At 45.9% G+C, this 143194-nt stretch overlaps 3 protein-coding genes, 5 long non-coding RNA genes and 1 pseudogene across 20 annotated transcripts in view; 1 reads left to right on the top strand and 8 right to left on the bottom strand.

The window, feature by feature from the left end:
* The window catches only part of LOC144299587 (uncharacterized), a 6718-nt gene extending 1471 nt beyond the window's left edge, over positions 1-5247 (bottom strand). The window contains exons 1-3 of one of the 3 annotated variants that reach the window (XR_013366275.1): positions 5145-5247; positions 3575-3644; positions 2076-3039 (exon numbers count right to left, since the gene is read on the bottom strand). This is a non-coding gene — a long non-coding RNA (uncharacterized LOC144299587). Of the gene's footprint in view, positions 1-2075; positions 3040-3574; positions 3716-3954; positions 4035-5144 lie in introns of those variants that run through there. The other 2 variants (XR_013366274.1, XR_013366276.1) reach the window with 2 other exon arrangements.
* Positions 5248-37391: 32144 nt separating this feature from the next.
* LOC144299419 (uncharacterized) lies at positions 37392-48633 on the top strand. 11 transcript variants are annotated; one of them, XM_077874950.1, is made up of 11 exons: positions 37392-37511; positions 38776-38859; positions 39364-39480; positions 40574-40644; positions 41110-41134; positions 42059-42127; positions 42541-42603; positions 44887-44940; positions 46712-46761; positions 47151-47239; positions 48400-48633. In XM_077874950.1, exons 2-11 carry the CDS (start codon positions 38796-38798, stop codon positions 48488-48490), a joined length of 693 nt encoding a protein of 230 aa, XP_077731076.1. In that variant the 5' UTR covers positions 37392-37511; positions 38776-38795; the 3' UTR covers positions 48491-48633. The 11 variants fall into 11 exon arrangements, with proteins under 11 accessions (XP_077731076.1, XP_077731077.1, XP_077731080.1 ...); XM_077874951.1 differs by having other exon boundaries at positions 37392-37556; XM_077874952.1 differs by lacking the exon at positions 37392-37511 and adding an exon at positions 37677-37889.
* A 20093-nt stretch (positions 48634-68726) lies between these two features.
* LOC144299467 (nebulin-like) lies at positions 68727-72590 on the bottom strand. Its single transcript, XM_077874978.1, has 5 exons — positions 72499-72590; positions 70826-71026; positions 70417-70521; positions 69703-69787; positions 68727-68743 (listed from the first exon to the last, which is right to left on the bottom strand). Exons 1-5 carry the CDS (start codon positions 72541-72543, stop codon positions 68727-68729), a joined length of 453 nt encoding a protein of 150 aa, XP_077731104.1. The 5' UTR covers positions 72544-72590.
* Positions 72591-75851: 3261 nt separating this feature from the next.
* On the bottom strand, positions 75852-77051 carry LOC144299412 (uncharacterized). The gene is made up of 3 exons (XR_013366155.1): positions 76832-77051; positions 76053-76158; positions 75852-75956 (listed from the first exon to the last, which is right to left on the bottom strand). It is a non-coding gene; the product is annotated as an uncharacterized LOC144299412 (long non-coding RNA).
* A 925-nt stretch (positions 77052-77976) lies between these two features.
* LOC144299418 (uncharacterized) lies at positions 77977-79180 on the bottom strand. The gene is made up of 3 exons (XR_013366160.1): positions 79073-79180; positions 78182-78289; positions 77977-78083 (listed from the first exon to the last, which is right to left on the bottom strand). It is a non-coding gene; the product is annotated as an uncharacterized LOC144299418 (long non-coding RNA).
* Positions 79181-89490: 10310 nt separating this feature from the next.
* On the bottom strand, positions 89491-98648 carry LOC144299360 (uncharacterized). Its single transcript, XR_013366110.1, has 3 exons — positions 97711-98648; positions 96974-97068; positions 89491-89820 (listed from the first exon to the last, which is right to left on the bottom strand). It is a non-coding gene; the product is annotated as an uncharacterized LOC144299360 (long non-coding RNA).
* On the bottom strand, positions 92133-93491 carry LOC144299586 (peroxisomal trans-2-enoyl-CoA reductase pseudogene; annotated as a pseudogene).
* A 31640-nt stretch (positions 98649-130288) lies between the features above and the next one.
* On the bottom strand, positions 130289-135320 carry LOC144299585 (melanoma antigen preferentially expressed in tumors-like). Its single transcript, XM_077875000.1, has 3 exons — positions 134556-135320; positions 130956-131255; positions 130289-130538 (listed from the first exon to the last, which is right to left on the bottom strand). Exons 1-3 carry the CDS (start codon positions 134585-134587, stop codon positions 130382-130384), a joined length of 489 nt encoding a protein of 162 aa, XP_077731126.1. The 5' UTR covers positions 134588-135320; the 3' UTR covers positions 130289-130381.
* A 19-nt stretch (positions 135321-135339) lies between these two features.
* Positions 135340-136516, bottom strand: LOC144299584 (uncharacterized). The gene is made up of 3 exons (XR_013366273.1): positions 136437-136516; positions 136057-136197; positions 135340-135521 (listed from the first exon to the last, which is right to left on the bottom strand). It is a non-coding gene; the product is annotated as an uncharacterized LOC144299584 (long non-coding RNA).
* Positions 136517-143194: the final 6678 nt, after the last annotated feature.

The following is a 143194-nucleotide window of genomic DNA, read 5'->3' as shown; positions in this document are numbered from 1 at the left end:
GAATAGCTAAGACCAGAAAGTCAAGGAGAATGAATTAGCCCCACTCTTCAAGAAAAGCCAACTTTTAGAATCTGAAAAAGGTGGATTGGGAAACTAGTGTGCAGACTACAGAAGCCAACACCTAAGCCTATACAGGTGGTGAAATCAGAAATCAATTGCAGAACCCACGAGGCCTCAGGAGCAACAGCCGCAGGCAGGGCCCCAGGCGAGGGCCAGAGCCACCCGCCAGCACTGTGGTACTCGAGGAGGATCTACAACCACATGCGTTTACCTCCACCACCAGCACGGCCAGCAATCCACACCCGGGCCCGACCTTCCTCTACTTCCCACCCCGACTGCTCTGCTGCTCCCTGGAGCAGTGCTCAGCCCTCACATCCCATGGCAGGCTGCTCTTCTGTGGGGCACAAGGGGAATGCGCTGGGGCAGGTTTGGTACATGAGCATTTAGAACCACCAAAACACTGGACTATGACCCAACTGAGCATGCTCCACTTATGTATGAGCAGGAAGGGGCACCTGCTCAGAGCTGAGGCCCGGGAGGCAGCTTATGGAGCAGGCAGGACAGGAGGGCACACCAGGCCCCTGTCACAACCACCAACTGTTCTGATGGCAGAGCTCCTCGGAAGCAGGAGGGCCCTTGCTGCAGAAGTGGCTGTGTGTGAACCCTCCCCTGTGCTTCTGAAATGTCCCATTTCTCTGAAGGAACAGCCCAAGAAGAGCCACATGCCTGGAACCCAGAGGGGTGTCTCTGCCCTTGCCCCTCCCTCATGCCCCTCTCACTCAGCAAAAAAGTCAGTCCAACTACTTGACTCCTCATGAGGGATGTATATCCTACTGATGGCTGCAGAGGACACAGAAAAGAGGTTCTCCAAAGGTCGGCAGTGAGAACTCCCACACTCTGAGGCGACCTCCATTGCCCTCCCCCTCAGCCTGTCAGCCTTCCTCCCAAATGCCTTTCTGAGGAGGAGCCATTCCCACCTACAGCTGCTCCCACCTGAAGCCACTAAGCATCTCCCCGCTGCGCATCTGCACCTGAACGATCCTCATCAACCTCCCTCTGTAGTTGAGGTGGCTGTTTAAGCACAGTCTACTTGTCACACTGACTTCTGCTTTCTCCCTTTGTGGAGATTCTCAGCCCAAGGCCTCGGGCCTCTGCCCAGCAGGTAGGAGGAGATGAGGCCTCTGGCTTCTGAGTGCAGCCAACAACGGGTCACTCCTCTTCTCCTCCACAAAATCCAGGATCTATTGCTGGCCAACTGACCACGTGCACCGCCTGAATGCACTTCACCTATGTGGGAAGGGTCTCCCCTGAGATTCCAGTGGCCTCTAATCCTGGGGAAGACTCAGAAGAGGAAGACCAGTGAGTAAATGATGGCCTTGGCCACTGCAGCTGGTCTTGGGCTATGATGGATACTCATCTTGTCCTCCCTGCATTATTTGTTGCAGATTCCCCTCAAGGTCCCTACAAACTCTGCTGTCCTCCTCGCTAAGTTGCCAGGTGGCCTTCCTCACACCTTCATCTCTAAAATTTCTGAGCCCCAGCTCACCAGGCCTCTTTTGGCAAGGGTTGTGGCACTTGTCTTTTTACTGTCACAACGGGGCAAGGGAATACCAAGAGGGTCCTGGATGAATCTCCTGGGAGTCAAACTTATTGCTCTTTATGCCCTGGTTTTAATTTTTTTTTTCCGATTTTATTTATTTATTCATGAGAGACACAGAAAGAGAAGCAGAGACAGAGGCAGAGGGAGAAGATTTCCCTCGGGGAGCCCGATGTGGGACTTGATCCAAGAAGTGCAGGATCACGCCATGAGCTGAAGGCAGATGCTTAACTGCTGAGCCACCCAGGCGTCCTTCTATGTCCCGGTTTAAAAGCAGCCCTATCCTTTCCTAACCTGGGTCATTCACTCCAACCAAGAATGGGGGCTCCTTTGCTTGCCAACTCGGTGCTAGACACAAAGAGGATAAAGTCTTCAGGTGGCAGCCGTGGCTTCTAACTCTGTGGGACTCCTCCGCTCACCAGTGGATAGTTGTGGAACCTAACCAACGTTATCACTTGGTGGGTTTGACAGAACTTACCTCACAAGATGCAGTTCTGGGCATGCGGTCATGTCATGTCCAACGGTCTTCCACCAGGGCCCAGCAGCATTACAGGAACGGCTTTATGAAACATATCCGAGCCACCTCTGTGGACAGCATGGGTTTGCTCCAGACTCCTGGAAGGTATCGTTCCCTACCCATGATACACCCAATCTTCTGAGATCTGCTCAGTCTTATGCCCAAGTAACAAGGCTGCTTTCAACTGCAGCTTAGACTCTGCTGCTCTGCAGAGAACTTTCCTATCCTGGGATACACTCAAAAGTCGAAGTCTTTTTGGGTTCAGTCAGTTAAGAGTCTGACTTTGGTCAGGTCGTGATCTCAACGTCCTAGAATGGAGCCCTGCGTTGGGAACTTTGGCTCAGGTTGTGATCTCAATGTCCTGGGATCGTGCCCTGTGTTGGGATCCGTGCTCAGCAGGGAACCTGCTTCTCCCTCTCCCTCTGCTCCTGCCCTGTGCTCTCCTTCTTTAACAAATAAAACCTTTTTTTTTTAAGTGGCAGTCTTTTGTGTCACCTGGTATACAAGGCAGAGAAGTGTTCTGAGATGTGGAATATGTTGTCTCCAAAACCTGAAAAGTCCTCTCAGGCATTGTGCTTCCTTCTCTGCAGGAGATTCAAGTGGTAAAACTCATGTTTTACTTTGGATGATAGGACCCAGCATGTCCCCAACTGTTGGGGCACTCAAAATTGTTCTCATGTGGCAGATAATTGAATCTTCACAGGCATCTTCTCCAACAATGGAATGCACGTTTCTTACCAAGGCTTCCAATGTGCCAGACATTTCCTGTAATCTAACTCCATTGACAAGCTATCAGAGGAGCAAATCGGCACAATGTTCTTCAGATACCCAGGTGGTACGTGAACTATGACAGACTGGAAAGGTACAACCCTGGAGCAATGGGAAATGCATACTGTTGTCTGCTCCATGTGAATCCAAACGGTATCTGATAGGGATAGAAAGAAACACATTTGCCAACTAATGTTTGTATACCATGTACCTGAGAAGTCATGAATCTGGCTTGAGCGAAGAGACTACATCTGGCATAGCAGCCTCAGTTAGGGCTACTATCTGGGTGAATTTATGGAAATTTCGGCCAACCTCCAGGATGAATCTGGTTTCTGCAGGGGTAGACAGGTGAATTAAATGGAAATGTGACAAGGACCATCACTTGAATCCTTTATATCCTTAAGAGGAATAAAATTAGGGATGCCTGGGTGGCTCAGTAGTTGAGCATTTGTCTTAGGGTCAGGGAGTGATCCTGGGGTCCCAGGATCCAGTCCCACATTGGACTCCCTGCATGGAGCCTGCTTCTCCTCCCTCTGCCTATGTCTCTACCTCTCTCTCTCTGTCTCATGTGAATAAATAAAATCTTTTTTAAAAACAAAGGAATAAAAAAAACACCAAACAAAACAAAACAACAAAAGAGTAATAAAAATATCCGTCATTCCTCCTAGATTGTGATATTGTTTTATACTTACTATTTTGACCAGGGATGGAAACAGGTACAGAGGCCTCCACTTGGCCTCCACAATCATGATAGTTCTGATCCTACAAATGAAAGACGCAATGTGTGTTCTGCATGGATTTTCAAACATTCTATTCCATTACACATCTGCAAACTGAGTAATGTCACACGGTTACCATTGTGAGCTGGATCCTGACCTGGGATTCTATTTATTTGGCTCCCCATAGGCCCCATCCTAACAGTGAGCCACGATTATGTTTTGTACATCCAGAAACTAATGTTAACTCTGACCCTACATCCAACAATATTAAAATTCTTGGTATATTCCCCCTTCCCCAGTCCACTCCTCAAATTACTCCTAGAGTCCAATCCCCCTTGTTTATTTACATTTACCCAAATGTGGTAGGCAGCCTCCCAAATGGCCACAATGATTCTAGCCTCCTGGTATTCAGTCATTCCCTTGTGAAGTCCCCTGCCTCACTGAGTAAGGCAGACCTGTGACAATCTGTGACAATTACAATGTGTGACTTCCAACGTTAGGTCATAAAAGGCATTGTGACTTCCGCTTTGCTTCCCCTGGATCACTTGCTTTCACGTCATGGAAACACCCAAGTAGCCTTATGGAAACATCCATGAGGCAAGGAATTGAGGCCTCTGGTCAAAAACTTACTGGCCGGGCACCGGGGTGGCCCAAGTCATGATCCCAGGGTCTTGGGGTCAAGCCCCACATCAGGCTCTCTGTTCAGCAGGGAGCCTGCTGCTCCCCCTGCTTGTGCATGTGAGTAAGCTGCCTTGGAAGTGGACATCCCAGGCTCAGCTCAACCTTCAAATGACTACAGCCCCAACCCACATCTTGTGTGCATTCTCAGAGACACCATGAGCCAGCACTATCTGGCTAAGCTTTAACTAGATTTTTGACCCACAGAAACCACGTGAGATAACAAAAATAGTCAATTATGCTACTAAGTTTTGGGGTAACTTATTGCACAGCTACAGGTAAAAGATATGCTGAATAACTGTACGAAAATTCCTGGAAGAATATTTATCCCCTTGCCATACATACATGGTCCTTTGTTCTGGGGACCTGGCCTCCTCTTCAAAGACTAGACAGTCCCAGGCCTGAACACTGACTAGAACTTGGCAAGGGATCATGCCTTTGTATTGAGCCGTCTTCAGCCTCCCATCATCCAGCCTTGATTTCTTTTGATAATAAGAGTACTACTCCTGGTGGCTGACCTTCCATTTTGTACGAAAAACACTGGGCTCTTCAAACCATTTCTGGAACCCTTTGTGGGTTGGTGCCTTGGCTGCCACTCCAACCTCATGGCTCACAGTAAATGGTGTAAACCTGGCCTCTGATGGTTCAATGCCACCGCCTGACCTCAAGTGCTGCAGGGTCCTGTCATCCGTTTCTATGACAGCCACTCTTACTGTTTGTCAGCACTGGCCTATGCACGTACCCCACCACTGAACTGTTTAACGACGCTGCTGTCCCTCTCATCATCATATTCCTAGAGCCTTGGTAAATGATGTGTTTGTCGGTGCTTCCTGTGGAATATATCCATTTGCTTGGGTTTTCTTACCTTAGAAAGTCATCATATGTATCCCAGCTTCACAATCCCTGAGCGGTTTAGCCTTCAGCTGCCATCTGTCAGGGGTCCAGCAATTTCAACCTCACTGAGCACGGCCGTAGCTTCCTTTCATGCTTCTAGAAGCCATCCTTGTAGCAAGTTCACACAAACTCCTGCGGTCCCTGACAGAATGTCAAACCTTGTATCTCAGAAGAATACTCCCAAAGCAGTAAATTCACCCTACCCAATCTGAATCCCCCTCTCCTTTATCAAGCACCTATACTCCAGTCCCAAACACAGTCCCCAAGCTGGTACTTGCTGGTTAGGTCGTTCAGCCTCCTTAGGGTGTAGTACCTTCATCTGCCTTCTCAGCCTGAGCGCATCTCCTGCTCTGTTATGCTGGAACATAGCCCCAGTTACACACAAGGGGAGAAACTGGAGAAGAGGGCAAGAAGAGCAAATCCTGTCTTAGTGAAGGATAGCTCTGCAAGTATTCAAATAAAAGACTTTGATGGGGTTTTTGTTTCTTAGGGGGATGGTTTTTTTGTTTTGTTTTTGGTTTTGTGCTTTGGTTGTTTTCTTTTTAGGTAGGCCTCATGCCCAGTATGGGGACAGAACTCACCCCCCAAATTCAAGAACTAAGCCAAGATCAAGTGCAATGCTTAACCAACAGAGCAACCCAAGTGCCCTAAAGATTTTAGCTTTGCTCGTTTTGTTTTTAAGATTTTATTTATTCTTGAGAGAGACAGAGAAAGAGGCAGAGACCTAGGCAGAGGGAGAAGCAGGCTCCGTGCCAGGAGCGCTATGCAGGACTTGATCCCAGGACCCCAGGATCAAGCCTTGAACAGAAGGCAGATAGATGCCCAACTACTGAGCCACCCAGGCGTCCCAAGATTTTAGTTTTTAAGAGAGTGGGAGGGCAGCCCGGGTGGCTCAGTGGTTTAGCCGCCATCAGCCCAGGGCCTGATCCTGGAGACCCGGGATCGAGTCCCACGTCAGGCTCCCTGCAAGGGGCCCGCCTCTGCCTCTGACTGTGCCCCTCTCTCTGTCATAAATAAATAAAATTTAAAAAAAACTAGAGTGGCTTGGCCCACTCAGTCCCATGGGCTCAGGCAAGGGGCCTGCCTCTGCCTCTGACTGTGCCCCTCTCTCTGTCATAAATAAATAAAATTAAAAAAAAACTAGAGTGGCTTGGCCCACTCAGTCCCATGGGCTCAGAGGGTTAAGGACGATTTCAGATCACAGGGGCCTCAATGCAGGTAACTCCATCGACACGCCCAGGGGCCAGTCTTTCCCGAACGGGAGGACTTTAGCACAGCAAACCCGCCGTGGCTGGGAGTTGAGGCTTCTCGGGAACTCCGCTTCCCTGGTCAGTAGGTCCCAGGCGGACCCTTAGCTGCTCGGCCCGCATCCCCCGCGCCCACCAGCCCGAGAGGAAGGCGTCCTGGCCGCTCCCCAGCAGCTCCCGAGGCGGGCTCTCGATCGCCAGTCGGCTCCCTGCCTCCGTGCGCCCGGCCCAGCACAGCCGTCCAACGCCGGGGTCCCCCTCGCTAACCACTTACTCGTCAGGACGCTCCCCAGAGCGCGTGATGTGCGCGGGCTCGTGCCCTCCGTCCGCGGGCCGCCCTCCCGAGGCAGCGATTCAGCGCCGCTGACGCCCTGACCCTGACCCTGGGGCCTGCGCATCCGCAGCCCGAGGCGAGGCCCCGCGGGGGGGGGGCGGGGGCGGCTGCGACCGGGCCTAGCACGTGCCCTCGGGCCTCGGGTCAAGGCGACCAGGCCGCGCAGGTGGCGCAGGCGGCTCGAGCCCGAGAGAACGGCTCCGCCGGCCCGGCCCGTGGTGCCGCCGCCCGCACCCCCGGGGCCGACCGTCCGCCGTCCCGTCACACCCGGGGGCGCGGGGAGCCTGGGCCAGGCTGCGGCACACCCCGCCGTCCCGCGGCCTCGCAGGTGGGCTCGGGGCTCCTGCTCCACGTGGCGAGGCCCGGTGACCCCGGAGCCCCCCGCCGCTGACCATGGCGACGTGGGGACCCGAGTCGTCCCAAGAGCCCGGAACGGAAGGCTCAGAGCCTGACCGCGGCGCCGCGAAGCTTCCTCTGGCTCCCACGGCGGCGCCGGGAGGGGCGGCTTCTCCCTGAGTCACGTGGGGTGTGGGAGGGAAGAGCCTGCGCCCCTCCCCGGGTCACGCGGTCGGCAGCGGGCACAGCCCCGCCCCTTCCGTGGGTCCCCTGCGGGGAGGGCCTGCGCTTGTGGGTTCTTTGGTGGCCAATTAGCCATCATAGAGCGTAACACCCAGTGCTCATCCCGTCAAGTGCCCCCTCAGGGCCCGGCACCCAGTCACCCCCACCCCCGCCCTCCTCCCCTTCCACCTCCCCTAGCTCGTTTCCCGGAGTTAGGAGTCTTCACGTTCTGTCTCCCTTTCTGATGTTTCCCACACGTTTCTTCTCCCTTCCCTTCTATTCCCTTTCACTATTATTTATATTCCCCAGATGAATGAGAACATACAATGTTTGTCCTTCTCCGATTGACTTACTTCACTCAGCATAATACCCTCCAGGTCCATCCACGTTGAAGCAAATGGTGGGTATTTGTCGTTTCCAATGGCTGAGGAATATTCCATTGTATACGTAGACCACAGCTCTTGACCGGAGGCTCCTTCCATAGTTTGGCTATTGTGGACATTGCTGCTAGAAACATCGGGGTGCAGGTGTCCCGGCGTTTCATTGCATCTGAATCTTTGGGGTAAATCCCCAGCAGTGCAATTGCTGGGTCGTAGGGCAGGTCTATTTTTACCTCTTTGAGGAACCTCCACACAGTTTTCCAGAGCGTCTGCACCAGTTCCCATTCCCACCTACGGTGTAAGAGGGTTCCCCTTTCTCCACATCCTCTCCAACATTTGTGGTTTCCTGCCTTGTTAATGTTCCCCATTCTCACTGGTGTGAGGTGGTATCTCATTGTGGTTTTGATTTGTATTTCCCTGATGGCAAGTGATGCGGAACATTTTCTCATGTGCGTGTTGGCCATGTCTATGTCTTCCTCGGTGAGATTTCTCTTCATGTCTTTTGCCCATTTCATGATCACATTGTTTCTTTGTTGTTGAATTTATTTTTTTTAAAGATTTTATTTATTTATTCATAGAGACACAGAGAGAGGAAGAGAGAGGCAGAGACACAGGCAGAGGGAGAGGGAGAGAAGCAGACTCCATGCAGGGAGCCTGACGTGGGTCTCGATCCTGGGTCTCTAGGATCACACCCTGGGCTGCAAGCGGCGCTAAACCGCTAAGCCTCCAGGGTTGCCCGCTGTTGAGTTTAATAAGTTCCTTATAGATCTAGGATACTAGCCCTTTATCTGATACGTCATTTGCAAATATCTTCTCCCACTCTGCAGGTTGTCTTTTAGTTCTGTTGTTTCTTTTGCCTGCAGAAGCTTCTTATCTTGATGAAGTCCCGATAGTTCATTTTTGCTTTTGTTTCTTTTGCCTTCGTGGACGTATCTTGCAAGAAGTTACTGTGGCCGAGTTCAAAAAGGGTGTTGCCTGTGTTCTCCTCTAGGATTTTGATGGAATTTTGTCTCACATTTAGATCTTTCATCCATTTTGAGTTTATCTTTGTGTATGGTGCAAGGGAGTGGTCTAGTTTCATTCTTCTGCATGTGGATGTCCACTTTTCCCAGCACCATTTATTGAAGAGACTGTCTTTTTTCCAGTGGATAGTCTTTCCTCCTTTGTCGAATATTAGTTGACCATGAAGTGCACGGTCCACTTCTGGGTTCTCTATTCTGGTCCATTGATCTTTGTGTCTGTTTTTGTGCCAGGACCACACTGTCTTGATGACCACAGGTTTGTAGTACAACCTGAAATCTGGCATTGTGTTGCCCCCAGCTCTGGTTTTCTTTTTTAATATTCCCCTGGCTATTCAGAGTCTTTTCTGATTCCATACAAATCTTAAAATAATTTGTTCCAACTCTGTGAAGAAAGTCCATGGTATTTTGAATGGGATTGCATTAAACGTGTGCTTCTTAGGTAGCCAGAGCGTGGGAAGTGAACCAGGGCCTGCTCCCTGAAGTCCTCTCGGGCGGCCGGATGGGGCCTGATGGCATCACACTGGTCACCTGGGCAGGACTGTGGGCAGGGTCTGGGATCACTTGTCTGCTCACCCCCGTGTTGCGGGTGGCCAGCGTGCTGGGCAGGAGGGAGGAGCACCAGCATGGGCCTGGATACCTTGAGGACTGAGATCGGGCCGTGGACTGGGCGCCCAGACTCTGGGACTGGCTTGTAGCCAGCCTGGTGTGACGAGGAGACGGAGGGGGGGGTGACCCTGGAGGACCCCAGAGGCAGCTAGACCCTGGGAGGGTCCCTCTGGGAATTGGGCAGAAAGAGCTTCTGAACCCGAGGGAGGGATCCTTGCACGCAGAAGTCCCAGCACTTGGTGTAAGTTAGGGGCTGCAAGGCTGTAGTCTGAGGGACCAACATATAATAGGCAACTGAGGCATATTTTAAGTGCATTACAAGAGCAAGTCTGCACATTGTAAGCTCACCACAATCCCACTGATTGAGCTTAGGGTGACAGAGGATGGAGGTTTTCTTTCTTTTTTATTTATTTATTTATTTTTTATTGGTGTTCAATTTACTAACATACAGAATAACCCCCAGTGCCCATCACCCATTCACTCCCACCCCCCGCCCACCTCCCCTTCCAACACCCCTAGCTCGTTTCCCAGAGTTAGCAGTCTTTACGTTCTGTCTCCCTTTCTGATATTTCCCACACATTTCTTCCCCCTTCCCTTATATTCCCTTTCACTATTATTTATATTCCCCAAATGAATGAGAACATATAATGTTTGTCCTTCTCCGACTGGCTTACTTCACTCAGCATGATACCCTCCAGTTCCATCCACGTTGAAGCAAATGGTGGGTATTTGTCATTTCTAATAGCTGAGTAATATTCCATTGTATACATAAACCACATCTTCTTTATCCATTCATCTTTCGTTGGACACAGAGGCTCCTTCCACAGTTTGGCTATCGTGGCCATTGCTGCTATAAACATCGGGGTGCAGGTGTCCCGGCGTTTCACTGCATCTGTATCTTTGGGGTAAATCCCCAGCAGTGCAATTGCTGGGTCGTAGGGCAGGTCTATTTTTAACTGTTTGAGGAACCTCCACACAGTTTTCCAGAGTGGCTGCACCAGTTCACATTCCCACCAACAGTGTAAGAGGGTTCCCTTTTCTCTGCATCCCCTCCAACATTTGTGGTTTCCTGCCTTGTTAATTTGCCCCATTCTCACCGGTGTGAGGTGGTATCTCATTGTGGTTTTGATTTGTATTTCCCTGATGGCAAGTGATGCAGAGCATTTTCTCATATGCATGTTGGCCATGTCTATGTCTTCCTCTGTGAGATTTCTCTTCATGTCTTTTGCCCATTTCATGATTGGATTGTTTGTTTCTGTGCTGTTGAGTTTAATAAGTTCTTTATAGATCTTGGAAACTAGCCTTTTATCTGATATGTCATTTGCAAATATCTTCTCCCATTCTGTAGGTCGTCGTTGAGTTTTGTTGACTGTATCCTTTGCTGTGCAAAAGCTTCTTATCTTGATGAAGTCCCAATAGTTCATTTTTGCTTTTGTTTCTTTTGCCTTCGTGGATGTATCTTGCAAGAAGTTACTATGGCCGAGTTCAAAAAGGGTGTTGCCTGTGTTCTTCTCTAGGATTTTGATGGAATCTTGTCTCACATTTAGATCTTTCATCATTTTGAGTTTATCTTTGTGTATGGTGAAAGAGAGTGGTCTAGTTTCATTCTTCTGCATGTGGATGTCCAATTTTCCCAGCACCATTTATTGAAGAGACTGTCTTTCTTCCAATGGATAGTCTTTCCTCCTGTATCGAATATTAGTTGAACATAAAGTTCAGGGTCCACTTCTGGGTTCTCTATTCTGTTCCACTGATCTATGTGTCTGTTTTTGTGCCAGTACCACACTGTCTTGATGACCACAGCTTTGTAGTACAACCTGAAATCTGGCATTGTGATGCACCCAGATATGGTTTTCTTTTTTAAAATTCCCCTGGCTATTCGGGGTCTTTTCTGATTCCACACAAATCTTAAAATAATTTGTTCTAACTCTCTGAAGAAAGTCCATGGTATTTGATAGGGATTGCATTAAACGTGTATATTGCCCTGGGTAACATTGACATTTTCACAATATTAATTCTTCCAATCATGAGCATGGAATATTTTTCCATCTCTTTGTATCTTCCTCAATTTCTTTCAGAAGTGTTCTATAGTTTTGAGGGTATAGATCCTTTACATCTTTGGTTAGGTTTATTCCTAGGTATCTTATGCTTTTGGGTGCAATTGTAAATGGGATTGACTCCTTAATTTCTCTTTCTTCAGTCTCATTGTTAGTGTATAGAAATGCCACTGATTTCTGGGCATTGATTTTGTATCCTGCCACGCTACTGAATTGCTGTATGAGTTCTAGCAATCTTGGGGTGGAGACTTTTGGGTTTTCTATGTAGAGTATCATGTCATCGGCGAAGAGGGAGAGTTTGACTTCTTCTTTGCCAATTTGAATGCCTTTTCTGTCTTTTTGTTGTCTGACTGCTGAGGCTAGGACTTCCAGTACTATGTTGAACAGCAGTGGTAAGAGTGGACATCCCTGTCTTGTTCCTGATTTTAGGGGAAAGGCTCCCACTGCTTCCCCATTGAGAATGATATTTGCTGTGGGCTTTTCATAGATGGCTTTTAAGATGTCGAGGAATGTTCCCTCTATCCCTACACTCTGAAGAGTTTTGATCAGAAATGGATGCTGTATTTTGTCAAATGCTTTCTCTGCATCTAATGAGAGGATCATATGGTTCTTGGTTTTTCTCTTGCTGATATGATGAATCACATTGATTGTTTTACAGGTGTTGAACCAGCCTTGTGTCCCAGGGATAAATCCTACTTGGTCATGGTGATAATTTTCTTAATGTATTGTTGGATCCTATTGGCCAGTATCTTGTTGAGAATTTTTGCATCCATGTTCATCAGGGATATTGGTCTGTAATTCTCCTTTTTGGTGGGATCTTTGTCTGGCTTTGGAATTAAGGTGATGCTGGAATCATAGAACGAATTTGGAAGTACTCCATCTCTTTCTATCTTTCCAAACAGCTTTAGGAGAATAGGTATGGTTTCTTCTTTAAACGTTTGATAAAATTCCCCTGGGAAGCCATCTGGCCCTGGACTCTTGTGTCTTGGGAGGTTTTTGATGACTGCTTCAATTTCCTCCCTGGTTATTGGCCTGTTTAGGTTTTCTATTTCTTCCTGTTCCAGTTTTGGTAGTTTGTGGCTTTCCAGGAATGCGTCCATTTCTCTTAGATTGCCTAATTTATTGGCGTATAGCTGTTCATAATATGTTTTTAAAATCGTTTGTATTTCCTTGGTGTTGGTATTGATCTCTCCTTTCTCATTCATGATTTTATTAATTTGAGTCTTCTCTCTCTTCTTTTTAATAAGGCTGGCTAATGGTTTATCTATCTTATTAATTCTTTCAAAGAACCAACTCCTGGTTCTGTTGATCTGTTGACCAGAAGACCACAGTTCTTCTGGTCTCGATTTAATTGAGTTCTACTCGAATCTTTATTAATTCCATTCTTCTCTTGGGTGTAGGATCTATTTGCTGTTTTTTCTCTAGCTCCTTTATGTGTAAGGTTAGCTTTTGTATTTGAGTTCTTTCCAGTTTTTGAATGGATGCTTGTATTGTGATGTATTTCCCCCTTAGGACTGCTTTTGCTGCATCCCAAAGATTTTGGATGGTTGTATCTTCATTCTCATTAGTTTCCATGAATCTTTTTTTTTTAATTTTTTAAAATTTTTATTTATTTATGATAGTCACAGAGAGAGAGAGAGAGGCAGAGACATAGGCAGAGAGAGAAGCAGGCTCCATGTACCGGGAGCCCGACGTGGGATTCGATCCCAGGTCTCCAGGATCGCGCCCTGGGCCAAAGGCAGGCGCCAAACCGCTGCGCCACCCAGGGATCCCCTCCATGAATCTTTTTAATTCTTCCTTAATTTCCTGGTTGACCCTTTCATCTTTTAGCAGGATGGTCCTTAACCTCCACGTGTTTGAGGTCCTTCCAAACTTCTTGTTGTGATTTAGTTCTAATTTCAAGGCATTATGGTCTGAGATTATGCAGGGGACGATCCCAATCTTTTGGTATCGGTTCAGACCCGATTTGTGACCCAATATGTGGTCTATTCTGGAGAAAGTTTCATGTGCACTTGAGAAGAATGTGTATTCAGTTGAGTTTGGATGTAAAGTTCTGTAGATATCTGTGAAATCCATCTGGTCCAGTGTATCATTTAAAGCTCTCGTTTCTTTGGAGATGTTGTGCTTAGAAGACCTATCGAGTATAGAAAGAGCTAGATTGAAGTCACCAAGTATAAGTGTATTATTATCTAAGTATTTCTTCACTTTGGTTAATAATTGATTTATATATTTGGCAGCTCCCACTTTCGGGGCATATATACTGAGGATTGTTAAGTCCTCTTCTTGGAGAGATCCTTTAAGTATGACATAGTGTCCCTCTTCATCTCTCACTACAGTCTTTGGGGTAAATCTTAGTTTATCTGATATAAGGATGGCTACCCCTGCTTTCTTTTGAGGACCATTCGAATGGTAAATGGTTCTCCAACCTTTTATTTTCAGGCTGTAAGTGTCCTTCTGTCTAAAATGAGTTTCTTGTAGACAGCAGATAGATGGGTCCTGCTTTTTTATCCAGTCTGAAACCCTGCGCCTTTTGATGGGGTCATTAAGCCCATTCACATTCAGAGTTACTATTGAGAGATATGAATTTAGTGTCATCATGATAACTATTCAGTCCTTGTTTTTGTGGAATGTTCCACTGAACTTCTTCTTAAAGGGGAATTTTAAGAGTCCCCCTTAAAATTTCTTGCAGAGCTGGTTTGGAGGTCACATATTCTTTTAGTTGCTGCCTGTCTTGGAAGCTCTTTATCTCTCCTTCCATTTTGAATGAGAGCCTTGCTGGATAAAGTATTCTTGGTTGCATGTTCTTCTCATTTAAGACCCTGAATATATCCTGCCAGCCCTTTCTGGCCTGCCAGGTGTCTGTGGAGAGGTCTGCTGTTACCCTAATACTCCTCCCCATAAAAGTCAGGGATTTCTTGTCTCTTGCTGCTTTAAGGATCTTCTCTTTATCTTTGGAATTTGCAAGCTTCACTATTAAGTGTCGAGGTGTTGAACGGTTTTTATTGATTTTAGGGGGGGATCTCTCTATTTCCTGGATCTGAATGCCTGTTTCCCTTCCCAGATTAGGAAAGTTTTCAGCTAGAATTTGTTCAAATACATATTCTGGCCCTCTGTCCCTTTCGGCACCCTCGGGAACACCAATTAAACGTAGGTTTTTCTTCCTCAGGCTGTTGTTTATTTCCCTTAATCTATCTTCATGGTCTTTTAATTGTTTGTCTCTTTTTTCCTCAGTTTCCCTCTTTGCTATCAACTTGTCTTCTAGGTCACTCACTCGTTCAACCACCTCGTTAACCCTCGTCGTTAGGACTTCTAGTTTGGATTGCATCTCATTCAATTGATTTTTAATTTCTGCCTGATTAGCTCTAAATTCTGCAGTCATGAAGTCTCTTGAGTCCTTTATGCTTTTTTCTAGAGCCACCAGTAGCTGTATAATAGTGCTTCTGAATTGGCTTTCTGACATTGAATTGTAATCCAGATTTAGTAACTCTGTGGGAGAGAGGACTGTTTCTGATTCTTTCTTTTGAGGTGAGGTTTTCCTTCTAGTCATTTTGCTCAGTGTAGAGTGGCCAAAAGCAAGTTGTATTGGGAAAAGGAGAAAAAGGAGAGAAAGAAGGAAAGAAAAGAGAAAGAGAAAAAAAAGGAAGAAAAAGAAACGAAAAAGAAAAAAAAAGGGAAGAAAAAGAGAAAGAAAAAGAAAGAAAGGAGAAAAAAGGGGGGTGGGGGAAGGAAACAAATCAAAAAGCAAAAAAAAAAAAAAAAAAGAACCACGGGGGAGTATCTTCTGATTCTGTGTACTTTAAGTCCCTTGGCTTCCCCTGGAAGTTGTCAGTCTAGCTGGTCTTCTGGGGGAGGACCCTGCTGTGCTGATTTTCAGGTGTTAGCAGTTGGGGGAGCTGCTCTGCCCCTGCCTGGTGCAGGGCTCAGTGGGGGTTGTTTACCCCGTGAGGCCCCAGGAGCAAGAGCCCTAGTGGCGGGGCAGCTCTGGAAACCTGGATTCAGCCCCCGCAGGAACTCCGGAGTGTCTGCAGGGCCTGAGGCTCCGGGGCGGGGCCACTGATCTGCTCAGCTCGGGGCAGGAGCGTCCTTGCTGTCCTGGGCCCTCCCGGCCTCTGCCTGTCCCGGGGGGGAGGCCGGATCCTGGGCTGTGTCCCGGCGCCCTGTGCTCCGGAGCCTGCGCTGTTGGATTCGCGCTCCCGGGCCGCGCAACCCCCTCCGTGGAGCCGCCGCCCGAACCTTTCCGAGCTGCTCCGGGTCCCGCCGGGTCCCGCCGCGCGCTGCAGCCCTTAGGGAGCTCGGCGCACTCTCCTGGGCGCGCAGTTGCTCTGTTACTGTCCCGGGGAGCCCGAGGGCATCCCCGCCCTCCTGGGTCCTGCTCCAACTCCCTGCGAGCCCCTTTCCCCCGGGAAGGTCGGTGCAGCTCCTGCTTCTCCGGGACGGGGCTCTCCTGTCCTGGGGACACTCCCCCGGCCTCAGCCCGGCTCCTCGCGGGGCCCCTCCCCCTTGGAGGCCTTTGTTTCTTTATTTCTTTTTTCCCGTCTTCCTACCTTGATAGAAGCGCAAACTCTTCTCACTATAGCATTCCAGCTGGTCTCTCTTTAAATCTCAGGCCGAATTCATAGATTTTCAGGAGAATTTGAAGGTTTTCTAGGTAATTTGGTGGAGACAGGTGATTTGGGGACCCTCCTCTTCCGCCATCTTGCCCCTCCCTCCACTGTTCCTGTTTTAGACACCAGGAAACAGGTTCCTAGAGAGGTTTGTTGATCCTACCCTGGGTCACGTGGTGTGAAGGGCAGAGCCGGGCTTGCAGCAGACTACACAGATTCAGACGCTGCAGCATCCCCACTGTGCAGTGCTGTCTCCACTGCCTTGTCACCAGTCAATATCTGTCCTATTCACCAGGTGCAAGGAGGTGTGTGCAGCATGACCAGGTGAGTAAGAACTTCAAATTATCTGCCATCTTTGATCCTAATCATTCTCAGGAAGACACACATAATATACCCACACGATAAAAAGTCACCCACTAGGAGATCCATCAAACACATCACCTGGGCACAGCTCTGCTCAAGGAGATCTTGGGGTGGGGGAGGCTTTCTGGGAGGGGGCAAACAGTGCCTCCATCGGAGGAACACATTCAGGGTACCTGGAGCATAGCCTAGGTCATGGCTGGGCCAGGCAGTAAGGGAGACGATGTCTCTTGCAGAGGAGATGGCACTTGGATGGAATCAGGAGGTGGCAATGAAGACCACTTGCCACACACACAGCTGAATGATATTGATGTTTTCAATGGTCTCCAGGAAAACCAGACAAACATCAGCCACATCCTCCTGATGGCTGGAGAGAGCCTTTGGGCAACTGGGGATGATTTGTATGTATTTTAAAGATATAATATGGCTTTACAATGACTGGAAGCTTTACCTCATATCATGGAATCCCTGCATGTGTTGTTTCTTTTTCATCAAGTGCAAGCCTTATCAACATAGTATTTGATGAAACATCCATGACCAAAAATAGTTTTTTAACTGTATCCAAAACAGCTCTTTTCTGTGAAGATTAATTAAATAAAAAAGTATTTACTTATTTATTTTTAAGTAAGTAAATAAATTTTTTGTGGAAGAAGTTGTACATAAACAAAACACCAAAATCCACCACTAAAAAATTGTACCTATAATAAGTTTAAATTTTTTTAAGTTGGAGGAGGAATACAATCCAACATAACTGTGTCTAACTCAGGATGTTTACAGTAGGCTGTTGTCCATATCAGCCAGAGGTGCTATGTCCTAATATTCAGTATACAATTCTTAACACAATTTCTTTTTAAAAGACACTAACCTCGAAATAAGTCAATTGGAGGACAAACATTATATGGTCTCATTCACTTGGGGAATATAAAAAATAGTGAAAGGGAATAAAGGGGAAAGGAGAAAAAATAAGTGGGAAATATTGGAAAAGGAGACAGAACATAAAGACTCCTAACTCTGGGAACGAACTAGGGGGTGCTGGAAGGGGAGGTGGGCAGGGGGTGGGGGTGACTGGGTGGCGGGCACTGAGGTGGGCACTTGATGAGATGAGCACTGGCTGTTATTCTGTATGTTGGCAAGTTGAACACAAACAAAAAAATAAATTTATTTTAAAAATGACACTAACCTCTATTTTTACCATGAATGTCATGTATGTGACCTAACAGTATCATGTGACTGCATGTGGCGTTTCACCTGAGATGATTTTTGTTTACCCCAGGGATCATGACCATGGCCTGAGAATATTCAAATGAATACGGTTTGGTCACTGACTAAGGTGAAAATGGCAGCTTAGAGACCTCCCAAAACTCTCTCTTCCAACAAAGCAATCAACGTACTGGCAACAAGTGCCACCATCATTATTTTCAGAATTCTGGCAATTAAACAAAACTTGCAGCAGTAGGGGAAATACTGAATCCAGGAAACAAAAGTTTAAAAAACCCAGCTAAGCCACAGTCAGAAAGACGCATGAGATTTCTGCTGTTGTCATTTGCTTAGATCCCATTCCCTCCCCTGCAGTCTCTTGACAGTTCAGAAAAATGAGCAGCAATGTTCACAGTGCAAGTCAGCAATGTGGGATACCTGGGTGGCTCAGCAGTTGAACCTCTGGCGTTGGTTCAGAGTGCGATCCTGGAGTCCCAGGATGGAGTCGCACATCAGGCTCTCTGCATGGAGCCTGCTTCTCCCTTGCCTGTGTCTGCCTCTCTCTCTCTCTCTCTCTCTCTTTCTGTCTCTCATAAATACATAAAATATTTGAAAAAAATTTTTAAAAAGAAAGTCATTCATATGGCAGCCACTGGAGAGAGCAGAGCTGGCCTGGAGCCCCCTCACCACCTCCCTCCTGGAGAATTATAGTAAATGGGCCAATCTGGTGGAAACTGTGTAAGACCCAATCTCTTCAACTGTCCACATTGAGTCTGACTGGGAAGGTGCCCAGAATTAAAAGCCTTTCCCTGGCATAACTGTCAAAAAAGACATAAAAGAGAAAAAGAAGAGGGGCAATTGTTCAACTTGTGATTGCTTAAAGTGATGGATAACAATTTGAGCAAACAATAGGCTAACAAAAGCCTTAAGCGAGCACTAAGGGGCTTTGAGAAGCTCCAACTTCTCAGGAATCCAGAACATGCACCTTGTAGGGCTGTGTGCATGCTCCGCAAACCTGACAAGCTCCCCTACACTGGCACCTCTGGCTGACCCTGATGCTGTGCACAAGCAAGAAGTGAGGGTTGCAGCAGAGTTTTCAGCTGTTGGCTCACTATGAAAGGCCCCTTGGCACAGATGGAGCCACTCCTCTGTTTGAGGCTGCTAATGCATACCCTACCCAGTCACCGACTGACCACCAGCATTCAAGCCAGGCCTACAGTGGCCACGCATGAGCAATTTGCCAGCTTGGAGAATTAGTTTAGAATAGACACTAATATCTTATTAGACAGCAATGACAAAAAGCAGTAACATCAACTCCGGGGGAGGCATAAGGTCTGATACCAAGAGTTTCCAAGTTCTATTATTTATTATTTTATTTATTTTTTAAATATTTTATTTATTGATTCATGAGAGACACTGAGAGAGAGAGAAGCAGTGACACGAGCAGAGACACAGGCAGAGGGAGAAGCAGGCTCCATGCAGGGAGCCGGATGTGGGATTCGATCCTGGGACTCCAGGATCACACCCTGGGCTAAAGGCAGGCACCAAACCACTGAGCCACCCAGGGATCCCGCAAGTTCTATTATTTTAAAGCCCAGCCTATACTTCCCTGCCTCTGGGACAACAAGAGATCTGGAAGGGAAATACAAATTCTGGCTCTATGTAGAAAAGCATTGGCACAGAGGATTGAGATTGCCTTCCTTACACAGGCCTGGCTCTTTGGTTGGCCGCCAGCTATGTCCAGTTGTAGGAGGGGCTCTGTTCCCAATGAAAGAGCTAGGGAATTATCTGTCTTTGCCTTTTTCTAGTTTTTGGTGTTTTCTGGAAACTCAGGGCTTTCCTTGACTTGAAGCTGCAGTATTGCCATCTCTGACATTCCATGCCCTTTGTCTCCGTGTCTGTGTTTCCAAACCTACAACAGCCTACATTGGACAACCTGTAAGGACAACAGCCATTCAATTAGGGCCCACCCTAGTCCAGTGTTAACTGTATCTCAACTGGATTATATCTGCAAAGATCTTATTTCCAAATAAGAACACATTCACAGGCACTGTGGGCTTTGACTCTTCTATATGGTTTGGGGGTGGGGGAGGACACAATTACAGCTATAGCAGGGCTGAACAGCAGACTTGAGCAGGAGGAAGACAGAACCAGTAAATTTGAAGGTAGGTCACTTGACATCCAGTCTGGTAAATGGCACATTAAAAAAAAAAAAATCTAAGAGCACGGGAAGAGAATGAGTGGAGTCCCAAAGCCCAGAGACCTGGGTACTACTATCAAGCATCCCAACACAGGCACTGAGACAGTCCCCAGAAAAATAAAAGACAGGAAGGGATACTGAGAATACATGAAGGAGTAATAGCCCAAATCGTAGCACATTTCATGCAAAACAGTCATCTAAACATTGAAGAAGTTCAACAAAGATAGGATAAATCCATCCCCTAGCACAATGTTTCAAGGCCAAAGACAAAAGCTGAATCACTGGAAGTGGCAAGAAAAAGGAAAGCATCATCATGTAGAGGCTCCTCAATAAGGTGAATGACTTATTTTCATAAACTACAGAGGCCAGAGGCATCAGGGTGACACAAAAAGGTTCTGGAGGGGATCCCTGGGTGGCTTGGCAGTTTGGCACCTGCCTTTGGCCCAGGGCATGATCCTGGGGTCCTGGGATTGAGTCCTGCATCGGGCTCCCTGCATGGAGCCTACTCCTCCCTCTGCCTGTGTCTCTGCCCCCATCTCTCTCTCTCTCTCTCTGTCTATCATAAATAAATAAATAAATAAATAAATCTTTTTAAAAAAACAAAAAGGTTCTGGAGGAGAAAATCTGTCAAGCAACAAATGTGCACCTAGCACAGATATCCTTCAGCAATGAAGGACATGTCAAGACCTTCCCAGATAAATAAAACCTGAGAGAAGCCTCTGCCGTCACCAGCTCTACAAGAAACGTTAGGGGGGAGTCCTTCAATCTGAAAGGAAAAGACAACAGAGTACCTCAATTCTCCACAGAGAAATAGTCACAGAGGGAAACATACAAGCAAGTATAAATGCCTAGGAGGGTAAGATGTATATGGAATAAACATATAAAAATATATTCTTCTGATTTTCAAGAACACTACATAAAGTAAATAAAAATGGGTGTTGATCAGCACACAAGGTAAAATGTAGGGTGTAGGACAATAATGGCACAGGGAAGGGATATCAATTGGCTAAGGTCGATGAATGCCTTGGAAATGAACCTGGTCTTAAGCCAATTAGACTGTCATACATAAAGAAGTTAACTGTAATGCCCAGGAAAGCTACTAAAACTATAAGCCACAACACATGGGAAAAGCAACATGGGGATTTAGTAATTCCTCTAGAATAGAACACCAAGAAGAGCAATAATGTAGGAATGTGAGAACAAAAAGACATAATGCATAGAAAACAGATGGAAAAAATGAGAGTATGCAACGCTACCTGAAAAGTAATTAGGTAAATTTACACAGTCCATTAAGAGGCAGAGACTGGAAGAGGGAATAAAAATCTGTCATCTCTCTGCCATCGTCCAGAGTCCCCCTTTACGTCCAGGACACAAGTAGGATGAGGCTTAATGATGGGAAAATGGGCACGAAGCAGATATTAACCCAAAGAACTAGACCAGCTTTGTTAATATAAGACAAAACTTATGGCATTTTTTACAGAAAGGAGGATGATTTATAGTAACAAAAGTGGCCACTCTTCACGAATTACGAACGTGTCACACTTAACGAGAAGGCTCCAAAATACATGACATGAAAGGATAGAATTGAAGAGAGGTACGGACCCCTCAACATAATGCTTGGAGGCTACAATACTTGACTTCTGACAACTCAGAGACTGTTATTTCTTGTTATGCTCACATCAGCACCATGGGGTGGGCAGAGTGTGGGGCTGGGGGCCATAATTTAAGGTGAAGGGCACAGAAGCTTGGAGAGATGAAGTGACTTGCTCAGGGTTGCAGCACAGATGAGGGAGGGTTCTGAGGTGGGGGCAGCAGATGGTTCCCTGGTCACCTGGATATGAGCTCATACCCTGTGCACCAAACCAAGCCCTGCCCTCACTTCCTTGTCCACATCCTCCTGCCCAGCACTGTTGCAAGGACTGCAGCTGCCCAAGAGAATGGCCCAGATCCCGAGCCATCTCTTGGTTCTGCATTTCAATTCCTGACACAAATGCAATGTCTTTCCCCCAAAGAAGACCCCCTAGTGGACTGAGGGGAATCCAAACATGTCTCCACCTCCTTCTCACTTAACTCTGCACCCACACAAGTTGATTCTCTCAGCAGCCCTGCTCTGAGAATTCCTGATTCGGGTGACCACCCTGGATGACCAGTAGTGTTCCTGACTCCCAACTGTCGTAGAACCCAGGACATTCCAAACCAACTGCACACATGACAGTTCCCCAGAGAATTAGCTTGGATCTTCAACTGACCAAACCTCATTGTGAATCCATTAATGAACGAGGACAGGGGCTCCTGGTCAGGCTGGTGTTCGGTGGCTTACTGCTTGAAGTCTACAAGCCCCCATGTCTTCTAGACTAAAATCTGTACAGCCTAGACTCAGGCCTTGTGAGAAGGCCTCGTGCAGGAAGTAGCTGCACTAGCTCTGAGTGGGCACCTTCCCAGCTCCTTCTTTCATCCCAGCGTCTAGGCTCTGCTGCACAAACTAGTTACTTCTCTCGAATCTACATACTGATTTACCCCCACAGTACCTTCAAAGCTGCAGTCAGTGGAAGTGATACTCGTGGCTCTCCCTTGTTGATGGCCAGATGCCCCTGTGGGTGCTGTGGAACCCACTGATGGGGAAATCCAGTAGAATTTATTGGCTGCAGGTGGTTATGCTGTGACTCCCGTGTTTCAACTTTATGATCTTTTTCTTCTCATAACAGGAGTCATGATCCTGGAAAATACACCAAAGATAGAACCATTAACATGCAGCTCGGGAAGACTGAGGAGGCAGGTCATCAGGGTGCCTAGGGCACGTGTGTGTGAAGCAGGCCCATCCACACCTTCACACAGGCCTCGAGGTCCCCTGTGTCCATGGAGGGTCTCTAGGGCAGCTGCACAGGGGCCTCTCTTCCACGGAAACACGTTCACACATCAGACTCTGGAGGGGTGTGCAGGCTGGCATGAGCTAAGGGACAGGGGAGCCTATGTAGTGACACCAGAGGAAATATTTGTTAACATCAACTACTCTGGGAGTCGTCTTTCAGGTCCAGCAAACAGGACAGATCCATGAAGTTTTGCACAAAGGCCTGTAAATCACAAAGGGGAGAGTTTACCTCTCCACCATCTCCTGGCTCACACTAGAACTCAGCCTCCGGGTTCTCACATACAAGAGAGGGGGGCTGTGGCCCTCAGGTCACGTCCCCTGTAGGTCAGTGACAAGCCCTACAGTCTCCCCAGCACAAGTCCCAAGAAGCTTCACCAAACAAACCCCACTTGGACATGTGGTAGTGGCAGAGGGAGGGAAGTGCAGACCTGCTGAGACCGATAATTTTCAAATAGCAAGAAAAGATGACTCCAATATAGCACAGTCAAGCTCATGAATCCAGTTCCTCTTACAATTACAGCATTCAGAAAAGTGACAGGAGAAAATCAGAGTTCTGCACAAATTTCCACTACCTTTGGGATTTCTTATCCACCTTCCTCAGCCTCCAGAGGACTATGGTCCACCCCACTGTCCCAGAAGTCCTGACCCACTGCCTGCTACCTGAGGGCTCTTCTGATGGTGAGTTAGAATGCACCCTGACTTCTGTCATTGCACTAATGATGCCCTTAATACATTTAAAATTGTTCTTTGAAATAGAAAACACGAGGCAGCGTTTTGGTAGCTTTCTCTGAAGTATACAGCACTGATATAACGATAGCAATTATCCTTGAAGTGATGAGTCAACCTCCGCAGTACCTTCATCTCTTTCAGTTTATGGGGTGTACCCGGGTGGGTGTACAGAAGCGCATTTTCTTGAATTTCCAACTGGAAGGGAGAGATGTGGCTGTGCAGGACTGCGTGACTTCTGTCTCCACCCCAACACACGTCCTGGGAAATGCACAGCAATAGGGAGCAGTGTTGGCCTACTCACTAGTGTGCTATAAGGAGGCTAAATGGGGTTTGCTACAAGTAGGGCCTGGAGCCCAGGCAAGGATGTGTGCTTCATAATTTCTCTGTAGATGTGTAGCAATTGAATGACTGGTTAAGGAGTTAGACATCTGGTCATGGGTGGATCTAGAAAGCGGGCTTGGATGGCTCCCCAGCACGGGAGGTGAAAAGATTATGAAGTTTTCCTCTGATCTGTTAAATTGTCCCACTCCAAAAGTTTATCTTCTTCTTGTTTTGTTACTCAAGCTGGAACCCACTGGTCAGTACAGAGGCAGCGTGCTGCTGACAATGCTGCCAACCACCTGTCCTCTAAGTCACTGTGTGTGGTAGAGATCTTCAGGGATGGCCTTGGAGACGATGCTGCTTTTGGATGATGTTTTGAGAGCTGCTGAAAAGACCTCCTACTGCTTCCTTCTGCCACAAATCACACAATTCAGAACATAATCTGTAAACATTGGGGTGCAGGTGTTCCAACATTTCATTGCATCTGTATCTTTAGGGTAAATCCCCAGCAGTGTAATTCCTGGGAATCAATGAGGGTGACAAAACATGAGACACTCCTAACACTTGGAAACAAACAAGGTGTGGTGGAAGGGGAGGTGGGCGGGTGGTTGGGTTAACTGGGTGATGGGCACCAAGGGGGGCACGTGGTGGGATATGCACTGGGTGTTATGCTATATGTTACCAAATTGAACTCCAATGAAAAAAATAGAATAAGAAGGGAAAAAAGGGATCCAAGTCATTTAGAATCAGTAACAATTTTGCAGTCTTGTCAAATTTCAAAACAGTAACACTTCATTTTTATTTTTTAATTTTTAAATTTTTAAAAAAACTTATTTATGATAGTCACAGAGAATGAGAGAGAGAGAGAGAGAGACAGAGAGAGACAGAGACCTAGGCAGAGGGAGAAGCAGGCTCCATGCACCGGGAGCCCGACGTGGGATTCAATCTCTGGTCTCCAGGATCGCGCCCTGGGCCAAAGGCAGGCGCTAAACTGTTGTGCCAACCAGGGATCCCACACTTCATTTTTAAAATGAAAAAAAAAAAAACCACACAAACTTTTTCAAGTACTGAAGACTTTTCATCCTGAGTTTGTTACAATATGAACACCCAGGATAGAAAGCAGCTGTCATCCAAATATTACCGAGGTGCCCTCCTGCAGCCACTGGGGGGACAGGTGGAAAGACCCGGTGGATTCATCACCACTGGGCCTTGGGGAAGAGCTCACAGCAAGTGGGCATCGCCAATGGCTGTCGACACCTGCTCTGGTTCAGAGGGACAGTGGCTCCTGTTGGACATGGCTGTGAAATTCTCAGGAAAGAGGAGGGGGAAGGCAAAGACATTTGGAACTGGTGAGCATCTTCCTGTGGGATTGATCTTTGTCTTTCCCAAGTGATTTATAATCTGTCCCACCTGCCTCTATGCTCACATGCCAATCGCTGTTTTTTTTTAAGGACAGTTAGGATCTTGTACCAAAGCATCTGGTACAATTTCATTCTCCTACATGCCAATGTGGAGACACTGCCCCCTCTCAGACGTCGTGACCCTCTTGCTCAGCTCTTGCTCTGCGTCTGCAAAGTGTGTTGACCACAGTGGGGAAGAAACAGTAGAGCCATTCTGTGAAATGCTTAATTTCCACTTACCATATGAGGGGCACACCTCAGGGCCCTGAGGGGCACACCTTAGGGCCCTGAAACACTGGCCTATGGTAAACTGTGTACAGACCCTGTCACGGAGATTAGAGCTGTTTACATCGTTAGGCATAAGTTACATCATGACCTAAAGGATGGAACCGAGCCTCTCCTTTGCCTTCCTGGGCTTCGCTTTCAGCCCAGAGGGGCAGTGCCCCCCTCTGACTATGCCTCTAGGGTTCCTTGCTTGGCTAATGGACAGTCAGACGGGCTCTCCATCAAGAACAGATCACACATTCCCTTTGTCACATCCCTGCCTCCTGACATCATCTTGTGGAGTGAGAGACATGTCCTCTTGCCATGCGAAGGGGTTAGCTAGCACTGGAGTCCTCTGGTTCCTTGGACCCCCGTGTTCTTCACCATTGCAGACCTTGAGACATTGGAGCACATATCAAAAATGAGCTTGCCTTTTTAATGTGTTTCCTTTCAGTCTTGGTTAGTCCTCTGGGGTTGGAAAGGAATGTTTGTATATGCCGCCCAGCTAGTTCAAAGACATACAGCATTGTACTTCCTTTGTGGTATCTCACCCCCTTGTGATTTCCTTTTTTCTTTTTAAAAATATTTTTTTATTTATGATAGTTACACACACACACACACACACACACACACAGAGAGAGAGAGAGAGAGAGAGAGGCAGAGACATAGGCAGAGGGAGAAGCAGGCTCCATGCACCGGGAGCCCGATGTGGGATTTGATCCCGGGTCTCCAGGATCGCGCCCTGGGCCAAAGGGGATCCCCAAAAAACAAGTCTTATCAAAGTATGAAGAGATTTTAAATGCTACTGATGATTAAAGAAAGTGAACACAGGGATCCCTGGGTGGCGCAGCGGTTTGGCGCCTGCCTTTGGCCCAGGGCGCGATCCTGGAGACCCAGGATCGAATCCCACATCGGGCTCCCCGTGCATGGAGCCTGCCTCTCTCTCTCTCTGTGACTATCATGAATAAATAAATAAAATCTTTAAAAAAAAAAGAAAGTGAACACAAAAGCATACGAGAGCATCAGGCCGTGTTCAGCGCGACATCATTTGTTCTTCCAATTTCGATTTCCTAGAGTTCTGCTCTAATATTGTTATTTCTCTTCTGCTGCGTGGTTTTAGCTCCCATCGCTGTTCTTTCTCCAGCTCCCATAAGTGTGCAGTTAGCTTGTGTACTTGAGATTTTTCATTTCTTGAGGCTTCTATTGATATGTCCTCCCTCTAATACCACCCTTGCTGCATCCCAGTGGTTTTGAACCATTGTGCTTTCATTTTCATTAGTTTGCATGAATCTTATACATTCTTCTCAAATTTCCTGGTGGACCTATTCATTCTGAAGGAGTAGGCTCTTTAACCTCCAAGTGTTTGTGTTCCTCCCAAATGTCCTCTTGGCAAGGAGTTGAAGTTTCAAAGCACTGAGGTTTGAAAAATACACAAGGAGAAGTCACAGTCTTGCATCAGTTCATGAACGCTGATTTGTGACCCAGTATGTGATCTACTCTGGAGAAAGTTGCCTGTGCAGCTGAGAAGAAGGTGCACTGTGCTGCATTAGGATGGAATGTTCTGTATCTATCTGTGAAGTCCATCTGGTCCAGTGTGTCATTCAAACCCTTGTTTCTTGGTGATCTTCTGCTTGGTGACATGTGTGTCCCTTGCTGAGTGTGGAGTATTGACCTCTTCTACTATGAGGGTTTCATTATCTGTGTGTTTCTTTAATTTGGTTATTAATTCTATTGGAAAAATCAGGCATCAGATGACCTGAAGGAGGAGGAGTTGCAAAATCTGAATAGACAGAGCTGAAAGTTGGATTATTAGTCAGATCCGAATCGGACAACACGTGTGCCTATGAACAATCTACCTAATTGCCTAAAGGAAAAGGCATAAAGTGGAGAAACAGTTCTTTTTTCTTATACCAATCTTTTTTTAAAATAAATTGATTTTTTATTGGTGTTCAATTTACCAACATACAGAATAACACCCAGTGCTCAACCCGTCAAGTGCCCCCCTCAGTGCCCGTCACCCATTCACCCCCACCCCCCACCCTCCTCCCCTTCCACCACCCCTAGTTCGTTTCCCAGAGTTAGGAGTCTTTATGTCCTGTCTCCCTTTCTGATATTTCACCCCACATTTCTTCTCCCTTCCCTTATATTCCCTTTCACTATTGGAGAAACAGGTTTTTAATAGCATCATTCAAGCTTACAACTTCTAATTTTGCCTCCATCAGGAATTTGTCTACTGAGCCTCTCAAATATCCATCCACCTTCTAGGTTGGTAGGTCCACTTCTAGGTCTCCAAATGTTTCATCTCTGGGTGGTCAGAAGGAAACTAAATTGCAACCCCTTAATAAACAAGGTTTCTCTTCTAGTCTCTCCTACATCAGCAAATGACTCAAAAGTTATCCAGTAATCAAACCAGAGGACTGAAAGCTTCTTTTTTAAGCTCTTTTATCAGGACACCTGGGTGAATCAGTGGTTGAGCATCTGTCTTTGGTTCAGATAGTGATCCCAGGATCCTGGGATGAAGGCCCACTTCAGGCACCCCACAGGGAGCCTGCTTCTCCCTCTGCGTATGTCTCTGCCTCTCTCTGTGTGTCTCTCATCAATCAATAAATAAAATCATTTAAAAAACCCTCTAATACATTACCACCCACATGCAATCAAGACATTTTATAAAATTAATTATAAAATATATATTTCAAGTCCAGGTGCTTCTCTCGACAGCCACCACTTTAATTTTAACCATCATTTTCTAGTCAGGACCACTACTCCAAATCCAGCCAGTACAAACTGAAAGAGACTTGTCAGGCAGGAACTGGGATGGTATGTTGGGAGACACCCTATTTTCTTCTACACAGATATATAAAAGATTAATAAAATATTTTTAAATGATGACACATGGATGGGAGCACAATCATGAGAAATACATGTATCAAAAGGCAAAAGGAAACACCAATGTGAGCAAGGCTTAATCCATGTGCATAATGCCCACTGTATTATGAATAAGGTGAAGTTTACTGAGAGCTCAGGTCTACAGGGAGATAAAACTGAGTGATCCAGGTGAGATAGTCCGTCAGATGCAAGCTCCATGTTTAAAACCAAGGACCACAGGAAGATTCTCACTCTGATGAAAGCAGAGGTGCCAAAATGGATGCAGATAACTTTGCAGGGCTACAGGAGGCTTAGAGTAGCATCCTGGGATTTTTATGGTAACCACTAGAAGCATGATTAAACTAGAAATCCAGCTGATCCAAGATGGTGATGTAGACAGACCTGAACTCACCCTGTCTGTGGACACATATCTCTACCAACAGCAAGAGAGACAGATACATGCTCATGAAGGGAACCCCCAGTCCTGATACAACAATCTACAGTGGGGAGGGATAGTACTGAGGGGCCATGAGCAGATTTGTCAGCACTGGGGTACAGAAGAAAAGCTGGAGTTGAAAAGAGCAACTAGAATATAAAGGAAACTGTCTTACAACCCTGACAAATGGCAGGGTGGTGGCTGGGACTCTCTCCTTGTTGGAGGCGCTGGCAAGTGCTGTGGTTTACAATATCCCTCCCAACTTGACAATGTAGACAGGAGCATGAGCTGGAAGTCCTAGCACACCTACCAACCCGGACTCAGGCTCCCAGCCCACACCAGTCCCTGCCTGTCTAAGAAGGCAGCCTCAGAGCAGCACACACTGAGAAGCCCTGATCAGCACTCACTACATATCCGGTTGTCTTGCCAAGGTGCCACAGGTGTAGACAACCTCAGAATAGTCCACGTCCACAGAAATTTCTCTCCAAAAGGCTTGCTTGGGCCCTCCTCGTGTGGAGTGCCCTGAGACCTCCTGGCTCCTGCCTGCTTGGCTTCAACCATCCAGGCAGGAAGCTTTCTTCATCCAGCACCTCAGTTTCCTGGCATGAATCCCAACCCCAGCCACTCCACTAGGGTTTCTTCTCTGGGGAGCACACTAGGACCCCCCCTGGCTTTCCAATCTAGCCGAATTCCCACACCAGGGTGACCCTGGTGCTGAGTGCACTGACAGACACCAGTTTGCAGCCAGTTCACCTTCAGCTGCCTTACTAGGGTGCCCTCTGAACAGAGAAACCTGGGACCACCCTGGCTCAGACCCCTTTCAGTTCCAGCTATTCCTCTAGGCAGCCCCAGTACAAAATGCCCTACGCCTCCCAGCACATGCCATCCATAGCTCCATCCAGACAATCAGTCACCAGGTGCACAGTCTACACAGGGAATGACCATACACAAGACCATCCCTTCAAGTTAGGAGAAGATTTTATATTTATTTATTTATTTTTTTTGAGAAGGAGATTTTAGGCCTAATTGTTTTTTTTAATTTTTAATTAATTAATTAACTAATTTATGATAGAGAGAGAGAGAGAGAGGCAGAGACACAGGCAGAGGGAGAAGTAGGCTCTATGCACTGGGAGCCTGATGTGGGATTTGATCCCGGGTCTCCAGGATCGCGCCCTGGGCCAAAGGCAGGCAGTAAACCACTGCGCCACCCAGGGATCCCCTAGGCCTAATTTTTAAAACAACAACAACAATGACAACACAGGAAGTCGAAATGAGGAGAAAGAAATATGCTTCAAATGAAAGAACAATAAACTTCAGAAAAGAAACTAAATGAAACAGAGATAAGCAATAGGTCTGTTAAAGAGTGTAAATTAATGATCATAAGAGATGATCACTGGATTGGATAGGAAAGTGGAAGAACTCAGTAAGAACTTCAACAAAGAGAAGGTATAAACTAAAAAAAAACATTAAAAGGACTCATACATTTGGAGAATATAAAAATTAGTGAAAGGGAATAAAGGGAAAGGAGAGGAAATGAGTGAAAGTATCAGTGAGGGTGACAAAACATGAGAGACACCTAACCCTGGGAAATGAACAAGGGGTGGCAGAAAGGCAGGTGGGCGGGGGGACGGGGTCATTGAGTGATGGGCACTGAGGGGGGCACTTGACTGGATGAGCACTGAGTGATATGCAATATGTTGGCATATTGAATTCCAATAAAAATATACGAATATATAAAAAAATGAAAAAAGAGCTAAAGAATACAAACAGATACAAAAAATACAATGGAGAGAATCTAAACTAGATTTGTGGGTTCCAAAGAACAGATTGGCAGTCTAGAAGACCAAGTGATGGAAAGCTTGGAAGCTGATCAGTGAAAAGAAAAAAATAAGTATACAATATGAGGATAGATTAAGGGATTTCTTTTTTTTATAATAAATTTATTTTTTATTGGTGTTCACTTTGCCAACATACAGCATAACACTCAGTGCTCATCCCCTCAAGTGCCCCCCTCAGTGCCCATCACCCATTCACACCCCCCCACCCTCCTCCCCTTCCACCACCCCTAGTTCATTTCCCAGAGTTAGGAGTCTCTATGTTCTGTCTCCCTTTGTGATATTTCCCACATATTTCAGATTAAGGGATTTCTTGGGCATCATGAAGCAAAGAAACTTTCACATTATTGTGGTCCCAGATGGAGAAGAGAGGGCAGAAAACATAGTTGAAGAAATATTCTATGAAAACTTCTTTCACAGACATCCAGATTCAGGAAGAATGAAGAGCTCAAAAAAAGCAATCCAAAGAGACCCACACCTGACAAAATAATGAAAATGTCAAAAGTTAAGGATAAAATAGACTTAGAAATAGCAAGAGACAAAACAACAAGTGCTATGTAAGGGAAATGCCTTCCGGCCATCAGTTGCATTTTTCAGGAGAAACCTTGCAGCCCAGAACAGAGTAGCAAAGGAAAAATCCTACAGCCGAGACTACTCCACTCAACAAGTTGATCATTCAGAATTGATGGAATTGAAGAGTTTCCCGGACAAACAGGACTCAAAGGAGATTATCGCCCCTAAAATGGCACTACAAGAAATGCGAAGGGACTTCTTTTATGTGGAAAAGAAAAGGTCATCACAGACTTAAGAATATTAGGAATATCTTTTAAAAAGGAGAAAAAATGAGTGGGAAATATCAGAAAGGGAGACAGATTATGAAAGACTCCTAACTCTGGGAAACGAACTAGGGGTGGTGGAAGGGGAGGTGGGCAGGGGGTGGGGGTGACTGGGTGACAGGCACTGAACTGGGCACTTGACGGGATGAGCACTGGGTGTTATTCTATATGTTGGCAAATTGAAAATTATTTTTCCTCCCTGCCACACTCCAGGCACTTGGCTGGTTACCTCTCTAGAATAATCGCAGCCCTGGTCAGCTTTTGATTCATTTCCTCCTCCTCATTTCCCCATGTATCATTGGCTCCAAACTCTTTCATGATCCCTCTTCTCCCTCAAACCTGTCTTGCTCTCCAGTCAACTCTCTGCCTCCTTCATCACTGGATTCCACGGATTCCATGTGCCAACCATCTGTTATTCCCTCTTGTAGCCTTGATCATCAACCCCTGCTACACCTTCATCCAGGATACTGCTGCATCTAGTCTCTTTCAAGAACCATACTGCACATTCCCACTTCACCTACAGAATATCTGTATTTGAGGTAAACAAACAAATATGTAGAGGATTCCCACTCAGCAAAGTTGTGAGAACAAACTAGCTCACTATGTATTTCCTCTACTGAAGTCCATTGCAATACTGAGCTTCTGTTCACATGAGTGAGGTTGGTGCATTACAGATTTTGAAATATGCCACTTAATATTTTCTTCTACATGCCAACTTGCAAAACAGTACAATATGATGGCATCTCATTTGTGTAAAGATGGCATACACATGGTCAGATAGGGGTACAATGATTGAAGGAAACAAAGACTGAAAACAACCCTGTAGAAAACTGCTTATATAGCTAACAGGATTAGCAGGGACATTAACTTTGCTTTAAATGTTGCATATATATCAGTGTTTTTTGGATTCATTGCTTCATAATCTAGATTGCTTACATTTTACGTACTACCTGCACTCAGGTCAGAAATATTTAACAACAGAAGAAAAATATAGAGAATCAACTGAGACCCTATAGTTGTTCACAGGACTTTACCACTGGAATGAAAATCTACATAATTTATCTGCATCTGAGAACTTCACTACTGACTAACATCATTAATTAGAGTATCATGACTAAAGAAATGAAATTAAAAGTGAAAATATTTTATGCAGTGAGAATCACACTTTTCCTTACATTTAAACGATGATGTCCAAATAAAAGATTTCACAGAATGGCAAGACATATCAAGGGCAAAGTCTCAGAACATGTAGCTCAAGGCAGAAATTAAGAATGAGGGAGAGAACCAGGATCCAACAAGTTTGATGGATGCCTTTTCTATTAGCGATTTTAGTTTTTAGCTTCACTGCAGAATAATATATGTGCCAATGCTGCACATTGAATATGTACATATTTAGGAGCGAGAACATAACACACTCTGATGCGCGAGTGGAGAAAGCAGTTTCTCCACAGACCAACGGTTAACGTAGGCAGACATTGGGATATAAACATTCTGTAAGGCTGATCTAAATGTGTCCACTTCACCAACAGCTCGTAATAGTAGAGGCAGGAGTCCAACCCACCTTGGCCTTCCACTAGGCCCTCATCCAAAGGGCTATATGTCCTGCACCACAGACTTTGGAGGGCTAGCATGGCTGGCGAGAAGCTTTAAGACTTTATATCCATGAGGCAGGATAAATACTGGCTTGTGATTTCTTGGATGTTCCTCCCATTGAGAGGTGGGGATACGCACTTCGCTGTAATCAAAGAGGAAATTGGCGCTTACTTGCCACTGCAAGGTCCCCTGGACACAACATGGTGTAACATTCAAGTTTATGCTGCAAAAGCTCATCGTTTCCATTGGCCACTTGGGTCACTGCCCTGAGGAGCCCTCAGCCATCAAGTTAGAGGTTGGCTTGCTCTGAAGAAGCCCTGACAGTGGCAGGGCTCCTGTAGGCCTTCTAGCCAAATGCAGCCTCAACGACAGACATGGAGGGAGTCACCTCCAGAGGATACCCATAGCCAGAGAGTCTTCCTTACTGAGACTCCCCCAAATCATAGAACAGAAATCATGCATTCCCAAACTATGCCCTGTTTGATTTCCTCACCATGACCAGAGTAAAGTGGGTGTCTCATGCCACCAATTGGAAGGGGGGATACGTTAAAGCACACTTTTTATAATAAGGTCGACAAAAATAACACACATCTAGAAAATATAAATGCTATCATAGACCATACACTGACATCACAGTTTCCCTTCTGCTCCTCTCTGCTGCCTTCCAGGTTCTCCTGCTGGAAGCAACAACCATTGCCCTTCTGGACATCCCTCCAGATGTATGAATTCAGAAATTAGTAGCTATGACACCACAACAAGTATTACCTAAAAGCCTCTGCTTCATTGCGACTGTTCCCCCCAAATGAGAGTAGAGTCTGAACATTTTTTCATTGCTCTTTTAATGCTGCTCCTCTGGTCAGATGATTACACTTTCTTAAGTTTCCTGTAATTGATTTTCGTTTATTCCCTCAAGTTCTCTACACAGGCACACACTTTTTGATCTAGCTGAAGATCATATAAACTCCCTCATTCCTTTCTTTCATTCATCTTTTCAGTCATTTATAAAGAATTTCAGGTAGTCCTAAAAATATTCTAGCACTATGAGTCATATAATAGATGCAGAGTATATATATTCCATGATATAACCAATTGGAATTGAGTTAATTCCTCGCATTACCTAACTGGAAGTTTGCTCATCTGATAGTACTTCAGATGGCAGTGTGGCTGCGCTTGCCCTTACTCCTGTGTCCCGCTGCCACCCTTTGTCCTTCACTCAGATCCGTATGCCTGGCTCAGTTGTCATGAGATCGTCCTTAGAGGGCACTTGCAATATCGAATCCAGCTATGGGAACTTGGGCAGATTGCCTGTGGAGAAAGAAAAATGCCCTATTCTGGATTCTCCTACCACATGTGGCTGCCACAGTGGATTTTACCATCGACACCCCGATACAAGAGTGGTTTGTGTGTGTGTGTTTGTTGCCCCTGTTCTGGCTCTTGTGTCACATTTACTCCATTCCCAGAGACCAGCACAGGGTCTGCCTAGGGCACATTAGCAGATGGGTTTTCAGTGAGTGATTCATACTATCCTCATGTGGAATACAATGTAAGCACAGCATTCCTTCTGCCATACATGGGATACTATTTGGAACCAATTTTGCGACTTACTGGCAGCTATGAAGAACCACGTCTCCTACAATAGGTCAGTTCAAGCTCCTATCGGCCCATGCATCTTGGCTCTTTGGCTGAGGACCAGGCACTGCCCAATGCTGCCACTCCGTTGGATGGGTGGGGAAAAATCAAAAGACTTGAGGCCGTGGCATCATCAGGTATTAGGTACAGAGAAGCTCCCTTGCAAATTTTAAAAAAGAAAACCGTATCTGGGGGCATCACAATGCCAGATTTCAAGTTGTACTACAAAGCTGTGGTCATCAAGACAGTGTGGTCCTGGCACAAAAACAGACACATAGATAAATGGAATAGAATAGAGAACCCAGAAGTGGACCCTCAACTTTATGGCGAACTAATATACGACAAAGGAGGAAAGACTATCCATTGGAAGAAAGACAGTCTCTTCAATAAATGGTGCTGGGAAAATTGGACATCCACATGCAGAAGAATGAAACTAGACCACTCCCTTGCACCATACACAAAGATAAACTCAAAATGGATGAAAGATCTAAATGTGAGACAAGATTCCACCAAAATCCTTGAGGAGAACACAGGCAACACCCTTTTTGAGCTCGGCCACCTTAACTTCTTGCAAGATACATCCACGAAGGCAAAAGAAACAAAAGCAAAAATGATCTATTGGGACTTCATCAAGATAAGAAGCTTTTGCACAGCAAAGGATACAGTCCACAAAACTCAAAAACAACCTACAGAATGGGAGAAGATATTTGCAAATGACGTATCAGATAAAGGGCTAGTTTCCAAGATCTATAAAGAACTTCTTAAACTCAACACCAAAGAAACAAACAATCCAATCATGAAACGGGCAAAAGACATGAAGAGAAATCTCACAGAGGAAGACATAGACATGGCCAACACGCACATGAGAAAATGCTCTGCATCACTTGCCATCAGGGAAATACAAATCAAAACCACAATGAGATACCACCTCACACCAGTGAGAATGGGGAAAATTAACAAGGCAGGAAACCACAAATGTTGGAGAGGATGTGGAGAAAAGGGAACCCTCTTACACTGTTGGTGGGAATGTGAACTGGTGCACTGTTGGTGGGAAAGGGAACTTGTGCCGCCACTCTGGAAAACTGTGTGGTGGTTCCTCAAAGAGTTAAAAATAGACCTGTCCTACGACCCAGCAATTGAACTGTTGGGGATTTACCCCAAAGATTCAGATGCAATGAAACACCGGGACACCTGCACCCGATGTTTCTAGCAGCAATGTCCACAATAGCCAAACTGTGGAAGGAGCCTCGGTGTCCATCGAAAGATGGATGGATAAAGAAGATGTGGTTTATGTATACAATGGAATATTACTCAGCCATTAGAAATGACAAATACCCACCATTTGCTTCAATGTGGATGGAACTAGAGGGTATTATGCTGAGTGAAGTAAGTCAATCAGAGAAGGACAAACAATGTATGTTCTCATTCATGTGGGGAATATAAATAATAGTGAAAAGGATTATAAGGGAAGGGAGAAGAAATGTGTGGGAAATATCAGAAAGGGAGACAGATCATAAAGACTCCTAACTCTGGAAAATGAACTAGGGGTGGTGGAAGGGGAGGAGGGCAGGGGGTGGGTGTGAATGTGTGACGGGCACTGAGGGGGGCACTTGTCGGGTTGAGCACTGGGTGTTATTATGTATGTTGGTAAATTGAACACCAATAAAAATTATTTTATTAAAAAAATAGAAAGATGAATGGAAAAAAAATAAAATTCTATGTTTAGAACAATGTCCTATTACCTGCTCTTTCCCACCCAATCACCCCTCAATGAGGTAATTGTTAGAGAAAATAGAGAGCCATGAGTACTAATGCAATTTTCTGTGTACTTCCTAAATGACCCAATGATTCCTTAGTTCTAGATGCTTGGAATGAATCTGCAATGTCAGAGATTTGTCTCATAGCATTCTGTAGTGTCGTGTATCTCCTTCATTTTAAATTATGGCAACTCCCTCGGTGTATGCTGCAATGTTCACTTCTTCTATTTTTTGGGCACTGGTCACTTACATCTGTATGGCGGGGACTTGTGACCACAACACGAGGATGGGGTTACTTTCTGATGCATGATGAGTGTGAACACAAAGATAACCCTAGAGTTTCGTTAGCTAACATGCTTCGATGAAAGAAAGGACTGACCCTGTGTTTTCATGGAACCCTCCAGTGAGGCTATTTGGAGTCTCGTTTTCTTACTCGCTCAGTGAATAGTAGGTCATCAATAGGCATAGCACCAGGGAAATACTCAAGCAATTCATAGCGATTGAGATAACTAAGTGTACAAGTTAAGTTACATACTAAGGAAAAGGATAAAACTTAATAGAATAGGGGACTTTATCTAATTTGATAATTATGTGTTGAGAGGGAGAAAATGGCTTTTTAGGTTTTGAAATTCATTTATTGATTTATAATTCAAAATTTATTTTAAATTCTAGTTAGTTAATGTATATATAGTGTAATATTGCTTTCAATTGTAGAATTTAGTGATTCATCACTTAGATTTATCACGTAGGACTCATCAAATGGAAAGGATTTTAAAAACTCAATTCAAATTACTGTTCTCTATTGCTCTTACAGCAAATGTTAATGTTGTCTCTAAAAGTGTCTGATAACTGAGGAATAGCAGATATGGGAGGAAGGAGGATTTCTAATCAAGAAAGGAACCTCTTTTGATACCTAATATGATTGATCCCTCTTGACCTTGCAAGTTTTTACTGTCACCTCTATTAGAGTGTGGGTCACTTTCTCTGCTATCATTGTTCTCACAAACAGGGAACAGGGTGTTGGCCACCTTCCATTTTTGAGAAAAGACATGTCCTCTTAATGCCACACTTGGTCTGTGAGGATACCACTGGGCCAGACAGCAGCATCTGGAGCAGCACGTGCAGACCTGCCTTCACTCTGAAAGTTCTATCATGACCCATCACCACGGTGATGTGATGATGCTCACCTTTAATTCCAACTGTCACTCTCTGAGCCAATCAAGTGCAGTTTTGTAGCAGGTGAGACGCTCCCTACAATGGGAAATCTGAAATGCTGTTTTAAAGGTATGTTCATTCTGATTTTCTGAATTCTGTTCTCTCAAGTTGGCTTGCTGACTGGTTCAGAAACTCTTCTTCTTCTTCTTCTTTTTTTTTTTTTTTTGCATTTTCATTTCCACTGTCCCATTTGTCCACATTGTAAGATGAATGTATTTTTCTGGTTTTCCTGCATTACTTAATTTTGATTGTTTGATGAAGCTGGCTTCCTTATATATCTTCTACATTTAAAAGAATGTCTACTTCTATATGTCAACTTTGTCCATATTCTTATAAAGAACACACTCAGGAAACACACCACACTGCTCTTATGGATCACCTGGCAACATATGACGGGGAAAGGTCAGCTCTTCTCAGTGTAGATGTCAAAATCTGAAAGCAAATGTGATCAGTCTAAATCCAGACATCTTCAGATGGAAGGAAACTGGGATTCCCTGTGGTATTTTCAGGGGTTGATGTGGATGCTTTCAGTGGCTGTCTGAGCAATGCCTTGGAGTGAATGAGAAGGGACCTGGCCATCGGGGAGGTGGAGTGAACATCTGTAGGCGAGTCATGGATGGTTGGATGGTCCTCAAAGAGAGTCCTGGGATGGAGTCTCGAGGCCGTGCATAGGCAGGGGACTGTCTAAGAGGAGACAGGAGCCTGTCCCCTGCCCTGACAGGGTCTAGAGAGGATGAAGAGAGCTGGGAGTAGAGAGAAGGTGTGAAGGAGGGAAGAAGGAAGGAGCAGGGAGGCACTCCCTCCAGCCAGGGTAGCTACATTTACCCTTGGACAGGCTTTATTCCAGGTCCCTAGACCATACCTTAGATCAAATGCAGAACAGTCAGCATCATGAGTTTAATTCCTGTCCATGATCCATCACACAACAGTGTGGCCACTCTGGAAAGTTCCCTCATTTCCCTATCTATCAAAGCCTACATTGTAAACCATGAGTTATCCCCCTGCTTCCCCTCCTGATGGTGCTACTATGGGCATTCCAGCAGCGGGTTGTCACGTGGCCTCCATGAGCTCTAGAGCGTCATTTCCATATGAAGGCTAAAGAGGGAACTTCTATCCTTCCATGCTGTGGAGCCATCTGAGTCCCCTGTCTAGATCCACCCAAGACCAGACCTCTAACTCATTCTGTAGCCATTTGAGTGCTGCATACCTACAAAGCAATTGTGAAGCATCCAACCTTCACTGTGCCCAGGGCTCTACTTGCAGTCAATCCCATTTCGCCTCCTAACAGCACTCCAGTGAGTAGGTGGTATGGACACTTCCACATCTCAGAACAGGGAACCGAGGCACATTGGGCTTTCTGGAACTCTGTCAGGTACGTGCACCTTCTAAGTAGGATGAGAACCCAGGACATAAGGCCTGCTCATGGTGCTTTGCTGCGTTGCTTTTTTGTTTTTTTAAACTTTTATTTATTTATGATAGTCACACACACACACAGAGAGGCAGAGACACAGGCAGAGGGAGAAGCCGGCTCCATGCACCGGAAGCCGGACGTGGGATTCGATCCTGGATCCCCAGGATCGCACCCTGGGCCAAAGGCAGGCGCTAAACCGCTGCGCCACCCAGGGATCCCTGCTGCGTTGCTTTAATGTCTCTGATAAATCGGGGTATTTGCCCACAAAACCTGTCTATGGGGGTGGTTCAGTGCACACCTCAATGCAAAGTCTTCCTAAGTCCAAGTTGGAGGCATGACACTCCATGGGGCAACAGTTGTGTAGGGGGAATAGAAGGCTGAAACAAGAGTCAATTTGGACTAATTCCCCATGGACTTCTGCCCACAAGATGCCAACACTGCTTTCTATTGCTATGCATTTCCCAGGAACCTGTGGGGAGGATGAGACAGAAGCTGCCCAGTCCACTTCGAGAAAGAAGAGATTTAAGAAAGTGCGCTTCTCTCTGCACAACCGGGTATACCCGATCAGTGACACAGAAGAAGGTATTGTGAGAATTTACTCATTAAGTGGATTTAAGAATAATTCTTTCACTAGTGACATACAAATAGCAGAACAGTACAAAATGCAGTGACACATTTTTCCATGACTTCAAATGTACAAATTTAACTGTTTCAAGTCCATCACCTTACTATAACCATGGAAGTCAACATGCATTTCCAAGTGTAATCTGGGCACCCATGTTCGCGACAGCAGTCTTCCTAAGAGCTAGAGATAGGCACAACCCCCCAATCCAGCATGGGATGAAAGGACACCTAAAATGTGATATGCACACAGGACAGAATGTAACTCAGCCATAAAAAAACCCCAAATGGCTCAATATGCTACAAAACGGATAGATCTTGAATAACCAATATGCTGTTTGAAAGAAGGCATAGGGAGAAAGAAGTAAATTACTTGACCCCACTTAAGGGATCAAATTACAGTAGGCAAACCCATAGACCCAGAAAATCGACACTCGGATGGCTGGAGGCAGGAGGTGAGGGGAGGAGGAACATTCATCTCTTTATGGGGACAGAGATTCCTTAGGATGGAAAGGTTTGGATGTAGATCAGATGGCAGTGCTAAGTACACAGCACCATGACTGTAAACAGGGCTGCAGAGCATTACTTACTTATTAATAATAGCATCAACAACGTCTATTTCATCACACAAAAATAACCATCCAAAGGAATAGAGGACACGTACGTAGCAGTATGTGTGAAGGCATGGAAGCTGAACTGGTCCTCTGACAGGTGAAGAAGTGGGAAGGTGGCTGGCCTTTACAGTGGGAAGGATGACTCAGGGGACACAGTCATGAAATGCAGAATGCATCGAATGTTTTGCATTTTGAGACTGACAATTGCTCACTATATAGATCCATTAAGCTTGAAAGCAAAGTCCAGATTCCTTTTCCTTCTTGCTCATCTGCTCTTCATTTCTTTGTCCATCGAGGAAGTTAGCCCAACAGCAGGTCGGGTCTTGCTTGCTCACTGTTCACACCTGAGCACCCTGTCCCCGTGTTCACCTCAAGCAAAACTCCCTAGGCCATTCCTGGGCAGCAAAACCTATTTCCTGACAGATACCCTGTGTCCTTAGATCCCACGGAGGGACCAGCCGAGGACCTTCCCACGGACGAGGCAGAGGAACGTGCCTCATCTCTCCCTGAGGTAAGCTTGCCTCTCTTTCTCTGAGAAGGAAGGTTGCTTCATTGGTTTCTACTTCAAGGAACACAGGACCAAATTTGGATAATACACCTGAGGGATGTGACAAGCAGTCTCCTTTGTGGGGAGAATGGTGAATGAAAGACTATTGCCAATGACAGCAGACACAAAAAGGGGGGTATAACAGGGCAGCCTGCCTTACAAATTCTGTGGCATACAGCACCCTCAACAGCAGAAAGTACTTCCCTCTCAAAAAGAATTTTGGATCAGTTGATCAGATTGGATTTCAGAGATCTGTTATTGAAAGCTCAAGCATCTTTAACAGGGTCCTCTTTCACCGGAGCGGGGGAACACTGACCCAACCTTTGTGCTCCACCCAGTCTCCTTCAGTTCTCACCAAACAAAAGAGCTCTGCAAACAGGGTACATGATGGTGTGATCCTCACTGTTTTTCTCTTTTCTCCAATCGCAGGTGGATGCTGAGACTATCCAAAACTGTATGTATTTTAAAGTAACATTTTTGGCAGTGAAATCTCGTGTCAATAGAAGTGTGGCCTCTGATCCTGGATTCCTCCTGGGAATGAGGGTCCGGGTGTGGTGAGAGAAAACTGTCCACTAAAGCTGTGAGACCATGTTGTACAGGGCCTGGAGGAACTATGGCATGTAGGAGGTGATGGTTTGTGTGCATGTGTGTCAAAGGGCGTCTGTGTCCACACTAGCGAGTATGTGTGTGTCTGTGTATCTATGTGGTATGTGAACGTGAGTGTGTGATTTCCCAGGAGGTATTCCCACACTTGCAGCACAATCGAGGGGTCAGCTTTCCAAAGTCATCTCATCACTGTGACACCCCTTACATGCTCATCCCTCCCTCACCACAGCTATATCTGGAGGATGCTTCCATTTACTTTCCTGAGAAGGAGATGGGGCAGAGATGAATGACCCAAACCCTTGACCCCCCCACGTTGACAGCCAAGGTGGGAACCCAGGGGTTGGTCCGAATGTGGCTCTGGGCTATTGATGCTCACTAATCACTCAGTCATGGTGTCATTAGCTCTCAAAGTAGGCAGCAAAGGAGATCCAGCAACTGGGTCCTTCTCTCAAAACACCGATTCTACCAAAGCCCCCTACACGGCCCAACATTACCCAGAGGCCTCCATGGTCATGTAAACAAGGGCAGCTATAGGTGTACATATCAATGATTTGGGCCTGTCACTGGTGTTGAGTGCATATAGGAAAGGCCACATATTCCTGGAGAGCCCACAGATCCTGGACAGGGTGAGGCCCCATAGAGGGGAGCGCAGTCCGTACTTCCTAGCCACCCACATGCACACACTTGACTCCTGTCCTCATCCTTCCAAACTCCCTGACAAGTTCCCAGGCAGCCCCTCCAGCATCCTCACGCTGGCTCTGTGTCCTCCTAGCTCCAGTTGAGTCCCTGACTCAGGAAATTCCCAACTCAGAGGCGGAAGAAGAAACCTCAGCTCTCTCAGGTAAAGTCATTTTCTGCATAGGAAATGCAATTGATGCTTTCTTTCCATTTCCAAGGAATTAATTTCCTTGGCACTGCCAGTTAGTCCCGAGTTTCAATCACCCACTGATACCAAATTTAGAGGGGCTTTTAGAACCATCACCATTGGTTACACAACAAATGGCATCAAGCATTTTCTAGGAGTTGCTTTTCCTTCATGTCACATAGCTTGTTTGCTGAACAAAATGGAGCTATGAGATCTGACATTCAAATTTGGAGCCTTTCCTGCAGGTCACATTTACTACTTTTTTGTGATCTTTGACTCGAGGACTGTACTCCAAGTCACTTGCTAATGTCACCAAGAGAACAAAAGTCATGTGCAGATGTGCACAGAGGGATGTGATCCTCATAGTGTTTCCCTTTCACTAACTGCAGGAGGAGGGAGACCAAGATGGTTTATCAGACACTTCTCGAGGAGGAATGTGACTGATGCACAAGGTGGGTCTTTCCCCTCTGCTTTGGCCTGGAGAGCCTCCCTGATCCTGGGTTCCTACTGCGATGGAGGGTGGGGTGGTGGGAAAAAAATGACTGTCCAGTAAAAAAAAAAGGTTGACTATGTTCTACAGACTCTGGAAGCAAGCAGGTCATTTAGGTATTGTGGCTTGTGTGTATGATGGCTGGGGGTTGGTCCTATGTGAGTGGATGGGACGTGACTGTGCCGGTCAGTGCGTTGAGTGTGTGTGTTCCTTCATGAGACATTTCCCAATTATGCAAATCAACCCTAGTGTCCAGTGATCAAAAGTAAACCTCACCCCACCGGGCACACTGCTTAGGATGCCACATTCCTCCCTCACCACAGCTGCACCTGGAGGTTTGCTTAGTATTCCTTTTCCTCAGAGGGGGATGAGTCAGTAACAAAGGGCACAACATCAGTCCTAGCTGGGGATGTGTCTCATGCAGGGTCCAAGCAGAGAAGATTCAGGAAGATATTTCAGAGTATTTCCTAAGAGCTTCATTATCCTTAAAAATAATGCTTTCAACTTATAAGCCCACACTGAAGTGTGAGGGGCAAATAGGAGCTCAAAGTAAAGCTTTGTCATTAACTTGGTGCCCAACACCAAGTTGTTGCAAATCGCCTACATGGCCTGGGCCAGGGCCAGGTAAAAGTACGCCAGTGCTCATGACAGGTGCCCCCACACCCAGTCACACACTTGCCACTGGCTGGGTGGCTCCTGAGTGAAGGGATCCCCAGTGACCTGAAGGACACCGGCATTTTGCAGAGAAAAGGACTGGAAAGAAATAGGATGTAGGCCTTGTTAAAATGCAGGGATGTCAGTTGGTTGAAAGCTTATATACTTAATTTTCCTTATGATGAATGATTAATGAACAATTATAAAACTCAGCGGAGGTTTCCTTGGATTGAATGAGCCTGCAGCAAAGTGTCTTTGAATCAATTCCCATCTTATGGATGAGCTGAGATGCAGGTAGGAACGGTGCCTGTTGAACCGGAGCAAAGCAACGGTCTTGAAGAGGTCCGCAACGCAGTGGAGCTTTGCTGAACTTCAAAGCGGCGCCGGGCTCACAGGACTCTGTCCGTAACAGGCCCTGTGCGTTTGGGGTGTACCCTCTTTCAGACAGACTATTTCATAAGGATTCGATTCCCTGTAGGAAGGAGTCAGAGGCAGTGTTTCTACGCACTTTCCTGCTCCTCTCCTCGGACCTCCTTCCTCCAGCAAAGATCGCCTGGCATCAGCTCGGTCCATCTTGATGACCTCCCTGCCTAATAACATACAAAGCCTCAAATTATCTACATCCTCAGGAGCATTGCTGTGGGGTTCACTTTCAGGATGCCTTTTCATTCTGTTCCCTGTTGAAGAGGGTATCCTTTCCCCATCCTGTGGTCTCCTCAAGGATTAACAAGGCATGAACGAGTGAATTTATTCTGGAACTCTCTATTCTGCTGCAGTGTGTCCCTACTTTTATGCCAGCACCGTGCTGCTTGCCTAGTACAGCTGTCTCAGGTACTTTGAAATCTGCAATAACCAAGCCACCACCTTCTTCTTGTTTCTCAACGTTTTGGCTATTTGTGTTCCTTTGTGGTCACATTTGCATTTTAGCAGGTTTTCCATTTTTTTAACGTGACATTGTGACTGAAGGCTGTGACATCGCCTCTGGGGCCCATTTATCCTAGAAACGAGGTGTTCACCTCAGCCTTTTAGTGTTCAGTGGGCTCACATAGTGCCTGGCACCTGTGTGTGTGACCAGGACAACCTACACATGGATGTTGCTAACGGGCCAGCAGTTAAAGCAGGAGGAATGAGCAGGGGTTATGTCTTGCTCGTTGTTGGACGCTAGTGCTCTGCAGTCCAAGGGGAGTCTGTCTATACTCCATCTGTCACAATCATTACCTCGATAACTACATGAAAACGATTACAGAAAATAAACCCTCCAATGCTCACTCACCCTAGCCACATGTCAGGGGTCTCCATAACTGGTGGAATTTCACATGCCACATTTGGAGGGGAACAGTGTAAAGGGCGAGTAGAATGGACATGATGAAGTGGATTCCACAGCTGCTTGGTCTCACTGCAAAATTCGAAACTGTGATCTCTGCCCCGTTGAAGGTCTCTGACTCCCCTAAGCACAGTGCACATCTGAGAACACACCAGAAAGGTCAGGCAGGTAGATGCCGCATGACCCGCAGAGAACTCAACTAGAGTAGGATGAATGGGTGAGCCCCTCCCTCCAATAACAGGATTGCTCATGCTTGTGTTCCTACAGATTTGTGTCTGGAGAGCATAGACGGCTCCAGCAGTGGGGAGGAAGACTCGGCAGGTAGGGAACAGGGCTCAGGTAGGGAACAGTGGCAGAGGGCTCCTGGGAACCTGGGGTTGCATCTCCTACTCTGGAGAATGCAGAGGGTGGGCAAGAAATCAAAAATGAAAGGGAAATACTGGCTAGCAATCTGATTCGTTCATCTCCTATTTTACTGACGTCATAGGACCAGAAATTGTGTCCAGGGGCCTTCGGTGTGTGCCGCATTTCTAATCCCCCTCCCTGGGTTTGCTGTCTTATGATCTATCCCATACAATGTGCACTTCCCACCCTTCTCTGCTGCCAAACGTCAAAGCTTGGTTTTGTTGCCCAGCACCACTCAGCAGTCGTGTGGCAGAGATTGGGTATCGTTCTTGTCATTGCCCTATGATGGACATGACCTGGGTGCCAGAGCAACCCTCTCCCAAATCTGAGAACCAGGAAACTAAGTTGTCATGTGAGCTCAGAGGTGGATGAGAAGGAAACTCTGTCCCGTGTAAGATACATGACGTGTAATGGACCTTCATGCTCCTGACCCATTTCCCATACCTTAAAGTCGACTCCCAGAGTTGGAGATGTTAAGGGGCATCTCCCCTACGGTCACTACATACATGCCTGGGTTGCTTAGGTCATGCCAGCTTCACCACACAAACCAGTCTGTCATAAACATGCTTCCATGAGTGAGAGGCCACATACTGAAGACCTGGAGATGCTCCTTGGCCACAAGGCACCTACCGGCCTGTGTGAAGGTGTGGCTGGGCCCGCTTCTCTCTCTCTCTCTCTCTCTCTCTCACACACACACACACACACACACACACACACACACACAGTCTTTCCCAAGCATCCCTCGGACCTGTCACCGAGAACGGCCGAGGCTGAGGACAGAACATATGCTAGCAGGGCTACAGGGTCACTGTTCTTCTCACCATCCAATTCTCCAGCCTCACAGCATAGGCCTTGTCCCCCTACACCCTCCTGATGCCCACCCCGTCACCTGTCCTCAGACCTGCACCAGGGCCCTACCACCCTACCCTCCCTGTAAGGTTCAGCGCCAGGCCTGGCTGGCACCATGTGTTCAGTGGGCTACCCTATTGGATATTTTCCAGCACTTCACTTGAAAATTCAGGGGGAATTTTGAAAATTGACTACCCTCTCATTTCCACTTCTGCTCTATAACACTTCTGGGAACAGATGAGGTTGCTTAAGGCGGGCTCGTGTGCCAAGAAAGACCATCTTGTCCCAAGAGCAAACACTGGATATGTGGACACGTGTGGCACCGTCTCATTCAAGTTCCCCAGCCATCCCAGACCAAGATAGTTTCTCCTCACACAGAGGGTTCAGGGGATTGACTGAGTGGGTGCCAGTATATCTCCTGCCAGTCCTTGGCTACCAATATTTAAGAACAATATGATTGTTGGAGGATGGAAAGGGGAAGGAAATGGAGAGTTGTTAGGAAAGGAGGAAGGGGAGTAGGGAGAGAGAAAGGTCATGTCCTGGTCACACTGTCACAGGGACAGTACCTCCCAGAGGAGGGACAGGATGACACACACATCATTCCTAGGCATGGAGAGAACCTACGGGTGGGACACGCAGCTGGGAGACGAGAGACCCACTTCCACCCTGTAGACATGAAGGGACTAAGTGCAGGGAGGCCCCAGGGCTGAGGATCCATCATCTTGAGGTCAGAGTCCCTCATCCCAAGGGGAGCAAGCCATGGGTTCTCACCCCTGCTAAGTTTCCATTTCCTTTCCCATGGCCATGCCAACCTCATTGCTGCCCTGCGCACTGGAAGACAACTCCACGGATACCGGGGATTCACGTGAAAGGAGCAACACTGTGCCTGTAATTAATTCTTCTCCTCCACTCTCTCTTTCACCTCCTCGCTCTGCTGCTCATAAGCACTTGTTCCTAGCTCTTCCCCAGCTCCCACCTTGATGATGCCCACCCTGAAGACCATTGTCTGCTGCAGGCATTGGGTCTTGGCACCTGCTCCGTCTATGGAATGATGCTACAGCCCTCTTTACCCCTCTTTCAGCATCACACTGACCCTTCACCACTGAGTCTGGGGATCAGACCTGAACAGCCCAGCAGGGAGTGGGGCTGGGGTCAGCAGGATGGAGTCCACCCTGTAGGAGAAGCCTAGGGAAGGGTACCTGCTGGGTGACCCCACTCAGTGTCCCCACTCCCTGCTTGGTTATCTGTGGTCATGCCCGATTCTGCCTCCCTTTCAGCTCTCAAGAAGCATCCCTTCCACGGACATCAGGGAAGCAGCGAGGGAAGAAATATTTAAGTTGGAAGAAAAGGAGGAACTAGGAACAAGGTGAGTTTGGCAGAAATAGAGGAAGCAACACAGGCACATGTTCTCTATCACCTCCCTGACCTACTTGTTGGCACCTCAGGAAAACTACCCAAAAAGCCTGGGTGCTGCCCTTCTGGGCTGAGCAATAAGAGGAGACAAGAGGAAGGCCATGATCCCTACAGGCGCTGAAGGATGACCTGAGTACATCTTACAGGGAATGGGACTCAACCCATAGAGGCCCTGAGGGGGCTGAGCCATGACCAGCAGAAGCTGCTGAACCTGGAGGGACAGGACTCAAGAATGTCTGTGCACTGCGCCCCTGTAGCAGAGGGCCCCCAGAGTTGTGCACCCCCTTGTTGTGCAGGACCCAGCCCTGCCCTTCCTACTGCTAATGGCAGCAGACAGGTTGCCCCAGAACATCATTAGTTGGGGTGGTGGCCTGATCCCACACTTCAGGTGTCTGAGGAATGAGTGAACATCACACAGAGCCCCAGGGCCATGCGAGCAGCACAACTCAACTCGACTAGGGGTGCATCCCTGGGGCACAGAGCAGACCCGGGCATCAAGCAGGGACATGTGGATTGCCACTCAATTGGGAGCTGCCCATCTCCCGGGGTCTCCTGAGCCTCAGCGAAGCCTTGGAGGATGTTGGGGGGTAACCTCATGCACCATTTCACCATGTGAGTGTGAGGCTCTATCGATTGTTCTCAATCTGCAGGCGGCCATCGGGGTGAAGGACCCGCCGTCCACTCCCAATTTCACCCATGTCCATCCCTCAGTGTGAGCACCGTGCAAAGTCACTTCCTGTGCGAGACCAGAGCACATCATTCCTGCCAGGCTGCCTGCAATGCTCATGGGCACAAAGTCTCCTCCACGAAATGGGCAGGTTGAGGGCTCCCCGAGACAGTGGGAAAGGCACAGCTAAGCAGGAGGAGGACCCGGCAGTCACAGTGGGCCACAGTCAGGGAAGGGGCCCCCGGGACACTGGGGATATAGCCTTCATTTAGCCCCGGGGGCCTGGAGGCTTCACTTTGCTCATGCCACACATGCGTCTTGCAGGCAACCTCCACCCCCAAATCCTCAGAAGGCAGGTCCAACAAGAAACCCTAGACTCCTAGGTAGAGCTGCCCCAAACAGCACAGCACTCCATCTCCTACAACTGCCCCTGATGTTTCCCGCAGCAGCACAGCAGGACAGTCTGACCTCATCCCAGAAGCTCCAGATTCGCCTGAGGTCCTCAGAGACGGCGAGCCACGAGATGCCTCGGCCTAGGTATGCAGCTTCGGTGGGGACTCAGAGACTGGAAAGGCGTGAACTGGATGCACCTGGACAGAAGGAGAAGAAACACGCCTGGAGGATCTGTTCCCCTGGACGTGACATGGCAGGCCTCCACAACAAAAGACCTTTGTGCTTCTCACAAGCAGAATGGATCCCCGAGGACATGACAAAGGGACCCTCGGAGATGGACACCACACCCAGAGCGGGGGGTCCTCATCACTGCTGATGATGGACACTCTGAAAAGGAAGCAATGATACAGGCTGTCAGGCATGCATTTTTGGGGTGAGACTGGCCACCTGGAACTGCGTTCAGCAAGCAGCCCTCCTGGCTTTCCGCCTGTCTGCTGGAGGGGCTGTTCCTCCTCCAGCTCTCCGGTCCTCCCCTGGGGGGACCTGTCCTCGCAGTGAGCGGCGGCCTGGCTCCCATGGTCGAGGGCCAACCTGTTTGCAGGGTGGCCACTAAACGCTTCCCGTCTGGGACACATGTCTGCCTGCCTTGATTCCAGAGGCTGTCCCAGGATCCTTCTCATAACCATCACTTACCTATCCCGATACAAGCTGGTATTTTGGCAACTAGTAAAAAAGATCACTGGCTAACTCATCGGTTGGGGAAAGAGCGTGCAATACAGTGGAAGCTGCTGGACAACAAGTCTTGTCTGACCCCACACCCCCGTTGGAAAGTCCCGAGTCTCTGACAGTTTGGGTAACTCCTCACCCTTACTTTCCTTATTTTCTTTGACAATGTCACAGCAGGGAAAATACTATCATTTTCAATGTTTATTAATGTATTCCTCACACAATTTTAATGATTATTAATAGAACTATGAGTTAATACACTTGATTAATGTGATTGTTTCTGCTTTTATTTGTAAGGCCTTTTAAATAATAAGAATATCCCAAATTGCAAAAAAAAAAAAAAGGCGGCAGGTGGGGGTGACTGGGTGGCGGTCAGTGAGGTGGGCACTTGGGATGAGCACTGCGTGTTATTCTGTATGTTGGCAAATTGGACACCAATAAAAAATAAATTTATTATGAAAAAAATAAAAAAAATAAAACCCTTAAAATAAATAGATAGATAAAACTCAAGCAAGCAAACGAAAAGCTGATTGGGAGGAGAAAAAAAGTAAACAATCTTGTGGAGCCAAAGACTTATTAATGTACATGGAAAGGGGACAAAGATTTAGTTTCTAACTCCAAGTATCAAAATACCTTCTCCATGAGGCAGTCCTGAAATTTTATTTTATAATCTTGATCTTTGTGGTATTTCAAGAGATGACATCTCTTAACTTTAAGAATGTCACAGAAGATTAATCCCATTTACACAAGATGAGTACTTCTCTGAGCAGTCGGTTTTCAACCTCAAGTCTTTTGGGTAGCTGAACCAACCCATAATTAAAGCGGTCTTTTCTCTGACATCGTAACTTTAGTTTTCACATGAATAATCCCATAAAGTTGCTTAGCTCCACTTGGGGGGACAGACACCGTAGAAAAGCCAAACTCAATGCCAGATACCATCCTTGTTACATTGGACTATTTTGAAGGTTAGAGTTATCAGTACTGGTAGGAGAGAGGACTAGGAGTAGGGTCGGGCTGTCCATTGGGGTGTAAGGAGCCCTGGGGCCAATTTCACTTAGTGACCACCCCAGAGAGGGGTGATGTAGAGAAGGCTCGTTCAAATTATCCTTGAAGTGATAAAGATTGGGGATGTCACAAGAAGACTAAAATTATCCTAGGGGATGGACTTTGAGGGTAGTATACAACTCTCTCAGCTGCTATTTGAAGCAAAATGGTCTGCCCCTGGCCCCCAACAATAGAGAACCAGTGCCTTGGTGTGTTGGTACAGTGCAGCTTTGAGCAGCACACGTGCGCATTATACATTTAGGGAAGAGCATGCTAACTACCTTGGATGTTTCGGGAGATGCCAGCACTATGTGCTCAGCCCACTGGATCTCATGCCACTAGACACCAGGGGTGGGATCTACATGTCTCACAGGGTCAGGGGACAAGGTGCTAGTCCAACTAGCAGACTCCTTTCAGCTCCAAATGAAAATTATGGAACTGAGATACTGTTTCAATTCTGCTGTTTCAATTCACATTTCTCTTTAGAGATCACTCTAATGACTTTAAGATGCCTTGAAAGCCTAGAGCAGTATATTCTTAAATTGAGGGGTTATGAGACGTTGATTGGTCTTTTGTCCGAGTTTAAGTCCCAGTGTGCAGCCAGTCCTCTAGGGATTCCAGTTCTGGTAATGGGTGTAGTGCATCTGTAGGTGGGCTCTGAAAAATATGCTGCTAAGAACGGACTGTCTACCCTGAACTGATTCATTTCATATGTTTTTAAAGATACTATTTGTTTGAGACAGAGAACAAGAGAGAGAGAGAGAGACCTTGAGCACAGAGGGGGAGAGAGAAGTAGACTCCCCACTGAGCAGGAAGCCTGACTCAGGGCTTGATGACCCATGATATTATGACCGGAGCCACCCAGGCTCCTCTAGTTTCAGATCTTTACCAACAGGTAATCTCATTATCATTAAAAGCCAGCTGCGTCCTTGATCATGTGGTATGGGAGATGAAAGCCCGTCCCCTCCTAATTCTAACCAATGTGTCATTCTCACGATTTAGGTGGTCAAGAGAAGAAAGGGAACGAACTTTTTCTGAGTGTCCACTAAGAGCCCATCTCTGTGCCAGGAATGTTATATATGATACCTTGTTCCACCTAATTTAATTATCGTGATTTTTAACCATAGTCCACATATAAGAAAACAGAGGCTCAGAGATATTAAGTAAATCATATAGAGTCATAGTGGGCAGGTGACAACAACAGGATTTGAAACCATGTTTGGCTGACTCCAAGACCATGACTTTATGGATAAATAGCAATGACTTCTCAGGAGTCCCTAGCAAATGCTACCAAGGAATTATAAGAAGGGGTCCTAGCTTTGCTAACTGAGAGGACCAATGAGAAAAACAACAGGCTTTTAGCATCTCTTAGCATCATTCTTGGCTCCCGTGCCCGACTGATACTGTTGGTGCCTTTTGTTGTTTCAGTGGTGTTGTTTCCACGATCCATTTGAGCCACCCGGGCACCCCAGGATATTTTTCTTTAACCCAGTGTACCTCGGTGCCAAATTCCCAACTTACCTCACTGACCATATATCCTTTACGTCTTTAGCGTGTTTCAGGGCTTTGGTCTGTTTCCCAGCATGATGGTGGGGTCTCTCTTTGGTGGCAAGTTCAACATAAAGATACTAAATGATCAGAGAATAGGGATCAGATGTTATAGAGACAAAACATTTGTTATTTAGTATTCAGTCATTTTCATTCACTTCTAACCCTTAAATGGGAGTGTCTACTTGTTTTCGTCCTGATGTTTTCACGTATGATATGCATTTCTTTTCATTTGTTTCCCTCTGTTTCACATTCGGAAACACATACACACACATCCGAGTCACCTAATACCCTTACTGTTGAGTGTGGCCTGATCTAAATCCATGTGATAAAGAATGCCGATGGAAGAATGAGAGGATTCTAACAAAGCTCTCAACACATTCTCCCCCCATTTTGTCTGAATGCATAAAAGTGGTCACGAACAATAGATGGGTCCTACAGAAGGAATCAAGCAGTTCGGGCCACAGACCGTTCATCCACCCAATGACGAAAGTTGTACACGATTTAGAAAGACAGACGTGGTATTGCTTGCTTAGGTAAAACACAGCCACAGTTATGATGGCCCCAAAGAGAACTGCTTGAAGTTAAGGGCCACGAGGCTGCATCAAGGACAACCCAGTGTGACAATCTGTTGCTGGGCTGCAGTGGGCAAGTATACATAACCACCCACTGTGACGCCAGCGCTGCAGGTTTGTGAGGCTCTGCTTATGAATCTCGCCTGACTCTGAAGCTTCTGCCCTCGCTTGGCTCTTCAAAGATCAGGAGTATCAGGAACTGAGGTGAAGACTGACTTCTGCTTTTTGCCTGCAGCCCTGTACAATACCTGGACATAAAATAGTCATTATCATTATTTCTGCTTTATTTGCATGTTATGGTCTCTGCTGAGAGATGCCTTTACTGCTTACTTCATAGAGAAATCGGGGATTGTCCTACTGTCCTACTGCAACAATCTTGGTTGCTGCTCAAAAAACCAATAATATATTTACCTCCTTAGCCCTCCCTTTCTTTTATCCTTTTTTTTCTTTTCTTTTCTCCTTTGTGTCAAACGAAGACACATTCTGTAGCTTGCCCATGATTCAAGCCTCCTACTGTGTTCTTGGGTCCTGCTCTCCCCTGTCCCATTCTAGGAGCCTCTGCCAGCAATTATCCGCTTCCCCTCTATATCTTCTCTATATCTTCGACCTTCCTGTTTCTTCAGTCCTTCATCTGCAAACAAAGTTTGCTCCCTTCCTTCACTAAGCCTTTTCCAATCTCTACCAATGATTTTGTTTCTTTCTACCTTTCACAGCCAAGCCGACTACGTATTTCTTCTTTTTCTCCTTAATTAATTTCTCAAGGTAACAGTATGGCTTCCGTGCAACCACACCAAGGTAGTCACTGTCCTTAGGACCGCCAAAAACTTCACAACGACCAAATGCAAGAAAGGTTCTCTGTAGCAACTGAAACTGCTCAGCTGTTTCATTCCTGAAAATGTTCTTCCCTGCTCCCCATCCTGGTGCTCTCTCCTAAGTGGCCTTCCTAGGAACTCCTCCATCTATGGTTCTGCCCTTCCCCAAGGTTGCCACTAGCTGGAGTCAGGGTTGGCTTCTTTTACCGGATACGTTCCCCTTGGGTAATCTCGTCTGTTCCTGTGACTTCAATCATTAATGTGAGATGGAGGATTTCCAAATGGATATATCCAGTGTTTCTCCTAAGTCAGGCCCAAATTTTCTTTTCTTTTTTTTTTTATTGGTGTTCAATTTACTAACATACAGAATAACCCCCAGTGCCCGTCACCCATTCACTCCCACCCCCCGCCCTCCTCCCCTTCTACCACCCCTAGTTCGTTTCCCAGAGTTAGCAGTCTTTACGTTCTGTCTCCCTTTCTGATATTTCCCACACATTTCTTCTCCCTTCCCTTATATTCCCTTTCACTATTATTTATATTCCCCAAATGAATGAGAACATATAATGTTTGTCCTTCTCCAACTAACTTACTTCACTCAGCATAATACCCTCCAGTTCCATCCACGTTGAAGCAAATGGTGGGTATTTGTCATTTCTAATAGCTGAGTAATATTCCATTGTATACATAAACCACATCTTCTTTATCCATTCATCTTTCGTTGGACACCGAGGCTCCTTCCACAGTTTGGCTATCGTAGGCCCAAATTTTCAAAAATGTTCTGAACTTAACCATGTTCAATGCAGAATTTTTTATATTATCTCCATCTCCAGCCCAAATTTGCTTCCTTATCTATTTTCTCTACCTTGCTAAAAGACTCCTTGATCTCCCCGTCATGCAGACCAGACACTTGGGGGAGTCATCCTAGACTTTTCCCTCATTCCCACAACAAATGATCACGAGTTCGGGGCTCCTAACTTTGTGACAGCCTTTAAGTCTGACCCACCTTCTCCTTTTTCACAGATACAGCCCTAGTTCGGCCTCTTATATCATTTCTTCTCAACACATCTTCAAACGCCTCCCAAAACACCTCCTCCGTTGGACCACTCATTCATCTTTCACAAGTCTGAGAAGGAGATTTTCTTAAGGCTCTGATCTAATCATATCTTAATGCTCAGAAAGAATTCTTTTTTAATTAATTAATTAATTTATGATAGTCACACACACACACAGAGAGAGGCAGAGACATAGGCAGAGGGAGAAGCAGGCTCCATGCACCAGGAGCCCGATGTGGGATTCGATCCCGGGTCTCCAGGATCGCGCCCTGGGCCAAAGGCAGGCGCCAAACCACTGTGCCACCCAGGGATCCCGCTCAGAAAGAATTCTAATTCCACATATGAGAAAGGTCATATGATATTCGTCTTTTTCTGTCTGCATAGTTCACATTGCTTATGCCCTTGAGGTCCATTCAAGTTGTCACAAAGGGCAAACTTTCATTCATTCTGATATTTGTAGCTGCCTCCTACAGGACACCTCTTAGTCACTTGGCTCTGAAGGTCAAGGAAGCTTGTGCTCTTGATCCCATGAAACTCTTATAACAAAGAACACCCAGAAAGGAGCTCATAGCCCTGTCTGGGGTCTGATTTTTAAAACTGTAACCAGGAGACACCCCTCTAAGATCTAGGTCTGGTGGCTGGTATGGCTTACTCTTGTGGGTCCCCTAGGACTGTAACCAATGGAGAAAGAGTTCTTCAATAGCAACCACCCCCCAGGGCATAGCTAGAGAAAACAGAGTCAGGAGCTCAGTCTTCCTGTAAAGGAGGCGTGTTAGCTAATCGTTGTGACTGCAGCTTGAGGGGCAGGCTTCTAATTAAAAATGCATCTTGGGGCGGACTATAATCCTTTTCAGAGAATTTAGAGGACATATTCTATCATCGTCTTTAACCCTCTGGTGTGCTTCACAGTGCCAATATATCCTGGAAGGAAGATTTCTACACACCTGGTCCCTGGTTTATGCAGCTGCCACAGGGGATACCCCTTGATTGCCTGTCACTGGTAGCCTGGGGGGCTTGTATTCCTGAGTTCCACAGGACTATGGTAATTGGAAGGACAGTTTTTAGCAGGCTACCACCCCAAAGGCACTGCACAGACAGCATACTCGGGCAAATTCCCAGTCTTTCTGAGCAGGAGGCCTCTTTTCTTGTCCTAGATCTTTGGCCTGAGGGGTAGGTCTTAGGTCTGACACACATCTAGTGGTCAATAGAGCTGCTAAAAAGGAACGCAGGTTGTTGAATGACCTACAGTATTCATTCATGAATGAATGAATGAACATAGTAAGAATGTCACAAGAAGATGGAAAATATAGGAAACTATGGAATAGAAGACACAGAGCTGAATAATACAAAACTGAGCTGAAAAATACACTAGAGGGTTTCAACAGAAAATTATAGATAAGGCAGAAGATCAATTAACTTGAAGATAAGACAGGGAGCTCACCTAATCAGAACAGCAAAGGAGAAGGAATGAAAAAAAAAGTGAAGATAGCCTTATAAACTTGTGGATAGCATAAAATGGACTAACATTTGCATCATAGGGCTTCCCAAAGTAAAAAGAGAGAAAGGGACAGAAATCTTATTTGAAAAAATAATGGCTGAAATACTAAATTCCCTAACCAGGAGTAAAAAAACAGACATCCAGATCTAGGAAGCACAGAGGGTTTCAAATTAGGGGATCCCAAAGAAATAAACACCAAGACACATAATAATTAAAATGTTAAATTTAAAGACAAGAAGAAACCATTAAAAGTACCAAGAAAAAAATAATTCGTTACATACAATAGAACACACCCCTCTCCCTGCGCCCCCCCCCCCCGCCATAAGAGTATCAGGTATTTTTCAGCAGAAACTTTGCAGACCAGAGGGAGTAACACAATACATTTGAACGGCTGAAAGAGAAAACCTTCTGACCGACACTAGTCTACTTGGCAAAGTTATCATTCAGAAGTGAAGGAGAGAGACTTTTCTAAACAAGCAAAAGCTAAAGGACTTTCTCACCATTAATACAGCCTTACAAAGGATGTTAAAGAAAAAAAAAGCAGAAACAACCCAAGAGATGCTAAAGAGATTTCTTTCAATTGAAAAGAAAGGGTGCTAATTAGTGTTTAGAACACATATGAAGAATAGTTCTCACTGGAAAGGTGCATATGTGGTAAAAGACAAATAATAAAAATAACTGATTACAATTAAGTAAGGGATACACAAAAGAAAAACATGTAAAATGTGACATCAGGAACATAAAACATGGGGGGAAATAATGTTGAGCTTTACAATGGGATCAAACTTAAGTTGTTATCAACTTAAATAGACTGTTATAGAAGTTGCTTCACGATAGCCATAAAGGAAAAACCTATAGGAAATATGCAAAAGATGAAAAGAAAGAAATACAAGCATACCACTAAAATAAATCAAAGCACAAAGGAAGAGAGCAAGAGAGGAAGAAAGGAAGAGATCAAGACTATACAAACAGCCAGAAAACAATTAATAAAATAGCACTAAGCCTATAATACATAATCAATAACTAGTCAAAATGTAAATAGACTCAATTCCCCAATCAAAAGACAGAGTGGCGAAATGGATTAAAGAACAAAATCTACCAGGGCACCTGGGTAGCAAAGTCAGTTAAGCATCTGATTTTTGGTTTAAGCTCAGGTCATGATCTCAGGGATGTGGGATTGAACCCCAAGTCAGGTTACATGCTTGGCACAGAAACTGCTTGAGATTCTCCCTCTCCCTCTGCCCCTCCTGCTCACGCTTGAATGCTCTTTCTCTAAAATAGGTGAATAAATCTTTAAAAAATAAAATAAAAATTAAGACCTATCTGTATGCTGCTTACAAGAGACTCACTTTATATGTAAGGACACAGAGAGACTAGAAGTGAAGAGGTAGGAAAAGATATTTTGTGCAAATGAAAACCAAAAGAAACGTGGAGGAGTAGCTATACTTATATGGACAAGACAGACTTTAATAAGAGACAAAGATGGGCATCATATAGTGATAAAGGAGCCAATTCAACAAAACATATAACATTTGTAAATATGCACCCAACATAGGAGCACCTAGATATATAAAGCAAATACTAACAGACCTAAGCAGAGAAACAGCAATACAATAATAGCTGGAGACTCTAATTTCGCACTTATGTCAATGCATAGATTATCCAGACAGAAAATCGATATGGAAACACTGGCCATACAGTAGACCAGATACTTAAAAATATTCCATCTAAAAGCATCAGAATACACATTCTTTTCAAGTGTAGGATACTGAACAACAACGGGACAAAGAAGAAATCAAAAGAGAAATAAAAAAAAAATCTTGAGACAAATGAAAATGTAACATACCAAAACTTACGGAATGCAGTTCTAAGGCGAAAGTTTATAACAATGCCTACCTCTAAAAACAAGGACATTTTCAAAAAGCAGCCCAACTTTACACCTAAAGGAACTTGAGAAAGAAGAATAAATAAGCCCAAAGTTAGAGAAAGGAAGGAAATAAAGATCAGGGAAGAAGTAAAATACAAACTAAAAATACATGGAAAAGATCGATTAAAGAGCTGGTTCTTTGAAAAGATAAACAAACTCGACAAACCTAGACCTAGACTCACCAACTAAAAGAGAAAAACTCAGAATGAAAGAGGAGATGGAATACTGGATACCACAAAAATACAAAGTATCAAAGAGATTCCTATAAACAATGATGTGCTACACAAACCGGACAACTTGAAAGAAATAGATAAATTCCTAGAGGCATACAACACCCCAACACTGAATGATGGTGAAATAGAAAATCTAAACAGACCAATGATGAGGAAGAAGATGGAATCAATCATCAAAAACCTCCTAACAAACAGAAGTCCAAGATCAGAAGGCTTCATTGCTAAATTCTACCAAACATTCAAAGAATGAATACCAATCCTCTCAAAGTCTTTTAAAAAATAGAGGAGGTGGCTCAGTATTTTATCATGCTCACATCATTGTTCCAGTGAGGCAAGTGTGGGAGAAAAGGAATGACTAAAGGATAGCCAGTCTTATTCCTCAATGTGGATGCACAAGACACACAAAATCCTAACAGGAATTGGGAAAAGGAGAAATGGAAGATTTAAATAATTCTGAATCCAAATAGCCAAGAAAAATAAAGGTATTTCAGAGATCCCAATAACCATCTCAAGTTACCATACAATGTTTTACGACGTGGTAGCTGGAGGACAGGCGTGCTACTTAAAGCAGTGCTTTCCTACACTGGCTGCATATTAGAATCATTATTAGAATCATGGAGCAGCTAAAAGCACGCAGATGCCTACATGCAGAGAATCAGAAAGTCTGCTGTGAGGCTGGGGAGTCAGAGCCCACTCAAGGGGAGTTTAGAAATACTTCCCAGGTGGTTCTAATATATGGCCAGTGCAGAGAAGCACTTTGCTGAGATACAAGAACCTAGGCATTCCTGGCTAAGTGCTGGTGCCAGGGGAAGGGACGCAGGTAAGCTTTCAGCAAAGCAAATGGGCTCAATTTAGCATTTATGAAAGCTAAAGAACTTATCACCCTCTGCCGCTAGCTCACTAGGAGTGTAGGAAGCTGCACACCCCCACCCCCTCACTGCAGGCAACCTTTGGTGTGCCAGGACATCTTTAAGTCTAAGAGCATAAGTGATTCCTAATAGGCAGCCACTAAAACTATTGAAAATGGGGAGTCAGTCAAGTGGCCTGACTGCCAATGTGTGGCTTCGCTCAGTGAAGTCTGATGAAGCTACACGACAAAGATGAGTTGAACGAGAATAGCCAACTCATCTGTAATAGGAAAAGCATTTACATTTGTGGAACGCCCTTACCTTTAGAAAGCACATTTAATCACTGGCCAACATGGACATCTATTACAGCCAAGGCACTATGGGACACACATCTAAATAAGACGGGGTCCAACCCTCAAGGAACTAGGAATGGAGGGGAGAGCACAAGATCTATACCCAACTAGCTGTGATAGACTGGAAGCCCCGAGGCCAACTGACAATGAAACAAAATAGTTCAGAATTTGGTGTGTGGGCTGCAGAGCAGGGAGCCATGAAAGACTTTTCAAATGGCACCACCAAGGTTAGGGTTTCTGATGACAGGGATTAAAGAGCAAGTTTTGAAATAAATTAAATAAATTTGGTTTGGAGACCACAACAATAGTGTAACATAGGCCTTTCCAATTTATAAAATTAACTCTCTGCAGCTCCAGTCACAGGTAGTCAAGTACCAACATCCTTATCTTACCAAAAGGGGACAAAATAAGGAAACTGAGGCAAAACAAGGTCAACTGACTTGCTTAGTTAGACACGGTAGGCACTCCATAATTACATCAGAGGGGAGACTTTTTTTTTTTCTAAGCGCAGTTGCCTGTTTGACAGAGGAATAAGTCAGTGGCAGTGACAGGTTCAGCATCCTTACCTCGCTCAGCTGTGTCTTCAGTTCCTGTACTTTTCTGTATTCTGGAGTGTCAAGCACCACTTGGTATCTGTCTCACATCTTCCTCGCCTTATCAGTGTACAGGTAGTTAGACCTAAAGAAAAAAAAGAAAACAGAAGCACAAGTTAATCAGTCATTGAAAGAATTATATTGAGGCTGGTGACGTGGTAATGGAAGCTGTGCCAGGGTAGCTATGTGTCATGAAGATGTGCACTCGCCCAGAACTTGCGCACGTGCCGGCAGCGGACCATGTCAGGAATGTCACACAGGAAGCAGCCCAGTCCTGAGGATCTGCAAGTCCTCCTTATATTAAATCTGTGTGGCAGAAACAGAAAATTAAATAAAGCTGGCCAGGATTAAATGCAAACCAGGAACCAATAAGAGTAGTGAGACCTTCATGTTGATACAGGTTTCATTTTGGTTGAACACGTCCACCCTATACTCTTAGTTGGCTTGCACTCAAATGAATCACAGGTTTTTAAATTTAATCCTGAGCTAAGGAAAATATTGCTATTTGTTGTTCTTATACTGATGGGAGGAAAGCATGGATTGAATGGAGTGGCCTTTCAGGAGATGGAAACATTTAAGGAGAAACAAACATGGGAGGAGGAAGTTGCTAATGAGTATGGGCGTGGGGATGAGCAGGAGAAGGATACTACATGGGACCCAGGACGAGACGAGGTAGGGTGAGGGGCCGGTCATGGTTCAGTGTTGAATTCAGAGTGGTGGCCAGCAATGCTTGTAATTCCTAAACGTTCTTCCTACTACTGTTTCCGTGGTTGGAGAAATGCGGGGTCCCGCTTCCACACAATTTCACCTCCAAGCTGTATACCCAGTGTAGAAGGACTCAATGCAGCAGGCAGTTCAAAGATCACCAGTTGGCTTACATGTACACAGCCCCTTGGTATGAGCTTTTCTGAAAGACCCAGACGAGATGCTTACGTCACTGGTGATGTCTCCCACGTAGCGGCAACGGATCACTTGGGGTGTGTAAGGCAGTGAGATCACGTGGCCTTGCATCTTGAAGAAGTCTGATTTGTAGATCAACTGAAAAAATGGCCCAAAACACACACATCAGAGACCACATGGCTGACATTCCTCCCGGGGTGCCACAGCCTGCCCTCTCTCTTAAGAAAATACTCACCTCACTGACAGCCTCTTGTGTCTTCTTGACTTGGCGGATTTCAGGTGTATCAGGAGTTGTGTGAATCTTGTCTTTCAGTCTGTGGTACAATTGTCCATACACGTGGATGGAACTGGAGAGTATGATGCTGAGTGAAATAAGTCAATCAGGGAGGACAAACATTTTATGGTCTCATTCATTTGGGGAATATAAAAAATAGTGAAAGGGAATAAAGGGGAAAGGAGAAAAAAATGAGTGGGACATATCAGAAAGGGAGACAGAACATGAGGGACTCCGAACTCTGGGAAACGAACAAGGGGTGGTGGAAAGGGAGGTGGGTGGGGGGTGGGGGTGACTGGGTGACAGGCATTGAGGGGGGCCCTTGATGGGATGAGCACTGGGTGTTATGCTCTATGTTGGCAAATTGAACTCCAAAAAAAAAAAAAAAAAACTGTCGATACTATCTCTACACTGGAAGCAAAACCACTGCAGGTATTTAGTGTGGGAAGATGAGGGCAACTGTTGACTAATCAATAATCAAATATTCTACACAAAGAGCCATTAGAGGAGCAATTAAGGATCAAGGAAGTGTCTGACAGGAAAAAAGAGGAAATGGTACTTATTTTAGTTAGGTGAAGAATTCTGAGCATAAAGTCTTCCACATTCTATCAGATGGTTGGATATGGTCAGATATACAGGCCAACCATGTATATAGAAAACCAGGGTCACGAATTAGACTAAAATGCAAATTCATTAGTAAATGTTTCATAACGAATCTCAAAAAAGGAATTAATTTACATCATAATCTGTGAATTGGGATTGACAATGGCATTGCCAAATACAAAAAGACGTCACCGATGGATACAAACACCAAAATGGTAACAAAAAGGACCCTCTCATTCCTTGATGATACAGAGATTTCTAACTAACATATAGTACAAAGCCGTGGCCTCTGAAACTCAATACCCCCCCGCCCCCCCCCGCAGAATCAACATTCACTGTACCTCACTGGTAACATTGTTCACCCTCTGGACATGGACAAATGGGATTTCTTTAGGGCCAAGTGTGTATCTGTGTGCCTTGATGTGTTCCCACTCTTCTCTGTATTTGTACTGGGAAGGCAGAGTCAGAACGAGTTCGCTGCTGGGTCACAAAGAGTAGCTGTACATTCCTCACACAGGAAGGAGCTGCTGCTTACATTTGAAAATCACTCTCCATGGATTAAGTACAAGAAAAAGTCAGGGACAAAATGTCACCAGTAAACAGGACCTTGGCAATTATTTTCTTGGCTATATAAGCCAGGTGCAGAGAGGAATAAAATTCAGTGTTGCCTAGAAAAACCTGCTGGCAGGCAGCTATGAAAATAAAAGGGAAACCGTGTGTTTTTATGTTTTTTAAAAATTTTTTCTTGGTGTTAAATTTGCCAACATAGAGAATAACACCCAGCGCTCATCCCATCAAGTGCCCCCGTCAGTGCCTGTCACGCAGTCACCGCCAACCACCGCCCACCACCCCTAGTTCGTTTCCCAGAGTTAGGAGTCTCTCATGTTCTGTCTCCCTCCCTGATATTTCCCACTCGTTTTTTCTCCTTTCCCCTTTATTCCCTTTGACTATATTTTATATTTCCCAAATGAATTAGACCGTAGGATGTTTGTCCTCCTCCGACTGACTTAATTCACTCAGCATAATATCGTCCAGTTCCATCCACGTTGAAGCAAATGGTGGGTATTTGTCATTTCTAATGGCTGAGGAATATTTCATTGCATACATAGACCACATCTTCTTTATCCATTCATCTTTCGATGGACACCGAGGCTCCTTCCACAGGTTGGCTATTGTCGACATTGCTGCTATAAACATTGAGGTGCAGGCATCCCAGCATTTCACTGCTTCTGTATCTTTGGGGTCAATCCCCAGCAGTGCAATTGCTGGGTCGTAGGGAAGATCTGTTTTTCACTCTTTGAGGAACCCCACACAGTTTTCCAGAGTGGCTGCACCAGTTCACATTCCCACCAAGAGTTCAGGAGGGTTCCCCCTTTCTCCACATCCTATGATTTGTAGTCTCCTGCCTTGTTAATTTTCGCCATTCTCACTGGTGTGAGGTGGTATCTCATTGTGGTTTTGATTTGTATTTCCCTGATGGCAAGTGATGCAGAGCATTTTCTCATGTGCATGTTGGCCATGTCTATGTATTCCTCTGTGAGATTTCTGTTCCTGTCTTTTGCCCATTTCATGATTGGATTGGTTGTTTCTTTGCTGTTGAGTTTAAGAAGTTCTTTATAGATCTTGGATACTAGCCCTTTATCTGATATGTCATTTGCAAATATCTTCTCCCATTCTGTAGGTTGCCTTTTAGTTTTGTGGACTGTATCCTTTGCTGTGCAAAAGCTTCTTACCTTGATGAAGTCCCAATAGTTCACTTTTGCTTTTGTTTCTCTTGCCTTCGTGGATGTATCTTGCAAGAAGTCACAGTGGGCGAACTCAAAAATGGTGTTGCCCATGTTCTCCAGGATTTTGATGGAATCTTGTCTCACATTTAGATCTTTCATCTGTTTTGAGTTTATCTTTGTGTATGGTGCAAGAGAGTGGTCTAGTTTTGTTCTTCTGCATGTGGATGTCCAATTTTCCCAGCAGCATTTATTGAAGAGACTGTCTTTTTTTCCAGTGGATAGTCTTTCCTACTTTGTCGAATATTAGTTGACCATAAAGTTGAGGGTCCACTTCTGGATTCTCTATTCTTTTCCATTGATCTATGTGACTGCTTTTGTGCCAGGACCACACTGACTTGATGACCACAGCTTTGTAGTACAACCTGGAATCTGGCATTGTGATGCCCCCAGCTATGGCTTTCTTTTTTAATATTCTCCTGGCTATTAGGGGTCTTTTCTGATGCAACACAAATCTGAAAATAATTTGTTCTAACTCTCTGAAGAAAGTCCATGGTATTTTGCTGGGATTGCATTAAACATGAAAATTGCCCTGGGTAACGTTGACATTTTCACAATATTAATACTTCCAATCCGTGAGCATGGAATATTTTTCCATCTCGTTGTGTCTTCCTCAAATTATTTTAGAAGTGGTCTGTAGTTTTTAGGGTGTGGATCCTTTATCTCTTTGGTTAGGTTTATTCCTAGGTATCTTATGCTTTTGGGTGCAATTGTAAATGGGATTGACTCCTTAATTTCTCTTTCTTCAGTCTCATTGTTAGCGTGTAGAAATGCCACTGACTTCTGGGCATTGATTGTGTATTCTGCCATGCTCCCAAATTGATGTATGAGTTCTAGCAATCTTGGGGTGGAGTCTCTTGGGTTTTCTATGTAGAGTATCATGTCATCAGCAAAGAGGGAACGTTTGACTTCTTCTTTGCCAATTTGAATGCCTTTTATTTCTTTCTGTTGTCTGATTGCTGAGGCTAGGACTTCTAAGACTATGTCAAATAGCAGTGGTGAGAGTGGACATCCCTGTCTTCTTCCTGATCTAAGGGGAAAGGCTCCCTGTGCTTCCCCATTGAGAATGATATGTGCTGTGGGCTTTTCGTAGATGCCTTTTAAGATGTTGAGGAATATTCCCTCTATCCCCACAATCTGAAGAGTTTTGATCGGGAATGGATGCTGTATTTTGTCAAATGCTTTCTCTGAATCTATTGAGAGGATCATATGGTTCTTGTTTTTTGTCTTTCTGATATGATGAATCACATTGTTTTATGAGTGTTGAACCAGCCTTGCGTCCGGGGATACTTCCCTCTTGGTAATGGTGAATAATCTCCTTAATGTACTGTTGGATCCTATTAGCTAGTATCTTGTTGCGAATTTTTGCGTCCATGTTCATCAGGAGTATGGGTCTATAACTCTCCGTTTTGGTGGGGTCTTTGTCTTGTTTTGGAATTAAGGTGATGCTGGCCTCGTAGAACGAGCTTGGATGTATTTCATTTCTATCTTTCTGAACAGCTTTAGTAGAATAGGTATGGGTTTTTTTTTTTTTTTGGTTTCTTCTTTAAACGTTGGAATAAATTCCCCAGGGAAGCCATCTGGCCCTGGACTTTTGTGTCTTGGGAGGTTTTTGATGACTGCTTCAATTTCCTCCCTGGCCTGTTCAGTTTTTCTATTTCTTCCAGTTCCAGTTTTGGTAGTTTGCGTCCATTTCTTATATGCTGAATTTATTGGCGTATAGCTTCTCATGTTTTTAAAATTGTTTGTATTTCCTTGGTGTTTGTAGTGATCTCTCCTTTCTCATTCATGATATTATTAATATGAGTCTTCTCGCTCTTCTTTTAATAGGGCTGGCTAATGGTTTATCTATCTTACTAATTCTTCAAAAGAACCAACTCCTGGTTTTGTTAATCTGTTCCATAGTTCTTCTGATATCTATTTCATTGAGTTCTGCTCGAATGTTAATTTGTCAAATCTCTTCTTCTGCTGGGTGTAGGATCTATTTGCTCTTTTTCATCTAGCTCCTTTAGGTGTAAGGTTAACTTCTGTATTTGAGTTCTTTCCAATTTGTGGATGGCTGCTTGCATTGAGATATATTTCCCCCAAGGACTGCTTTTGCTGTATCCCAAAGATTTTGAATGGTTTTATCTTCATTCTCATTAGTTTCCATGAATCTTTTTAATTCTTCCTTAATTACCTGGCTCACCCTTTCATCTTTTATCAGGATGGTCCTTAACCTCAACGTGTTTGAAGTACTTCCAAACTTCTTGTTGTGATTTAGTTCTAATTTCAAGGTATCATCCTCTGAGAATAAGCAGGGGATGATCCCAATCTTTTGGTATCGGTTCAGATCTGAGTTGTGATCCAGTATGTGGTCTATTCTGGAGAAAGTTCCATGTGCACTTGAGAAGAATGTGTATTCAGTTGCATTTGGATGTAAAGTTATGTAGTTATCTGTGAAATCCGTTTGGTCCAGTCTATCATTTCGAGCTCTCGTTTCTTTGACATGTACTTAGAAGACCTATTTAGTGTAGAAAGCGCTAGATTGAAGTCACCAAGTATAAGTGTATTATGATCTAAATATGTCTTAACTTTGGTTATTAATTGATTGATATATTTGGCAGCTCCCACATTCGGGGCATATATATTGAGGATTGTTAAGTCTTCTTCTTGGATAGATCCTTTAAGTATGATACAGTGTCCCTCTTCATCTCTCACTACAGTCTTTGGGATAAATTTCAGTTTATCTGATATAAGGATGGCTACCCCTGCTTTCTTGTGAGGACCATATGATTGGTACGTGGTTCTCCAACCTTTTATTTTCAGGCTGTAGGTGTCCTTCTGTCTAAAATGAGTCTCTTGTAGACAGCAGATAGATGGGTCCTGCTTTTTTATCCAGTCTGAAACCCTGTGCCTCTGTATGGGGTCGTTAAGCCCATTCACGTTCAGTTACTATTGAAAGATATGAATTTAGTGTCATCTTGATACCTATTCAGTCCCTGTTTTTGTGGATTGTTCCATTGGACTTCCTCTCCAAGAGGAATTTTAAGAGTCCCCCTTAAAATTTCTTGCAGAGCTGGTTTCCTGGTCACATATTCTTTCAGTTCCTGCCTATCTTGGAAGCTGTTTATCTCTCCTATTGTGAATGAGAGCCTTGGATAAAGTATTCTTGGCTGCATGTTCTTCTCATGTAGGACCCTGAATATATCCTGCCAGCCCTTTCTGGCCTGCCTGGGTCTCTGTGGAGAGGTCTGCTGTTAATCTAATATTCATCCCCATAAAAGTTAGAGATTTCTTGTCTCTTGCTGCTTTAAGGATCTTCTATTTATCTTTGGAATTTGCAAGCTTCACTATTAAATGTCGAGGTGTTGAGCGGTGTTTATTCATTTTAGGTGGGGGAAGGCCTGTGTTTTTAGTCCCAGCACAGCTTGGAAGTTAGGACCTGCAGGGAAGAGAGGAGCGACTATTTTTGAGGCCAACAAGTGGCTTTCCAGATGGATTTACCAGAAAAAAAAAGACATATTAGGTGGTTGGATCTGCAAGTGTCTGATTTGGATACTGTAGGTTTGGGTCTTTGGTTTTGTGTACTGGCTGGCCGGCAAGCTTGGGTCCCAAGACTCCGAAGGCAGCAGAAGAGGGCTGCAGGCTGTGTGCAGCGCCCCCGGGCTCTGCCCTGCATGGGGCTCCCTAGCATCCCCAGCATCCCTGCAGGGTGGTGGGAGCCACTGGGCTAGGAAGCCCCAGATAGCAGGAGCCCCTTCACCCCCAGCTTTCTACTCAGTGTGCAGAGGGCATGTGGTGGGGCCAGTATCGGAGCCAGCTAGCCCACAAGCAGTCCTGTCTGCCCAAGGGACGCACACAACATCCTGTCCCCAGGCAGCTGCAGCCGCCCATGGGGTGCCTGGGGTCACAGGGATGCTCCTACGCTTCTTGAGGCAAAGGCGCTGTGATGACCACACTCAGCGGGGGCCTCCACACACACCCCCGGCCCCCAGGGGCCCAGGTCAGCGCCCCTCCCCTGGCAGGCCGTGGTGCGGGGAGGCACCTACATAGGTGATCTGGTAGTGCTTTTCCCTGGAATGCTGGAAGGCGGCTGTGTCACCAGGGAGCCGGTATCCTGTGCGCTGGTCACGTCGGCCGGCACCTGGGTACAGGTCCTGCGGAGGGCGAGGGGTCAGGCTGCGCCGGGGCCCATCGAGTCATGCGCATCGCACGCGGCCCATGCCAGGCTTTCGGTCGGGATGCAGCGTGTTTTTGTTTACCAGGCCGATGTCATGAGGAGTCAGAGGAGTTCAAAGGGCCAGGTAACTAATGCATCATCCTTGACCCCCTGCTTCGAAACCGACAGGTGCCTGCGTGCTCCACTGCCCAGGCCTTGGGCTCAGATCACATCTCTGAGCCCATCAGTCTCCCTGCTCGACCCCCACCCTCCTCGCTAATGCTCCCTCGCTTCCACTCTGTCGAGTAAATAAACCAAATCTTTAAGAGAGAGAGACAGAGAGTGAGAGAGATGCCTGGGGGTGCTCAGGGTGTGACGCTGGGTCATGGGATTGAGTCCCCAACGGGTTCCCGCAGGGAGCCTGCTTCTCCCTCTGCCTGTGTCTCTGCCTCTCTCTGTCTCTCTCATGAATAAATAAAACCTTAAAAAAGAGAGTGAGCGAGTGAACGATGAGTGAAGGGGCCCATAGGAAATAATTCTTCTATGTTTTGAACGTATGCCCAATTACCTGCATGGAATCGAGCAAGAAAACGGGAGCAGTAGAGAGAACAGGCAGTCAGTGCCGCCTGTGTCGTGAACCCTTAGGTGGCATTCACATCATCACAGTCCCGGAGACAGTCATAATGATAAGGCACATCCCTGGAACCCCATTCCTCCAATAAACACAGTGTCAGGCCATGAAGAGGTCACGATTCCCCAATCCCTGGCAGATGGGGGAAAGGAGTTTCTGACCATGATCCTAAATAGCCTGTCTTTGGGGGGGAGATCCAGGAGTAGGAATAGTATCAGAGACTTCAAAGAGCAAATGTTTTTCAATATTCAGTACAGGAGAGTGACATCAAAGAGGGAAACCAATGTTGCCTGAGCAGGTAACACCCAAAAGGGATATTAAGTACGTGAGTGGAATCCAGGTCTTTCTCTTCTGAATTCCAACAGTAATTTCTAGCCCTTTCTCTTACTACTAGTAGTCCCTTATGATTATGTGTCTTCTCTTTGTCATCTTGGTTTTAAGTTGTTTGAGAAAGGTTGGCTTTCTTTCTCCCTCGTATCTTGTAAATGTAAATGCAATGTTGCTCTAAGAATGCCCATTGCTTGCGTGGTGTAAGAATCCCACCAACCAGGAGGGAAGACAGACTGTGTACTGTTTGGGTTTTTTCTTTGTTTTTTAACTCAGGTGAATGGAATAGCATTGACAACTGAGAAGGTCAGGCTGAGATAAAGCACAAGCCAAGGAGGTTTCTGCAAAAGCCAGTGGCCTGGCCCTCGGAGGCCGCCCCTTAGACTTCTGCTGCCCCCTGCACTGGGTTCTCACTGCTCACCTCACTCTGGAGCTTGTGTGCATGAAGGGCCCATCCAGTTCCATGGTTTTCATAGTTGCAGCCACCTTGCCTCTGACGCTATCCATGTAGTCATGGTGGTAGATGGCCTGTGTCAGATAGAAGAGGGGTCAGCTGATTCTGATCACAGCAGCATCATTGGAAAGAAGCAAAGTAAATGGAAACCTAAGTCTCTCTTAAAGGAAGGAAGGAAGGAAGGAAGGAAGGAAGGAAGGAAGGAAGGAAGGCAGGGAGGGAGGGAGGGAGGGAGGGAAAGGGGAAGGGGAAGGGGAAGGGGAAGGGGAAGGGGAAGGGGAAGGGAAGTAGGTAGGTAGGTTTCCCTTTGCCTCAACAACTGATCCATCATTGTCTTGTCCACAGGCTCGCAAGTGGCATGTGGACCCCGCAGCATGAGAGAAGCAGAGGACATGGCTCAGCAAAGGGAGGGAACAGCGGCTATGGTACGGCTCTAAGTTTCAAAACAATGGGTTTTTACATTCTAACTCGCTGGTGGGATTTGATATTTACTTACTAATTTGCGGGCTTAGTTAAAAGAAAATAAAAGAGCAGCCATGTGCTGGCTCTGCCCCCCAAGTCAGAGAGTGGATGTGGCATGGGGCCGAGGCTTGGGCACCGGGCCTTCCCAGACCACGGACGAGGGGCCCCACGAAACCCACACCGCTCACTGCACGGCCTGCCCCCTCCTCACCCTGCCATGACCAGCTCTAATTTTCCAGAGGGCTGACCAGCAAGATACAACTGCTGCTCTTGACACGAGGCCTCAAAAAACAACTTTAAAGCAAAAAACTCTAAAACACTGAGTATTCCATAGTTATAGCATTTCTACCTCCACCTTGGGAACTGATTGAACACACCAGGTTTTAGGAAATATGAGCAGAACCATAAGTACTATCTAGGACACTAACTCTGGTCTCCCAGTTAGCAAAAGCCACTTACTTTTTCTTTTCTTTTTTTTTTTTTTTTGCCACTTCTGTTTGAGTGGTGGCCCCATTTATTACTGTCCACACGACTTCCCCACGGGGACTTACATCACTCAGTTGTTTCCCACTTTTCACAGCCTGCACATAGACTTGTGTGTCTGTGACTAACTTGTAGCCATTCCTGGTCTTCTGTGTGTGAGATTTGTACTTGATCTGCCAAGAGGAATAAAAGAAGCCTGTGGTAGACCGTTTACGGTTCTAGAAATTGCTGCTTTCATGGAGGGTTTGGTTGCTTTTAACTCATGACATTTACTTTCATTAGCACATATTCAATCGACCAGGAGGCATTTGAATTTTAGGACAATCTGCATAATCGATGCTTATAGTCCTATGGAGCTTCTAGAGCCTTCTAGCAGGCTTGACAACTGCTCTTCTAGGAACATTTACGCATTTTTACTGAAACCTTTATTACAGTGTTAATTTGCTTAGCAAATTCTCTCTTTATAAATAGGTCCTGTCTATAGCGTCACAAACACCTCACAAGTGAGATTTCCCTAATAGGAGAATCATGTGCTTGATAGATCTGAAATAGTCCAAATGTAGAGAGAGGTTCCAGGGAAGGACAACAGGACAGCTCGACCGTGTTGTTGAATAGAGAGCTACGCGCATTCCAAGAAACAGCCGTTCCCTGCTCCTTAGCATTCTTCTCCAGATCAGCCATCCTCAACACCATTTAAGACATAGCTGGTCTGTGACAATGTACATAACTCCCCCTTTGACTTAGACTACGTAGAAAAGGAAATACACTTTAAAAAAAAAACCATAAGATAGGGCAAACTCACATGGTTACATAGAACATAAGCATGCTTGGCATGAAGAATTTCAGGAATGTCCGAGATGTAGCATCCAATGCCCTTTAGCCAGTTGAGGTCATCCTTGTATACAATCTAAAGATTGCGGTGGATAGAGGGAATTAGAAAAAAGAAACTGACCGTAACTCAAACACCAAAAACACAGACACCCAGTGGGCCTGGGAGGACTTTATCGAATGACATTCGAAAGGTGTTATGCAATGAGGCTGTGGGTGCCGTGAAAACACTGGCACACAGAGCCCTGCTTCCAGGGACAGACCCATGGGTACAGAGGACAGCAACGCTGGAAGAAGGCCAGGGTACATGCAGGTGGGTCTGCTTCCCCTCAGGATGGGCATGTGGAGCCAGCGCGGGGGACCTTCACAAGCAGTGGGCTTACGTTGCTGTAGATCTGATCTGTGACTTTCCTGATGTGGCTGTTGACTTGCAAGTCAGGGTGGCAAATCCACTCACAGAGGTGTAGGCAGTAATCAATCTCACTGCCTTTCTTCTGAGATTCCTTAGCAGTAACCATCTCCACCATGTCAGGCACGATGTGGATTCTCATCTTGTTCTTTTCATAAACTGATTTATATAGGCGCTGGGAAGATAAAATAATATGCCAATTATGTAGGAAATTGTGCAAGGTCTCAAGGCAATCTGGTTCTTAAATCCTTCTTATACACCAGAGAAGTCGAGGTAAAGAATGTATGGCAATCAGGTGGGATCTGGTAAATATTAAATTAATTCCGTATACTGTCTAACAAAGTCTTTTACTAAATACGCATCTCTAGGCCAGAAGGCATTGAAAAATTTTATTGGACCACTAGCATTTAAACGAATGGAATAGAATTGAAAAGATCAGAGTGTATTGCCTTTAGTTTGGCAGTACATAGTCTTCTGTCATATGTCAGAAGGAAGTCACATAAACGTCAGCTGTGTGTGTGTGTGTGTGTGTGTGTGTGTACTTGATACAACATTCTCACTGGTAAAAAACAGGGTTTGAGAAATACTGATCTAAAATGCTATGTAAGGGACGCCTGGGTGGCTCAGCAGTTGAGCATCTGCCTTCGGCTCAGGGTGTGATCCTGGGATCTGGGATCGAGTCCCACATCGGGCTCCTTGTGGGGAGTCTGCTTCTCCTTCTGCCTGTGTCTCTGTCTCTCATGAATAAATAAAATCTTTAGAAAATAAAATAAAATAAAATGCTATGTAAAAGGTTCACAATTAAGAGGTAAAAGTCTCTAAAGGAGGTTAACTTCTGAAAGAGAACTAGCTTCTTAGGACTGCAATGAAGGTTATAGGTAATTTTACAATAAAAGGCTTTACTTAAGAACATTCTGGGCATAAAGGGTTGAAGTTCATAAACTTTTTTTAAATATATTTTTTATTTATTTATGATAGTCATACAGAGAGAGAGAGAGAGAGGCAGAGACACAGGCAGAGGGAGAAGCAGGCTCCATGCACCGGGAGCCCGACGTGGGATTCGATCCCGGGTCTCCAGGATCGCGCCCTGGGCCAAAGGCAGGCGCCAAACCGCTGCGCCACCCAGGGATCCCCGAAGTTCATAAACCTTAATACGATATCTAGATAGCTCATTGTAATTTTAGATTTTCTTTTACAATATACACAAACATATAATATATAAAACACATGTGGATGGAACTGGAGGGGATTATGCTGAGTGGAATAAGTCAATCAGAGAAGGACAAACATTATATGGTCTCATTCATTTGGGAAATATAAATAATAGTGAAAGGGAATTAAAGGGAAGGGAGAAGAAATGGGTAGGAAATATCAGAAAGGGAGACAGAGCATGAAGACTCCTAACACTGGGGGTGGTGGAAGGGGAGGAGGGCGGGGGGTGGGGGTGAATGGGTGGCGGGCACTGAGGGGGGCACTTGACAGGATAACCACTGGGTGCTATTCTGTATGTTGGCAAATTGAACACCAATAAAAAATAAATTCATTAATAAATAAATAAAACACATGAATCAGTAGAAAAATTCTAGGAGCGGAGAACTGGGGAAGATAGAGGGTGGGTGAGAGGCCATCACAATGCACTTGACTTACATTGCTAGCCAGATGCTTCTGGTTCTTAGCATGCATCAGGGACATGGTACTGGTAGGCAGGATGTAGCTGGTGGCTTCACTCCATCCCAAGCTTCCTTGTACGGGTTCTACAGGGGTTATAAACCATTTTGTGAGTACAGAAAATGCACTCTGGTTGGATCTTTAGAAGGGGATTTTTCCTGTATCTTTTTTCAGACACTGCTTAACAACCCCTGATCTTCATACTCAGCAGGACCCAAGTCCCCCTCAGTAAATAATGGGTTTAATGCTGTGACCATAATTTTCTGGTCCATTATTCTGTTCTCTTCCATAGTACTTATTTCAGTTTGGCAGTTATCATGGAGCACTGCATCTTGACAACAGTGGTGAATGTATGAATATGCATTTGTACAGCTATAGTACTGTAGGCCACAAAGAGTGACATTTTACTGTATGGAAACGAAAACAAAGTTTTTGACGCTGTGTTCCTTTGCTCTAGGTCTAGGAATTCCTGAAGGGTGAAAACCACTAACTTAAAATCTATTTATCCTATCTTACATTTTTGTAGCTAGTGGGAGCTCAAGAAAGATTTCCACTCCTAGGTATTTATTTACTCAAGAAAACAAAAATTACATATGCACAAAAACCTATACTCAAATGTATATAGCAGCTTTATTCATAATTGTCACAAACTAGATACAATCCAGGTGTCCTTGGACTGTGAATGAATAAATTGTGGTATATTCATACAATGGAATATCACACTCTGCAATAAATCCAATAAACTACTGGTTTTTACAGCAATGTGTAGAGTACACATGTGGATTTTACTAAGACAAAGAAACAGACCTGACGGCTGCAGACTTCATAATCCCATTTGCAGGACATTCTGGAAAAGGTTTTTCAAAGTTTGTTTCTTTAAAAATAGGTCCAGAAAATGCTTCTATGGGTCTCAAAGAAGGAAAGGGAAGAGGGTAATTTTGAGGTGATAGATTTTCTGTGGCTTCACTGGGGTGAATACATGACTTTGCATTTGTTAAAAGCCATAGTCCAGAGGCACCTGGGTGGCTCAGTGGATTAAGCATCTGCCTTCAGCTCAGGTCAAGATGAGCTTGGAGAACGCTGCTCAGAGGGAAGTCTGCTTCTCCCTCTTCCTCTGCCCCTCTTCCTGCTCATGCTCTCTCTCTCTCTCTCAAATCAATAAAATCTTGTTTTAAAAAACATCCTGTAGTACTATATACTACAAAGAGTGATTTACTGTGTGTAAATTAAAACAGAATCAAGCTGAATGGGGAAGAGGACGCCAATGGAATAGAAATCATAACAAATAAACCTAACTGTGTTACAAATGCATAACAAGACTATGCTGAAGGAAGTGAGTTAGAAAACAATTTAGTTTATTTTTGAAAATGGTATTTTGACTCATTAAGCTATAGACAAAAATAACCAATAAGATACTGTAGTTACTACATTTGTTTCTCACAGGAATATGGGTTAGCAATTCTCAAAACTATGTGCCAATAAAAGTTGAACAAATAGGAGCGCCTGGGGGGCTCAGGGGTGAGTGTCTGGCTTCAGCCCAGGGCGTGACCCTGGGGTCCTGGGATCGAGTCCCGCATTGAGCTCTCCGCAAGAAGCCTGCTTCTCCCTCTGCCTGTGTCTCTGCCTCTCTCTGTCTCATGAATAAATAAATACAACCTTTAAAAAAGTTGAACAAATAAGCAAACATGTCATAGGTAATGAGGGCCAGGCTTTCTAGGAAAAAAAAAAGCCACAAGTTGGAAAAATAAAAGATAGAAGTCTAAAGTCTGTAGTGTTGAATGATATAGGAAGCATCAATAGGAACTCATGGTTCAAAGCACACATATAATTAGACAAATATAGAAATAAATACTGATATGTATGCATATAGAGGTTAGTATCCATAATATATTTCTAAGCTCTGTCCATAGAAGGGTCCCAGCAGCAGTGAGCACGCCTAGTGCTGAGATTTTTGCCTTTGAAATGCCAATCCTTAATACATAAACCAGGGCTCCTTGGAGAGGGGGTATCTGGAGCAGGTAAATACAAGATGAACATCTTGTGGTGCCAGAATGTAAGGAAGCACTCAAAAACAATGACAGAGTATGTTAAGTTCTTATAGGAGCCACCCTGAAAGGCACCCAATGGGGAAAGGTGAAATGATTTGAGCAACAAAATAAATAGCAGTATTAGACTACATCACGTAGAAGAAATTAAATATCCATGAGTTCAGATATAATTACTTACTGATACAAGTAAAAAAAAAAACCCAAATGGTAGGAAGAAAGAGTGGTTTCTTACCGAAGAATTCCAATTGATAAATGTAGGAGGGATGAAAAAAAAAAAACAGAAAATCACCAATAGGCATATTTTATACTAAAAGTTGTTTCAGGCAAGACCCATCAATAGATGGTAAAATACATGAGAGAACATTTGAAGAGAAACAGGCTATCTGCAAAGTCCCAAAATATCTCCCTCCATGATATGTATTAACAACAAAGGGAAAAATCACGACATTACAGTAGAGAAGCTCAGCAGCCAGCCACCTAACCAAGTCACCACGTTCAACATCACCAGTTACCGGCATCACGTCCCACCTGCCATGATGCCGGAGAGAAGCTTTTGTGTTAAACTCGCCAAAAATGGACTGTCTTGATCTAATCATAAGAAGACATCATATAAAACCAAATGGAGGGGCATTCCACAAAATAACCGGAAAGTATTCCTCAAAAGTGTTACAATCAGAAAAAGACAAGGGAAAACTGAGAAATGATCAGATTGAAGAAAGCTAATGAGTCATATGAATTAAATGCAAAATGGGATGACAGGCTGGCGCCTGACATAGAAAAGCACATTAGTGGAAAAACCCTGGTGAAATCTGGATGAAGTCTGTAAGTTACACTGCAACAAGGTTAATTTAGTTTCCATGATTGTATTACAGACAAAACTATGCTGGAATTCTCTGGACTCTTTCTGCAAGTTTTCTGGAAACCTAAAAGAGTTTCAAAATAAAGTTTTAAAAAGTTTGTTGAATTAACCAATTCAGAGGAGACAAAAAAAAAGTGTCTTTGTAGGCTGTACGCCCCTTGTCCCTGGAGAAGCCAGGGAAGGACAAGTCCAGGGTGAGGGTAGCCTAGTTTCAACAGTGCTCACCTGCAATAAGGAAGGAGCTCCCAAATCTGTGCCAATGCACAGCATGGTGTGATATTCCACTTCGGGCTCAATGAATTGTCACTAGGACTACTGAGGAGATAAAATAGGAAACTGGAAGTGCCTGAAAAAACCTGGGCGGTAAGGTGCTTATCCCAACTATTCCGTTACTGTCTCCAGGGAAGAAGAGAAAAATAACTCACTCTGCTGTAAAGATTCTTCAGGTTCTTGGTTCTGTCATAATCCACTGTTTCTAGGACTGTTGTATCTTTGTCCTTAATCTGATGATAATTTTCTTTACATTTCACCTACACACAAAAAAGATGGGTTATTCTTTTCTGCTGTTCAAAAATACAGAAGGACAGGAATGGCTTGTGTCGGGAGAGAAGTCCAAGAAGACGCACCTCACTGGCATTAATGCCACTTTGAAGAGCAGTCACCTAAAGTGGTGTATCTGTGACCAGGTTCTAATTCTGCAGATTTTCTTTACCTGCTGCCATGTACCCGTATCTGTAAAGAAAAACCAGGCACCGGAAATGGTAAAATACACGTCTGCCATCAGCATGAGCAGTTTGTGCCAACTTAGATGAGCCTTTACTTCATTCTGGGTTCCTGCTTTAATACTAACAGAGACACAGTCGTTCTGTGTTCCTGCCAACTTTGTAGGGTTGTCAAAACCTGGCTCTTTGCCAGATCTTCTTCACCATTTTGTTGCCTTTTCCATGCATGCACCCCCATCCCTGAGTGCCTCAACCGTCCGTGAACCTGCCCTAGGAGAGCTAAACCATATCCTGGGGACATTTTCCAAATATCTACTTTTTTACTTCAGAACTTACCTCCCAAAGGTCAAAGCATGCATTTGCATTCTACTCTCTGCAGGCTAACCTAAGCAACTTCCGTATAGATGCTTGAGGGTGGTTCACTCTGAAACACCTCACAGGAAACGTTCTGGGTAAACCTCAAATGCTTAAACCCCTGGAGAGACCAAAACCGAGAAGGTCCCACACCAGAGCAGGTCACCAGGAGAGGCTGTATCAGGCAGGGGCCTCTGGTTTCTGTGGCTCACGTACTGTTAGAGCAGCTTTCTCTAACCCGGGCACAGGGCTGGCCTGGTTGTCACCCCACTGAAAGCACCACGATTTCACTGATCCACAGAGAGCCAGTCCTTCTGGGAAGATCTCACCTGACTCTGGAGATCACAGGATTTCTTGGCCTGGAGGATCTGAGGCATATCCCAAATGTAGCATCCCATGCCTTTCAGCCGATTCAAGTCATCCTTATACACGTTCTGCAGGAAAGAAGGGATGATGAGAGGTGACAGGTACTAACTGAATTTACAATCGGGCATTTTGATAATTTCCCATCAGCCATTGGCTGTGCTGAGTGCTTAGCAGTCATAGGGTGGGCCCCGCACCAGCTGGAGGGCTTTCCCGCTCCGACCTAAAGAAGCCTAGGAGGAGAGGAAGAGCTAAAGTTTTGTCTGGAGTAAAAAACAGGTTAAATATTTAACACAGGGGTCACATGGCTCAGAGGGGATTCTCACACCAAAAAGTGGTTACGCGTGCCACTGTGCTTTAAAAAGCAGTATAATTTATGAAAACGGGGACAAGTGGAGCATAGGGGGCCAAGACACGGTTGAGTGAAGGTGTAACTAAGTCAAGCTGCAGAAAGGGCATCGTACATTGCTCAGGATGTCCTGCATGCTGTGGGCCCGAATTACGCCGGGTTCTTCCGGGAGAGACATCCACTGGTGGAAGTAGTGTTGGTACTCTAGGTCACGGAGGATGTACTGACAGTGTTTGGCCAGCCCGTGATTCATCATATCGATGGGGATGTGCACATTTGCTTTGGTATCCGCATAATCTCTTCTGTAGTTCAATTAAGCCCCCTTTTTTTAAAGACAAAAAGAAGGATTAAAATGTTAATTATTCAGATCCATCTCTCTCGGGGTCTTATCCCTAGTATAGATCAGTACCTTTAGGATGAACAAAGGCTAAAGAAGATACTTTTTAAATAGATTCTTCATTCCCAATGTCCCTTCCTTTCAAAACACAGGGGTAAGTAGTCACCTTGTTGCTTTCTCCTTTTTCCAAACACAGGTACTTCACTGTGGGTTTGGAAGTGCAGAAGGGAAGGAAAGGGAGGAAAGCCCATAGTTACCAATGGTAACTGGCAGGGGTGGGGATGAATCTCAGGGAAGGAATGACTCCTTCCTCACCACCCCATGCCTCTCTCAACCGAAGAACGGGTCACAAACAGACCCCCTAATAGCACCCTCCAGGGTACAAATCCTCCGTCACAGTGAGCTTTGCTTTGCTTACTGCACTACTCGTCTTTTGGAAATCCAGGCACTGGACCACACCAGGGAACTCACTGATTTCTTTTCCAGCCAGGTAGTGGCCCTTCTGCTTCTCATATGTCTCTTTGTATTTAAGCTGTGAAGTAGGCACAACTTAGTTGAGAATCTCTGGGATTTTTGGACCAGCTCCCCAGAGAAGACTCTTAAATGCACGGAGGAAAAACCACCACTGACCTCGCTGTTCACATAGTTGGCATGCTTAGCTCCCACGATGGGAATGTAGCGCCTATGCAAGGTGCAGCCGTAAGCGTTGGTCCCTTCTCAAGCCCCTTTGTACAGTATCTGGAACAAAGGAATATGTGTCAGCAAGTTTGCAGTCAACTTCCTTCAGGTATTGCTAAAAAGAAAATGGTAAAACCAAGGTAAAATATTTATGTTTAAAGGCCAAGAGCCCTTACTGCGTCTACCTAAGAGTATGGGAGAATCTTCTATCTTACTGCAGATTGAATCTACAAACACCAGGGTGTTCTAGGACATCTATAACAGAGAATAACTGTATTTAAAGTTATGGTAAAAGTGGAAATACATTTTCACATAGGTAGAGAATCACCAAAGACTGCTTCCCATTGGGCATACACACAGACACAGGGCACGCGCGCACACACACACACACACATCATCCTTAAATCAGCTGAATTAAATTAGTCTTCCGTCTGTTGGCTGGAGATATTTATACATGACTGCCAGAGAGGGACTGGCCTTTCCTCTCTTTTCCCTGTTAGTGAGTGTTCAGTCCTCTGCGCACCTACAGCTGGTATAGCACCTGCTACCTTATTATCTATTTGCCTGTCCATCTCCCTCATTGGCATGGGCTCCTGAGGGGCTTCTCTTACTGAGTGTTAGCCCCGTAGCACTTCCTCCAATGCCTGGCCCATTACTGGAGCTCAAAAAGAAAAATACCAGCTGAATAAATGCTACTTCTAATAAACAACAGCAGTTATTTCTAAGAAGATTAAATGCAATGATAGGTCTTTTAAGTTCAGTTGTTCACAAAATCAGCCAAGAAGATGAATTAAGAGCTTAAAATTAAGAACTGAGTTGTAAATCAAATAAAATAGAACTTACAGTACTGTAGAGTTTTCTCATGTCTTTGGAGTGGGTGATATATGGTGTATCTGGAGAAAATAGATACTTGCCCTTCAATACTTTATTAAATGTTTCTTTATGTTTTACCTAACAAGAGAAAACAAGACAAAACCAATCCACATCTTTGGTCAATATAAATGCATATTTAAAGTTTCATAGTTTCGGGGCAGCCCGGGTGGCTCAGCGGTTTAGTGCCGCCTTCAGGCCAGGGCATGATCCTGGAGACCCGGGATCGAGTCCGGCATCGGGCTCCCTGCGTGGAGCCTGCTTCTCCCTCTGCCTGTGTCTCTGCCTCTCTCTGTGTATCTCTCATGAATAAATAAAATCTTTAAAAAAAATAAAAAAATAAAGTTTCATAGTTTCTACCCAAAAAGATAATAACCAGTCTACATTTGGAGATTTAAAACAAACTAATTGGTTAGATTTCAGTTCATTTTGCCTAATACAATAATTTGGACAAGAATATGGATGCTTTTTAAAAGAAGAAATGGGTAGGAAATATCAGAAAGGGAGACAGAACATGAAAGACTCCTAACTCTGGGAAACAAACTAGGGGTGGTGGAAGGGGAGGAGGGCAGGGGTTGGGGGTGACTGGGTGACAGGTACTGAGGTGGGCACTTGATGGGATGAGCAATGGGTGTTATTCTGTATGTTGGCAAGTTGAACACCAATAAAAAATAAATTTATTATTTAAAAAAATAAAAAAAAATAAAACCTGCATTCTCACTCTGAAAAAAAAAATGTTCGTACAGTACATCTCTTACTAGGGACTTTAAAGACATGCCCACCAGAGATGATCTTCTAGTTTCCTGCCCCACTGTCCATTTTCTTACAAGCAGTTACCTGGAGGTGAGCAAATGCAGTCAATGACACACAATGAACTCCCCAGTCCATGCACACATCACTATACACAAAGAAAACTTACATCACTTTGACTGACTGAGTTAATCTTCACCAAAACAATCTCTGGAGGATCAAAAAAAAAAAAAAAACAATCTCTGGAGGATCCACCACACTTGTGAAGTTAGGACAGTTGTCGAGATCAGCCTTCTTGTATTTTATCTGCAAGGAAACAGAGATGATTAAGACTGGTCTCCTTCCAGTGGGTACCTGCCCCCACATGACAGGCAAGGCGGCCAGGCATTAGGTAAGAACAGGGTTTGTGTACCTGATTCACCATTTCCTGGTTCTTCGTAACCCTCACGTAGTCCACAGAGTCCACGGGTATCCAGACAATGCCACGGAGCCACTCCAGGTCAGCCTTGTAGACATCCTGAGAGCAGGAAGAGAGATACAACGCAGGCATAAATAACTCAGGCACAGGATTCCAGACTGTAGGTCTGAAGCAACTTTTTCAGGAGCTTTTTAAGGATTTCCCTCTAGTGACTGTCATCTCTTGATGCAATCATGATTTCACCTGTTCACCAGAGAGGTATCCTGTGAGCCTATTATTATGAGCAAAGTACTGTACTAGGTGCTTTCAGAGATAAGTACAAAGGAATCTGGTGTGAAGAGAAGTCCTTTATAAGTGGAGAGTGTAACAGCAAGAACACTCAAGGGCTATGGGAGCTACGGGCAGGGAGCCATTGTATCTAGCATTGAGTCCAAGGAAGGGTTTTACCAGGGAGGGTGGGTTTTTAGAAGGATTTATATTTAATTACTTGGTACGTGGGAAATTTAGACTAACTACACAAAGGAAGTGATACAACTAAATGCTCCTGTATGGTAGAGTAGGGGACACATGCCCCTGGCCAGGCCTAGCTCTCCCCCTCCCCACCCCACATCAACCACAATGGAGCTGCTGATCTGGTTAAATGTCCATGACCATCGTTCTGCTGCAGCAACAGGGAGGTGGCAAGTTCAAGCTCACCACCTGGTGGCAGGCAGCCTCTGATTTCCTGTTTCCAAAGTGGTAATGAGAAGACCAGGTGGGTTAGCTCCAGGGTATGTCTGAGCATCAGGTCGATGCATGGAGTTTCTGTTCCTTAGGAACTGCTGGCGGCAGCTACACGTCTGGGCTCAGGCCTCACTGCAAGGTGGCCTAGGTCATGTATTCTCTTCCCTACCCTCACCCAAAGCTCTGTGCAAGCAGATTCTGGGCCCTCAGGTAGTTTATCAGGATTTTGTTTCTCTTTTGCTTTGATTCTTTGCAAGCAAGTCCTACATCAACGCCTGAAGAAGAGACGCTTGGCAAAGGGCATACCCAGGTCTTTGCCTACACTAACTACAACCCCCATTTACTCTCCATTCTCACCCCAAGCCATTTATTATTTTAAATCAGCTGATAATCTCCCAGGCCAATGTGAGATGTTCGTGATGTCAAAGATGATGCAAAAACAAAAAAAACAACCAATGAAAAAAATTGGCTTTGAACGATACTCGGAAATAAGTCGTCAAAAAGGCAAAGCTGTCAATCACTGCTCCTGGTTTTTCTCTACAAAAGATTCAGCCTCAGTTCCCTTCTGGGAACAAATTCAGTATTTATGGCTCAAAGTTTCAAAGCCCGGTGCTTCCAGAGTACTGCCTGTAACTCTCTGAGTACACCATACATTCCTAGGTCATTAAGAAACAAAAATTACTTACATTGCTCTGTAGGTCAGAGGCTTTCCTTGCCTGGATAATGTCATTTTGGTCAGGATGACACATCCATTGGTGCAGGTAATTACGGTAATCAATATCACTGACGAGGTCCTGCCCATGCTTGGCAGCCAACACCGACACCATATCAGCGGCTATATATTGATCTTGGCCTTTGTTTTATGGTAGTCCTCTCTGTATAGTCTGTCATTCTGAATCTGGCCTGTGCGCTCAAACCAAACCAGTTTAGGATCATCTCTCATCGTCGAACACCAACATAATGACCTCTTTGTTTTACATGTTCAGCTTTGTAGTTCAGCTGGTGGGAGAAAAAAAAATAGAGATTCCATCGGTTGTGACAAGCTCTCAAGGAAAAGGGGAGCTTGAAACATCAGCACACACAGCCCCTCAGCCTTTTGTCACCTGCCTCCCCGAGAATAAAGAACAAAAAGCACTGACATAATAAATATGAAGAAATACAGATTTAAAAGTAGGAAAAATACATTCGTTTTCTAATTCTGCCTATGTTTTATTGGAAAGCTTAGAGATTTTAAGGAAGTGAGGGAATAGAAGAGAGTAAACACTCAGACCATAGCTTTTAAAGAAGCCAACAAAACAAACACTCTCAAAGCCCAGAGAGGACCAGAAGGGTAGAGGACTCCAAACATTCCCAGGCCTCCTAGCTCCAGGAGCCCCCAGCGTGCGCTCCTAGAAGGATAAATGACCTCGCTCTGAATGTCACCAGAGTGATGGGCGTGAACAAATGGTACGCGTCTGGAGGCAAAATGTAACCCGTAGCCCGTAGCTTTTTGTTTCTCCCAGCCTTCCTTGTAGAGATAGTAAAAGACAGAGAGCCACAACAGAGCTTAACCTAAGGAGTCAGAAGGGCGCTGGTCATGTGCATACATCTCCCCACTGTTACATTCCGGTCCTCGGTTCCCCCGCCCAGGAGTATCAGGCATCTGGCTGAAACCCATACCTGGTCCAGCATCTGGGCTGTCTCCTGGGCAGTGTGCAGCAAGGGGGTCTCGGTGAGGGTGTACTGTGATTTGGCATCATTCCAATCTTTCTGGTATTTACTCTGGAATTGAGAAGCCAGAGGTTTAACATACTTGATATTAAGAAATCATAATGTTGCTCGGGAAAATGCTAGCATCATCTCATGATTACAGTCTGTGTCTCAGACAATGACTGCACGCTGAGCTAAAGTAGGTGAAAATCTTTGGAAATGACATTTCATGATCGGGTAATTTTAGAATGACAGGTACTCACATCATTTAGGATCTCACCGCTTTGTTTTGCAGTCTCGTAATCAGCTCTATCATCCACGGGAGTAAAGTTGAGAGTTTCTATTTTTGGGCGGTATTTTTTCTATTCGAAAGAAAATATCTTTCCTCTCAGGCAGGACAAAGACACACTAGATTTAAGGGTCTTTCTCTACTAGAAGCACAGAGAGCCATATCTGAACGGCACCCTTCGAGACAATTTGACCTTTTTCTTACCATTTTATTTTATTTTATTTTATTTTATTTTATTTTTTAATTTTTTATTGGTGTTCAATTTACTAACATACAGAATAACCCCCAGTGCCCGACACCCATTCACTCCCACCCCCCGCCCTCCTCCCCTTCCAACACCCCTAGTTCGTTTCCCAGAGTTAGCAGTCTTTACGTTCTGTCTCCCTTTCTGATATTTCCCACACATTTCTTCTCCCTTCCCTTATATTCCCTTTCACTATTATTTATATTCCCCAAATGAATGAGAACATATAATGTTTGTCCTTCTCCGACTGACTTACTTCACTCAGCATAATACCCTCCAGTTCCATCCACGTTGAAGCAAATGGTGGGTATTTGTCATTTCTAATGACTGAGGAATATTCCATTGTATACATAAACCACATCTTCTTTATCCATTCATCTTTCGTTGGACACCGAGGCTCCTTCTACAGTTTGGCTATCGTGGCCATTGCTGCTATAAACATCGGGGTGCAGGTGTCCCTGCATTTCACTGCATCTGTATCTTTGGGGTAAATCCCCAATAGTGCAATTGCTGGGTCGTAGGGCAGGTCTATTTTTAACTCTTTGAGGAACCTCCACACAGATTTCCAGAGTGGCTGCACCAGTTCACATTCCCACCAACAGTGTAAGAGGGTTCCCTTTTCTCCGCATCCTCTCCAACATTTGTTGTTTCCTGCCTTGTTAATTTGCCCCATTCTCACCGGTGTGAGGTGGTATCTCATTGTGGTTTTGATTTGTATTTCCCTGATGGCAAGTGATGCAGAGCATTTTCTCATGTGCATGTTGGCCATGTCTATGTCTTCCTCTGTGAGATTTCTGTTCATGTCTTTTGCCCATTTCATGATTGGATTGTTTGTTTCTTTGGTGTTGAGTTTAAGAAGTTCTTTATAGATCTTGGAAACTAGCCCTTTATCTGATATGTCATTTGCAAATATCTTCTCCCATTCTGTAGGTTGTCTTTGAGTTTTGTTGACTGTATCCTTTGCTGTGCAAAAGCTTCTTATCTTGATGAAGTCCCAATAGTTCATTTTTGCTTTTGTTTCTTTTGCCTTCGTGGATGTATCTTGCAAGAAGTTACTATGGCCGAGTTCAAAAAGGGTGTTGCCTGTGTTCTTCTCTAGGATTTTGATGGAATCATGTCTCACATTTAGATCTCTCATCCATTTTGAGTTTATCTTTGTGTATGGTGAAAGAGAGTGGTCTAGTTTCATTCTTCTGCATGTGGATGTCCAATTTTCCCAGCACCATTTATTGAAGAGACTGTCTTTCTTCCAGTGGATAGTCTTTCCTCCTTTACCGAATATTAGTTGACCATAAAGTTCAGGGTCCACTTCTGGATTCTCTATTCTGTTCCACTGATCTATGTGTCTGTTTTTGTGCCAGTACCACACTGTCTTGATGACCACAGCTTTGTAGTACAACCTGAAATCTGGCATTGTGATGCCCCCAGCTATGGTTTTCTTTTTTAAAATTCCCCTGGCTATTCGGGGTCTTTTCTGATTCCACACAAATCTTAAAATAATTTGTTCTAACTCTCTGAAGAAAGTCCATGGTATTTTGATAGGGATTGCATTAAACGTGTATATTGCCCTGGGTAACATTGACATTTTCACAATATTAATTCTGCCAATCCATGAGCATGGAATATTTTTCCATCTGTTTGTGTCTTCCTCAATTTCTTTCAGAAGTGTTCTATAGTTTTGAGGGTATAGATCCTTTACATCTTTGGTTAGGTTTATTCCTAGGTATCTTATGCTTTTGGGTGCAATTGTAAATGGGATTGACTCCTTAATTTCTCTTTCTTCAGTCTCATTGTTAGTGTATAGAAATGCCACTGACTTCTGGGCATTGATTTTGTATCCTGCCACGCTACCGAATTGCTGTATGAGTTCTAGCAATCTTGGGGTGGAGACTTTTGGGTTTTCTATGTAGAGTATCATGTCATCGGCAAAGAGGGAGAGTTTGACTTCTTCTTTGCCAATTTGAATGCCTTTAATGTCTTTTTGTTGTCTGATTGCTGAGGCTAGGACTTCCAGTACTATGTTGAACAGCAGTGGTGAGAGTGGACATCCCTGTCTTGTTCCTGATCTTAGGGGAAAGGCTCCCAGTGCTTCCCCATTGAGAATGATATTTGCTGTGGGCTTTTCATAGATGGCTTTTAAGATGTCGAGGAATGTTCCCTCTATCCCTACACTCTGAAGAGTTTTGATCAGGAATGGATGCTGTATTTTGTCAAATGCTTTCTCTGCATCCAATGAGAGGATCATATGGTTCTTGGTTTTTCTCTTGCTGATATGATGAATCACATTGATTGTTTTACGGGTGTTGAACCAGCTTGTGTCCCAGGGATAAATCCTACTTGGTCATGGTGAATAATTTTTTTAATGTACTGTTGGATCCTATTGGCCAGTATCTTGTTGAGAATTTTTGCATCCATGTTCATCAGGGATATTGGTCTGTAATTCTCCTTTTTGGTGGGGTCTTTGTCTGGTTTTGGAATTAAGGTGATGCTGGCCTCATAGAACGAATTTGGAAGTACTCCATCTCTTTCTATCTTTCCAAACAGCTTTAGGAGAATAGGTATGGTTTCTTCTTTAAACGTTTGATAAAATTCCCCTGGGAAGCCATCTGGCCCTGGACTCTTGTGTCTTGGGAGGTTTCTGATGACTGCTTCAATTTCCTCCCTGGTTATTGGCCTGTTCAGGTTTTCTATTTCTTCCTGTTCCAGTTTTGGTAGTTTGTGGCTTTCCAGGAATGCGTCCATTTCTTCTAGATTGCCTAATTTATTGGCGTATAGCTGTTCATAATATGTTTTTAAAATCGTTTGTATTTCCTTGGTGTTGGTAGTGATCTCTCCTTTCTCATTCATGATTTTATTAATTTGAGTCTTCTCTCTCTTCTTTTTAATAAGGCTGGCTAATGGTTTATCTATCTTGTTAATTCTTTCAAAGAACCAACTCCTGGTTTTGTTGATCTGTTCCACAGTTCTTCTGGTCTCGATTTCGTTGAGTTCTGCTCGAATCTTTATTAACTCCCTTCTTCTCTTGGGTGTAGGATCTATTTGCTGTTTTTTCTCTAGCTCCTTTATGTGTAAGGTTAGCTTTTGTATTTGAGTTCTTTCCAGTTTTTGAATGGATGCTTGTATTGCGATGTATTTCCCCCTTAGGACTGCTTTTGCTGCATCCCAAAGATTTTGAACGGTTGTATCTTCATTCTCATTAGTTTCCATGAATCTTTTTAATTCTTCCTTAATTTCCTGGTTGACCCTTTTATCTTTTAGCAGGATGGTCCTTAACCGGAGGTTTTCTTTCTTCACTCATGAAGCATCAGGTTAATTTCAGGTCACTTATATTCTTTCCACGGCCTAAACCCTCCTTTCTTCCTAGGCTTCCTAGGCTTTCTTCCTACACTTCCTAGGGAAGTGTAGCCCCATCCCATTACCCTCCAAGGCCACCCAGGCTACAGAGCAGATCTTTGTGCTGTGACAGAGATTTTCTAGACCCGTGCTGTCTGATGTGAAAGCCATGAGACACATGTGACAACAGACCACTTGAAATGTGGCTCATGGGACTAACTCAATTTTTAGTTTTATTTAATTTCAATTAATTTCAATTAATAGCTACATGTAGCTACATGCTACATTTTTGGACAGTACAAAACTAGAATCTATAGAAGTCAGAGACAGGAAACATTCATTCGTAATCTCACCAAGCTATGAAATCCACTCCTATGATGCTATTATGGCGTTGGCAAGAAAACTGAGAAATATAATATGTCCCTTTTTAAGGAACAGTGAATATTGGCAATTATTGGCCAATCTCACTTTTGTATAAAGATATTTATTTATTTATTTATTCATTCATTCATTCATGAGAGACAGAGAGAGAGAGAGAGAGAGAGGCGCAGAAGCAGGCTCCATGCCAGGAGCCCGACACGGGACTCAATCCCAGAACTCCAGGATCACGCCCTGGGCCAAAGGCAGTTGCCAAACCGCTGAGCCACCCAGGGATCCCCTCACTTTTGAAGCTGGATGTAAAAGTCCTAAACAATGAAACACTGACAAATCGTTCTCTTAAAAAGATGATCATGTATGATTGATACCAGGAATGCAAGAAGGGTTAATGTCATTAATTATTTAACTGTGTCAATGGCGACAGGAAAATCAAGTAAGGGATAGGAAGAAAATTCCTGAACCTGATATTTAGTAGTGGTGTTCTATATACACTGCCTTTAAAGTCAAATAAGAGCCACCATTCACATCCTGCACACCTGATGCACCCTGCACGTCCAATTCAGGGAGTGTCACTGATCCAGGGCCCACCCTGTTGCCCACAAGAATCCCTGGCAGCCTGGAGCAAGGGCCACACCTCACATGTGTTGCTCTGCACCAAGGACTGCGTGCAACAGACTAGCTCCTGGGAGACACTTTGGTTTGAGGACTTGCCAAGGACTTTGCTGAACCTGCTTGAGAGTGCCTGGTGGATCTGGCACACTTCCACCTCACCTTGCCTCCCTAATTGCCTCATCGCCTATGTCCATCTGTAGCTCTCCAAGCCTTCCTTGGCTCCTTCCTCATTTTCCTTCATAGACAACTCCCCTAGTAAAATCCTTGCACATTTTCCTATCTTAGCATCTGGTTCCTGTGGGGCCTGGACTAACTCAGATGTCATATCGCCGCTTCTATTCAACACTGTACTGGACATCCTGTCACACTTTTACAAGGAAAAAGGTTGTATGAGAACAGGAAAAGAAGAAACAAAAGTGCTAATAAATGTAGATCATATGACTCTTTACACAGGAAATCCAAGACAATCCTAGACAAACCTACAGAATAATAGAGTTCAGCCAGGTTGTGTCACATAAGATTGACATATAGACATCAGTGGTGCTAGTATGTATCAGTAACAACCATTGGAAAAATGTAATCGTCATGATTATAAGGTCCCAATCACAAGTGTACTGGATGGTCCTTAATAAAAGCAACAACAACAACAACAACAACAACAAAATAAATAAATAAATAAATAAATAAATAAATAAATAAAAGCAACAAATGTTTCTCAAGATGTCTTTAAAAGATTTCAAAATTTTGGACCAGAGTATATATAACGTGACAATCACTTAAATTGACTTTTAACTTTCTTATAAGTTTTAGATAATAACAACCATAACACACAGATTGTTAAGACAGCAAAAGGACACTGCTGGGGGGCTGCATGGTGGTGCAGTCAGTTGAGCGTCCAACTCTTGGTTTCTCCCAGGGGTTGTGGGATTGAGCCCTGCAGAGGGCTCCAGGCTCTGCGCTCTGCATATAGTTTGCTTGAGACCCTCTTTCCCTCTTCTTCTGCCCCTCCCCACCACCCTCTTGGGCTCTCATAAATAAATAAATAAATAAATAAATAAATAAAGTAATTAAAAAAGTACACTGTTGGGAGAAATAAAATTTTTTTTTGGGGGGGGAGAAATAATTAAATAAAATCTCCTGTCAGGGGATCCCTGGGTGGCTCAGCGGTTTAGCACCTGCCTTTGGCCCAGGGCGGGATCCTGGAGTCCCGGGATCGAGTCCCACGTCAGGTTCCCAGCATGGAGCCTGCTTCTCCCTCCTCCTGTGTCTCTGCCTCTCTCTCTCTCTCTGTCTATCATAAATAAATAACTCTTTAAAAAAAATCTCCTGTCAACCCAGTACAACCCCTTCACAAAATGTAGACAAGAATGAAAGTTTTGTTATTAAGCATTAAACCAGACCATGATGCATATCACAGGCATTCAGCTAAAGAAATTGGAATGATAAAGAAATCTCACCCTTTTAGATAGCTAGGCAGAAACAATCCATTACATACATACAACTGTCTTAGTCCAAAGGAAAAATTAAAACTTGGAGCCAAGTGCTTGGACAAAACTTCCACAGAGTTAGGGAGACAGAACCCCACACTCCTCTGTGTTCACCTTTCACAGAGGTGGCTCCAGAAAGACACACCTAGAATGCAAAACTGGCAAAAGGCTTGTTCAGCTTTTTAAAAGATTACATATGTGTGAAAAGAACAAAGAAGATTAGGATCACAAATTTTCAAAAGGAAATGCTGGAAAGAAAAGCAGGGGAAGAAAGTGTTCTTTCCCTTTTGGCACGAGGGACACATCAAAGTTCTTGAGACTAAAGCAAAGTTATTTGTTTTGTATATTTTGTAATTGGAGTTCAATTTGCCAACATATAGTATAACATCCAGTGCTCATCCCGTCAAGCGCCCCCCTCTGTGCCCATCACCCAGTCCCCCCGTCCCCCCGCCCCTTCCACTACCCCTTGTTTGTTTCCCAGAGTTAGGTGTCTCTCATGTGCTGTCACCCTCTATGATATTTCCCACTCATTTTCTCTCCTTTCCCCTATAATCCCTTTCACTATTTTTTATATTTCCCGAATGAATGAAACCATATAACGTTTGTCCTTCTCCAAATGACTTACTTCACTCAGTGTAATACCCTCCAGTTCTATTCATGTTGAAGCAAATGGTGAGTATTCATTGTTTCTAATGGCTGAGTAATATTCCATTGTATACATAGACCACGTCTTCTTTATCCATTCGTCTGTCGATGGACACCGAGGCTCCTGCCACAGTTTGGCTATTGTGGACATTGCTGTAAAGTAAAGTTTTTAGTTAGAGGCAAATTCATAGTCAGATTCTTCAATTACTAAAGAACACCGAACATATAAACTCTACAATTCATTTAATAAGAATAAAATCAACCACAAAGGCAGCAGAAGAAAGGGCATAATTACGAGCACTTGAAGATAAAATAATTAGCAGAAAAACAGCATTAGGAGAAAAATAGGCAGACTGTAAAGAAGAGAAAAAGAACTAATCAGAATTAGAAATGGCAAAGTGACTATACCTATGGACACGGATCATATCATGAGAACCAAGAGAAACAAAGACAGAACGAGCAGCACTATCAGTATTTTGTTGATGTTTGAATTAGGACCAGCATACACACTATCAACATTGGGAAAGCTGCGGCCAATGCAATATGACATGTAATGCTGGTGCTCTCAATAGCAATTAAAAGAAAAAGAGAAAAAAACCCATGTATTTCAGTGGAAAACTATGCATCCTTTATAATGTATACCCTTTTAGATTATCAGATTCTAGATTATCAGCTCAGATTCCTGTTCATTATCTTTGTGCGATTTTGTAACTCCTTGTATGTTGTAGGTAACTGATAGATATATAATTCTATCTAGCCTGGTAGTGACTTTCCGCTAATTTCCACCTGTGGAAAAGCAGTTTTATCTTTATTCATAATTCATCTCACCATCCCTTTATGTCATATAACTGCACTGTTTGGATTCTTCTTTTGAATTGGCTATAACATCTGCCTCATATATTCACTTTATAACTCTATATGAGAGTCATGATTCTACCTTTTTTACCAATAGAAAGCTAAAAGAAAAAAAAATTTTAAAGGCTAATATAATAAGAATATTTTTATTGATGTGACTGGATGGGAATGTTGAGTATATCCAGCAAGAACTGAATAGTAAATGTACAATGGCAAAGTAACTTAGACACATGAAAGAAACCACACCCTAACCAGGCTATCACTAGGGATGACATTAATAATAAATATGTGAAATAAAATTAAGAATAGCAAATTATTGATGTAATGGAATAAAATTAACAAAACTAAAGACTTGTCAATGGGCAGAAAGCAAATATTGAAAAGATATAAATTCTTAACTTATTGTTATAATCAGAATATTTTTGGTAATCTGTCTAAATAATTATAACTTTAATCTAGAAGAAACAACAAAATAAGAGAATGCTAAAAGATACTAACTTTACCAGATATTTGCATAAAGTAATATTGACCCAAGAACAAAAACCAACTGATGAACATAAGTAAAGGAAGCTCTCCCAAGAGCTCACTGTATTATTGAAGGATCTAGTCTTCAGGGGATCCCTGCATGGCTCAGGGGTTTGGCGCCTACCTTCAGCCCAGGGCGCCATCCTGGAGTCCCAGGATCGGGTCCCGCATCGGGCTCCCTGCAAAGAGCATGCTTCTCCCTCTGCCTGTGTCTCTGCCTCTCTCTCTGTCTATCATGAATAAATAAATAAAATCTTAAAAAAAAGAAGGATCTAGTCTTCAGTATCCAGATTGTTGACTACAGATAGCTAAGACAAAAAGACGAGCTTCTTTGGAGAAGATTCCAGTGAAAGGTGGCTCAGCAAAGTGAGGGAAACTGCCTGTCACAGTTAAGGTTTAGGCAGCAGGAGAATCTGGCAGCTAACTCTTCGTCCTCCAACCTCCACTCTCAGAGCTTTCCCACAAATCCAGCAGCAACAAACCCTCCGCAATGCTTCCCTGTCTCAGGGACACCTGGGTGGCTCAGGGGTTGAGCGCCTGCCTTGGGCCCAGGGCATGATCCCGGATTCCCCGGATCGAGTCCCACGTCGGGCTCCCTGCATGGAGCCTGCTTCTCCCTCTGCCTGTGTCTCTGCCTCTCTCTCTCCCCCCCCCACCCCGTGTCTCTCATGAATAAATAAAATCTTTAAAATAAAATGCTCCTCTCTTCACAAACATCGGATAGCTTTGAGAGAGATGAATTTGTAAGATGCGGGCAGCCCCGGTGGCGCAGCGGTTTGGCGCCGCCTGCAGCCTGGGGTGTGATCCTGGAAGCCCGGGATCGAGTCCCGCGTCGGGCACCCTGCATGGAGCCTGCTTCTCCCTCTCCCTCTGCCTGTGTCTCTGCCTCTCTCTCTGTGTCTATGAATAAATAAATAAAATCTTTAAAAAAAAAAAAGAATTTGTAAGATGCATCACATAGGAAAGAAAAAAATCCACTACCAATAAAACACCCAGTGAGGGTAAGGCCCATACTGATTACTGAGATGCCAATCCCTGATGTATCCATGATACACAATGAATAGGACTTTTTGGTAGGTGGACGTATAGCGTGAAAAAATAATTTTCTAGAGGGACACCTGGGTGGCTCAGCCGTTGAGTGCCTGCCTTCGGCCCAGGGCGTGATCCTGGAATCCTTGGTTCGAGTCCCACATTGGGCTCCCGGCATGGAGCCTGCTTCTCCCTCTCCCTCTGCCTGTGTCTCTGCCTCTCTCTCTGTGTGTCTCTCATGAATAAATAAATAAAGTCTTTAAAAAATAATAAATAAAGTATGTTAATTTCATTCATAAAAAAGTCTTTAAACACAGGCTAAACAACATTGGTTGGGGCTTAAGAATGCATTTATTTCAGGAATAGTTTCTGCTTGGGCATAACTGATAACATTCAAAAGGCAGAAAGTGATTTTTCCGTACAAATTATTATAACTCTAAAGTACCAAAGGGCATTCTGGAGATACTAAGACATTTGGGGATAAAAAACATATGTAGTTTCCATAGCTTGGCTTTATTCCTGAAAGACTCCCTCATCCTTTTGACAACAGAAATATCCCCCGCTCGCTAAGGCCAGTTGTATATCAAATACTCCCATATACAAAGACTGGCCCCATCCCCATCCACCAATTTTCCAGTGATAAGAGAAGCTACAGGAGACAGCAGGAAGCAGACCAATAGGGAGATCTCTCAGGAACTCCAATTTGCTTCGCTGGAATTTTCTTAACCGTCCAAATACGTCTTTTGCCAAAGAGCCATAGTTGTCAATAGCAGTCAGGGAATAAATGACGCCAGGGGCAACACAGTTGCTCCTTACTCCGTTCTGGCCTATTCTACAGCCAAGGATTTGGTGAGATTGTAAACACCTGCTCTGGCAGCTGCACTATACACAAGTCCTGGAAATCCATTTTAAACAAGGATAATATTATTCAGAATGGATCCTCCATGCTCTTTCATCCAGGAGTTGTAAACTGCTCTCCACATGTAGAAGGTGCTCATCAATTTGGTTTCGATCACAGCATGCCATCCCTTTGCACTGATGTGTTTTGCAGGAGACCTGAACTGACCGACCTCCTCCATTGTTTACAAAAAATTGATCTTACCATAAATATCTAAGGTGGATTTGACCAAATTGTTCACCGCCTTTTCTTTGCAGATGTTGCATTTTATGGGAGTGACCTGAGCCTGGTGGGCTCAGTTCATCTGCAGTAGATTTTAGTCAATCAAAGTTACGTGACGCAATGACCACATTACACCCCAGCTGCAAGATCTTGGTCATGATGGCCTTTCTGATACCTGTGTCCCCTCTGGTGATGATGGCCAGTTGGTCTTGCAGCAAGCCAGCAACCAGCCAGCTCTTGCCCTTGTCCCAAGTGCCCATCTCCACCAAGCATCTGAGTCTTAGGAGTGCTAAAGTCACTTACATGGTAAAAAAAAAAAAAAAAAAAAAAAAATAATAATAATAATAATAATATTTTTTACTTTATTTATTCTTGAGAGACACATACACAGAGAGGCAGAGACATAGGCAGAGGGAGAAGCAGGCTTCCTGTAAGGAACCCAATGTGGGACTCCATCTCTGACCCCGGGATCATGCCGTGACCCGAAGGCAGAAGACACTCCACTCCTGAGCCATCCGGGTGTCCCTACAGGAAAATTTTTATGTTTAAAAAAAAAATCAATAGCCTGTCTAAATTATCTCATTTTATTAAAAATAGATTATCATTTTAAATACTGATATTCCGTCAGAAGTCTCTTATTGACAGTTATTTTGAATTTCAAACTATAAATAACCCAGAAATAAATTTTGTTAAATGCCTTTATCCAAATTTCAGGTTATTGAGTATATGCTTCCTTTACATCTTTTTCTCCTTTATGGAGATGATCATGTGGGATCTCTTCCTCTCTTTTGTGTCAATATGGTGAGGTTTGGTTTTGTCTTTTTTAAAGACTTTATTTATTCATGTCAGAGAGAGAGAGAGAGAGAGAGAGAGTGACAGGCGGAGGGAGAAGCAGGCTCCACGCAGGGAGCCCGATACGGGTTCGATCCTGGGTCTCCAGGATCAAGCCCTGGGCCGAAGGCAGGCGCTAAACTGCTGAGCCACCCAGAGATCCCCAATATGGTGGGTTTTATTAAAAGATTTCCTCATATTGGACTATCCTTGCATTTCTAGTATTTCTCACTTAGTCACATGCTATTATGACTATCAATGCCATTGCACCAGTATTTATCAATGAGATTCGTCTGTAATTTTCTTTTAGAGACCGTTTTGTGAATTTGTGTTTGGGATTTTTTTTTTTAGTGAAATAGCTCTGTCAATTTTGATCTGTGTTGGACTTTGACTTGAATCTAGTGTGGTCTGGAGTGAATGAGCTGGCTGAATGACAGACCCTATCCTGTGATAGGTGGAAAGAGGATACTTCCGTGAAAAACTATGCATTGCTCATATCTTACTTGTTCAGTCTAGTCTTCACTATTTCCTAGTCTTTCATGGTTTTTAAGCTACTTCAGAAGACAAGTGATAGCAATGCAAAATAATTCTTGTCTCTGGACATGTACATTCTGTCCTATTCAATTGACTTCTCCTCACTAGCCGGTTAAATAAATCTTTAACACTTGTTCGTTTTTGTATCTGCATGAATCATGATTTTATCATTTTTAAATAATCTATTTTTATTGTAAAAATATATTTATATTATGTATATTTATGTAAAATATACATAAAATTGCCATCTTAACCATTTTTTAAAATATGCGGGTCAGTGGCATTAAGCACATTATTGTGCACCCATCACCACCATCCATCCCCAGAACTCTTTCATCCTACTAAATTGAAATTGTACCCAGTAAATAATAACCCTCCATTCCTCTATCACCTAAGCTCCTGGGAAACCACCCTTCAACTTTCTGTCTTTATAAATTGGACCGCTCTACGTATCTTTGTAAGTGTGCTAGGAGGAAACACTTCCTACCAATTCAGATGCAGTGATCTAGAGACTATTAATTAACTGACAGATTTGGGATCCCTGGGTGGCGCAGTGGTTTGGCGCCTGCCTTTGGCCCAGGGCGTGATCCTGGAGACCCGGGATCGAATCCCACGTCAGGCTCCCGGTGCATGGAGCCTGCTTCTCCCTCTGCCTGTGTCTCTGCGTCTCTCTCTCTCACTGTGTGCCTATCATAAATAAATAAAAAAATTAAAAAAAAATTAACTGACAGATTTACAGGAGAAAAGACAAGATTAATTTACACACTCACGCAGGAGCATTCAGATGAAGAGGCTCCCTAAAGAGCTGGAGATAGACGTTTATATACCAACTGAACAGGGGAAAGCGATGGAAAGCAAAGAAAGAGCTTCTCTGGAAAAGACTAAGGAGCTTTTAGGAAAACAAATGGAAAGTATGATATTGTCATGTTTGCCACTTCTCAGATGCAAGTGGTCCAGGCTGAGAGTGAAACTACCCCAAAGAGGGATTTATGGCAGCTTCTCTCTCAGAAGGATAAGCCTTTAGTCAGATACATGAGACCCAGAAAGGCTTCTGCATTTGCTGTGTCATAAATGACTTCAGTTTAAAATAACCTTGCTCCAACTCAAGGGGTATAAGTGGATCCATACAAGTGGAATCATATAGTATTTGTCCTTCAGTGACTGGCTTATTTCATTTAGCATAATGTCCCCAAGCTTCATCCATGCTTACAATGTGTTAGGAATTACCTTCCTTTTAAAGACTGAAATAAAATTCTGCTGTACTTATATATTACATCGTGTTTATCCGTTCATCCATTGATGGACACTTGAGTTCCTTCCGCCTCTTAACTATTGTGAATAAATGTGCTTATGAATACAGCTATACAAATTCTTCAAGACCCTCCTTTCAATTCTTTGGGGTATATACCCAGAAGTAAAATTGCTGGATATATATTTTTTAAGATCTTATTTATTTATTCATGAGAGACACACACAGAGAGAGAGAGAGAGAGAGAGAGAGAGAGAGAGAGAGGCAGAGACACAGGCAGAGGGAGAAGCAGGCTCCATGCACCGGGAGCCCGATGTGGGATTCGATCCCGGGTCTCCAGGATCGCGCCCTGGGCCAAAGGCAGGCGCCAAACCGCTGCGCCACCCATGGATCCCCCAAAAGGTTTTAATATTTAATTGTAAAGGTGGGCAATAAATCTAAATTGTGGTATCATTATGATTTTTTCTTTTTTAAAGAGTTTACTTATTTCTTTTAGAGAGAGAGAACACAAGTTGAGGAGGGAGAGGGACAAGCAGTCTCTGCACTGAATGTGGAGCCTGATGTGGGATTTGACCTCATGACCCTGAGATCATGCTCTGAGTCAAAATCAAGAGTTGGATGCTCAACCGAGACACCCAGGTGCTCCTCATTGTGATTCTTAAAACGAGAGATACACAGTGACTTATTTTTCATGGCAAATATTTTTAGATCCATAAAGCTTTATGGTAATTATCCATGTGTTATTTGTTTTGGTCATGCTGTCAAATTTGTAATAAAGCTTCTTAACCCAAAGGAAAAATAAAGTTATGTGTAGCAAAAAAATTTTTTCTCTCTGTAGTGTGTTTGAATCTATTAAGATATATATGCTCCAGGGGCATCTGGGAAGCTGTCAATTAAAATGTTTGCCTTTGGCTCAGGTCATTATGCCAGGGTCCTGGGATCAAGTCCCGTGTTGGGCCTGCCTGCTGCTCCCCCTACTATTCTTTCTCTGATTGATAGATAAATAGATAGATAAATAAATAATCTTTTTAAAACAGATATATATGCTCCAAACAAACCTTAAAGAAAAAACAGCAAAATGTTATTGTTTTCACTCTTCACACACTGCTATAAACATTCTCATTAGCTCACACAGTCCTTCCAGCTGGCTTACGTATACTTACTTCCCTTCGGCTTCAGGGATTGGGGGAATGGCTGGAAGTGCACACGAGGCTCTTTTTGTGATAAATTGTAAGCAGGCATACATTCAGCCAGAAGCCTTCCAGATTGGTCATATAAAAACATGGAGAGCAAAAAGAAAATGGAACTGAATGACTACCAAATTTCTACTCAGTACAGAACATTTTAGACTTACAACAGTAACTCTAAAAGCTCCCATTAAGCACGTTCAATATTAGTTTATAACCATTATCTCATTTAATCTTCACACACATACAATTTATGTGGTATATAGCATCTTAATTCCCATTTCAGAGCTGAGGAATGCTCTGCTTGAGGTCATGCAGCTAGTAATTGGAGCTAGGGGTTCTTAACATTGCATACTCTTTTCACCCTGGGGATGCTACTGAACTCAAAGGGCAGTTCTGAGGATTAGATGTGCTGAGGCACATTGTTTCCTTAGCCTCCTGCCTGCCATGGAGTAAGTAGTCATTATATGATCGCCATTAGTATTGAATCATTACTATTTAATATTAAATTATATTAATACAAATAAAACAATTAAGTTATTAATTGTGCATATCTGGGTCCTATGTATAGGTTTTCCAACCGTTTTATTCAATTCCTGTACTTCAAGATCATATAGCACACAAGTGAGAATATCTCCAACTTTGTGATTATAAATTAATAAAGGGTTAAGACTAGGAATACAGAAGTACTCACAGTTCAAATTTTAACTCACCATTTGTGAAATTGTGGGTCAGGATGATGTTGTAATAGGTAATAGGGCCATCCTAGTTGCTGGACAATGTTCTGGTCAGGAGTCCATCGGCAGCACTTTGGGATGGGTACTCCATTCTGGAGTCTGACTTTCAACACTTGCAGTCCAGAAATTCAACTTAGTCAGTCTATGGAAAATTACTGAGGCTCTTGGAAATTATTAAAATGAACCAAACTAACCAAATAAGTAATCTTTAAATCATATTATCAATTGTGTATATATAATTAGAGACATACCTCTCCTAGAAGGGGCTATTCTATCCCCTTATTGTCCTAGCAATGAGAACAAATTCTTGCTCACAGGTGGTCCATTGGAAATCACTTCCCTAACCAGAGTTAGGGAATCTCCCTAACCAGAGTTCTTCCTCCCCAAATCTCTCCCCTATTATGTGTTTTGTTTTCTGGTAGCAGTTATCACTACCTAAAATTATCTTACTTCCTCCTAGATTGTCTGCCTTCCTCCATTAGAATGGCAGGTTCTCTGATGTTTGTTCACTGCCATATCCCTAACTTCTAGAACAGAGCTTGATACATAGCAGGAACTCAATATATGCTTGAATGAATTAATGTCATCTGGAGGTTGTAAACCCAAGTTAGATGCAAGTCAACTTAAGCTTCTTTCCCTCAACAGGAAATAGTTGCCCTGTCACTGAACTGAGTTTAGGGACAGTCCTCAGAGATGGGTCGGCCCCCTCGGACTCAGACCCCAGAGCAGGTGGAACCTGGCCCAGCCCAGTGATCTGTGTGTCTGCTCTCTCAGCTGCCCTCCAAAGCCCTGGGATCGACTTGCCACACTCACTTGCACCCTGAGCCACAGCTTCTGGTATAAGCAGAAACCACGGAGCCTCCCAGTTTCTCTTATTCCTTTCTTCAGGTTCAAGGACCCCTAAGGCTCTGGGTCCCTAGGTGGTGTTCTGGACCTAAAGATATGGGCATCTGCTTATATCTAACTCTAACCTGTTGTGGCCCAATGATCTCCTCCCTGCAACAAAGAAGGACTGAGATATGTAGATTGAGAACTGTGATCCTTCTTGGTTGTTAAAATAACTTACAAGTTATTATGGTACTAATTTTGGGGAACAGCAATGGATACTGAGTTTGTGCTTAATGCTCATCGACTGTTCCCCTCCCATATTCCCATTAAATATGTTTGAGAACTCAAAAGGCTAACTCCCAAGACCACCCTGAAATAGAGTCCTCCAGTCTTGTTTCTTTTTTTTTTAAGATCTTATTTATTTGAGAGGGAGAGTATCTGCACACAGGAGTGGGGGGTAGAGGAGACGGGAGGGAGAGGGAGAAGCAGGCTCCCCGCCTGAGAGGCTGCAGCGCCTGGCATTCCAGTAGTGCTTTGTGTGGACTCAGGGGACCATTCCCCCGGTGACTTTGAAGGGAAGCCTTCTGAGAAGCTTGGGACCAGAAGAGTTCAGGTGCAAGAGGAATAGGGATGGTGTGGACCTTGAAGACCCTGATCCCATCATAGAATGTTGTGGTGTCCTGGGGGTCTCATGCAGGACTGGGGTGCCAAAGTAGCAGACACTCTGTTCAGCTTTGTCGGGGCACGATGGCACTGTGTATCCAGGCTCCAGCTCTTTCCTTTTTTTTTTTTCCAGCTGTTTTCTGAGAGCCACTTGTTATTGTCTTCTCCTCATAAAAGTGAGGGGAACTGATTCTTCAAGTTGGTTTTATAAGATCACTTGAACTACTTCTCAAATGACTGAATTCACAAGCCAGGTCACAGACTATCCTAGTTCAGGTAACAATGACCTGCAATGCACACGTAAACCTCTTATCCACCAAGTCCACTGCGTACTCCTAGCCACAGACTCTTTTACTCTGGACATCACCCTGATCCTGGGTGGCTAAATACATGTCCATCGTTTTCACCGGATTGTCCCGTCTTTTCATGGTTCTACTTCTGGTTTCTTCTGCATCCTGTTCTGTGCAGTTCCCTGCTGCTCTGGATCTATGCAGTCCCTTTAGGGGAATGTGCTGACCTCAAGATGCTCCTGGCACGAAGGTGGTAAGTGACAGCATCCAAAACCTGGTTCAAAGTTCATGCTATTCCATGATGTCACAGGAGCTGAGGCCTGTCTACACAGTGGCCTACTTCACAACTCCCATAAACAGCCTATATTCCATAAAACGCAGGGGTTGGTCACTATCAGGAGATTGGAATGAAACTTAAAATAACTCCACCAATCCAAATAGGAGGGGTCTGCCCTCAGTTTGTTTTGATCTTTTTTAATCTTTTTTAATAAAATCTTTATTTTATTTTATTTTTTATTTTTTTGAGAGAGACAGCATGACCAGAGGGTGAAGGGCAGAGGGAGAGGGAGAGGCAGAGAATCCCAAGCAGGCACCACACCCAGCTCGGTGCCTAACTAACATAAGATCTGATCTCACGACCCTGAGGTCATGACCTGAGCCAAAATCAAGAGGAGGGCACTTAACTGACTGAGCCACCCAGGTGTCCCTCAGTTTCTTTTTCTATTAACCCTTTAAGATAGAGATCTTTTGTATAAGTGAGCAGTAGGTAGAAGAATTGGTGGCACCAACAAAGACCAACAGGACTCACAGCAGGGTCGTCTGTCTTCAGTGGTGCTGGGAGCAGGTCTCTGCGGACTTAACACTCCCTGCATATCACGGGGAGATGGCCACCTATCGCTCAGGTCCTTAAAAATGTTTGTTAAATTCGTTTAGGCAGGGGTAGAAGTACTTTCTAGAAACTGAATTTAATAGCACCTGTCAGGGAGAAGAAAAGCCTATTGTTCAGATCGAAAAGGCTCACAGAGTCAGAAAGTCTGAGGAACTCAACAAAATAGCCTCTGATGTGCGGCACCATGGGGGGAAGGGTTCCAAGGTCCTGGGGGAGACAGGAGAACCGGAAGTCAGCATCTCTGTTGCCTGAGACCTCAGCCAGCTCACTCCTCCTGCCCCTTCCCCATCCTGGGCAAGTGGCGCCTCTAACAGTGAACCCAGGAAAGGAAAAGACAGCAGGAAAGGGAAAACAGGAATAGAAAAATGGAAGGAACAAACAGAATAAAAATAGTAAGATGAGAAGAATGTGGTTTTTTTCCTCGGATACCAAATATGTGTTGTTTTCCACACCAACCAATTCTGACACTAACTGGGTATCTAAAAATTCAATTTAATGACACCGCCTAGCTGGAGTTACCATCACATTCCACACAGGTTAAATGGCTCAGTCCCACAAGACTATGTGCACTTCAGATGCCAGATAGGAATGGGGGGGGTGCTCAGGCTACCTGTGCTTCTGCCAACTGCAAATGTGGGGGCTCCCCTGACCCCTCAGGTATGATTACGACTCACCTTAGGAATGCACTTTACTTACAATGACTGGTTATAAAGGATCTACCTCAGACACAGCCAAAGGGAAGTGATGCATAGGACACTGTAGAGGGTGGGTGCCACAGAACTTCCAGGGCTCCTCCAGGGTGCCACCCTACCAACACATCCATGTGCCCACCAACCAGAAACTCTCTAGAACTTGTTTTGAGGGGTTTTATGGAGGTTTCATTACACAGGCGTGATTGGCTGAATCAGTGGCCATGGTGATTGAGCTCAATCTCGGATGCCTCTCCCCTCCTAGAAGGTTAGGGATGAGGCTGAAAAATTTAACCCTCTCATCACCAAACCTTCACACAGGCAAAAATCTACATATACATTTGGATTTCCCAAAATGTAACTACTAATAACCTAATAGTCGATTAACACACATTTGGTATGTTACAAGTATTATATACTGTATTGTTAAAATAGAGCTAGAGAAAATAAAACCATTAAGAAAAATCACATTTATACTATTGTACTGTATCTGTCCAAAAAGAGAAAATCCACCCTTGCGTTAAGTGGACCTTTGCCGTTCAAACATGTTGTTCAAGAGCCCTGCTGTGGGGCACAGCTACAGCAGTGCTTAGAAAGAAATTAAGAGATAAGTGCTTAGGTAATAAATATACCATAGACAAAATGACCTTACTGGATGTGAACTCCATTCTGTGGGAGATTGACTAGCCTTCTCTTGAGGAATAGACACCCACCTATGAGCCTGGCTACTGGGTTCCTGAACTTTTCCCATAACTACCCAGAAGAGTTGCAGTAGGAATGACTGGACAGAGACAGAAACTGAAAGCTATGATTTTATGTGGCCAGAAACCCAACATAATCTTTGTACAAAGAGAAAAGAGAAGAAAAAATGGCATTGGCAGAAAAAGCAGGATTGTAGCACAGGATGGTCTTGATCCATTGACCATTGGGTTAGGGGTCCAGCACCCTTCTGCTACCTTTTCCTCTGTTGTAACAAAGATCCTTATTGTCGGGGCTATAGGGAAAAAACACTTACGGCATGCCTGTAGCACAGTGAAGGGGTTGATTCAAACTAATTGGAAGCCCAGGGTCCTTAAGCACTATAAAGCCATCATACCATGAGGGAGGCTCCTAACCCTGAGGGTGCTAACTGGAAAATTTTTGGAGAAAGAAATTTATACAGATGAGAAGAAATGTAGGAGAATCACTGAAGTGTATACTGAGTGTCTAGAGGAAGGAAGAAACCTGACAGTGAGGAACTGAAGCAAAGCTAAAATAAGGATCCACCACTTGATCCAATTGGAAATTCAAAATCTACTAAAAATTTCATATGATAACTGTGGGACCCAAGGAATTTAACAAAAATCCCCTACCCCTGGACAAGCAGAGCAGGGCTAACTCCATTTTGTGCTACATCCGCCATCTCATGTATGACCCCCACAAGACCTACTTATTGCACTCCCCCCACCCTAGTAAAGCCACTGAGCACACCCTTACTGGAAACGGGCTCATATAGGAATGCGGAACCCCTAAACCGCAAAGAATGTAAACCCCGCCTTTTGCTTGCCAATCCCGCGCGCCAATTCTGACCAGAGTGATAGGCTAGTTCAAATGGTCACTGTAGGGTAAACTGTAATTCAATTGGCCACCTGCGTGTGGACCGACATGACTGTGCAAGTCTGTGTGTGTTACAATCCCATTGGCCACTGGCCCCTATAAAACTGCTACGCCTCTTACCCTCGGGGTACAAGTCCCTGCTCCACTGTGTCGGGTATACTTGGCCCAAGCTCTAGTTTGCAAATAAACCCTCATGCGCTTGCATCGGTGTTGGCTTCTAGGTGGTTTCTCGGATACGCCATCTTGGGCACAATAACAAAAAGACACACATTGGCTTTGTGCCGCTATTAACACAGATTCTTTTTTTTTTTTTGATTCTTTAATATTTGCCTTAAATGTGTCAGTTGGTAAAGCTTCACAGCCTTAATCCTGAGGCTCAAGTTATAGTTGTATCTGGAGACCCCAAAAATTTAACCAAGGTACTCATTATAACCCTTTAGTAGAGTTACTGAATATGAAGTGGAGGACAAATAGGTAAGTTTTACCTTAATCATCCAAACTATTACTGTCCTGCGTAAATCTTCACAGTCATAGCACCCATTGCCTCAAAATATCCCACATTGGGTGAGAAAGCTCTGCCCAAGTGAGTAATAAATTAAAATTAAGACTTTGGGGGCAGCCCGGTGGCTCAGTGGTTTTGCACCGCATTGGACCCAGGGCATGATCCTGGAGACCTGGGATGGAGTCACACATCGGGCTCCCTGCACGGAGCCTGCTTCTCCCTCTGCCTGTGTCTCTACTGCTCTCTCTCTGTCTCTCTCTCTCTGTGTCTGTCATGAAAAAATAAATTTTAAAAATCTTAAAAATAAATAAAAGACTTTGGTAATTACAGGGGCACCTGGTTGGCTCACTTGGTAGAGCATGTATGTGACTCTTGATCTCAAGGTCATGAGTTCGGGCCTGATGCTGGGCATGGAGCTTACCTTAAAAATAATAATAATAAAAAAAGACTTTGGTAGTAACAAATTGGCTTGACAAAAGTGAATCCCCATGGATGCCCCTCATCTATTAAAACAGTTAATATAGCCCAGTGCAAAATAAAAATTAAAAATAAAATAGGACTTCCTTCGGGCACCTGGGTGGCTCAGTCAGTTCAGGGTCCGACTGTTATCTCAGCTCAGGTTTTGGTCTCAGGGTTCTGGGTCCAAGGCTGGTATTACGCCTTCCTTCAATGATTGAAACTTTGGGAAAACCTAATGATTGAAGAAGTGATTACCCCTACTACTGCTCCGTTTAAAAAGTTAAATTTGCCTATTAAACTTTGCCTGTTAATAAACTTGGAAAGAAGGCAGGCACCTCATGGTGGACTACTGCAACCTTAATTCTGAGGTCCCATTCCCTAAGGCTCCATTACCAAACATTATTGAAATTTCCAAGTCCATCCCATCAGTAACAAAGAAATATTCTGAGATTACAGATTTGGCTAATAAATTCTGTTCGTTGTGTATTTCAATGCCTCTCAGCCATAGTTTGTCTTCACCTCCCAAGGGATACAATACACCTTTACCCATGGGGGTACCTCATGGGTACCTCAACAGCTTTGGGATCCATCACATACAATCTTTGAGGGCAAGCCCTTAACTGGACCCAACTTTCTTGACACGCACAGGTATGACATTATATTGATGACATACCTCCTCCAAAGAGAGTCTTCTGACACACTCGTTATGAAGATATGAATCCCAGAGCTCACAAAAGGAGGATGGGTCCTCAATGTTCCATACACAATGCAAGTCCCACCACATCATTTTCAGTTAAAGTACCTGAAAATTATTTGGTAAACCGTCCCTGACACTGTCAAGAAACAGTTGTTAACCTTCTCAGCACAGAAGTCGAAAATCTTTTTGTCTTTTTGGGTTCTCAAAGGCAACATATTCCCTATTTACTAATTTTACTCAATTTGATTGATGCTGTTATTTGCAAATTGACCTCCATGGAATTGATGTAGGAACGAATTAGTGGCAGATGGGGGCCTAAGCAGGGAAAGATCAAGGAAAGGCCCCAGAGTCAGGCTCCTACCCATCCCAAGAAAACAGACATAAGACAGCAAAAACAGAAGAAATAAACGTGGCTCCCTAACTCCAAAATGCTAGGGACTATCCCCCCTTGCATGGCTACTAAGTAATCACAGAAACTCACCAGACTAAAAAGAAATAGGTCATTAAGATGTTTTCAATACAGTCCCTGCTCAAACCAAGACATCACAAGAATCGCAAGCTCATGGGCTACCTGACCAGGCTCACAGATATCCCAGATGTAGAGAAATATTATGGAGGAGGGATCAACCAGAGACAAAGGAACACCTTGCTCATGATATTTATAAGAACATCTTGTTATTACGATAGTTACAAATCCACCACTTTTGTTCTAAATATCCATCCAGATACTGACAAGAAATTTACCAAGTTCCCTGAGCAGTTTCCTATAAAAGACCATAAAAAGCCCTCAGTGGCACCCCTGTCAGGGGGGCCGTCTCAATTCTGAGAACTTTCTCTGCATGTCTGCTTAAAAAACTTCTATCACTTTGCTCACTCTGTGTCCTCTGTTCTAGATTCATTCCTTGACTCCTTGAGACAAGAACCAAGCTCTCCTGTATCATTTTGGTGCCCAAACCGGGGGCCACTCCCCTTAAAGGGTGAGTAAATGTGGATTCTATCCTTTCTTTCCTGGGTGACATCTCTCCCTTCGGTAACCGCTTCTTGTAACAAAAAGCAAAACCAGGTACTTGTCAGCCAGTTAAAGGCAGATAGCGAGGCTGCTGGTCTTAAAGACTCAGGTTGACAGGCTTCTGGAGAAAGGTTTGCTCAATCCCCCTTCCCTAAAGGAAGGGAATGTTGGCCTAAGCCTAACCAGCTCCACTTTCTGTTTTCTGGCTTTCTGCATTGGCTTTTCCCCCCGCCTGAGGGCCTTCGCTTATTGTGGGGTCATGCTTGCAAACGGGGCCCCAGGTACTGGAACAGAGAGAAGCAAGGGTGAGGCAGGAAACTTAACTGCAACTGATCATTGTGGAGTCCGAGAAAATTAAGGCCATTCACCTCAAGTTCAGCATTAGCACAAATACAGCCATCTCAGGCCCTGTGAAGAAGAGCTGAACTTTACCTTCCTTCAGTTAAGCCCCATATTAGAATGAGAACAAAGCTCAGAACGCCCTTGGCAGGAAGTCCCATATCAGAAAGACTACAGAGCTCAGAGAATCCCTTATCAGATCTTAAGAAACTCCCCCACCCTTTCCCCTCATATTGGAATGGGAAAAAAACATTCCTCCACCCCTTCTGAAAATTCCCTAGACCAGCCCATGAAAAACCCAGCTGTAACCCACTTCAGGGTCCAAGCTCCTGCTCTGTTGTGTGGAGTATACTTGGACCCACGCTCGAACTTGTAAATAAACCCTTGTGTACTTGCATCGGTGTTGGCTCCTTGGTGGTTTCTCGGATTCGCAATCTTGGGCACAACAATCATGATCGGCCTGACTCATCAGGCACCATGGGGCAAGGGATGCAAGTGAATTTATGTGACCAAAGGATGAGGTCTCCTGTAGGAGAGCCCAGGAACATAAGGTCATTTATAGGATTCCATGTTCATTGATTGGAAGAATTAATATTGTGAAAATGTCAATGATACCCAGGGCAATTGGCACATTTAATGAAATCCCTATCAAAATACCATGGACTTTCTTCAGAGAGTTGGCAAAAATCATCTTGACATTTGTGTGGAATCAGAAAAGACCCCAAATAGCCTGGGGAATATTGAAAAAGAAAACCAGAGCTGGGGGCATCACAATGCCAGATTGCAGGTTGTACTACCAAGCTGTGATCATCAAGACTGGGTGGTACTGGCACAAAAACAGACACATAGATCAATGGAACAGAATAGAGAATCCAGAAATTGTCCCTCAACTCTAGGGTCAACTAATATTCAACAAAGCAGGAAAGACAATCCACTGGAAAAAGGACAGTCTATTCAACCCAATGGTGCTGGGAAAATTGGACAGCCACGTGCAGAAGAATGAAACTAGACCATTCTCTTACACCACACACAAAGATGAACTCAAAATGGATGAAAGATCTAAATGTAAGACAAGATTCTATCAAAATCCTAGAGGAGAACACAGGCAACACAACACCTCTTTTGAACTTGGCCACGGCAACTTCTTGTAAGATACATCTATGAAGGCAAGGGAAACAAAAGGCAAAATGAACTATTGGGACTTCATCAAGATAAAAACCTTCTGCACAGCAAAAGAAACAGCAGAACTAAAAGACAACCCGCGGAGTGGGAGAAGATATTTGCAAATGACGTATCAGATAAAGGGCTAGTATCCAAAATCTATAAAGAACTTCTTAAACTCAACACCAAGGAAAAAAACAATCCAATCATGAAATGGGCAAAAGACGTGAACAGAAATCTAACAGAGTAAGACACAGGCATGGCTAACAAGCACGAGAGAAAATGCTCTGCATCACTGGCCATCAGGGAAATACAAATCAAAACCACAATGAAAAACAAAACAAAACAAAACAAAACCCCAATGAGGGCAGCCCCAATGCCTCAGCGGTTTAGCACCACTTTCTGCCCAGGGTGTGATCCTGGAGACCCGGATGGAGTCCCATGTCTTGTTCTGGCATAGAGCCTGCTTCTCCCTCTGCCTGTGTCTCTGCCTCTCTCTCTGTCTGTCATGAATAAATGAATAAACTCTTAAAACACACACACACACACACACACACACAATGAAATACCACCTCACACCAGTGAGAATGATGACAATTAACAGGACAGGAAACAACAAATGTGGGAGAGGCCGTGGAGAAAGTGGGACCCTCTTGCCCTGTTGGTGGGAATGTGAACTGGTACAGCCACTCCGGAAAACTGTGTGGAGGTTCCTCAAAGAGTTAAAAATAGACCTGCCCTACGACCCAGCAATTGTAGTGCTGGGGATTTACCCCAATGATACAGAGGCAGGGAAATGGCGGGATACCTGCACCTGGGTGTCCACCGAAAGATGGATGGATAAAGAAGATGTGGTCTATACATACAATGCAATATTACTCAGCCATTAGAAACAACAAATACCCACCCTTCGCTTTGATGTGGATAGAACTGGAGGGTATTAATTATGCTAAGTGAAGTCCATCTGAGAAAGACAATCATCATATGGTCTCATTCGTTTGGGGACTATAAAAATAGTGAAAGGCATTATAGGGGGAAGGAAGAGAAAACGAGTGGGAAATATCAGGGAAGGTGACAACACATGAGAAACTCTTAACTCTGGGAAATGAACAAGGGGTAGTGGAAGGGGAGGTGGGTGGGGGAACAGGGTGACTGGGTGATGAGCGCCGAGGGGGGCACTTGCTAGGAGGAGCACTGGGTGTTATGCTACATGCTGGCATATCAAACTACAATAAAAAAATATACAAAAAACCCCCCCAAAATAGGATTCCTTGCTAGCCTAAGGTTCATCTGGAGAGTGCACATAAGGACTGGCAATCCAGCACTCTGAACCTGCCTTTGCTTACCTCTGGTGGCCTTGGGGTCCCCAAGACAGGTTAAAGGATGGAGACCTGTGCAGCCCCGGGGACTCCGCCGTTTAGCCCCGCCTTCAGCCCAGGCCTGATCCAGGAGACCTGGGATTGAGTCCCAGGTCGGGCTCCCTGTAAGGAGCCTGCTTCTCCCTCTGCCTGTGTCTCTGCCGCTTTCTCTCTCTCTGTATGTGTGTCTTATGAATAAATAAATTAAGTCTTTAAAAAAAAACAAAAACAAAGGAGACTGGCCCTGGGGGTGACACCCTGGGAAGCCTCATCCACAAGCAGCACAGGCCTCCCGCTGAGAGACCATAGGTGTTCCACTTACTTCCTCAGCCTTCTAAAAGGAATATCACCGTTTAAATTATTAAGCTTCAGGGATCCCTGGGTGGTGCAGCGGTTTAGCACCTGCCTTTGGCCCAGAGCGCGATCCTGGAGACCCGGGATCGAATCCCACGCCGGGCTCCCGGTGCATGGAGCCTGCTTCTCCCTCTGCCTATGTCTCTGCCTCTCTCTCTCTCTCTCTCTCTCTCTCTCTGACTATCATAAATAAATAAAAATAAAAAAAATTATTAAGCTTCGCTAAGCTCTGGATTAGGACTCGGTTTTTCACAAGATCCAGAGGAAGCAGGATCATTTAGGTGGCAGACGGGTGAGAGTGGCTACTCCCGCTGGCCTCACCCCTCCTTATCCCAAGATGTCAGGCCACTCTATCACCTTGGATAGGCAGCAAAGGGGCACCTTGGTTTAGGTGAGAACTGACTTGTAGGGATGCCATCAGTGGTCACCTCTCTAGAACAGGTACAGGGCAGGAGATTCCTACGAGAATTTCGAGGTGGGAACCAATCAGCCTTTGCAGAGATGCTTGTGCACTGCATTCTGAAAAGTTGGGGAAATTGACCCACTGACACTGAAAAGGAAGTGTATGATGTTTTTCTGTTCCCAGGCTTGGCTTCAGGATCATCTGGAGGATGGAGAGACCTGGTCCCCCCTGAGGGAAGTATTGAAACAAAGCTATCTTGCAATTAGATTCATACTGTAAAAGGGGAGTTAAATGGTCCAAAGTCCCTTCTGTGCCTTACAAGAGCAGGCCGACTTCTGTAAATCTTGCAAAGAAAACACCTCCCTAGCCAAAGCAAAAGATCACAAGGGGCAAATGCTGATAACCTGCCCCCTGAGGCTCCCTCCCATCAAGAGGTACCTGTCAAACCTTCCTGCCGGCCTTACCCAGGCTTGCCTCAAACTGAGAAACCTCCCAATGAGAGGAAGGTGCACTAGCTATACCCATGAACTGACACGCGTAGTAGAATTGGCCCAAGTAAGGTACACGTGCCATTCTCTCTCCAAGACTTTATAAACAGATCAAGAGTGACTTGGGCAAATTTGTAGATAATCCTGACCACTATACTGAAGTCTGTCAAAATACAAGCCAAATGCTTGAATTTGATTGCAGAGATATAATGCTGATTCCTTTTTTTTTCTTAAGATTTTTAAATTTTTTTGTTTATGAGACACACACACACACACACACACACACACACACACACAGAGGGGGAGACCTAGGCAGAGGGAGAAGCAGGCTCCATTCAGGAAGCTGGATTCGGGACTCTATTCTGGAACCCTGGGATCACACCCTGAGCCAAAGGCAGACAGATGCTCAACAGCTTAGCCACCCAGGCATCCGGGCCTTTTACAAACTTAAACAAGCTTCATTAAAAGCTCCAGCTCTAATTTCCTGTAGGAAAAGAGTTTAACTTGTATGTTACAGAAAGAAAGGGAATAGCATTTGGAGTTGTGACCCAGACGAGGGGATCAACTCAGCAACCGACAGGATACCTAAGCAAAGAATCAGACATGGTGCCAAAAGGAGGGCCGGCTTGTTTACGGGTGGCAGCACCACTGAGCTTCTAATACCTGGAGCTACTAAGATAACCTTGGGGGCAGAAAGAACTGGTTACCCCCCTCCTAATGTAACAAGACTATGGGAATCAAAAGGAGGCTTCTGGCTGATAGTCGTCGCCTCTTGAAATATCAAGCCTTACTCCTAGAGAAACCCCATATTTGCATTACAACTTGTACATCTTAAAATCCTGCAACTTTCTTGCCAGAGGAGGCTGCTAAACTGGAACACGACTGTGAACAAATGATAATGCAAGATGATGCTGCCAGGCAGGATCTGCAGGAGACTCCACTAGACAATCCTGAGTGGAATCTGTATACTGATGGCAGATGCTTTGTAGAGCAGGGAATAAGTGAGGCCGGATGGGCTATAGTTAGACCCTCTCAAGTACTGAAAGCAAGCCTCTTTCTGTGGAGGCCGAGAGAGAGAAGATCTCTGGCTACCATCTTAAACCCCTAGACCAGCCCATAAAAACCCAGCTGTAACCCACCTCAGGGTCCAAACCCCTGCTCTGTCGTGTCGGGTATATACTTGGACCCAAGCTCGAGATTGTAAATAAATCCTCATGCGTTTGCATCGCTGTCGGCTCCTTGGTGGTTTTTCAGATATGCAATCTTGGGCACAACATTTGGGGGCTCGTCCGGGATCCAAGAGACCCCTAGGACCCCATCTGGAGGGTGCCAGGCATGGAGAGTATACTCAACTTTTTCCACCTTTTGCGCGCATATTTCCCGAGAGCTCTAAACTGTATTTTTACCTGTAGGAATTCCAATCTGTATTAGGTCGACACTGGCTTAGGCGGTTGTGCTGGCAGACCGTCGACCAAGGGGCTTGGGAGACATCCCTTACGCCTGCCGACTTCCGTCCTCCCGGCAAGCCTACAAATCTGGCCAAGGTGTATGATGTAAGTAAGACAAGGTAAGGATGAGAGTCCAGCAGCCTTCTTAGAAAGGATCATAGAGGCTTTTAGGCAGTACACCCCTATGAACCCAGGAGCCCCAGAAACGAAGGCCGCAATGATCATGGCCTTTGTTAACCGGGCCGCTCCGGACATTAAAAAGAAATTGCAAAGAGTAGAGAGACCGGGGGAGAAGAGCTTGCAGGACTTAGTAATAGTAGCAGAAAAAGTCTATAATAATAAAGTCTGGAAGAGCATCAAACTAAGTGACCGGCAGACCCGAAACCTAGCCAAGATCCTCCTGGCCACAACCATGGACGACCCACGGGAAAGTCGGAGACACCTCAAGAAACTGGCTTCAGGGACAGGTAAGGACGATGGCCCTGGTTCCCATCCGGAGTGCCCTAAACTGAACAAAAGCCAATGTGCTTATTACAAGGAGGAGGGCCACTGGGTGAAAGACTGCCCTAACAAAAGACCCAAGGCCCCTACCAAAAACTTGGAGATAGAGGACATGGACGACTAGAGGAGTCGGGGTTTGGCGCCCCTCCCTGAGCCCAGGGTAGCTCTCAGAGTGGAGGGGCAACCCGCTGAATCCCTAGTGGACACTGGGGCACAACATTCGGTTTTATTACAACCCCAAGGTAAATTGGGTAGCAAAACTTCATGGGTGCAAGGGGCCACGGGCACCAAACAGTACTCATGGACTACCCGGACAACTGTGGATCTAGGCATGGGCCGGGTGTCCTACTCCTTCATGGTCATCCCTGAGTGTCCCTACCCATCGTGAGGTTGGGACTTGCTCACCAAGATGGGGGCACAAATTTGCTTCCACCCCGAAGGGGCAAAAATCCTAAACAAGGAGGGGCACCCGATTCAGGTGCTTGTCCTGAGTTTAGAAGACGAATATCGTCTTCACCAAATGCCCTCGGCCCCAGTGACTGACATTGACCATTGGATGCAGGAATTTCTCCAAGCATGGGCAGAAATTGGGGGAACTGGGCTTGCCTGGCACCGACTGGCCATTTACATAGAACTAAAGCCAGGGGCAGATCTGTCAGGGTCCGCCAATACCCCATGCCTCCCATAGCCCATACGGGAACCACACCCCACATATGGTAACCAATGGACTTGGGCATATTGAGACCTTGCCAGTCGGCATGGAACACTCACTCTCTTCTGCCGGTGCGGAAACCGCACTCTAATGATTACAGGCCAGTCCAGGACTTAAGGGAAGTCAGCTGGCGAGTGGAGGATATGCACCCTACGGTCCCAAACCCATACACCTTCCTCTCCACCCTGCCTCCACACAAACTTTGCTTTACTGCATTGGATGTAAAAGATGCCTTTTTCAGCCTGCCTTTAGCAACCAAGAGCCAAGACCTTTTCGCCTTTGAATGGACAGACCCCGAGAAAGGCATCAATGGCCAGCTCACCTGGACTCGACTGCCACAAGGATTCAAAAATTCACTGACCATCTTCGATGAGGCCTTACACGAAGACTTGGGTGAGTTCCAGTCCAAGCACCCTCATTTGACCTTATTGCAATATGTACATGATACCCTGTTGGCAGCGGAAGACCAGGACACATGCCTGCGAGGCACCAGGGACTTGCTCCCGACAATAGCGGCTCTAGGATAACCGGGCTCAGCTCAAAAACCCCAGATCTGAAGAGCAGAGGTGAGCAACCTAGGGTACACATTAGAGGATGGACAAAGATGGTTGACAGACGCACAGAAGGAAACTGTCCTAAGGATCCCACAGCCACAAACCGTATGCCAGGTACATGAATTCTTGGGATCAGCAGGGTTCTGTCGATTATCCATTCCGGGTTTTGCCAAGATGGCTAGACCCTCTTCTATGAGGCCACCAGGAACCAGCAGAATTTTGAATGCATAGAGGCCATGAACAAAGCCTTTAATGATCTTAAACAGGCCTTGCTGTCTGCCCCAGCTCTTGGGTTGCCCGACCTAACCAAGCCCTTCTACCTGTATGTGGACGAGAAAGACGGGGTGGCAAAAGGGGTCCTCGTCCAGTACCTAGGTCCCTGGAAGAGACCGATAGCCTATCTCTCGAAAAAGTTGGCCATGGTAGCCACTAGATGGCCCCCATGCTTAAAAATTATTGCCGGTGGCCACTATGGTCAAGGACGCAGACAAACCGGCCATGAGGCAAGAACTGCATGTTACCACCCCACATGCTATTGAAGGGGTACTTAAACAGCCCCCAGACTTCTAGATCAGCAATGCCCATCTGACCCATTATCAGAGCCTACTGCTAAACCCCACCAGAATTTGATTTAAGGCACCAACAACCCTGAATCCGGCAAAGCTACTCCCTAACCCAGACTGGGACCCCCCTCTACATGTGTCAAGAAATTGTGGCACAGGTGCATGGAATCAGAGCTGATCTCCAGGACCAGCCACTGCCTAATGCGAACACCACCTGGTACACGGACGGCAGCAGTTTTGTCCTAGAAGGAATCAGATTCGCGGGGGCAGCCGTAACCATGGAAACGGAGAGCATCTGGGCAGCACCATTGGCAGCCGGAATATCGGCTCAATGGGAAGAAGTGATCGCACTGGCCGAGGCGCTAACCGTGGAGAAAGGTAAACGAATAAACATTTATACTGACAGCAGGTATGCCTTTGCCACCGCGATATCCACGGAGCCCTTCACAGGGAGAGAGGGCTTCTGACAGCAGAGGGAAAAACTATTAAACATAAAACAGGGATCCCTGGGTGCTCAGCGGTTTAGCGCCTGCCTTTGGCCCAGAGCACGATACTGGAGTCCTGGATCGAGTCCCACGTTGGGCTCCCCGCACGGAGCCTGCTTCTCCCTCCTGCTGTGTCTCTGCATCTCTCTCTCTCTCTCTCTATGTGTCTATCACGAATAAATAAATAAATAAATCTTTAAAAAAATAAAAATAAAACAGAGATCCTTGAACTCCTAAGGGCCCCCTGGCTGCCCAAGGACCTAGCTATCACTCATTGTCCGGAACGCCACAGAGCAGTACTACCAGTAGCCAGGGGAAGCCGAGTAGCCGACTCCAAAGCTAAGGACGTGGCCCTTATGATGACCCAGGTTTTAACAACCACACTACCTGATGCGGGGGCTGCAACCCTGCCTGATACTCCCAACTATACTGACACTGACTTGCACTGGATCAAACGCTTGCCTACGACCCAATGCTTGCGTGGCTGGTGGAGGGCCGCAGACTCCAGCCTCATCCAGCCAGAGGAACTAGGACGGCGAGGCCTATCCAAAATGCATCAGAGTACTCATATGGGAACAAAGAAAATGGAAGACCTCAAACGGCACGAAAAGATCACTATTAAAGGCTCTAGAGCAAAGATCAAGCAGATATTGGCGAGCTGCCACGCATACCAGTTAATGCCACTGCCCGTGGATCTCACCCAGGTACCCGACTCTGAGGGGACCGCCCAGGAGCCTACTGGGAAGTGGACTTCACTGACGAAAAACCTGGAAAATACGGGGACAAGTATTTACTAGTGTTTGTGGATACTTTTTCAGGGCAGACAGAGGCATTTCCCAACAAACATGAAACAGCACAGACCTTGACCAAGAAACTGCTAAAGACATCTTACCGAGGTATGGTTTTCCTGTTAGAATTGGATCAGACAATGGCCCAGGATTCGTCTCTAAGGTAACACAGGGAGTGGCACAAATACTTGGGGCAGATTGGAAATTACATTGTGCATATAGGCCCCAAAGCTCAGGACAGGTAGAGAGGAGGAACAGAACATTCAAGGAGACCTTAACTAAATTAGCTCTGGAGACTGGCGGGAACTGGGTGACTCTCCTCCCCTTTGCCCTATATAGGGTGAGGAACTCCCCATATAAGGGGGGACGGACTCCCTACGAGATCATGTTCGGTCTTCCTCCACCTGTTATCCCCAATTTAAAACCTGAGGTGCTTGCTGAATTGGATGATCACCCACTTCTTTTCACTCTCCAAATGTTACAATGAACCCATGAGCAGGTGCGGCCTAAGCTGAGGGCCCTCTAGGAGACTGGGCCACCCCCGGACCCCCATCAATATCAGCCAGGTGATTGGGTGTACGTGTGGAGATACCAACACCAGACACTTCAACCTCCCTGGAAGGGACCCTTACATCGTGATCGTGACCACTTCCACCACTCTCAAGGTTGACAGGATTACGCCCTGGGTCCACTACACCCACGACCAGCCAGCTGACCCACACGCCTTTCTCAAGGACTTTGTTCCAGAATGGAAAAGCCAACCAGAAAAGGTCAATCCCCGAAAGCTAAGACTGAGCTAATCTCACTTATTTCCCACCTCCAAGACTCCCTAGTCTTAGGTTGTCCTTCAAAATAGAAGGCGATTATACTTAGTCTTCTTACAACAAAGGGTGGGGGGTTATGTACTGCCATAAACGAAGGCTGTTGCTTCTATGCTGAAATGTAAATCGGGCGAGAACAGGAACAAGGTTGGATCGAACCCTGGTTTAATCATTCCCCCTGGCTGACTACCATGTTATCCTCCCACCGTCCCACTCATCATCAGCCTCCTCCTTCTAACCTTCAGACCCTGCATCATTAATCGATGAGTAGCTTCTTGTCAAAGATCGGAGTCAATACAGTCCAACTTATGGTACTCAGGCAACAATGACAACCACTGCCTCTTTAGACAGAAACCCAGAACCGGAAATTGGGTCCTGCTTAGGATCCTAGGAAAAGAGGAGAATGTGGCACCCAGGGAATTCAACAAAAATCCCCTACCCCTGTTTTAGTATATGTGCTGCCGAAGCGAGCACAAAAATCCCCTACCCCTGGACAAGCGGAGCAGGACTAATTCCATTTTCTGCTGCACCCGCCACCTCCTGCTATGACCCCCACAGGACCTGCTTATTGCTTAAGGCGCTGCCCCACCCTAGTCAAGCCACTGAGCACACCCTTACCCGAAATCAGATCATAAAAATGTAACCCCCGCTTGTGCCCCCCAACACTGCGCGCCAATTCTGACCAGAGTGATAGGCCAGTTCAAACGGTCACCATAGGGAGGGTAAACTGGGAGTCAACTGGCCCCCAGTTGCGGGCGGACTCACATGACTGTGCAACCTTCTGTGTGTGTTACAATCCCGTGGGCCACTGGCCCCCGTAAAGCTGCTACGCCTCTGAGCCCCGGGGTCCAAGTCCCTGCTCCGCCGTGTCGGGTATACTTGGACCCAAGCTCGAGCTTGTAAAGAAACCCTCGTGTGTTTGCATCGGTGTCGGCTCCTGGGGGCTTTCTCGGATTTGCTACCTGGGGCACAACGTGGGGTCCTGCTCCCGGGAGCGGGGAAGTCCATCTCTTTCCTGCTGGACACGGGGCGACTGGCTCCATTCTGCCTTCCACTCGGGTGCCGGGTTCCCCTCTCCGGTGGTGGTGGTGGTGGGAACTGATGGCACCTCCATCTCCTCCACGGACGGGCTCCCCTCTCACCCTCCTTCCTTAGAACTCCTTCCTGCCCGGCTCCTCTCCTCGGCCGGGAGATCCTACACAAACTCAAGGCCACCGTTCATCTTTCTCCCTCACCCACTGCCTCTGCTCACCTCGTCTTACCCTTCATTTCTCCTGATCCCTCCACTCCACGCCCCCCGTCTCCCTCTACCCCTTAACCCCCAAGTCTGGGACACCTCTAAACCAATGGTGGCCACTCACCACCCCCCAGTCAAAACCCACTTAAAAGATCAAACCCCCCCGCCTCCTCTCCTTCTCAGCCCCAATTCTCCATTTCGGAAACTCACCGACGGGGACTTAAACCTAGTACAGACCGACTTGGCCAGCACGGCCTCCTTATCCCCAACAGCTCCCCGAGCATCACCCCCATTCTCCCTGCCAGGAAACCTTCTGGAGCCTATCGCCTAGTACAAGGTTGAAGACTCATCAACGAGGCTGCTAGCCCTCTCCACCCGCTGGTGCCCAACCCATACGCCCCACTTTCTACTGTTCCCTCCACCGCTACTCACTTCTCACGCTTAGGCCTCAAAGACGCCTTCTTGATTCACTGCTCCTCCACACCCACATTCATACGTTCTCTTGGCCTTCCCATGGGAAGACCCCGACACACATACCTCAGGACAACTGGCCTGGACGGTCCTGCCTCAGGGACTCCAAGGATAGTCCCCATCTCTTTGGCCAGGCCCTTTCTAGACATCTCCAACAAGGCTCTTTCACACAGAGCACACTCCTCCAAGAAGTCGATGACCTTCCCCTTTGTAGGCCCTCCCGACCTTCCTCACAGGAAGACACTGCTCTCCTCCTCAGCTTCCTTGGTTCTAAAGGGTACCCGGTCACTCCCTCCAAAGCGCAACTTTGCACCCCCACGGTTACCTAGCTGGGTACATCCTTAACCCCTACACCTCGAAAACACTCACTGGAGACCGCCTCTGCCTACCACAACGCCAGCATCTCCGGCCTCCCCTCTCCCCGCCAGAACGCCGACAACATTCTCTCTTTCTTGGCTCTCGTGGGTTTCCTCTCGTACTGGATGCCTGACTTCGCTCTCCTGGCACGACCCCTCCACAGGGCAGCCAAACCAACCCCACGGGGGCCACGGACAGACCCCTCCCCTGTCAAACACCTTTTCTCCAAACGGGAAGACTGCCTTACTCTGGGACCCGTTTCAGCTCTTCCAGATCCCCCAAAACCTCCCTACTTATTGACTGATGAACGTTCCCGCTCGGCCCCTCGCCTCCTGGTACAGCCAACAGGACCAACGGAGCGGACACGGGCGTACCTCTCACAACAGCTAGATGTCGCCGCTCAGGGCTGGCAACCATGGCTCCGAGCCCTGGATGGGGCCGCCTCCCTGACAAAGGAGGCCCTTAGACTCACTCTACAAGGCCCCTCACCGTTTTCTCCTCTCACCGCCTGGGACACAGATCTACTGAGCCAGAAATCTGTTTCTCATCTGGACCCCTCTAGACTCCAACTTGATCTTCTCCTCTTCATCGAAAACCCGGACATCTACCACCCACCAACCTCTCGTCTAAATCCTGCTCCCCTCCTGCGGGTGGGTACTCCCCCCGCGACTCACTCAGAACCCTCCCGTTCCTGCCCTCAACTCCTGCACGAGCTGACTCCTCCACGTCGGGACTTTCCTATCAAGCCCTCCCGAAGCCTGACCGAATCCTCTTTGTGGATGGTAGTTCTCTCGTCGCCCCGGACGGCCAGAGAGAGACACGCGGCCTACGCCGTACTTGCTTACCCTCGATGCCGTCCTGGAGGCGGCTGCCCTCCCCCTCGGGACACCACATACACTGCCTCCAAATACGCCTCCCTCATCACACACACACACACATTCTGTCCTCTGGCAAGAGCGAGGGTGTCTTACCACCAAGGGTACCACCCATAATCAATGGGCACCTCATTTCACAACTACTGGAGATCCTCAGCCCAGACCCTCAGACCCCACAACCTCACTCAAGTAGCCACTGTCCACTGTCGTGGACCGACCCTCCCAGGACCTGGTGTCCCGAGGCAACAACAAAGCCGACTCTCCACTGCCCGACCCACTGCCTTAGACCCCCACCAGCTCCCCTCCTCTTCCTCCACACACCACAGTCCCCCTCTTGCACACACCAGGAAACTCACACAGACACCCAGAAGGATGGGAGGAATCGCCAGGGACAAAGGCCGCATCTTCATTCCAAAGAAACTCGCTCTTCCAGACCATTCAGCCCCCATGATCGTTTCAGACATACGGCAGTCCCTACACGTCGGGCCCAAGGCCTTACACCAGTTCCTACAACCCCTTTTCCACCCTCCACATGTGCCACAGGTTACCGGAGAGGCGCCGAAGTCTTGCAAACCCTGCTCCACGGTCAACGCTCGAGGGGGAGTTCGCAGGCCCGGCGGGTCCCAATCCCCAGCTCTGCGCACACCAACCTGGCGAGGACTGGCAGCCTGACTTTTCCCACGTGCCACGCCATAAATCCTTTCCCTACCTGTTAGCCTCAGTGGACACCTTTACACGGTGGATAGGGGCTTTCTCCATACCTCGGGACACTGCGGAGGCGGCGGCCACCATAGCCCTCCAACACATCATTCCGAGGTTCGGCCTCCCGCGGACCCTACCATCTGACAACGGCCCGGCCTCATCTCCAGCATCACCCAGCAAGTCTCCGAGAGCCTAAATATTACCTGGAAACCCCATATCCCATACCAACCCCAGTCTTCGGGTAAGGGAGAGCGGGCCGACGGCCTTCTCGAGGGACGTCTCCCCAAACTGCCCTTGAAGCCCGCCCGTCCTGGCCACCCTCCTCCCGCTGGCTTTAACAAGGCTCAGAGCTTCCCCTAGAGGGCCGTGGGGTCTAAGTCCCTTTCAGCTTCTCTTGGGCGGCCCTTCCTGCTCACTCAAAATCTTCCCGTCACCGCCTCCTCTGCTCCTATCTTGCCTACCTTACCTAACTCTTCTAAGAGCCCTCCTGCGGGCCCATGCGACTCAGTCAGCCCGACTCCGGGGGAACCCACAGCAGATACTCCCCAAGCCCTGGCCCCAGGGGATAGCGTCCTGCTACAAGAACTATACCCAAAAACCTTACAGCCTAAGTGCACCGGTCCCGATACGGTGGCCCTTATGAGCCCCACGGCCGCCAAACTCCTAGCACACCACCCGCGGGGTACACAGCTCTAAGTGAAAGCGAGGCCCCTCACGACACGGATGCGCAGGACCACCTTTGGGACCTACTCCAATACTGCTATCGCTCCATCCTCCTCCCCCTGGTCCTACCTCCTGGTCACTCCACCACTGACCCTGGGTATAGGTGGACGTTTACATGACAGAAACCTGGCACCGGGGAATTTTCAGCACTGATTGTCAACCACCGATTCTCAACCGCCCCTGGAATGGCCAGGCCCCTACAGACTGAGTTACTGCGGGAGATGCCCTGGCCGCTGCTTCTGTTGTTCCTCCTAGTGTCACTTAGTACCTCGGACAGATAGGGGCCGCCAGTGAGCAGAGGCCTCACGGGATAAACAGCTCCCACGGAGCCTTGCACCTGCTAGGGGGCGAAGCATGTCCCACATGTGCACACACCTGAGAATCAGCATGGCCGGCCCCTCCCCCAGAAGACCAGCTGGAAGGACAGGGGAAGAGCAAGTTCCTGTCCAAGCAGCGCTAGAAGGTTCAAGGCTAAGTCTAGGCACTTACAGTATATAAAATCAGAGGATACCCCTTCTTGTTTTTTGTTTCCCGCCCCCTTTCTTCTTTTTCCTGTACTAGTTGTTTTTAGCTAATCTGCACTGAGCAAAATGACTAGGAGGAAGGATTCACCACAAAAGAAAGAATAAGAAACAGTCCTCTCTCCCACAGAGCTACAGAATTTGGATTTCAATTCATTGTCAGAAAGCCGATTCAGAAGCACAATTATGAAGCTACCGGTGGCTCTGGAAAAAAGCATAAAGGATTCAAGAGACTTCATGACTGTAGAATTTCGATCTAATCTGTCCAAAATTAAAAATCAATTAAATGAGATGCAATCCAAACTGGAGGTCCTATCCTGCTAAAAGATGAAAGGGTCAACCAAGAAATTAGAGAATTAAAAAATTCATGGAAGCTAATGAGAATGAAGATACAACCACTCAAAATCTTTGGGATACAGAAAAGCAGTTCTGAGGGGGAAATACATCACAATACAAGCATCCATCCAAAAACTGGAAAGAACTCAAATACAAAAGCTAACCTTGAACCTAAAGCAGCTGGAGATGAACAGCAAATGAACCTTCCACCAGCTGAAGAAGAGAGTTAGTAAAGATTTGAGCAGATCTTAACAAAATAGAGACCAGAAGAACTGTGGAACACATCAACAAAACCAGGAGCTGGTTTTTGAAAGAATAAGATAGATAAACCATTAACCAGCCTTATTAAAAAGAAGAGAGAAAAGACCCAAATTAATAAAATCAGGAATGAGAATGGAGCGGTCACCAACACCAAGGAAATACAAAGGATTATAATAACATATTATGAGCTGAGCAGCTATACACCAATAAATTATGCAATGGAGAAGAAATAGACGCATTTCTGGAAAACCACAAACTACCAAAACTGGAGCAGGAGGAAAGAGAAAACCTGAAGAGGTCGATAACCAGGGAGGAAATTGAAGCACTCATCAAAATCCTCCCAAGACACAAATACGAGGGCCACATGGCTTCCCTGGGGAATTCTATCAAATGTTTAAAGAAGAAACCATGCAGATTCTACTAAAGCTGTTTGAAAGATAGAAAGAGATGGGATACTTCCAAACTCGTTATATGAGGCCAGCATCACCTTAATTCTAAAACCAGACAAAGACCTGTCCAAAAAGGAAATTACAGACAAATATCCCTGACGAACACGGATGCAAAAATTCTCAACAAAATACTAGCCAATAGGATCCAATGATACATTAAGAAGAGTATTCACCATGACCAAGTGGGATTTCACCGCGGAACGCAAGGCTGGTTCAGCACTCCTAAAACAATCAATGTGATTGATCATATCAGCAAGAGAAAATCAAGAACCATAGGATCCTCTCAATAGATGCAGAGAAAGCTTTTGACAAAATACAGCATCCATGCCTGATCAAAACTCTTCACACTGTAGGCATAGAGGGAACATTCCTCAGCATCTTAAAAGCCATCTATGAAAAGCCCACCCCAAATATCATTCTCAGTAGGGAACCACTGGGAGCCTTTCCCCTAAGATCAGGAATACGACAGGGATCCTGAAGTGGGATTCAAATCCAGAACCCAAGGATCATGAACTGAGCCAAAGGCAGATGCTTAACCGCTGAGCCACCCAGGCGTCCCTCATCTCTCACTTTCAACCAAAAGCTAGAAACAATTAAACTTAATAGGCATGTTGAATCCCTAGAGAAGAGGTCAAAAGCTTGGTGTGTTGTGCCAGTGAGCCAAATTGTGAATGTAAAGGAAAAGTTCTTAAAGGAAATTGAAAGGGCTATTCCAGAGAACACATAAATCCTAAGAAAGCAAAAGAATCTTACCACCTATATGGGGAAAATTTTAGTGGTTTGGATGGAACATCAAACCAGCCACAATATCTCAACGCAAAACTTAATGCAGAGCAAGGCCCTATCGCTCTTCAATTCTGGGAAGGCTGAGAGATATAAGGAAGCTGTAGAATAAAAGACTGAAGCTAGCAGAGGTTGGTTCCTAAGATTGAAGGAAGGAAACCATCTCTATAACATAAAAGTGCAAAGTGAGGCAGCAAGTACTGATGCAGAAGCGGTAACAAATTACCCAGATCAAGCTAAGACAACTCATGAGGGTGCCTACACTAAACAAATTTTTTTTAAGATTTGAGAGAGACAGCACCCACCCGCACACTCGTGAGTGCACAGTGGGGAGGGGAAGAAGGAGAGCGAGAGAGAAACTACAAGCAGACTCCACGCCGAGCACAGAGACCAACACAAGGCCCAATCTCACAGCCCTGAGATCATGGCCTGAGCAGAAACCAAGAGTAGGATGCTTAACAGACTGAGCCACCCAGGAGCCCCACGATAAATTTTCAACAGAGACCAAACAGACATATGGGAAGAAGATGTCATTTGGGACTTCATGGCTACACAAGAGAAGTCATGGCATGCTTCAAAGGAGGGGATGACTCCCTTATTAGGAGCTCATGCAGCTGATGACTTGAAGTAGAAATCTAAGCCCATTTACCATTCCAAAAATCCTAGTGCCTTTATGAATTATGCTAAGTGTACTCGACAAATGGAGCCTGGATGACAGCACACCTGTTCACAACATGGTTTACTGCATATTTGAAACCCACTGTTGAGACCTACTGCTCAAGGGGGAAAAAAAAGATTCCTTTCAAAATATCACCGCTGACGATACACTTGGAGACACATTCTGATGGGAGTTGTACAATGGCATTAATGTTTTCCTGACTGCTACACATCTGCTCTGTAGTGCATGGATCAAGGAATAAGTATGCCTTTCAGGTCTTATTATTTAAGAAACAAATTTTGGAGGTGCCTGGCTGGCTCAATTGGAAGACATGTGACTTGATCTCAGGGTTGTGAGTTCAGGCCCCATGTTGGGTCTAGAGATTTCTTTAAAAAACCTAAAAATAATAATAAATAAATTTGTAAGGCTACAGCTGCCACAGTGATTCCTCTGATGGATATAGGCTAAGTAAACTGAAAACTTCTGGGAAGGGTTCACCATTCCAGATGCCATTGAGAACACTCTCATGGTACCAATGCAGGAAAAAAATCCAGAATAGAGACACAAAAGATGAAAGCAAATTACTATAAAAAAAATGACCAAATAATAAAGACAGCAAAAGACACAGAAAGGAACACAATAGCAAAAGAAAACAACCAAAATGGCAATACTAAGTCTTTATCCATCAATAATTATTGAAATGTTAAAAATTAAACTTTTTTATTTTATATTTTAAAGATTTTATTAATTTATTCGTGAGAGTTAGAGAGAAGGGGGCAGAGATACAGGCAGAGGGAGAAGCAGGCTCCATGCAGGGAGCCTGACATGGGACTCGACCCTGGGTCCCCAGGATCACGCCCTGGGCCGAAGGTGGCGCTAAACTGCTAAGTCACCGGGGCTGCCCATAAACTCATTAAAAAAAAACAAAAAAAAAGAAAGAAAGAAAGAAAAAGATGTATTTTTCCAGAGAGAGTGCACATGCATGTGAGCAGGTCAAGGGCAGAGGGAGAAGAGAGAGAGAATCCCAGCAGACTCTCTCCTGAACGCGGAGCCAGACATGGGGCTTGATCTCCTGACCCTGAGGTCAAGATCTAAGCCAAAACCAAGAGTCAGATGCTCAACCGACTGAGCCACCCAGGTGCCCCAGCATTAAACTCTTTACTCAAAAGCCATAGAGTGGCTGAATGGATAAATAAAACAAGAACCAGTAACATGCTGCCATAAGAGACTTGTGGTATATTGAAGAATACACACAGACTGAAAGTGAAGGAATGGAAAATATTCCATGCAAATGGTAACTAAAAGAAAGGGTGGCTCTGCTTATGTCAGACAAAATGGACTTTAAGTTAAAAATGGTCTCACGAAACGAAGAATGCCATTATGTAATGATAAAAGGGTTAACCCAGAAGTAAAACATAAGACTTGTAAATATACATGCACCCCACATCATAGCATCACAGTGATAGACAGTAATCCCCCTCACCCACGGTTTTGCTTTCCATGGTTTCAATTACCTGTGATCAACTGTAACCTGGAAGCAGATGACCCTCCTCCTTCTGAGGTAAGATCAGAAGATCAACAGTAGCCTAACACTACGTCACAAGGCCTACGTTATTCACCTACTTCATCTCATCACACAGGCATTGCGTCGCCTCACATCATCATAAGAAAAGGGGTGCGTACGGTACAATAAGGTATTTTGTGAGAGAGAGACATTCACATAACTTTTTTTAGGCCACGTTGTTACAATTTTTTGTATATTAGCTTTATCGTTAATATCTCACGGTACCTAATTCATAAAGTAACCTTTATCATAGAAATAGATGTTTAAGAAAAAAACAGGATATGCAGTTGATCTGTGAACACCACAGGGTTGAACTGCATGGGTTCACTTAAATGTAGCTTCTCAAAGAGCTGCCAACATTAAGCCACAAGGCATTTATTTACAACCGCATAGGACCAAACTGAAGGCCTTTAGCACAGACGTCCCATCTGTTGTTGCCTTCTGAGTACCTAGAGAGGCTCAGTGAGGCTGCCAGCATCCGCCCACCACAGGAGGTCCCAGGACTGGGCAGGTCACATCATGTACTAATGGGGTGATTGGGCTGAACTCCTGGGGCTGGCAGGTAGAAGGCTGGGCTAAAGTAGAAAGTGCCCAGAGGGCAGAGACAGTGCCGCAAAGAGAGCCCCACACCCCTGGTGCCCTCATCCCTCCCAAGTCCTCCATGCAGTAGGTGTGACTGCAGGCCTTGGGCCCCTCCTGGGCTGGGTGTGGACTCCTCCTCCTAGTGGTGCCCTGGCCCCATGGCCTCCTGGAGGCCAGCACACTCAAGTTTGGCTACAGTAGCTGTTGACCATGGCTTGTGGTACACCAGCAGGCAGATGGGGCAGCTATACTGAACCTCCAAGATACTGCTGCCACCTTTAGACCCACCCAGTGACCTACTGATGAGCCAAGGCTACCAGGCTGCAGGACATGGCCATCTCGGGGCCACCATTCCTGTCACGAGCCAGTACACTCACGTAAGTATGTATACAGTACCCTGACCCTATCTTCTCTTTTTTATTAGAGTGCAGGTGGGCAAGTTGCGGGAGGGAGTGGGAGAGAGGATCTTAAGCAGGCTCTATGCCCAGCATGGAGTCTACACTGGGGCTTGAATTCGTGACCCTGAGATCATGTATGGTCTACGTTGAAATCAAGAGTCAGATGCTTAACTGAATCATCCAGGTGCCCCCACACCCTTGAAGGTAGACTCCATTGGGCGTGGAGCCCAATGCAGGGCCTGAACTCATGACCCTGAGATTGAGACCTGAGCCGACATCAAGAGTTGAACTCTTAACTGAAGGAGCCACCCAAGCACCCCTATTTTCTCTTCTTTGTGATTTTTTTTAATATTTCCTTTTCTCTAGTTTACTTTACTATATAAATACAGTATATCATACATATAACATAAAATATGTGTTATTCTTGTCGGTAAGGCTTCTCACAATAGTATGCCATTAGTACTTACGTTTTGGGGGAAGACAAAAGTTATATACAGATTTCTCACTGTTGGCATCCGTATCCACCATGCTGTTCTCAAGGGTCAACTGTACTAACAAACTAAATTCAACAGCACATCAAGAGAGTCCTATACCCTGACCAAGTGGGATTTATCCTTGGGATTCAAAGTTGGCCTCACACATGCAAAATCAATGCAAATCAATGTGAGACACAATACAAAGAATGAGACACAAATATTACATCATCATCATTTCAACAGACGCAGAACATGTGACAAACTTCAACACCAACTCATGTTCAGTAAAACTTCTAAAACCTCAACACAATAAAGCCCATCTATGAAAACTCTACAGCTAATATAACCAGTGCGTTAAACCTGAAAGAACAAGGCAACGATCTCCACTCTCACTACTGCTACTCAACACTGTTCTGGAAGTCCTAGCCTGAGCAATCAGGCAAGACACAGAAACACAAGGTATAGAAGTCATAAAGAAAAAAGTAAAATTATCTATTCACAGGTGGAAAGATCATATATGTAGGAAAGTGTAAAGACTTTCCACAAAAACCTACTAAAATTCAGTAAACTTACACAATATAAAATCAACATTTAAAAATTGGAGACATTTCAAAAGACTAACAATGAAATACCTAAAAAAGAAATTAAGAAAACAATTCCATCTACCATAACAACAGCAAGAATAAAATACTTAGGAACCAAAAGAGGTGCAAGACTCGTATGCTGAAAATTATAAACACTGATGAAGGAAATTTTCAAAGACACAAATAAATGGAAAGACATTCCAAGTTCCTGGATTGGAAAAATACTGTTAACCTATCCATACTACTCAAAGTGAAGCCTCCATCTCCTTGACTCCTTCTCACCGTCTCTCTCATTTCTCCGCCTGGGAGGGGTGTCCCCAGCTCTCCTCATATCTGGGTGCTTCTCAACACTCACCTATGAGTCATCAGAAGGTTCACACAGAAGCCTCAATTCCCTGATCTTCCCCACCACAACCCCCCTCAAAAAGAATAGGGGCTATAAAGGAAAACCCCAGTTCTGTCTACCTCCTTCAAAGGGAAAAACCTGGGGCTTCCCTGCTGGGAGTCTCTCCTGTGTCTCCGTTACTCTTCACACAAGTGACTTCTGACACTTTAGGCGTGAGGCGATTTTTCCCTGCAATGAGAACTCAGTCACATCACATCTCTGATACCATCCACCTGGAGATAGTGGCGGATCCCAACTTACCCGCCCAGTCCCACAAGACCGCCCCCGCCCTACTTCAGATGCCAATAGTAGTTAAGTCCCCAGGTTATACAACTTGTCTGATCTGGATGCAAATCAGAGGCTCCCATGAGCACCCCCTCGGGTTGGAGTAATTTGCTACAGTGGCTCACAGATCTCAGGAAAACACATTTACCAGTTATAAAAGGACAAACAATACAGATGAAGAGTCGGATGAAGACTTACACAGGGTGAAGTCCTGGCGGGGGGAGGACGTGCAGGAGTTTCTGTCCTTGTGGTGTTGGGGTACATCTAGGTGGAAGCTCTCCAAATCCCCTATGACTGGGGTTTTAGGGAGGTCTCCTCACATAGGCATGATCAATCATTCCATTTCCAGCCCCTCTTCCCTGCTCTGGAAGATGAGGGATGGGGCCTAAAATTCCAAGCTCGTAATCATGGCCTCATCTTTCTGGGGACCAGTCCCATCTGGGAGCCATCTGAGAGCACAGCCTGAGCCACCTCATTAGAACAAAAGATGATCCTAGCACCCTTATCACTTGGGAATTTATAAAGCTTTCAAGAGCCCTCTGGGGACTCCTGGGTGGCTCAGTGGGTTACCCTGCCTTTGGCCCAGGGCGTGGTCCTAGTGTCCCAGGATCCAGTCCCACATCGGGCTCCCTGGGCGGAAGCCTACTTCTCTCTCTGCCTGTGTCTCTGCCCCTCTCTCTCTCTCTCTGTCTCTCTCATGAATAAATAAAATCTTAAAAGAACAAAAGCCCTCTGTCAGGGATGGGGGTCAAAGACCAAATGCTGGAACAGAGGATGTTCCTAGTGTTATTACTTAGGAAATGACAAGGTTTCAGGAGCTCTGTGCCAGCAACTGAGGGCAGAGACTGATGCATATTCTCAATCATCTCATAGTGCTCCTAACTCCAATAAGCCCTCATCAGACTGGTATTCCTTCTGTCATTCTTACAGCGCTCCTTTGAAACCAGCTTTCTTACGGGTCTGCTGACTTGGTTTAGTGGGCCCCATCCTCTTTCAAAGCTAAGTTCTTGGAGAGCAGACACCCCGAATGTTTACACCGTCTTCCCGGTGAGAGCAGTTTCTGAACAAAACAGGAAGTCAACAAATATTTGAATAAATAGTTGAATGAACGCTCCGTGTTGATCGTATCACGTTCACCTATTCCTTTGATGAACATTTCATTGACCTCACTTTATAAACTAATGTTTTGAGAATTCACTCACCCAACTGCGTGTTGTTCAAAGTGGGAATACTGAAGCATAATGAAAGGGAAACTGGGTAAACAGACTAGAAGTACCAGTGTCAGGCGAAGTTGTCCTTTTATACGCAGCATCAGAACACTTGCACAGTGTCCATGTTTGACCAGTGCTTGTCGATTTCATGAAGAATTGAGCCCCAGCTGGATCCAGAAACAGCAGTCCCCACTGGAGCGTTGGTTGTGTTTTCTTGTTTTGATAGTTTTCCTTGAAGCCACACCATCCGGGAAATCCACAACCACAGCTCCAGGACAGATGCTGCTCCTCTTCCCCATCAGGTCAGCTGTGCGTTTTCATTGTCAGGCCACTGAGGTAGAATTAGTTGACTCCATGTCGGCCCGCTGGGGTAGTTGCAACATTTCCTGCAACTTGGCGTGCACCCGGGCAAGTTCCACTCTGTTGAGCTTCCCCCACCTGTATTCATCCAAGTATACAACACATTCAGCAGGAACAGGGGACTGCACACGCTTCAGCTCCTTCAACCCTCCTAACTGTTGAAGCACGTTCGTGATGCCCGATGTGGAGATGACATTGTCGTAGAACACGAGCGAGGGGAGGCTCGAGCAGCAGCACAGAGCAGGCAAGCAGGGTTCGGAGCTGGGCTTCCTTCAGCCGGCAGCTGCACAAGTTCAGGTGCTGTAGAGTGCCAGACACCTCCCCCAGCAGAACCTGGAGGGGCCCAGGAACCGTGTGGGACAGGTTATTGCCACAGAGAACCAACTCCTTCATGCAGGTGGCACGAATGCTCTGGGACAAGTAGGTGATGTCATTCTCAATGAGCCTGCATCCATTGATCACCAGCGTCTCCAGTGGTTTTGCAGGCCATTGTGGACAGACACACACAGTCACTTCTTGGAAACTCGAGTGTCCCACTAGATACATTTGGGAAAGATCCAGAAATCTGGCCTGAGAAATTGGCACAATGCCTACCCGAGTCTGGATGCACATGGTGGGAGCCAGGCTTCTGTAGTGGTTAAGACCACAGAGTGTGGAGTGAAACCCATCCCCGCTGGCCATGGGACCTCTCTGTTTGCAGACTATGGAGTCAGGCACCTCTCAGCCTTAGCTTCCTAATAAGCCCCATCAACACAATTATCGCACATGCTCCACAAAGTGTGGCTGAATTAATGAAATTTAACTATAGCTCCTACACATGGTAAAGCATAGGTTTTACTGGCTGGAGAATTTGGGAAGATGGTTCCCCATGCTTCTATTTACTCAAAGACCAGGCCCCAGGAGAACAGCTCTGTATTCGGGGGGGTAGGGGGGGCAGGCTACAGAGAAGTCTGTGAGACACAAAAGAGAGGAAGGAGTTCATCAAATCAGCTGAGCTTAGACATTGGTGAGGGGGCAGTTCCCTCCCTCAAACACCACCCTGACAACCTACCATCCTGGTTCACTTTCTCTACATAAGCTCTAGGAAGACGAGACCCTGAGTTTGGTCAGAGTTTCATATCCATTCTTAGCTGTCTGCTTGGCACGGACTGAGTGCGTGAAAATGAATGAAAGAGTGAATGACAGGCCAATTTCAGACCTGCATCTTTCTCTTCTATAGCAATCGACAGCCACTGGCTGGTCCAAGACCTCAGCCTTGCAGTCTGTGTCCTCAGTGACTCTGCGGCCTCACAGGATTGGAAATCCAGGCTTGTCTCTGCTCCGACGCAGCGGGGTTCAGGGACGACTCCAGGGATCCTGGCCCCTGGCCCTTCAGAGGGACTTGTCGCACACTCACTCAGCATCTTATGCAGCTGGCCCGAGAGACAGCCAAAGATGAGATGGAGCTTCTAGAGGCGGCCCAGTGGACTCAGCAAAAAGAAACAGTCTGCAGGGAAATCCCAGGGGATGTCGTTCATGAGGAGGTTGCCCAGGTTGCTCATTTACCCTTGCGCGGGTAAAAAAAACTGGATTAGGTCAGAACGGGAGCAGAACGTACTCCTGTAATGAAGCCTCAGCTCCCGGATGGTCTCCAGCTCCAGCATCCCCAGGATCTCGACAAGGCTGAGGAATGGCACTTGGACAATGACCAGTGTCTGACCGTGGAGGCGCAGACCGCCATGGTTCTTCTCAACTCTCTGGAGTATGTACGAGGGGAACCCAGACAGGTGGAAGAAGCCGAACAAACCACCTAGGAAAAGGTCTCTGTGTATTTCCTCGGGTTCTCGGTGATGCTAAGGCTGTTCTTTGTAACTGGGTGTCAGCTTGTCCGCCTCCGGCTCTTCTAGCATGTGAGTGATGACAAAGGGTGCAGGAGTAGCCTCCGAGCACTCCTCCCAGTTGGAGTGCTCAACGTCATGGGTAAAATCCAGCACCTTCAGCTTTGATCTCCTGTGGGGAATGAGGAGGAGAGCAGACATGAGGAATTTCAGGCCTGTAGAGCGGGGCCGGCAGGAGACCAGCAGCAGCGGCAGACCCTGGGGACCCACCACTGTGCCAACCAGCAGCCCTGCCCTCTGCCGTCCACTACGCCTTCTAGGTGCCCTCCTTGCTTCCCCACATTATACGTTGCCGGGATACCACCCAGGAACCCAGCCACACTCTTAACCACCTCAGTAGCATGATCAGCTCTGAACTATGCCAGGACTCTCTTCACGGAGGGACTCTGACAATGGCCTCAGGGCCTCATGATGACAGATGCTGCACCACCAGGAGAGGCTAGCACATGCTTGGACTCCACATCCCTGAATCCAGCTCCCACTTCTGCAATTCACTGTGCCCCTACCAGCACCCCATCTCTCCAGTTACCTGGGCCAAACAGCCTTAGGAGGAACCAATTCCAGCCCATCCAGGACGGCTTCCAAGAGGTCTTGAGTTCTTGACTGATCTCTTAACGGTCCCAGACGGAGGCAGGGAAAGGGCCAGGCCTGCACCATTGCTGTCACAGTCTTCGTGTGTCCCCCATCAAAGGCTGCTGTGGACAGAGTTGGGAAAAGGCCGACAGGGAGCTCTCCCAGGTCACGTACAGCTGAGGCCTTCTCATTCCGCAGGCTCTGTGCTGCAAGATCCAAGAGATTGAGAGGGTCTTGTCCACTCATCTCCACCAACCTGGCACAAGGTTAAGGGAAAAGCCTAAGTAGATTTTCACAGTGCTCAGCCTCCTCCTGTTGGCACAGGACACTCAGCCTCAACCACCCATCTTAGCAGGAAGTGAGACCCTAGGCGGTCCTCCACCTCTCCTGCCATCCTACAACTTCTAGTCCTAAATCTTCAGCTCTTTCTCTGCTAGGTTCACCCAGTGTCCCTTAATACCAGCTAAGTGAAGGAAAACAATTATGGCTTCATCTCCATTCTTTATTGGACTTCAGAGAGTATAAATTGTTCCAAACCTAATTTCCTGAACTTTCCCAAAGATCATCACCATCTCCAAGGTGATTTCAAGGAGCCGGACAGAATAACCCATCTCTTACCCCAGTCCAGTGGTAAGAGGTCGGGTCCTGAGGTTTTGTTTGCCTTCTCTGGCAAGCAGAGCTTCTAAAACAGTAACGGCAACTTTCCACAAGTTCAGATCTGTCCTCCTTCCTGCTCTATGGAATACGTTCCTATTCACATTCTACCAAGCTCAGAGCAATTCAGAGACGAGAAAATTATTTTTAAAAAATCAAAAAGACATAAAAAACCCCTCTTATGGGGCTAGTGAATTTTTGACATAAAATGTCAGAAAAAGACAAGAGAAGGGAACATTAAAGCACCATCGTGGGGTGCCTGGGTGGCTCAGCTCTGCGGCTGCCTTCAGCTCAGGTCATGATCCCAGGGTCTTGGGATTGAGCCCCGAATGGGGCTCCCTGCACTCAGCGAGGAGTCTGCTTCTCCCTCTGCCCTTCTTTCCCCGCTTGTCCTATCTCAAGTAAATAAATCTTCTTTAAAATGTACCATCTCGGGATCCCTGGGTGGCGCAGCGGTTTGGCGCCTGCCTTTGGCCCAGGGCGTGATCCTGGAGACCCGGGATCGAATCCCACATCGGGCTCCCGGTGCATGGAGCCTGCTTCTCCCTCTGCCTGTGTCTCTGCGCCTCTCTCTCTCTCTGTGACTATCATAAATAAATAAAAATTAAAAAAAAATGTACCATCTCAAGTATAAGTAGATACAAAGGTCGTTACTAAAACATTACTAAGAAGAACTAATTGGTGTTCTTTGAACAGAATCACAAAGCATTTCTTCTAGGAACAAGAGCAGACTGACACATTTGAGAATCTCTCAGTGAACTTCTGATGACACATGGACAACTGAGCCTGAGTGCTCTCAGCTGCCTCCTGAAACCCTAAATGAAGTAAAGGAATAGCTAAGACCAGAAAGTCAAGGAGAATGAATTAGCCCCCTCTTCAAGAAAAGCCAACTTTTAGAATCTGAAAAAGGTGGATTGGGAAACTAGTGTGCAGACTACAGAAGCCAACACCTAAGCCTATACAGGTGGTGAAATCAGAAATCAATTGCAGAACCCACGAGGCCTCAGGAGCAACAGCTGCAGGCAGGGCCCCAGGCGAGGGCCAGAGCCACCCGCCAGCACTGTGGTACTCGAGGAGGCTCTACAACCACATGCGTTTACCTCCACCACCACCACGGCCAGCAATCCACACCCGGGCCCGACCTTCCTCTACTTCCCACCCCGACTGCTCTGCTGCTCCCTGGAGCAGTGCTCAGCCCTCACATCCCATGGCAGGCTGCTCTTCTGTGGGGCACAAGGGGAATGCGCTGGGGCAGGTTTGGTACATGAGCATTTAGAACCACCAAAACACTGGACTATGACCCAACTGAGCATGCTCCACTTATGTATGAGCAGGAAGGGGCACCTGCTCAGAGCTGAGGCCCGGGAGGCAGCTTATGGAGCAGGCAGGACAGGAGGGCACACCAGGCCCCTGTCACAACCACCAACTGTTCTGATGGCAGAGCTCCTCGGAAGCAGGAGGGCCCTTGCTGCAGAAGTGGCTGTGTGTGAACCCTCCCCTGTGCTTCTGAAATGTCCCATTTCTCTGAAGGAACAGCCCAAGAAGAGCCACATGCCTGGAACCCAGAGGGGTGTCTCTGCCCTTGCCCCTCCCTCATGCCCCTCTCACTCAGCAAAAAAGTCAGTCCAACTACTTGACTCCTCATGAGGGATGTATATCCTACTGATGGCTGCAGAGGACACAGAAAAGAGGTTCTCCAAAGGTCGGCAGTGAGAACTCCCACACTCTGAGGCGACCTCCATTCCCCTCCCCCTCAGCCTGTCAGCCTTCCTCCCAAATGCCTTTCTGAGGAGGAGCCATTCCCACCTACAGCTGCTCCCACCTGAAGCCACTAAGCATCTCCCCGATGCGCACCTGCACCTGAACGATCCTCATCAACCTCCCTCTGTAGTTGAGGTGGCTGTTTAAGCACAGTCTACTTGTCACACTGACTTCTGCTTTCTCCCTTTGTGGAGATTCTCAGCCCAAGGCCTCGGGCCTCTGCCCAGCAGGTAGGAGGAGATGAGGCCTCTGGCTTCTGAGTGCAGCCAACAATGGGTCACTCCTCTTCTCCTCCACAAAATCCAGGATCTATTGCTGGCCAACTGACCACGTGCACCGCCTGAATGCACTTCACCTATGTGGGAAGGGTCGCCCCTGAGATTCCAGTGGCCTCTAATCCTGGGGAAGACTCAGAAGAGGAAGACCAGTGAGTAAATGATGGCCTTGGCCACTGCAGCTGGTCTTGGGCTATGATGGATACTCATCTTGTCCTCCCTGCATTATTTGTTGCAGATTCCCCTCAAGGTCCCTACAAACTCTGCTGTCCTCCTCGCTAAGTTGCCAGGTGGCCTTCCTCACACCTTCATCTCTAAAATTTCTGAGCCCCAGCTCACCAGGCCTCTTTTGGCAAGGGTTGTGGCACTTGTCTTTTTACTGTCACAACGGGGCAAGGGAATACCAAGAGGGTCTTGGATGAATCTCCTGGGAGTCAAACTTATTGCTCTTTATGCCCTGGTTTTAATTTTTTTTCCGATTTTATTTATTTATTCATGAGAGACACAGAAAGAGAGGCAGAGACAGAGGCAGAGGGAGAAGATTTCCCTCGGGGAGCCCGATGTGGGACTTGATCCAAGAAGTGCAGGATCACGCCATGAGCTGAAGGCAGGTGCTTAACTGCTGAGCCACCCAGGCGTCCTTCTATGTCCCGGTTTAAAAGCAGCCCTATCCTTTCCTAACCTGGGTCATTCACTCCAACCAAGAATGGGGGCTTCTTTGCTTGCCAACTCGGTGCCAGACACAAAGAGGATAAAGTCTTCAGGTGGCAGCCGTGGCTTCTAACTCTGTGGGACTCCTCCGCTCACCAGTGGATAGTTGTGGAACCTAACCAACGTTATCACTTGGTGGGTTTGACAGAACTTACCTCACAAGATGCAGTTCTGGGCATGCGGTCATGTCATGTCCAACGGTCTTCCACCAGGGCCCAGCAGCATTACAGGAACGGCTTTATGAAACATATCCGAGCCACCTCTGTGGACAGCATGGGTTTGCTCCAGACTCCTGGAAGGTATCGTTCCCTACCCATGATACACCCAATCTTCTGAGATCTGCTCAGTCTTATGCCCAAGTAACAAGGCTGCTTTCAACTGCAGCTTAGACTCTGCTGCTCTGCAGAGAACTTTCCTATTCTGGGATACACTCAAAAGTCGAAGTCTTTTTGGGTTCAGTCAGTTAAGAGTCTGACTTTGGTCAGGTCGTGATCTCAACGTCCTAGAATGGAGCCCTGCGTTGGGAACTTTGGCTCAGGTTGTGATCTCAATGTCCTGGGATCGTGCCCTGTGTTGGGATCCGTGCTCAGCAGGGAACCTGCTTCTCCCTCTCCCTCTGCTCCTGCCCTGTGCTCTCCTTCTTTAACAAATAAAACCTTTTTTTTTTTTTAAGTGGCAGTCTTTTGTGTCACCTGGTATACAAGGCAGAGAGTGTTCTGAGATGTGGAATATGTTGTCTCCAAAACCTGAAAAGTCCTCTCAGGCATTGTGCTTCCTTCTCTGCAGGAGATTCAAGTGGTATAACTCATGTTTTACTTTGGATGATAGGACCCAGCATGTCCCCAACTGTTGGGGCACTCAAAATTGTTCTCATGTGGCAGATAATCGAATCTTCACAGGCATCTTCTCCAACAATGGAATGCACGTTTCCTACCAAGGCTTCCAATGTGCCAGACATTTCCTGTAATCTAACTCCATTGACAAGCTATCAGAGGAGCAAATCGGCACAATGTTCTTCAGATACCCAGGTGGTACGTGAACTATGACAGACTGGAAAGGTACAACCCTGGAGCAATGGGAAATGCATACTGTTGTCTGCTCCATGTGAATCCAAACGGTATCTGATAGGGATAGAAAGAAACACATTTGCCAACTAATGTTTGTATACCATGTACCTGAGAAGTCATGAATCTGGCTTGAGCGAAGAGACTACATCTGGCATAGCAGCCTCAGTTGGGGCTACTATCTGGGTGAATTTATGGAAATTTCGGCCAACCTCCAGGATGAATCTGGTTTCTGCAGGGGTAGACAGGTGAATTAAATGGAAATATGACAAGGACCATCACTTGAATCCTTTATATCCTTAAGAGGAATAAAATTAGGGATGCCTGGGTGGCTCAGTAGTTGAGCATTTGTCTTAGGGTCAGGGAGTGATCCTGGGGTCCCAGGATCCAGTCCCACATTGGACTCCCTGCATGGAGCCTGCTTCTCCTCCCTCTGCCTATGTCTCTACCCCTCTCTCTCTGTCTCATGTGAATAAATAAAATCTTTTTTAAAAACAAAGGAATAAAAAAAACACCAAACAAAACAAAACAACAAAAGAGTAATAAAAATATCCGTCATTCCTCCTAGATTGTGATATTGTTTTATACTTACTATTTTGACCAGGGATGGAAACAGGTACAGAGGCCTCCACTTGGCCTCCACAATCATGATAGTTCTGATCCTACAAATGAAAGACGCAATGTGTGTTCTGCATGGATTTTCAAACATTCTATTCCATTACACATCTGCAAACTGAGTAATGTCACACGGTTACCATTGTGAGCTGGATCCTGACCTGGGATTCTATTTATTTGGCTCCCCATAGGCCCCATCCTAACAGTGAGCCACGATTATGTTTTGTATATCCAGAAACTAATGTTAACTCTGACCCTACATCCAACAATATTAAAATTCTTGGTATATTCCCCCTTCCCCAGTCCACTCCTCAAATTACTCCTAGAGTCCAATCCCCCTTGTTTATTTACATTTACCCAAATGTGGTAGGCAGCCTCCCAAATGGCCACAATGATTCTAGCCTCCTGGTATTCAGTCATTCCCTTGTGAAGTCCCCTGCCTCACTGAGTAAGGCAGACCTGTGACAATCTGTGACAATTACAATGTGTGACTTCCAACGTTAGGTCATAAAAGGCATTGTGACTTCCGCTTTGCTTCCCCTGGATCACTTGCTTTCACGTCATGGAAACACCCAAGTAGCCTTATGGAAACATCCATGAGGCAAGGAATTGAGGCCTCTGGTCAAAAACTTACTGGCCGGGCACCGGGGTGGCCCAAGTCATGATCCCAGGGTCTTGGGGTCAAGCCCCACATCAGGCTCTCTGTTCAGCAGGGAGCCTGCTGCTCCCCCTGCTTGTGCATGTGAGTAAGCTGCCTTGGAAGTGGACATCCCAGGCTCAGCTCAACCTTCAAATGACTACAGCCCCAACCCACATCTTGTGTGCATTCTCAGAGACACCATGAGCCAGCACTATCTGGCTAAGCTTTAACTAGATTTTTGACCCACAGAAACCACGTGAGATAACAAAAATAGTCAATTATGCTACTAAGTTTTGGGGTAACTTATTGCACAGCTACAGGTAAAAGATATGCTGAATAACTGTACGAAAATTCCTGGAAGAATATTTATCCCCTTGCCATACATACATGGTCCTTTGTTCTGGGGACCTGGCCTCCTCTTCAAAGACTAGACAGTCCCAGGCCTGAACACTGACTAGAACTTGGCAAGGGATCATGCCTTTGTATTGAGCCGTCTTCAGCCTCCCATCATCCAGCCTTGATTTCTTTTGATAATAAGAGTACTACTCCTGGTGGCTGACCTTCCATTTTGTACGAAAAACACTGGGCTCTTCAAACCATTTCTGGAACCCTTTGTGGGTTGGTGCCTTGGCTGCCACTCCAACCTCATGGCTCACAGTAAATGGTGTAAACCTGGCCTCTGATGGTTCAATGCCACCGCCTGACCTCAAGTGCTGCAGGGTCCTGTCATCCGTTTCTATGACAGCCACTCTTACTGTTTGTCAGCACTGGCCTATGCACGTACCCCACCACTGAACTGTTTAACGACGCTGCTGTCCCTCTCATCAGCATATTCCTAGAGCCTTGGTAAATGATGTGTTTGTCGGTGCTTCCTGTGGAATATATCCATTTGCTTGGGTTTTCTTACCTTAGAAAGTCATCATATGTATCCCAGCTTCACAATCCCTGAGCAGTTTAGCCTTCAGCTGCCATCTGTCAGGGGTCCAGCAATTTCAACCTCACTGAGCACGGGCCGTAGCTTCCTTTCATGCTTCTAGAAGCCATCCTTGTAGCAAGTTCACACAAACTCCTGCGGTCCCTGACAGAATGTCAAACCTTGTATCTCAGAAGAATACTCCCAAAGCAGTAAATTCACCCTACCCAATCTGAATCCCCCTCTCCTTTATCAAGCACCTATAATACAGTCCCAAACACGGTCCCCAAGCTGGTACTTGCTGGTTAGGTCGTTCAGCCTCCTTAGGGTGTAGTACCTTCATCTGCCTTCTCAGCCTGAGCGCATCTCCTGCTCTGTTATGCTGGAACATAGCCCCAGTTACACACAAGGGGAGAAACTGGAGAAGAGGGCAAGAAGAGCAAATCCTGTCTCAGTGAAGGATGGCTCTGCAAGTATTCAAATAAAAGACTTTGATGGGGTTTTCGTTTCTTAGGGGGATGGTTTTTTTTTTTTTTTTTTTTTTTTTTTGGTTTTGTGTCTTGTTGTTTTCTTTTTAGGTAGGCCTCATGCCGAGTATGGGGACAGAACTCACCCCCCAAAGTCAAGAACTAAGCCAAGATCGAGTGCAATGCTTAACCAACAGAGCAACCCAAGTGCCCTAAAGATTTTAGCTTTGCTCGTTTTGTTTTTAAGATTTTATTTATTCTTGAGAGAGACAGAGAAAGAGGCAGAGACCTAGGCAGAGGGAGAAGCAGGCTCCGTGCCAGGAGCGCTATGCAGGACTTGATCCCAGGACCCCAGGATCAAGCCTTGAACAGAAGGCAGATAGATGCCCAACTACTGAGCCACCCAGGCGTCCCAAGATTTTAGTTTTTAATAGAGTGGGAGGGCAGCCCAGGTGGCTCAGTGGTTTGGCGCGCCATCAGCCCAGGGCCTGATCCTGGAGACCCGGGATCGAGTCCCACGTCAGGCTCCCTGCAAGGGGCCTGCCTCTGCCTCTGACTGTGCCCCTCTCTCTGTCATAAATAAATAAAATTTAAAAAAACTAGAGTGGCTTGGCCCACTCAGTCCCATGGGCTCAGAGGGTTAAGGACGATTTCAGATCACAGGGGCCTCAATGCAGGTAACTCCATCGACACGCCCAGGGGCCAGTCTTTCCCGAACGGGAGGACTTTAGCACAGCAAACCCGCCGTGGCTGGGAGTTGAGGCTTCTCGGGAACTCCGCTTCCCTGGTCAGTAGGTCCCAGGCGGACCCTTAGCTGCTCGGCCCGCATCCCCCGCGCCCACCAGCCCGAGAGGAAGGCGTCCTGGCCGCTCCCCAGCAGCTCCCGAGGCGGGCTCTCGATCGCCAGTCGGCTCCCTGCCTCCGTGCGCCCGGCCCAGCACAGCCGTCCAACGCCGGGGTCCCCCTCGCTAACCACTTACTCGTCAGGACGCTCCCCAGAGCGCGTGATGTGCGCGGGCTCGTGCCCTCCGTCCGCGGGCCGCCCTCCCGAGTCAGCGATTCAGCGCCGCTGACGCCCTGACCGTGGGGCCTGCGCATCCGCAGCCCGAGGCGAGGCCCCGCGGGGGGCGGGGTGGGGGCGGCTGCGACCGGGCCTAGCACGTGCCCTCGGGCCTCGGGTCAAGGCGACCAGGCCGCGCAGGTGGCGCAGGCGGCTCGAGCCCGAGAGAACGGCTCCGCCGGCCCGGCCCGTGGTGCCGCCGCCCGCACCCCCGGGGCCGACCGTCCGCCGTCCCGTCACACCCGGGGGCGCGGGGAGCCTGGGCCAGGCTGCGGCACACCCCGCCGTCCCGCGGCCTCGCAGGTGGGCTCGGGGCTCCTGCTCCACGTGGCGAGGCCCGGTGACCCCGGAGCCCCCCGCCGCTGACCATGGCGACGTGGGGACCCGAGTCGTCCCAAGAGCCCGGAACGGAAGGCTCAGAGCCTGACCGCGGCGCCGCGAAGCTTCCTCTGGCTCCCACGGCGGCGCCGGGAGGGGCGGCTTCTCCCTGAGTCACGTGGGGTGTGGGAGGGAAGAGCCTGCGCCCCTCCCCGGGTCACGCGGTCGGCAGCGGGCACAGCCCCGCCCCTTCCGTGGGTCCCCTGCGGGGAGGGCCTGCGCTTGTGGGTTCTTTGGTGGCCAATTAGCCATCATAGAGCGTAACACCCAGTGCTCATCCCGTCAAGTGCCCCCTCAGGGCCCGTCGCCCAGTCACCCCCACCCCCGCCCTCCTCCCCTTCCACCTCCCCTAGCTCGTTTCCCGGAGTTAGGAGTCTTCATGTTCTGTCTCCCTTTCTGATGTTTCCCACACGTTTCTTCTCCCTTCCCTTCTATTCCCTTTCACTATTATTTATATTCCCCAAATGAATGAGAACATACACTGTCTGTCCTCCTCCGACTGACTTACTTCACTCAGCATAATACCCTCCAGGTCCATCCACGTGAAGCAAACGGTGGGTATTTGTCGTTTCCAATGGCTGAAGAATATTCCATTGTATACGTAGACCACAGCTCTTGACCGGAGGCTCCTTCCACAGTTTGGCTATTGTGGACATTGCTGCTAGAAACATCGGGGTGCAGGTGTCCCGGCGTTTCATTGCATCTGAATCTTTGGGGTAAATCCCCAGCAGTGCAATTGCTGGGTCGTAGGGCAGGTCTATTTTTACCTCTTTGAGGAACCTCCACACAGTTTTCCAGAGCGTCTGCACCAGTTCCCATTCCCACCAACAGTGTAAGAGGGTTCCCCTTTCTCCACATCCTCTCCAACATTTGTGGTTTCCTGCCTTGTTAGTTTTCCCCATTCTCACTGGTGTGAGGTGGTATCTCATTGTGGTTTGGATTTGTATTTCCCTGATGGCCAGTGATGCGGAGCATTTTCTCACGTGCGTGTTGGCCATGTCTATGTCTTCCTCTGCGAGATTTCTCTTCATGTCTTTTGCCCATTTCATGATCACATTGTTTCTTTGTTGTTGAATTTATTTTTTTTAAATATTTTATTTATTTATTCCTAGAGACACAGAGAGAGGAAGAGAGAGGCAGAGACACAGGCAGAGGGAGAGGGAGAGAAGCAGACTCCATGCAGGGAGCCTGACGTGGGTCTCGATCCTGGGTCTCTAGGATCACACCCTGGGCTGCAAGCGGCGCTAAACCGCTAAGCCTCCAGGGTTGCCCGCTGTTGAGTTTAATAAGTTCCTTATAGATCTAGGATACTAGCCCTTTATCTGATATGTCATTTGCAAATATCTTCTCCCACTCCGCAGGTTGTCTTTTAGTTCTGTTGTTTCTTTTGCCTGCAGAAGCTTCTTATCTTGATGAAGTCCCGATAGTTCATTTTTGCTTTTGTTTCTTTTGCCTTCGTGGACGTATCTTGCAAGAAGTTACTGTGGCCGAGTTCAAAAAGGGTGTTGCCTGTGTTCTCCTCTAGGATTTTGATGGAATCTTGTCTCACATTTAGATCTTTCATCCATTTTGACTTTATCTTTGTGTATGGTGCAAGGGAGTGGTCTAGTTTCATTCTTCTGCATGTGGATGTCCACTTTTCCCAGCACCATTTATTGAAGAGACTGTTTTTTTTTTTTTTCCAGTGGATAGTCTTTCCTCCTTTGTCAAATATTAGTTGACCATGAAGTGCAGGGTCCACTTCTGGGTTCTCTATTCTGGTCCATTTATCTTTGTGTCTGTTTTTGTGCCAGGACCACACTGTCTTGATGACCACAGGTTTGTAGTACAACCTGAAATCTGGCATTGTGTTGCCCCCAGCTCTGGTTTTCTTTTTTAATATTCCCCTGGCTATTCAGAGTCTTTTCTGATTCCACACAAATCTTAAAATAATTTGTTCCAACTCTGTGAAGAAAGTCCATGGTATTTTGAATGGGATTGCATTAAACGTGTGCTTCTTAGGTAGCCGGAGCCGGAGCGTGGGAAGTGGACCAGGGCCTGCTCCCTGAAGTCCTCTCGGGCGGCCGGATGGGGCCTGATGGCATCACACTGGTCACCTGGGCAGGACTGTGGGCAGGGCCTGGGATCACTTGTCTGCTCACCCCCGTGTTGCGGGTGGCCAGCGTGCTGGGCAGGAGGGAGGAGCACCAGCATGGGCCTGGAAACCTTGAGGACTGAGATCGGGCCGTGGACTGGGCGCCCAGACTCTGGGACCGGCTCGTAGCCAGCCTGGTGTGACGAGGAGACGGAGGAGGGGGTGACCCTGGAGGACCCCAGAGGCAGCTAGACCCTGGGAGGGTCCCTCTGGGAATTGTGCAGAAAGAGCTTCTGAACCCGAGGGAGGGATCCTTGCACGCAGAAGTCCCAGCACTTGGTGTAAGGATTAGGGGCTGCAAGGCAGCCCTGCCCCAGTGATCAGCTTGACGACCGCCCCCCCACACCCTTTACCTTGGGTTTTGGTGCACCAAAAGGGTCCCCAGAGGTCTGCAGAGGCATGCTCTGAACCGTGTTTTGTGGAGAGAGCAGGTTCTCAACCTTCTCTCCTAATGGCATCAGGTAGCTGATGAAGTAACTACTTCTTAATGGAAGTCTCTCCTGTGCCAGGCACCCTGACAAGGGCTTTATGTACTACCTTTTGTCCTCCTAAGAATCTTGCTGGAATCTTGCTGGAGGGTTCTGCACACACCCTTCATTTTCTGTCTGACCCATATAGTTTTCTCCTTCTGGAACATTCTTTTTAATTTAATAGTCTTCATAAGGATATCCTTGTATATTTTTCATTCCAAGACCCTGATCCCATTCCCAAGATCCCGTTCATGTATCTTCCTAGAATAAAAACATTTTGTACGTAGTGCCTCTGCTAGATTCACTGATGAATGTGCACAGAGTAAGACTGTGTGATAGTTGATTTCATGTGTCAGTTTGACTCCTCCAAAGGATGCTCAGATTCAATGTAACTTCTAGGTGTGTCTGTGAAGGTGTCTCTAAGTTAAATTAGCATTTGAACCAGTGCACTCATTAAAGGCTGTGGCCCTCGCCAAGGTGGGTGGGCATCTTCCTGTCCAGGAGGGCCTGAATAGAACAGACACGGGGAGGAAGGGGACTTTGTCCCTTTCTGCTTCCTGCCTGTCTCCTGAGCAAGGACATTTGCCTTCTCCTGTCCTTGGACTGGGTTTTACACTATGGGCTCCCCTGGTTCTTTGAACTCCCCTGAGCCTTTGGACTCAGACTGAATTACCCCACTGTGTTACACACACACACAAACACACACACACACGGTCTACGACTTGAAGACACACATCCTGGGACTTCTCAATCTCCATACCTGATTGAGGTGATTTCTCATAATAGATCTCTTCCTTTGTATATGTCCCATTGGTTCTGTTTCTCTGAAGAACCTTGATTAATAGGGACGTAAGTCTCTATCTGAGCATCCGGACAGCCTCCAGCTGCACAACCTGCATAGTTTTGTGGGCAGCATGGATGCAGAGAGCAGGTCTCAGGCCTTCTAGAAGTGCTTGGTGATGGGGTCAAACTCAGGTGAGGCAGGGATGGGACAAACAGAACTTCTGCAGGTGCAGGGACTGGCCAAGGAGAGGGCGCAGGACCCCGGGGATT

This window comes from Canis aureus, chromosome 27, assembly GCF_053574225.1.
Source record: "Canis aureus isolate CA01 chromosome 27, VMU_Caureus_v.1.0, whole genome shotgun sequence".
NCBI lineage: Eukaryota > Metazoa > Chordata > Mammalia > Carnivora > Canidae > Canis > Canis aureus.
Note: the sequence above shows the minus strand (reverse complement) of the source record. Positions and strands in the feature narration are given on the sequence as shown.

Excerpts from the sequence above, each read along its gene's own strand:
- LOC144299419 (XM_077874947.1), top strand. The coding sequence starts at position 39,243 with ATGGGGCAACAGTTGTGTAGGGGGAATAGAAGGCTGAAACAAGAGTCA. Across the intron at positions 41,135-42,058 it reads TGCTGAGACTATCCAAAACT|CTCCAGTTGAGTCCCTGACT; the intron begins GTATGTATTTTA and ends GTGTCCTCCTAG. Across the intron at positions 47,240-48,399 it reads AAGGAGGAACTAGGAACAAG|CAGCACAGCAGGACAGTCTG; the intron begins GTGAGTTTGGCA and ends TGTTTCCCGCAG.
- LOC144299467 (XM_077874978.1), bottom strand. The coding sequence starts at position 72,543 with ATGTCCCTGATGCATGCTAAGAACCAGAAGCATCTGGCTAGCAAT. Across the intron at positions 70,522-70,825 it reads CAGATCAGATCTACAGCAAC|ATTGTATACAAGGATGACCT; the intron begins GTAAGCCCACTG and ends CGCAATCTTTAG. Across the intron at positions 69,788-70,416 it reads CTTATGTTCTATGTAACCAT|ATCAAGTACAAATCTCACAC; the intron begins GTGAGTTTGCCC and ends TCCTCTTGGCAG.
- LOC144299585 (XM_077875000.1), bottom strand. The coding sequence starts at position 134,587 with ATGACCGCATGCCCAGAACTGCATCTTGTGAG. Across the intron at positions 131,256-134,555 it reads CCAGAACTGCATCTTGTGAG|GTTGGTGGAGATGAGTGGAC; the intron begins GTAAGTTCTGTC and ends ACCTTGTGCCAG. Across the intron at positions 130,539-130,955 it reads CCTAAGGCTGTTTGGCCCAG|GAGATCAAAGCTGAAGGTGC; the intron begins GTAACTGGAGAG and ends CATTCCCCACAG.